Here is a 144,179-nt window from a genome sequence, read left to right as displayed (position 1 = left end):
TTTGTTAGAGATCTGTTCAGTGGCTATATTTATATCTCGTTATTTCATTCCAACTGACAAAGTGTTGTAGTGTACCCCATTTTATTTTTTGCTGTTATAATTAATGTTGTAATTAGCAATATTGTACATGCCTCTGGGAGTACATGTATACCTATCTGCAATGTATACCTAAAAGTAGACTTGGCATGTTTGCTAAATATTGTTGCTCTTCAAAGCAGCTATGCAAATATATACTCACTATCTGTGATTTATGAGTCCCTGTTTCCTTAGAAACTTGCCAATATTTGTCATGTCAAACTTTACACTTTATATCCAATCTGATGGATATGGCATGGTATCTCACTACTGTTTTAATTTTGCATTTCCTTGATCATTTAAGAAGTTGAGCATCTTTTCATATGTCAATCATGTAGCTTTCCTAATCTGTGCATTGCCTGTTCATATTCTTTGCCTATTTTCCAGGGTGTTAAGGGTTTTTTTTTTTTTTTTTAACTGACTTACAGGATTTCTTTCACATTTAGGATATTAAACATTTTTTAATTTTATATACATAAAAATATATCATACTAAATATATTCTTTCCATAAAGTTAAAAAGTTTTGACTTTTGTCACATTTTATGCAAATTTCAGCATCAGTTTTGTTTATATCTAGGTTTGCTGAGATTTTTAAATTGTATTGCACTGAATTTATAACTTAACTTGGATAATATTTTTAGTTGAAGTATAGTTGATTTACAATGTTTTATTAATTTCTGGTGATTAAGAAAAGTGATTCAGTTATACATATATACATATTTTTTTCATATTATTTGCCATTATGGTTTATTACAGGATGTTGAATATAGCTCCTTGTGCTATACAGAAGGACTTTGTTATTTATCTATTTTATATACAGTATTAATAGTTTGTATCTGCTAATCTCAAATTCCTAATTCATTCCTCCTCCACCCCCTTTCCCTTTTGGTAACTGTAAGTTTGTTTTCTACGTCTGTGAGTCTGTTTCTGTTTCATAAGTTCATCTGTGTCATATTTTAGATTTCACATGTAAGTGATATCATATGGTATTTGTCTTTCTCTTTCTGACTTACTTCACTTAGTATGATAATCTCTAGGTCCATCCATGTTTTTGCACATGACATTATTTCATTCTTTTTTATGGCTGAGTAGTATTTGTGTATATATTCCGCATCTTCTTTATCCATTCATCTGTCAATGGACATTTAGGTTGTTTCCATGTCTTGGCTATTGTAAACAGTGCTGTTATGAACACTGGGGTGCATGTATCTTTTCAAATTAGAGTTTCTCTGGATGTATGCCCAGGAGTGGGATTGCTGGATCATATGGCAACTCTAGTTTTAGTTTTTTAAGGAACCTCCAAACTGTTTTCCATACTGGCTGCACCAATTTACATTCCTACCAACAGTGTAGGAGGGTTCCCTTTTCTCCACACCCTCTCCAGCATTTGTTATTTGTAGCCTTTTTAATAATGGCCATTCTGACCAGAATTTTGATAATATTGGTATCTTTAATATTATGACTTTCCATCTAACATCATGTAAATATCTGTATCTTCATTCATTTAGGTCATTTTTCATGTTCTTCTATAATATAACTCTGAATTTGCTTTTTCATATTATTTGTTAAAGTTATTCATGAGCACATTATATTTATTGTTACTGTGAGTATATTCTATTACATTTCTTAGTTATTGCTGATATATATGAATACTCTTATTTTTTATGCATCAGTAAAGATCCTTAACTCTTTGGAACTGTCTCATTAGTACTAATGGTTTATAGATGTTTTTACTTTCTATGTAGATGATATTTATTTGCAAATGTTGCTTTTGCCTTTAACTTTTCAATTACTATGCCTCCTATTTCTTTTTATCTTTTTGTACTGCTTAGGGCCATTAGTATAATATTGACTTTATTGAGAATGTTCCTGAAGTTTCACCAGTAGGAACGGTTATTGGTTATTGCTATAAATTATGGCTAATTTTTCAGGCAAAGAAGTGCTTTCTATGATTGCAGTCTGAATATATTGTTTTATAACAAACAAGTGTTGGATTTTATCATGAGATTTTTTTCTTTTTTGTGCATTGATGGAGATCATATGCTGTTTTCCTTCCCAAGGGTGTGTGTATGACTGAGGCTGGCCCACTGGGCTAAAGGAAAAGACTTTAGCCCATATTTGAGGAAGTATTTTGTTTTGTTTTGTTTTTATTTTATTTTATTTTATTTTGCTGTTGGGTATGAAAAAGGAAGTATTTGCCCCAGGTTCTACAGGAAGCAATTCTGAGGAATTGCTAATGAAAAAAGGAACCAAAAGCAGACCAAAAGTAGAAAAGTCCCTTAAGGTCCTGGATCTAAAGCCCACCCTACTTCCATCCTCTTGTTAGCAGAACAGAACAGATAAGTATCCTTAACTTTTAAACTAGTTTTAGTTCTAGTTGTCTATCACTTGTAGCCTAAAGCTAAAGGGTGGTAGACCTCAACACCACTGCTGGTAACATTTGAAAAACAGATATAAGTCCACCAGCTGACAAGGAACAAGAATATCTATGAAGTACAATTGTGAAATTCCACAGAGATAAGGTCACCCTTAAAAAACTTGTGAAAATGGTTATCTTTTCTTTTTCAAGATATTTTCTCATACTCAATACATATTTAAGTAGAAGAGTTACTGGCCCAAGTGATGGAGGAAGGAGATTAGTAGATTCCCCTGAGCTTGGTTAAGGCAGAGACTCTGGAATAACTATCAGCTGTGATGTTGGTTAAACGAAGTACTTAACTTCTCTCAGCCTCAGTTTCCTCGTCTCTAAGATAAAATAGTGTGTGGAAAGCACTTGGCAGTGCCTGATATGTAATAAGCAGCAATAAATGTTAGTGATTTTTGTTATTACTGAGAGAAAAGAATTTTCTGTTAGCCTTCCTTATTCAGAGGTTTGAAATATAATGTACTTCTGTCATAGCTATTGACTGATTTTCCTTCAAAACGATGAGTTCCAGTTAGCACTGAAACTTTCCCAAATGTTGGAAAATCCTTGATAACTCTTTAATGTAAGTACAAAATGTAAGTATCAGTTTGAGGCTAAGGGTGCAAGGAGATACAGTAGTTATCTTTAAAGGCAAAGCAGAAAATTTGAGAGCTATTTGACACTGTCCCTGGCTGTGACAAGTTAGCTAACAACCAAATGATGGTGAAAGAGAAATAAAATGATGCCTGATGTCTGGTCACTTCAGTTCGGTTAAAAACCGTAGCTCAGTGATTATGCTGTGTTCAAGATCCCAGTGAAGTATGAAATGCTGCTGCCTTGGGAGGAAAGCATTATTGCTAAAATACAGATCACAATTGAAAACTGTCAAGTGGCTTGGGTCAAGGGGTAGTGAAGAGGTGAATCGATGTAGAGAATAGCCATATGGGCAGCCAAAATTATAATTATGACTTGGTTCTTGGAAATACATTTATCAGTAACATTTCCAGATGGATGGAAATATATTCCTGAGAAAAAGTCTCAAAGGAAGTAGATTTAGCTCTGGGAAGAGAAAGAAGATGAAAGGGTGATTTTGAATCTGGAAGTTGCAATGTGGTAGATGTAACTTCTAGAGTGTCAGAGGTAAACTGACAAAAGGGATTGACCTTAGATGGAAACCTGAGAGCCAGCAGGGCAGAGAGATTAAGAGTATAGCCTCTAGACATGCTTCTTGGGTCTCAAGTATTGTTCCACTGCTTATTAGATGTGTGACCTTGGTCAGTTACTTAATGCTTCAGTTTTCTCTTCTTTAAAATGGGTATAAAAATATTACCTACCTCATAAAGATGTCGAAAGTAGAAAAATAATTCATGTAAAACACTTAGTGCTTGGTGTGTGGTATTTACTCTGTGTTAGTTATTATTATTGTTATTAGAAACAAACAGGACTGTAGTTCCTGATTGTTTTGGCTATTTATTTGTGCAGAGGCGGTGGCTAGGCCAGATGTTTCAAATCATTCAAACAGTCTGATTTCTAGGAAGCCAGCTTCTCTGGAAATGGAGCAGAGTAAGAGAAGCTCATGGGGACAGTGGCTGTGTTAGAGGGCCTGGGCATGGATTCTCAGACCTTGTTCTAGGTACGACTGAGTGTATTTTGCTGTCTTGGGCACCAACCCCCTGGCAGGGAGAAGTAGATTGATCTGAGGGGCAGAGCCTAAAATGAAGATGTGTGGACAATCAAAATCATGCCTTTGATTTGAAAACTACTTTGGACTTCTGACAGAAAGAGAGACAGAGAGACAGAGAGACAGAGAAAGACGGGGGCGGGGGGGGAGGGAGGGAGAGAGGGAGGGGGAGAGAGGGAGAGAGAGAGAGAGAGAGAGAGAGAGAGAGAGAGAGAGAGAGAGGTCTTGCGGATTCCAAATAGAAATTATATTACTTTGGTGTGCCTTCCTATTTTAGCAACTGATTCACTGTGGCAAGACCAGAATCTTATTCAGCACATAGAGAACAGCCATCTTACTGTCCTTACCACAATTAGAAAGCTGAAGAGTTTTGTTTGCTTACATGTATATTTCTTTTTTAGACAACTAAGAAAAGATAAATAATTTGTGAAGCTGTTTGGACATTTAGTTTGTATCTCTTAGACCTGAGGGGTCAAGGAAGGCTTCCAGGAAGAAGTGACGCTCCAACTGAAAACTAAAGGCTGAGTAAGCCAGCCAGGGGAGAAGATGAGGCAGAACCTGGCAAGCAGGGGAAAGAGTAAAGTATTCTTGACCACAAACATCCTATGCCCCTACTATCCCCCACATATTACCATCATTTGTTTCATGTTGCTTTTTTCCCAGAGACACTGCCTCCTTAGTCAGTCTCCCTCGGAACGCTTGCAGCCCTCTAACTTTTGAAAAATGAACACCACTAATTGCCCAGGATGTCTCCAGGGACGCCAAAAGCCTGGATGGAGGGCGCCTTCTCCTGTGCTCCCAAAGCTCCCTGCTCTGAGATGTACAATGGCATTGATTGCACTGTGTTGCAAAGGTCGTCTCACTCCCATCACTAAGCACTGAACCACTCGATGGCAAGAACAACATCTTACTCACCTGTGTGTGCTCAACACCTGGTGTGGTCCCCAGTACTTAATGTGTGCTTCATAAATGTTTGATGAGAAAACAGATCTCTGGGAATTACAGTTATGTGATCATTTCTGCATGCTCACCAGGAATGGAGACAACTCCCTTGAGTCACTCTCCTGCTTAAACTTCAATAGCCCTCCCACTGCCTTCAGGATAAAAGATCTTTAGCTTCATCCCCTAGCTTCTTTCCCAGAAGCACCATGTTCATCACACTGTACTCAACACCATTTCCAGAATGTACCTTGTTCTTACCAATGAACACGCATTTCTTTTATCGTTCCCTTGCACACATAGATGATTCATCCTTCAAAGTTCAGTGTACATTTATGTAAAGCCCTCCATTTTTCCTTTCTTTATGGCTTCCTTCCTTTCTCTAAAACTCTCCTCTACCAACTAATTTCTTCCTCTTTTTCTGGTAAAGCTTTCTGACTATCATTACTACAGAATTTTCATATTGAATGATTTTTCTTTATGTTTCTCTCCCTTACAAGGCCAAGAAACACGTAGAAGGCAGAGAACATGATTTATTCATCTTTGCAGCATAGCAGAGCCTGACATATTGCAACAGACACATACCAAGTTCCAACTAACTTCCTCTTGGCTTCTCCTGTGAGTTTAGCTTCCAGAGGGCAGTGAGAAGTCTGTGCAAGCTTCAACTCACTTAGGCTGACAGCCTCTCACCTTGCTCTTTGCCGATTCCTCCATGACCTTGGGACACTGGAAGGGGTAAAGGGTGGGGCTTCCTTAAGCCTCAGGCATGTGGAGCTTAGAAGAGTGGAATTTAACACCATAGACTAACGTTGCAGCATGGGAGACTGGAACCCTCAGATAACTGTTTCATCCTACCATCCTTTAGAGGACAATTCCAGAAAACAGTCCCAGCAGAACTGAGTTTCCATTGCCCACAGTGATGTCCTCCGTAATATGCCATTACATTCATTGGCTTTCCTTTTCCTTTCCCTCTCTTTCCATTTTCTCACTTCTGTTCCTTGGTATCACCTCCCAAAGACATTACTTGCACCTAATTCTTTGTCTCAGATACTGCTTAAAAGGGAATACATGTAATGTTTAAAAATATTTTTGGAATGAAAGAATAAATGATGGATAAACAAATGAGGCAATGAACGAAAAAATAAATAGTTATGTATTTGGCATGCTATGGTTTATTACACTTTGTATTCTGTTACTTTTTGCCGACTCCAACAGAGAGAACGGGTGCTGGAAACCTACGATCTATCTTGCGGCTTTGCTAGAGGAGCCGGGCTGCTGGTTGCTCCCCCTGTTTTCTCTGCCTCACATAGAGGCTGGTGTGTGTTTCTAAGTGAACTTCCTGAGGCTCACATTTCCTAAACTTGAAGCAGTTTCTTTCTGATAGGGATGTGAGAATTGAAGCCCCAGGATATGACCAAATTAGCCTTCGGCCAACAATAGCAGACCAAAGTTAGTATATTTTTCACAGCTTGATTAGAAGAGTTTGCATTTAAGAAGGGCAGGATTATTACATCTGACTTCCAGAAGAGCAGCTGGGACATTATCTTCCAGCCTGCTCACCACAGAGCATCTGCTCCAGTTGACAGCACGTTTCTTTTCTCCAACCCAGATCCGGCCTCCCCACCTGAGTACTTTTCTAATGCCGGCTCCCTCACTCCCCAGCTGTCTCCATTTGCTGCCTGAGCTTCTTTTCTCTCTACTGTCCTCTTACTTCCGCTGGCATGACTCTGCTGTGGTCTTTAAAATTTGCCTGCAAACTTAGATTTTCTTAATTCTCTTTCCCTTCAATAGTGGTCAAAGGGCCCTTGAGTTTTTGTGAGAGTCAGGAAGGAATATTTATACAGCAGTAAAATGGGGTAGCTTTTTGTAAACTCCTATTTCCCATTGGCCTGTGGACTGCTGGCCTCAGAATCATTTAGGGGGCTTGTTAAACATACAGATCCCTAGGACCAACCCCGGAACTACTCCATCAGAATCAGCAGTGTTTGGGGGCTTGGGTGGAGGGGGTGCCTGCATTTTTAACAAGCTCTTCAAGTGATTTTTATATACACTCAGGTTCGAGAGTCACTTTAATTTGTTCCCTTCTAAAATCTTTCTATAATATTTTGTCCTCTTCTCTCAATGAGAAGATGAAAAGGACTCACTGAAATATTTATTCCTGTACAGCTTTTGAGCGAAGCCAGAACCAAAGCAGATTTTCTATGCAGCTTTTCTCATTAAATACAAGGTCAAGGAGGTAATTGCTCACTTACCTTCCATGGTAGGTGACCACAAAGACTTTGGTGTTTGTGGCACATTCTGTTGTAGCTGGTCAGTTATTTTTTCCTCTCTCGCAAGAGAAACCCATCTGACCCAAGTAGCAAGGGTGAAACTCCACATTCTATTTAGAGCCCACTTTAAGTAGGAGGGAGGGCTAACCTAGCTCAGCAATTCCTAACCTCGTTAACTCACGAGAATCACCTGGAGAGCTTAAAAAGTGTCAACGCCTGGGCCCTTCTCTCTAGAAATTCTGATTCAATTGGTTTGGGGTGGTAGTTGTCTATTTTAAAAGCTACCTAGGTGCACTTCAAGCTAGAGAACTACTAGGTAGTTACTAAGGGCTTGGGATTGAGTGTTGTTTGCACTGGAGGTAGGAATTCCTTTGGTACAAAAGATGGGAATGAATATGCCAGGTTGAGGGAACTGTAAGCAACGATGTGGAGGCATGGGTGTATGGAGAGGTCTAGAAGGCAAGCAGACTCAAATTTAATCAGGTTTCATCACCAGAAAACAATGTACGTGGAGATACCTATATCTATCAACTACTCAGGTTCTGATGAAATGCCTTCACTAAGATGAAACTTTAGGTTTTAGTTTTCATGAAATGACATTTAGAAATATTCCTAAACTTATGCAAAATGGCAAGGAATATATAATTTGCTAAACTACTTGGTAATGAACCTTGCAATGCATTTCTTCCTTTTGGGTGTCAAGAAAAAGTCTATTATCTCCTAATGCAAGTTCATGTTTCCTGTAACGAGACAAAGAAAATTACATGGTCCAAGATGTTTTACTTTAGACTTCAGCTACTAGTTTTAATACTCAGTGTTAATTTTAGGTAATTTGAATTTTAGTTCATTCTAGTGCTCACACTAGGCTCCAGATAAAATTTTCTCTCTCCACTCTTTGTATTATTTTCAACATTTCTTTTTAATATGTATTTTGATTATCCTATTTAATATGTATTTTAACATAGTAATGTATCTAATTCCTTTTGGAAATAGACAAATATAACTTTTATATCCATCCACTTTTCATCCTTACATCCATACCAAGGCTCCTGCCCACTCTCTGACCTCATTCTCCCCTCATTTTCCCTTTTGCGCACTCTATTCTTTTAGTTACCCAGCACACCATGCTCAATCTCCTTTGCTTTTCTTCTACTTGGATTTTCTCTTCAACTAGAATAGTGCTTCCCAATGCTCTTCATATCATGCAACATACAGAAAATGGTAACATTTTTACAACACACTGGAGTAAAGAGAGGAGACTATTGACCACTACAGATGACTGGTCAGGGCCTTTGCTGCCCCAGGCTCTGCCCTGCTGGCCCAAAGGCTGAGATGATCAATACATTATTGCAATACACCACCAATGAGATCTTTGAATGGCTGTCCTCTTTGTATTATTTGAGTCTCAACTTAAATGTCAATTCTTCAGAGCAGCTCACCTCACCAACCCCACAAGCATAGACCACTTCAGTCATTCCCCCATCCTTACTCAATTTTATCTTCCTCATAACATTACCAGCTCCTGCAATTATCTTATTTGTTTGTTTCTTCACCTGTTTATAGTTTGTTTCTACTAGTTTCAGTATAAAGTGACTGAGTGCGAGAATACTTGTAGGTCCTATTAATCGTTATGTACAAAAAGCCTAGAAAAAAATGGTAAGTACTCAATAAACATAGCAGGTTGTTGGGAAAAGTGTGACTAGGCCTGGATATTCTCTATTCCTGGATGAGGCTTCACTTAGTGTGGCCAGGGAACATGCTTCACTCATGCTTAACATGAGTTAAGGCAAAGACAAAGACTCTATCTTTCTAGTTTTATATTCTCAGTGGGTGGTGTACTGCCTGGCTCATAGCAGACATACAATATGTGCTTGTTGTGTGAATGAATGAAGAGATGAAGGAAGGAAGATAGAGGTAATTGAACACAAACTTCAATTTCTTTGGTCTGTTCCAAGTTTTGGAAATCTTCAACAGGAGCTGGTAGCAGTTAAGGTTGAAACCTGGATAATAATGTTAGGGGTCTTTTAACTGATGCAGTCAGGCTAATATGAGGCATCCATTGTGTGATCTACGGCAAATAACTATGAAGACCCTCAGTTTCCTTTTCTGCAAATCGGTTAAGTGGGTTTGGTGAGTTCTGCAGTCCCTTACCATTTTGAAATCTGCTATATAAATCGACAGAGAGTCAGAAAGGGGATGTTGAGGAAGTAATCAGGCAGTTAATCCAGATAGTAGCCAGGATCCTCCAAGGGAGACCAGAGGCTGCTTTCTAAAAACATGATGGATGACTAAGAATGATCCAGGCAGCCCTCAAGTCATATTTTCAGGGCAGGGTTGGGCTTTCTACCTAGGATACTTATGTTGTCCTCTTTCTCTGCTCACCTGCCGCTGAGCAGTACCTTCTCATCAGTTGGTGAACTTGAATAAATGAGCAACAACTGTTGCTAAGGTCAGGTAGCTGCAGGCAGGAAGTATTTCTCCAGGGTAGAAAATTCTATTTTCTCACTGTATTCAAGTGTTTTAGAAACAAACAAGCAAAAGGCCTTTCTAGGCCTCCATTTGTTTTTTTGAAAAATTGAACAGGCTGAGGCTGTGAAGATTAAATAAAACATTGTATGGAAAGGGCTAGTATAGAGTTAGGCGTATAGTAAACACTCAATCAAGTTGGCTACCACTGTTATTATATTATGCAAGCCATGAGCTAGAAGCCAAAATATTTAATCCCAGATACTGGCACTTGATTCCATTTCTTTCTACTGAAGATGGAGCAGTTGGCTATGAAGTCCAGAGGAAGAGATCCAGAACTGCACATGATGATACTCATCTTCTTCAATTAAAATGCCTCTGTATATTAATAAGCCCAGCTGTGTTTCCCAATTTGGAAAAGCTGCAAAATCCAAAAATAAACCAAAACAAAGAGATACTTAGTCTGGAGACAAATTTCAATTTTAGGTTTCTTACAGAAAAAGATTGGTATTATTGTGTTTGACATTAAAATTATATCAACACTACATTTAGTAACAGTCAGATACTACGGCACACTCATCTTCTCATCTACATCTCTCTAACAGAAGTAGATATTTTGAATATTTATGTCTTTAGAGAATCATTGTTTTGTTTGTTTTTGTTTTGTTTCCCATTAAGTGATGGGTCTGTGATAAATGCCTTCTCATTCACAATAAAAATTATAGAAAGATGTGCTGGTTGGCTCCTGCTTTAAAAATGCTATTTATTTTTAGTTTTCAAGGTGGAATTGGAAACTAAGAATATAATAATTTTAGAAGATAGATATCATTCACTTTAAAAATAAAAACTGCTAACAATGAGCTCTAAACAACTTTTCAAAATGTTATTTCTTGGATAATTTCAAGTAAGAAGTTACATTTGATAAAACATTAACAGCAATTTTTGACTAATTTTAGTTTAGTTTAAAGAAGTTCTTTTCCATAGAATTTTTAAGTAATTGACTATAAACTCAAACACTGTGATTTAGTATAATTTCCCCATACTTATTTTACATTAAATAATTTATGTATGTTTATCTGTTAAAATATAAAATATAAAACATAAAAATTCTAGTTACTATTTATGCATAGGAATTTACACTTCTTTTCTTTTTGGAGGACAGGTATATTTCACATAAATGGAAAAGATGAAGAAAGCCCAAGATAGAAAATATTTTGGAAAATTAATTAAAATTTTCATTTTACTAACATTGATTGAACACATAAGATATAAGGAACTCTGATAAGTTCTATAGTTGCATTTTCTTATTTAATCCAAATGCAACCTAATAAAGTAGAAATTTTTCTATCTTCTTTTGGTAAATCTTGCAGACTCTGTATTCAAAAATTTTTCCCACTACAAAATACTAAAGGATGATAGATAAGTTACAACTAACAGGCAGAGCTGAGCTCTCAAGAAATTAAGGAGAATCTTCAGTATCCCAAAATGACAGGAACAAAAGCCAGAGTAATAATCTAGCACTGAAGTTATAGATACCTTAGAGACATTTGCTGATCAATGGTACCTAAATCCTGACGTTTTAATATCTCTTCAATGAAACAGAACAACTCCTAAGGCATATAAAAGATGGTGTGGTGGTGGGGGAGGAGGGGTGGGAATGGAGACAGCTACAGAAAGCTAGAATACTCAAAGAGCTTCAGTAAAAACAATGTGTCTGCCTGGCTTGAATCCTACACAGGGATAAATGCTCCTCTGATAATACCTAGTCATAAATGATGCCCTCACATAGGATAATAAGTCTATTGTTGTATATAACAGAAGGAAACACAAATATTCCTGGGATAATGTCCATTGAACCAAGATTCTCAGGATTCCCATAAACAGAGATTGATCAAATATAAACTCACAATATGAAATCACCAATCACAATAGTAACCAAGCTAGCATGAGTGAGACTCAGCAAGAAAGAATTAGACAACTGGGGTTACAGATATTGGAGTAATCAGAGACAGAATATAAAGCAAATGTGCTTAAAATGCTAACAGAAATAATAAAATTATAAATGAGCAAGAAAAAAAGGTCTACTAAAATAACTAGCTACATTAGAAAAATAAAACAAAAGTCATGAAAGTAAAATATATAGTTGAAATTGAAGACAAAGGATTTAACCAGTCCTTTGGTATATTAGACAAAACTGAAGAGAGAATTTATAGACTAGAAGATAGATATGAAGAAATTAACCACAATATAACACAGGAGGAAAAATAGAAAATATGACAGAGAAATTAAGAGACATGGAAGACAGGAGAAATTCTTTTATTATATTTAGAATTTCAGAAGGAGAGAATAGAATGAATGAGAGAAAGACAGTATTTGCTAAATTAATTGTGAATGAATGAATTAGAATTTTCCATAAATAATGGAAATTATGAATCCTTAATTTCAGGAAGCAAAATAAATCTCAGGAAAACTGAAAAAAAATCTGCTTCTAGACAAACTGAGGTAAAATTGCAGAACACAGTAAAAACTAAAAACCTGGGATCTTAAAGGCAGCCCTAGAGAAAAGGAAGATTATACATAAAGACAAACAGAAGTTTTCTCATCAATAGCAACAATGCAAGGCAAAAAATATTAAAATATCCTCCAGTTCTGAGAAGCATAAAAGTGTCAACCTAGAATTATGTATGTAGTTAAACAAGGGTGAAATAAAAACATGTCAGTCAATAAAATACTAGGAGAGCTTACCACTAATAGGACTTCATACAAGGAATTTCTAAAGAGTATTTTTAAAGCTGAAGGAAAATAATCCCAGAAGAAATATCTGAGATGCAAGAAGGAATGATGATCCTAACACAACATTGTAAAGCAATTATACTCCAATAAAGATGTTAAAAAAAAAAGGAATGATGATCAAATAAATTTAGTAACCACATGAGCAAACATAAGCAAATATTGACTGTATAACAATAATCATGTCTAATTAAGAAATCTTGATAAAACTAATTACTTCACAACTGTACCTTGGATAGGGATGATCTGAATTAAAGTGTTTAAAGGTACTTATATGTGCTTAGAGGTAGTGAAAATCATAAATAATACTTTAAGTAATTTATTCATGTTAAAATATTAAGGAAGGTCATGACTAGAATACAGAACTTTCTACAATAGAGGAAGAAAATTAATTTTGAAACTCAGCAGAATAGAAGGAATGGGTATAAGAGAAGCATAGATGAGACAGGATGTATATGAAAACATAAAATAGTCATAGTAAAATTAAGACTAAACTCACCTACTAAAACACTAAGATTTTCAGAATTGGAAAGAAAAGAACTATAATATTTTTACAAGGGACTCACTTAAAACTTTGAAGACACAGAAGAGATGAAAATTAATATATGGAATGAGATATACTAGGCAAATACAGAAAAGAACTTGTATAGACAAAATAGACTTTAAGGCAACAAAAAGTAGTAGGGATAAGGAAGGTAACTAAGTCAGCAGGAGTATATACTAATTGTAATTATGTATGTACCTATGATTATGTTCTGAAAGTATACAAAGCAAATATTGACGGAACTACAATCAGAAGTTGACAAATCTCCTGTCTTTGTGAGAGGTTACTCTATCCTATCCTATCTCCTTACTAATTTTTGTCTACTTGATCCATCAACTTCTGATAAGGGTTGAAGTTCACAGATTAAGCAGACAAAAATTAGTAAGGATATAGAAGCTTTGAACAGCACAATTAACAAGTTTGATCAAAAAGATATGAGTAGAACTATGCATATCATGATGAGATGACATGTCTTGCAAAATTTCTGATAATTGATCATGTACTAGGCAATAAAATAAATCTCAAATTTTAAAATAATTGATGTATTTTACTTCACATTCTTTGACAACAATGAAATTAAGCTACAAACCAATAACAAAAGATTACTAAGAACATCTTCACTTAATTGGCATTTAGAAGAGTGCTTCCAAATTACACAATTTGGAAATCACTATGGAAAGTACAAAATAGAATTGAGTAGAATAAATAAACACTGTTTTGACTGATTAAGAATAAAAGGGAAAAGACTTACACAAGTAATTAATAAAGATCAAAACAAGAGATTCACTGTAGATACAGGAAAGATAAGTTAAACAACTTAGTAAAAATGGAAAACTTTTAAAAGAAAGCTATAACTTAACATTGATTCTAGAAGTATTAATTCTGAATTATTATATAGCCACTAAATAAATGACATCAAGAATTAAAAACATACCTATCAAGAAAAACCAAGTCCAAATGTCTTACAGATAAGTTTTACCAAATAGTCAAAAAACAGATAATTGAGGTCTTATAAAAGCTATCCCAGAGAATAGTAAAATGAGGGAATACTCCACATTTCATTTTTATAAGGTTGGTATAAATTTTGGTACTGATGTCAGAGTAGGACAGTATAAGAAAGGAAACTTATAGACAAATCTCACTCAAGGATTTAGATGCAAAACCTAAAACAAAGTATTAGTAACACAGTATTAGTAACTTAATTCTAAAACCAAGTATAAGAAAGGAATAGAATAGGAAATACAACTTCTTTAAGCTGACTAAGCATCCCTTTCAGAAATATACTATGTGGTGTAGCATTAGAAGTATTCTCTCTAATACATGAATGAGATGAGTATACCCTCTATTCCTGCATCTCTGACATATTAAACTGCAGTTCTAGCCAGTTCATTAGGAAACAAAAAAGTAATTAAGTGCAAAAAGCTTAGAAAGAAAGTTTTGTTGTAGTATTTGCAGATAATTTAGTTGTCAACATAGAAAAGCAAAGAAAATCTACCGATTATTAAAATTAATCAAGTACACAGAAGTAAAACCAATCAAATAACTTAATCACATTCTTATATACCTACAAAAATTGAAGATATAATTTAAAAATATACCATTCACATTAGCTACCATGTATAAAAGCACAACTACAATAACAACAAAATAAGGTACCTAGGGTAAAAAAATCTACCACAAGCTGTTCATGTCATTAATGGAGAAAATTCAAAACTTTATCGATAGGAAAGGAAGAACTAAATAAATGAAAAGTTACATCATATTCCTGGATAAAAAGATCCAATAACATAAAGATGTCTGTTCTTTTGGAGCTATCACATAATTTCAATACAATTCCAATAAAATTCTACAATTTTAAGCATACATATGGGGGTGGGATGGAAAAGTTGATTCAAAATTAATATGTAACAGTAAAAGGCTAAGTACTGCGAAGAAACTTCTAAGAAAGAATAAAGTAAAGAGGATGATCTAGCACATATCAAATTTATTGTAAAAATTAAGACACTGTATTTTTGGAACAGAAATAGACAAACAGATCAATGGAAGAGAATAGAGAACCCAAAAGTAAACTCACCAGTATATGAAAACAAGATGTATGACAGAAGAGACTGTTTATCAGGGGGAGAAAGGATGGACTATTAAATGAATAGTACTAGGTAATTTTTTTATTCTTACGGTAAAAATTAACCTGCATTCCTACCTCACACAATACACTCAAAAGCCAAATTTAGGGTGAATTCACCAACTAAATATGAAATTCAAAAAAATGTTGGCTGGTGTCTTTATAACCTCAAAGTAGACAAAGATTTCTTACACAAGACAGAAAATGCACAGAACAAAGAAATATTTATTTACATTAAACCGAAAAATGTAAATTCATCAAAAGACACTTTTAGAAAGTGAGCCAAAGATTGAAAGAAAATATTTCCAATAATACAAATGATAAAAGATGAATACCCCTAATAGATAATGGACTTTAAAAATTAGTAAGTTTAAAAAAATCCCAAAGAACGCAGTTTAAAAGTAAGCAAATATAAGACTAAATAACTCACAGTGAAGAAACTTGAAACAACACTCAACCTTGATGAAGCAATGGGAACTTACACAGTTTTAGTGATTGTGTTAGTTTCCTCAGGACACCATAACAAAGTACCACAACCTGGGTGGCTTAAAGCAACAGAAATGTATTGTCTCAGAATTCTGGAAGCTAAACATCTGAAATGAAATTGTTGGCCCGATACAAACTCTCTGACAGCTCTGGGGGAGATTCCATTGTTTGTCTAAGCTTCTGGTGACTGCCAACAGTCCTTGGCATTACTTGGATTATGGCAGCATAACTCCAATTTCTGTCTCTGTCTTCAGATGGTGTTCTTCCCTGTGTGTCTGTCCAAATTTCCTTCAATTTAGAAGAACATTAGTCATTTGATCTGGGCCCACCCTAATCCTTTATGTTGTCTTTTTAACTTAATTACATCTCCAAAGATCTTATTTCCAAATAAGGTCACAGTCATAGACACTGAGTCCTTTATCCTTTTGGGTGACACAATTCAACCTACAAAAGTGGTTATGAGATTTTACACAACCAGTTTGGAGAAGAATTAGGCTATATCTACTAAAGTTGAATCTGGGCTTATCAAAGGATCCAATAATTCTGCTTCTGGATGCTTAGATCCTTGCTACTCTAAGTATGGTCTATGAATCAGCAATATCAGTGTCACCTGGGAACTTGGCAGACATGCAGAGTCTTAGGCTTCACTCCATACCTACAGTGTCAAAATTGCATTTTAAACAAGATCCCCATATACTTTGTTTGAAAAGCACTACACTGTAATCCAGTTTACTCTAAATTACATGGATTAAAAAAAAAAGCAATATACACATTAATGCTCACAGCAGTATTATTTATAAAACCAAATGTTTGGAAAAGACTTAAACGTTCACTAATCGGAGAATGGATAAATAATTTGTGGCTTTATTCATAAAATTTAAATCTACACTGTAGTGAAAATAAATGAACTAGAGGTGCTTGTATCAATGCAGATGAATTTCACAAAGATAATGTCGTGCAAAAAAAGGAAGTTGCAGAAGAATACATAGAGGATGATACCATTTCTGTATTGCTTAGTGACATGTACATATGGTGTAAAAGTATAACGTCATTCATGGGAATGATAAACACTAAATTCAAGAGTAAAGAGAACTTTATGGAATCATACTCTTCTTTTTCATAAATTTTTCTTAAGTATATAGGTATTTATTATTTATACTATATCATTCTTTATATTTTTGGTAACTCATATAATGTAAAAAATGGAAAATATTAAGAAAAAATTCAAGGCTAGTAAATGGCAGCACAGGTATTTGAATCCAGAACTGTGGCCCTGAGCCACTACTCCCAACTAACAAATTACTGTTTCAACAGGCCAGATGGCACAGTTATAGACTCATATTTTGTAACCACAATTGTTGTTTTTATATAAGTAGCATGTTTTAAAATAAGATTAAAATAATGTATTGGGTATTGGTTTTAGCTTTATAACAAAAAAGGTTATTTGTCAAAACAAAGTAAAAGTGGGTATTTACCCCCAATTATTGTTAGATTAAATGCAGTAATTAAATCTTGTTTCAAATAATTATTAAACTGAATTTAATTTCCAACTATCCTTAGACTAAGAAGAAATACTGAGCTAATATTCCAAACACTTTTCTCATCTGAACTATGCTCTTATCCTTTCAGAAGACAGCCATGAAAATATTGTCAGAAAGAGAGCAGTATAGAGGAAGCGTGCTCAGGAAAGCACATTTATTAACACCTGTCACTCTAATCTGATGATTTCCTACAACAAAAATACTGCCTTTGGGGTTTTGCTGTACTTTAAGCATTTTATTGGGGTCTATGAATTTCAGTTATTGATTTATATTTTTGAACAAACCGTTGAGCTCCCAGAGAAGAGCAGACTCCTTTTCCTCAGTGATTATTGAACATTTGTTGACATATTCATCACCACGCCCAATAACTTTTTTTTTTTTTTCCTCACTGCATGGCTTTCGGGATTTTAGTGCACCCACCAGGGATTGAACCCGGGCCCTTGGCATTGAAAGAGCAGAGTCCTAACCACTGGACCACCAGGGAATTCCCAATAAATTCTGATTTAAGTCAAGAAGTTCCAGAATGCAGAGGCCACATCTTTCTTCATTTGTCTCATACTCAGAATTTTCTAAAGAATTGGAAGCTTACCAAATAATTTAAAGAATAGGGAGAATGTCACATCTGAAACTGAGTAGGGGACAGACCCTGCCATGTCCCCTGCCTCTTGTTTGTAGAAACGCTTTAGTGTCTCAGGCCTTCCCAAGTTCCAGTGACCAGATTTAATCACAGAAGTGAGAAAATGCAGAAACAAAGGAAAACAGTCAAGGAAGATAAAAGAATAATCGTTTAGCCATAAAACAAACTCAAGGACATTTAGCTCCTCTGTAAGGGCTATAGATAATATCCTGGGCCATATCTTTGAGTTGTTTTGCAGACACTAAAATCCCCACCAGGTGGGGGCCATTAACTACTGACCACCAGCACATAGACCCCAGACCGGTTAGAACCAGAAGGTTGATGATCTTGACTCCAGAAATACCATCTGGTTACCTCATCGCCAACCAATCAGAAGAATGTCTACCAACTGATCAGGCACCCTGCAACCCTCTCCTTCATACTGTCTTTAAAAACCCTTCCCTGAAAGCCATCGGGGAGTTCAGGTCTTTTGAGCAGGAGGTGCTGGGTCTCCTTGCTCAGCCCCACGTTGGGCACCTTGCAATAAATGCTCTATTTTCCTTCACCACAACCTGGTATCAGTAGATTGTATTTGCTGCATGTAGGGGGGTAGCAGACCCAAGTTTAGTTTGGTAACACAACCATGTGCAAATTGTTTTCAAAATAAATCCTCACCTGAAAGGGCCTTAATTTTTTTTTCAAGCACTTGCTCTTTTACTAAGCCTACCTAATTCTCTTTCTCTGCACTTCTCAACAATTATCAGTAGAGAGAGAATTAATATTATTACTTTGCATCACTATTACTACTATTATGGCTTGACCTTTACTGAGTGTTTTTTATTTTATGGGCCAGCAAAGTGTATTAAATCACTTAATCTTCACAAGTCTATTTTACACCCATTTTACTATTGAGGAAACAAGAGGATTAATTAATTTGCCCAAGGTCACACGCCTAGTGAATACGTGTTACTGTTTTTTTTTTTTTTTTCACTCCCTACATGCTGTGTTTTCAACATGAGTGTTAAATGAACCAAATCAACCTTACAGTTCCAGGAGCAGAGACTGAGGCATCTATCATTTGTGTTTTGCCACTGAAAACTTAGTGTGGTTCTGGGTCTCGGAGAAGTCCCTGTCATGTAGAAATAGCAGCTAAGTAACGATACCATCTGAGGAAGGTGGAGGGTGAGAATTAGATACACAAAAAAACTGTACTCAGTTTTAAAGGAGAATTTTTTCTCTTGCATTTTGGTTGCATTTCTTATTAAGGACCAGCTAATTCTTGCTGATAAGCAGAAGACCACACTTCCTAAATTATCTAAGCAACAATTTCTCCTTGAAGTAGTTTTTCTTCCCTAACAAATTCCAGTAGAAAATTCACAGTTCTGGAAAATCTACAATTGCCTTGTTGCTTTAGTACTTGAAGATTGGGGTGAATAAAATTCAGAATATTTTTAATTAAAAAAATAATCTATCCTAGTTTTAATTACTTAAAAATACAAAACCTTTTTAAAATAGGAGTTTTAAAAAATTACTTCTGTAATCTCTTAAGCAAAATTTCAGTTCTTTATTATGTAGGTTATTTCCTCATTAATACAAAAATCAGACATAATTTGGGATTATGGATGAACATATTAATTATTGAGAAGACCCAACCATTACTGAGCTTCCAGCAATGATAAGACATTCAGGTGCACAGCAAAACTTCAGCCTAACATCTTTTTTAATCTTATGTCCCTGGTCAAAGAACTACATTGAAATGCTTGGCTTGTATCAAATTTCCTGTAAAGATGTTAAAAATCTTTATCTCCCATAACCTATTTTAGAGAAATTTCACATGATGGATGATGCATCATACCCCAGATCCATAACTGACAAGTTTATACTTGCATCTAGTAAATTCAAACAAGAAATAAAAGCACAATGACTGGAAGCTTTGTTTTCAAATGATGTCATCAGTAATATTCGCTTTAAGGTTAGTTTTTCCTTAGGATAATTTCAGAGGCCTTGAAGAACAAGAGCTTAACTCTTCATCCAGGACCTTCAGTTTGCACCATTTTCTTCTGGCATATCCGGGATTCTGTATCGTTAAGGGTTAAACATAGAAGAACTGGCAAAGTGTGAACGTGAAGAAATGTAACATCGTTGTGCTTTTAATATATATCACAATATTATTAGTTTAATAAAAAGTTTTCCATAATTATCTATTCACTTGAAGGTTGTAGAACCATAGTGCTGCATATCCTTTTATACTTCTATTCGTAAGAGTGCCTATACATTCTTATTGAAATGAAATGTTTGAAATATTATGTACATTATTTCTAAGAAAAACATGAGCTACTTGAGAGTTTTTTTCAACTTGAATAAAAAAAAAGCAGTGTCGTAGAATAGTAAAGCAGAATAGCAAATGCCAGATCTTATAAATATTAACACTAGATTTACAGCATTTTAGCTTTCTAAAAAAGGAAAAATAAACTTGTCAGTTATTAAACAATTTGGGTTTAATAATAATGAATGCACAGTTGCTGACGGACATATTTACTGACTTACACTATGTTTATATGTGCTAAATTTGACAAAATTCGTATTCAAGTTTGCACTTGACATGTAAATATTTTTTAAAATTCAAATTTCTTTTATTTTACCCTTTGTTTATGTTATCACTTGTATTTCCAAAGTTTTATCTTTGGAGAATCCAGATTTTAATTATTTTCCTATTAAAATTGTTGGAACTGCAACTGTATTTTAACAGTTACTTAGTTCTGTATTTGTGAGGAGATTTTAAAAGGGAGAATGAGTACCTTCACAAATTTTTAAAAGATTTCTTCAGAGTCTGTAGCCAGTATCGACATGTATACTTCTCTCTTTCTTTTCAATGCCATGAATCATTATAAATGTCAGGTTCATTGTTGTGGCATGCTGAAATGATTGAGTGGGAACTGTGCCCAGCACTGTGTTGTAAAACAATTGATCTCCAAACACATTGTTCTACAGCATGCATCGGCCCTACTAGATTTTCTTTGACGCTTTCGTGACTGCTCTTTTGTTTGGTCTTGGAGAGTTTAGAGCTCAAATTTGAACACAATATTAAGACTATCTGCAGTGAATCTGTGCCTGTTATCTAGAGTCATCTACTTTTGGGATTGCATTCTGTATTTTTCCTTTACTTCAGTCATGTAATCAGAATGTATAAGTGAAGTTTGTTATATGCTATTCTAGTGGGTTAGAAATCCCATTCTTTATCTAGGTGCAAATGGGATTAAATTTGGTTTTCTTGGTAAAGGAAACAGCTTAGAACCAACCCATAGCAGTCTCTTTATCTTCTATGTTAAGTCATCCCCATTTGGAAAATCCAATATTGTTTTTTCCCCCATTGGTGAATGTGTGCAAATGTATGAGTTCCAAAGTTCAGCCTTTGTTAGCACAAAAGCAACACAAGTGAAGGTGTTTGCTTAGGTCTATTAAAATTGTATTTCTAGATAGAACTTGTGAATGACAAATGCTGCAGGCTTTCAAAAAAGAGCTAGAAAATATAGGCTTGATATAGAGGATAAAGAGCAAAAGATGACACTAAAAGAAATTTTTGAAGAAAAGAGGAGAAAAAATAGAAAACTCAAAGTTACTTTTCTTTTAGTAACCGTCGTTTTCTTTCTTGAAGTTGTGGGATTTCCTCAATACCTGCTTATTTTCTGCAAGACAAGGGTTTATAGATGGCGCTCTAAAGCATTTGCCGGAAGGTGGCGACATAGCCCTCATTGCCTAGAGCTGTCCCAGGTGCTGAACCCAGTTTCGGAGCCCATGAAAAACTCTGCAGCCAGCGACCAGGGATTCCACCAAGTTCTCACTAGAGGCCTGCAAACTCTGGTTAGAAAAGCAAAAGGCCATAAAAATGCCCGACCTCATTTATAACACAAAGACCAAAAAACTCCCTTCCCTAAATTTACTTGCTGCGAAGCTGTGGGAAATGGCAATGTTCACTGAAATTAAAAACGCAATGGAGATGAAAAGGCAGGTGTGTGTGTGTGTGTGTGTGTGTGTGTGTGTGTGTGTGTGTAGAGTACATACCGAATTGATTTTTTTCTTCACTTTGAGATGCAGCTGTTTACCGGTCCTTTGACCGGTTCTTTATAATTACTTTCTCCCTCAATTCCTCAAGGTTAAAAAAAGGCAGAGGCAATATCCTCCCCAAAGGAGACAGGCTGGACTGTGCGATGATAAACGGGGGTGATTTTTAAAAAGCTAAGACACATTCCCTTTTCTTTCCATGAATTAGTAAAAATTTACAGACTGACCCAGGACTGTCCACCTCCCCATTCAGGCTCCGCGTGTCTCCTTTTCTCATTTCCTATTGCCACTCTGTGATGCTGACTCTACTTAAGAATTTGACAGAAATATGAAGCAATTTACGTGGTTAGATTTTTTTCCCCTCGAGTTTGGCCGGGTGGGAGGCGGAGTTATTTGTTGTAATGTTGGTCTGACCGGCGGATCGGGTGTGTGTAAGCTAGTTCTGAGTCTCGGTCGACAAAAAGGGACTTGAACGCAAAGAGGCTGAGCTAGAGGGAGAGGAGGGCGGGGAACCAGGGGAAAGAGGCACTCGGGGTTGGGGAAGTATTGGGAGGGGGGGGTTAGCGTAGGAGGGAGGGAGACTGGCTGTCGGAGCAACACCGGGGAGATAAAGGGAAGTGAGAAGGGAGTGGGACACTGAAAGGGAAAACTAGTGGGAGAAAGGGAAAGAGAGAGGAGGCTTAAGAGAAAGAGAAGAGAGTAGAGGAGAGAGTGGGAGAGAGGGAGGGAGAGAAGCAAGGAGAGGAGGGTTACAGAGTGACTGTGGAGGACGGTGTTTCTCTATTCCACATACTTCTAAGATTGGAGATTCTTTGCTGGTGGGGAGACTCCGGGTCTGGCAGCCAGTTAGGCAGCGGCAAAATAAAATGGACAGCGAGAGACAAACGTTCCAGCCACCTTTCCGCCGCCCGGAGATCCCGGAGCTGTTCTCCAGCCAATTCGTTTCCCAGCTGGAGTCTCGGAGCGCGCTGGACTACAAGAGCCCAGGGAGCGCCTAGAAGCTAGCTGCTCCTCGGAGATGCCTTCGCCTGAGCAGTAAGAACTTCCTGCTTGAGTCCCTGCATCCCCTCCCCAGTTGAAACTCCCCAGGAAAGAGGGACGGAAGACCCCAGGGGGAGGGGCGAGGGGGATCCTGGCGCAGCTGTTTCTCCCCTCCCCCTCCCCTGCCGGGCGCGCAGGCATGGATGTGCTCAGCCCCTTACAGGGCAACAACACCACGTCGTCCCAGGGTCCCTTCGGGACACGCGCCAACGCTACTGGCATCTCCGACGTGACCTTCAGCTACCAAGTGATCACCTCTCTGCTGCTGGGCACGCTCATCTTCTGCGCGGTGCTGGGCAATGCGTGCGTGGTGGCCGCCATCGCCTTGGAGCGCTCCCTGCAGAACGTGGCGAACTATCTTATAGGCTCGCTGGCCGTCACAGACCTCATGGTGTCGGTGCTGGTGCTGCCCATGGCCGCGTTGTACCAGGTGCTCAACAAGTGGACTCTGGGACAGGTCACCTGTGACCTGTTCATCGCCCTCGACGTGCTGTGCTGCACCTCGTCCATCCTACACCTGTGCGCTATCGCGCTGGACAGGTACTGGGCCATCACAGACCCCATCGACTACGTGAACAAGAGGACGCCCCGGCGCGCAGCTGCACTCATCTCGCTCACCTGGCTCATTGGCTTCCTCATCTCCATCCCGCCCATGCTGGGCTGGCGCACCCCGGAAGACCGCTCGGACCCCGACGCGTGCACCATCAGCAAGGACCACGGCTACACTATTTACTCCACCTTCGGCGCTTTCTACATCCCGCTGCTGCTCATGCTGGTTCTCTACGGGCGCATCTTCCGAGCCGCGCGATTCCGCATCCGCAAGACAGTCAAGAAGGAGGAGAAGAAGGTAACCAACAACCGCCTTGGGGCGTCGCCAGCCCCGCAGCCCAGAAAGAGCGTAAATGGTGAGCCGGGTAGCAAAGACTGGAGGCAGGGCATGGAGAACAAGGCTACAGGGGCTCCGTGCGCCAATGGAGCCGTGAGGCTGGGCGAAGAAGGCGCCGCCCTGGAGGTGATCGAAGTGCACCGGGTGGGCAACTCCAAAGAGCACCTGCCGCTGCCCAGCGAGGCCGGTGCTGCCCCCTGCGTCCCCGCCTCCTTCGAGAAGAAAAATGAGCGCAACGCCGAGGCCAAGCGTAAGATGGCCCTGGCCCGCGAGAGGAAGACGGTGAAGACTCTGGGCATCATCATGGGCACCTTCATCCTCTGCTGGTTGCCGTTCTTCATCGTGGCCCTGGTCCTGCCCTTCTGCGAAAGCAGCTGCCACATGCCCACCCTGTTGGGCGCCATAATCAACTGGCTGGGCTACTCCAACTCTCTGCTCAACCCTGTCATTTACGCCTACTTCAACAAGGACTTCCAAAACGCATTTAAGAAGATCATCAAGTGCAAGTTCTGCCGCCGATGATGATGGAGCCGCGTAGGCCCACCCCACCCAGCCTGCCTCCCCTAGCCCTCTGGAATCAAAACCTTTGCTACTTTTCCTCTAACATTCACAGCTGCTCCGCGCGCTGCTTCCAGACCCCCTCCCCCTCCCCCAGCCCTCTATTCCCAGTGGGGAAGGAGGGAGCCCCGTGCAAAGAGGCTACAGCCGCGGGGCAAGAGAGTCTGGGAAACCTCTAGAGTCTGTGAGAGGCGACCTTGGCTCAAACTTTGGTCTGGGAATCAGTTTTGATTCCAGCAATTGCCTCCTCCCTCTTCTGCCCCCAAATCTTCGCAGCGGAAGTTTAAGCCTTAGCCGTTCAAGGCAAAAAGTCCACACAGAAGAAGAAAGTGTACACCCAGCCGCCGCGCCCACTAAAGGCTCCCACCTGATCGCCTCACTGCTACTACTTGAACTTAAGGTTCAGGACTTTGCTTCATTCCCCAGCAACCCCATCCCCGCCCCGCCTTCTTGCCCTAGAAACGTTCACTGTTTTTGCGGTCTCATCCCTTATTTCCTTTTCCATCTTCCCTTTATGCCCTCGCCAGTCTCTACGCACTAAATTGCTAGTCGGGAAGTCTGGGAGGGTCTGCTTTTCCCGGTGCCTAAGGTGTCCCCGGGAATCTCCGCCTCCTGGTGCAGACTACCAGAGTAACTCTCCCGGGAACAGCCCCATGCTTTGTTTTCTTGGATTCAAAACAAGTGGCTGGAAGTTGTCTCTTAGAGTGGACCTGTAAGTACAAGGCTGGGCCAGTGGGGCAGAGCGAGGTAGAACGAATTTATCCTTGCCTGCCTTGGTGTCAGCACTCACCAAAGAAACTGACAATCATTGGGAAGGGAGAGCGGACTTCTGTTTTTACAGGTTGCTGGCGAGTCTGAACTGGCTGGCATCGCCACTTACCTACTGTGGGAGGCGCCCGGCGACCAAGCTGCGCGCGCTGGGGCGGGGAGCGGGGGTGGGGTGGGTGCCACGTGCCGGGAATCCCCGAGCCTTCCCCCCTTCTCTGAGGTCTGGCGTGCGCTCCGCGCGCACTGAAAACTAATCCCGACTGGAGCCATCCCGCCGCCTACGCCCCAGGACCAGCTGAAGAGAGGGTAAACAACAGTTAAGGTTTGCGGCAGCCGGCGCTTCTAGGTCCAGCCAAGCTCTAGAGACCAGAAAGACCAGCAAGTCCCACGGGGTGGCGTTTTCCAGGTGGGCCCGACCTCTAGCTGGCACTCCCCCTTGGAAACTGAAAGAGCAAGTTTATCCAGAAGAAGCAGATTCTTTTCCTCCCAATTCCACCCCTGGCCCTTTTCGGATAGGGAGATAGGTCTGTTTAGCGCATCCTAACACTACACAGGATTTGTTCTGCAGGACGTCCAGGACACTTAGTTAACCACGACTTTGGTTTCCAAAAGGGAAATTTGGGCTTTCAATAGAATGGGCCCCCGATAGGTTTAGTACTGTGACCTCACAGGCGCTTACCTTAAATAATGAGGCCCTAAAGAACTAGCTAGGCGTGCTCTCTCTGCGGAGTCCCGGAGACTCTTGTACATTTGCTCCTTGGCCTGACTCTCCTGCAAGACAGGTTTGCCGGGAAACCGGCCTCTTGCCATTTGAATATGAGAAGCACTCCAAGCTTTCTTCCCCTTAAAAGTATTCTTTCAGCCTTACCACTCCTGCTGAAAAACTGGTTATCTTTACTGCCCCCAGAAGGGAAGTTTTTCGGTGCTTCATTTGAATGTAAATTTCCATCCGTGTGACCGGGGTCAAGAGGTTTGTTACAGTTAGATTCGTTTTCCAATAATTGCCCAACATTATTGATTCTTACTCCCCGCTCCCTTCATGTGTACCTTTTGAATGATTGCTTGGGCTGTTTTGAGAACCATGTTGCAAAAGTTGCCAATGAAAAAAGTTCACTTGTGTTAAAATTAAGGTGAAAAGACAGCTCTATCACTTGTAGCCATTTTATCGTTTGCCAAACTGAACAAAGCTCCATTTGGTATCTTTTTCTCAGACCTAAACTGAGAGTAAGCATGGTATCCCGTTAATATAGAGAAAGTATAAGAACTATGGGAACTTAGTGGATGGTTTGTCTATGCATATGTAATGCTTAAAAGGGACTATGGTGGATAAAATGAGGGAGACTTCTCCAGTCCATCAGTTATTTATTCGAAAATTCATTTTCTTTTTTGCTCACAATAATTTAAGTAGAGCTATATGAAAAAACAAACTTTGCTGTATGTCTCTCTAAATTTTAAGAACAAATTCTACATATAAAATAATTCAAGTCTGAAATTTGCTCATCCAAATTATGCCTTGGTCAGCATTTGAAGTCTTGAGACTTCTATTTATTTGTGTCTTTTACAGAACTATGGCAATGGCTTTTGGGCATTTGTTCTTCCTGCTTTGGAGGATTTACACAAGAATGGGGAAGGAGCATCCAACTGGAGTATATAATTGCCAAAGCGATAGAGAAATTTGAGGAATAAGTGCAAAAGAGCTGCATAGCACTAAAGAACCCCTGATGCTTTTTTTTTCCTTTTAACCTATTGCATTAAGTATATATGCATTAAAATTGACCTTTACTCTTCCCTGTGACAATAAAGGACTTTAATAATTGTAATGCTACAATAAACTGATATCAGTAACACATGCATCTTTATTTTAATCAGAATCACTGTCTACTTGTATTTATTTGTATAATTTTAAAGCTGAAGTTAAAAAATACAGTTATCAGGAGAAGATCCTGCTATACCCATCAGGGATCTGTCACTTAGAGAAATAAATTTAGTTTTAGTACAGAAACTCATCATAGATGAGTGAGTTCTTTTTTAAAAATTCCTGTCTCTGGAAAGAGAAGGTCACATTTCATCTTTTAGCCATGAAACCATGCATTTTCCCTGACACCTACTAGGGAAGATTTAGGCATCTGTCTAATTAATATGGACAGGGTGGGGGACTTATAGAAGAGAAATGCAGCCTCTGGGATAAGCACCAGGGGCTCATTCTGCCTTTTTAAAGGAGTGGACGGTGATGAGCTGCCTTCTCTGTCTTCCTCACAAAGTCCAGCTGGAAGAAAATAGCCTCCCTGGTTTCAAATGAAGTAACGCATTGTTTTGGGGTTTGTTACTCAATTAAAAGTGGAAGGGCAATTTCCTTTCTGGCTGGGTCTCATTTGATAGTGCGGTTTTATATGTAAGATCTTTTACTATATTAAAATTAATTCAAATGCTCTCTTTTTCCATACTGGAATCGTCAGTAAGGCCTTTTGTTTCCCATGTTATGTTTGTTAATTTCACTGTTTTCTGGTGTCAGAATGATGGCTGCAGGGCAGGGTAAACCCTAGTAAGCCTCAAGGGGAAAACAAAGGTCAGAGCTATTATGGCCACAGAAGAGGGCACTCTGAAGCTGTGTGAAGCCTAATTTAGGCTATGTATGTACATATTCTCCCAATAATGAAAAGGTAAGACAGGAATCGAGGGTTTTTCATTTGAAAAGTGTTACATAAACACATCCCTGACCTTGAGTAAAATGATGCATTTGGCACATTTGTCTTCTAGATTCTGGATATTTCCCTTCTTGGCCTCTGCTCTCTGCTCTGGTGTCTCTTCCTCCAGGGAGACAGTGGCTTTCTGTTTTCTACGGGGCTTCCTGAACCTTTATCAACACTCCAATTAAGAGAGAGAGATTTTTTATCAGTTACTTCCAGTGTGACTAACAAGCCCAGATAACCAATTAGCAGCTATCACATGTCAGGCTCTATTGGATAATGTTGAAATATGGGGCTATAAAGTAATATAAGGTGCTGTTGACACATTGAAGGAGTTTCCAACCTACTTGGGTATTCAAGAATAAACTACTAAGGTTAAGTAAACACTCACAGCAGAATATATGTATCATCTAAACAGGATAAATCACAGGAATTTGGCTCTATAAGAATTCAGAGGACAAGATCACTGTGGGCTGGGCATGGGTAGGGAAGATCGGGTAGGGAAAGCTGTGTAGAGCGTCCAGGATTGACTTCTGAATGCATGAGGAGTGATATAAAAGGCCAGACAGTCTTCATGTGGTGCCAAAGACAACCTGATTCCCTCTTTCTATCAAGTGGGGGGCCTGGGATGAAATTTTTACCTGTATTCCTACATGTATCAGCCTGGGTTGATTATGAAGGTGGTAATGCTAGAGAAAGATGCGGGCTCAAAACTTCCCATGTGTTATAACAACATGAAGGGTCTGGGAATAGAGAGAGAAGATGAGTCTAGAACCAAAGGAATAGGGATTAAGGTAACTAGATAGAGGAAGAATGTTCTGAGCAGAGTAAAGGGCAGAGCATAGGAATAAGGAGAAACTCATTAAACCATTAAACAGCGACCACAGGGTGACCGGGGTAGGTACAACAATTCACATTTATGTAATGTTTGTGATTTTGCCCAGTGATTTTCACAAATAACATGCGATTTAAATATGAAATAGCAGATCCTTCTGGAAATACTAATTAGACCATTTTAGCCAAAGCAGAAGATTCACATAGTAATTGGTACATACATTAAAAATGTGCTAGAGATCAAATATGGAAGCATTATAATACCAGGTTAAAAACAAGAACTAAGGTTTTATTTAGTGGGGAACCACTAATAATGAAAGCAGAAGTGTACTGTTTGGGGGTAATTTCAATGGTGCGGGTGTGAAACAATAAATGCCTGAATGTGGGATGCTGGTAAGACTGACAAATACATCAGAGAGAGAACTAGCAAGAGTTGGTGCCTGGATGTGAAGAGAGAGGGAGGTGAAAATGCCGATGCAGTTTTGAGCCAAGGAGATTTGGGCGAACGACAGAAACAGGAAAGTCCAGAGTTGCTTCTCCTATGGGTCTTTGTTTTTTTCAGCTTTATCTATAAATATGAAAAGGCTTTGTTCTCTGCTAAAAGAATTCTCAGCCCAGATGGAAGGGATCTGCTGATAAAGGTAGTGATACACGTGGCACAGCATTTGAACAATTTGTCGTTTGGGTGATTATTTGAAGAATGCCACCTCATAGAGCAATGGTCGGATCAATTCCCTGATTACTGATGTGTTTTTTAAAAGTAGAATGTGTGCTTTGTTTTTGGAGAGAGCACAGTTCCAAGGGACTACAGCAGCCTTTCAAGGAGAGTATCCCAAACACACCATGTTAGGCCGTGTGCCAAGAATGATATTTGAAGCCCAGAAGACTGGGTCTGTCCAGCTGACCAAGTGAAGAGCAGAGCAATACAGTTTGCTCAAGTCCACTTATCAAGAACCACAGCAGACCTGTTTGATCCTTAAACTAGATATTACTAGAAAATCTAGATCCATGAGGCTAAAGTATCCAGTGAATTCCATTTTCCAAATCACTTTGCTTATGTGGCAATGGCAAGGATGGGGAAATGAGTCGGGTCCACAGACAATTCCATATCCAGTCCTAACTCAGGTATATCCAAGCTGCCTGTCTGTAACCATGCAGAATTGCTCAGCCTTTCAGAAGTTTCGCCAGGCCAGAATTTCAAGGAGCTGTCTTACACTGGCGAGTTGTCCTTCTGTTGTGTCTCAGCTGGTGTCATCTTTGAAGAAAGAAAAGGAAGTAAGTTGGCTGGGAAGAGAAGAGAGGGGGAAAGGAAAGAGGAGACAATAGGATTCACCTATCTTGTTACTTGGTTGGCTGGCTGTGGAGACTGATGAGAAAGTGTTTTGAAACTTCTCCAAAGTAGTTGGAGGAGAAGCAGTCTATGAAATATGGTGTGCTTCATGGTCTCTGGAAGCAATCAGTCTGACTTTGGAAGAACTAAAAAGAGAGAAAGCAAACTTTGAAAGCTGGTTTTAATTTTAAAAGGACAGTAGAAACAGGATTCTAATTGCAAATATTCACAATGTAGTGTCTTGAAAGCATATACTATATTGTAAAGATTTGCAACAGTGAAGGGGTGATTTATGGAACAGCCTCTGGTTCAGGAGTGGTAGGCAGGTGATTCATTCATTCATTCATTTAACTAATATTTCTGGAGCACCTATGGGCTAGGTACTGTTCTAGGAGCTTGGGATACAGCAAAATGAAAATCAGATGAAGTCTCTCTGGTAGATTGTTTACAAAAATGGCCACAGTTATTCCCCTCCACGTGTCCACCTTTTTTGCAATGCGGTTTTCAGTTTCTCCCATCAAGTTATGGAGGCTTTCTCACTGCTTAAATCTGAGCTGGCCTCGTGACTTTCTTTGACCAATAAAACAGGTCAGAATTAATGTGATTATGATCTGTGTTCAGAACTCATTAGGCCTTGCACTCTTCACATGCTCCCACAGAACTCTGCCCAAGCACCATGTGAACAAGCCTGTGCTCCCTTGTTGGAGACTGAGAGATCACCCGGAGCAGAGAGTAGTCATGGTGGACCAGACAGATCTCAACTAACTCAGCAGCTGACTGCAGATAGAAGAGTGAGCACAACTGACCTCAGAGAAACCTCCCAGCTTCATTCATTCCAAATTGTCAAGGCACACACTTGTGGACTAAATAGAGGTTGTTATTTTAAGGCACTAAATTTGGGGAGTAATTTGTCATAGTGAAAAGCTAACTAATACAGTCACAGACCTGAAGAAGTTTACATTCTAGAGGAGGAGAGAGAATGAACAACAAAACCACGTGTATATGTAATATATCAGATGGTGATCAGTATTATGGGGAAAAACAAAAAACCCCCCAAAAACCTAGAGTAAGATTATATATAGAGAGTGCCAAGGTGGAGGGAAAGGTTCTTGCTATTTATTTTGTACGGTGTTCAGGGAAGGGCTTACTGATAAGATTATATTTAAATGGTTTCTTTGAAAGAGTTATCGAAGGCGTGAGGTTGTAGCTTGGTAGGAAATGAGCACTCGAACAAGTAAATCTTAAATCTTAGACAATTTACTCTGAAAACTACAAAGGGTATATTTCCAACAGGAGATGCTAGGAAATGGCAGATTTGGGGATTTGTGTTCTCAAATTCTAGGATTCTCCCAGGTCCTCACAGCAGACTAACTTAGGTTGAAAATTTGAGTATTCAACCTGTTCAGGATAAGGACCAGCCAGGTCATGGGAAGCCCTGAAGAGGATCTTATCAAGCCTCATACAGTCCTCTAGCCCCAGAATTTTGGCATGTACCCTATATGGTGAAGAAAACCTGTCTTTGACACACCAAGTTACCTGAGTTTAACTTCCTACTATACTACCACTTGCTTCTTGCTATGTTGTATAGTTTTATTTTGAAAACCGTTCTATTGGGATAAAATTCACATCTTTGCATTCACACATTTAAAGTTTACAATTTGAAGGTTTTCAGTACATTCACAGAGTTGTGCAGCTATCAGCACAATCCATTTTAGCACATTTTCATCACTCTTCCCCCAAATAAACTCTGTATCCACCAGCAGTCGCTCCCTATTTAGCACTAAACCCTGAGCCCTAGGCAACCACTAATCTACTTTCTATCTTTATGAATTTGCTTATTCTGGGCATTTCATATAAATGCAATCATATAATGTGTGGCTTCTTTTACTCAGCATAATGTTGTAAAGATCCATCCATGTTGTAGTATGTATCAATATTTTATTTCTTTTTATTGCCAAATAATATTCCATTTCATGGACATACTACATTTTATTTATCTATTCATCCATGAATGAACATGTGGGTTGTTTCTATTTTTTGGCTATTATGAATAATGCTGCTATGAACATTCATGTACAAATTTCTGTGTAGGCATGTTTTCATAATACTGTGTATAAACCTAGGAATGGAATTGCTGGGTAATATGATAACCCCATGTCTTACATTTTGAGGAACTTCCAAAGTAACTGCATCGTTTTACATTCCACCAACAATGTAAAATGGTCTCTTCCCATTTCTCCTTTCCAGTACTTGTTATTATCTGTCTTATTGGTGATAGCCATCCTAGTTGGTTGGAATTTGTATCTCGTGGTTTTGATTTGCATTTCACTTATAACTAAAGATGTTGAACATCTTTTCATGTGCTTATTGGTCATGTGTATATCATATCCAGAGAGATATCTATTCAAAGTCTTTTCTCATTTTTAAACTTAGATGGTCTTTTTATCCTGAGTAGTAAGAGCTGTTTATATTTTCTGGATACTAAACTCTTTTTGGATATATGATTTGCAAATATTTTCTTCAATTCTATTGTCTTTACACTCTTTCTTTTTAAAGAATGATCCAAATTTTATTTCATTTTATTTTTTAATTTTTATTCTTTTATTTTTTTAAGTACTGGAACCAACTCTGCCATTTATTTATTTATTTAAAATTTTTATTGGGGAACAGTTGATTTACAATGTTGTGTTAGTTTCAGGTGTACAGCAAAGTGAACCTGTTATACATATACATATATCCACTCTTTTTTAGATTCTTTTCCCATATAGGTCATTACAGAGTATTGAGTAGAGTTCCCTGTGCTATATAGTAGGTCCTTAGTAGTTATCTATTTTATATATAGTAGTATGTCAATCCCAATCTTCCAATTTATCCCTCCCCCCACTTACCCCCTGGTAACCATAAATTTATTTTCTATATCTGTAAGTCTATTTCTGTTTTGTAGATAAGTTCATTTGTGCCCTTTTTTTAGATTTCACATATAAGCAATATCATATGATATTTGTCTTTCTCTGTCTGACTTACTTCACTCAGTATGACAATCTCTAGGTCCATCCATGTTGCTGCAAATGGCATTATTTCATTCTTTTTATGGCTGAGTAATATCCCATTTTGTATATGTACCACATCTTCTTTATCCATTCCTCTGCTGATGGACATTTATGTTGCTTCCATGTCCTAGCTATTGTAAGCAGTGCTGCAATGAACATTGGGGTGCATGCATCTTTTTGAATTATGGTTTTCTCCAGGTATATGCCAGGAGTGGGATTGCTGGATCAAATGATAGCTCTATTTTTATTTTTTTAAAGAACCTCCATACTGTTCTCCATAGTGGTTGTACCAGTTTGCATTCCCACCAACAGTGGAGGAAGGCTCCTTTTTCTCCACACCCTCTCCAACGTTTATTGTTTGTAGATATTTTGATGATGGTCATTCTGACCGGTGTGAAGTGATACCTCATTGTAGTTTTGATTTGCATTTCTCTAATAATTAGTCATGTTGAGCATCTTTTCATGTGCTTTTTTGGCCATCTGTATACACTTTCTTTATGTTATCATTTGCAACAAAAACATTTTTAATTTTGATGAAGTCCAGTATATCTATTTTTTCTTTTTTTGCCTGTGCTTTTTGTGTTGCCTCTGAGAAGTCTGCAAAGATTTACTCCTATGTTTTCACCTAAGGGTTTTATAATTTTAGCTTGCATATTTAGGTACTTAATCCATTTCCAGTTAACTGCTGTGTATGGTGTAAACAAGGTGCTCAACTTCAGATTTTTGCACTTCCAGTACCATTTGTTGAAAAAAATAACTGGTTTTCCTCATTGAATTATTCTTAGTGCCCTTGATGAAGATCAATTGAACACGAATGTAAGGGATTATTTCTGGACTCTCAATTTTATTCCACTGATCTATATGTCTATCCTTATGTCAGTATTTTAAGTCTTGATTACTGTAACTATGTAGTAAGTTTTGAAATTAAAAAAATGAGTCCTTCAACTTTGTTCCCTTTTTCCAAGATTGTTTCAACTATTCTGTGTCCATTGATTTTCTGTATGAATTCTAAGAGCTGCTTGTCAATTTCAGAAAGAACAGTAACTGAGATTTTAATAGGGACTGCATTGGATCTGTCGATCAATTTGAGAAGTATCATCATCATCTAAACAATATTAAATCATCTGATTCATAAACATGGAAAGGCTTTCCATGTATATGTCTGTTTTAGTTAATTTTAATAATGTTTCATAGTTTTTACAGTGTAGATTTTGTTCATGTTTTGTTAAATTCGTTCCTAGGCATTTTCTTTTTTTCAATGCTATTATAAATATAATTGCTTTCTATAGTTTATTTTTAAATTGTTCATTGTTAGTGTATAGACACACACTAGATTTTTGTATATTGATCTTTTATTCTGCAGTCTTGCTAACCTACTTTATTCTAATAGATTTTTAGTGAATTTCTTAGGATTTTCCATATACAACATCATGCCATCTGCAAATAAAGATAGTTTTACTTCTTTTCTTTTCTCATCTGGATGCCTTATTTCATTTTCTTGCCCAATCCCCTGGCTGGAAACTTCAGTACAAGGTTGCATGAAAATGGTGAGACCAGATATCCTGTCTTTTTCCCAATCTTATGGGGAAAACATTCAGACTTTTACCATTAAGTATGATGTTTACTCTGGATTTTTTCATAGTTGCACTTTACTGCGTTGAGGAAATTTCCTTATTTTCCTGCTTTGTTGAATGTCTTCATCATGAAAGTTTGTTGGATTTTATCAAATGCTTTCTCTGGGTCAATTGAGATGATCATGTGCTATTTTTGCTTTCTTCTATTGATATGGTGTATTACATTAATTTATTTTCAGATGTGAAACCAACCTTACATTCTTGGGATAAATCCCACTTAGTCATGGTGTATAATTCTTTTTCTATGGTGCTGGATTTGGTTTGCTAGTATTTTTTGAAGGTTTTAGTATCTATATTCATAAGAGATATCAGTCTATAACTTTCTGTCTTTGTTATAGCTTCATCTGATTTTGATATTAGGATTATACTGGCCTGTCCATCATTTTTTAATAATGACTAGACATGTTGTGTGCATATCACAATGCAATTGTGTAATGATGACCTGTTTATGGACATGCACAGGCCGTTCAAGGTTTAGGAGGGCTTGACCATGCATTAGGGTGTTAGAAAGGCCCTAATGCATTCAGTTCCTATAAAGAATCTGGGTGGGTATCCACAATTCTAGAAACAACCTTACTAATAATTAATGACATTGACATTAGTGTTAATACTCTCTCTTTGGTTAAAACAACATCTTATTATGGATTAATAATGTATTAGTTGCTGATTGTGTTCACCAATATCCAAGGCCTTTTCTTCCTGGGCACACTACTAGACTACATTTTCTAACCTCCTTTCTTATGAGGCTGGTGTTAGGCTAATATAATATGTACAGAATTGATATCATTCCTTTGACGGATGGCCTGTAAAAACCTCCAGAGTGATCTTCTTTTCCCATTTGGAAGCTAAATAGAGAGGATTCCTTGCACCTAGAGGAGGATGGAACCACAGGTATAAGCAGCCTGGATCTCCGATTCTTTATGTATACCAGAATCTTCTCCACTTCACACCCCACCATCCAGCCTTTGACTGTGATATGAACAGAAATGAAACCTGAGTTTAAATTAATTAAACTGAGATTTTTAGGGTTGTTTATACAGCAGTTAGTCTATCCTGATCAATATAAAATATCTATAAGTAATAAACTGGGTGAAAAATTTGCAGTGTCCTGTCAGGGACACTGTCAGGGAGGTTGCTCTAGATAACTGAAGTGACTACCTACTTCTTTCCATTCTGGTCAAGGTACAGACCTGCTGGGAAGGAATGGACATAGGTCAAGATGACAAACCTTCAGTGCATGTTCTGAATAGTACTGGGTATCCAAGAGGAAGACTAGTGCCCATCACTGGTGCCTTAGTTCAGAGATTTAGTTTTGCTCTGGCTTTAGTTTTATGGAGTGCATTTACAGTAAGGCCCCTGAGCGACATCTTTGGCTACTCCTTAGGACTTTGGGAAAATTATGAAGTAGGCAAACTGATTTTCAATGCTCTTTCTTTTTTTTCTTTCTTTTTTTTTTTTTTAATACTGGAGTGTGCCTAGTCTACTCTTTGTTATAAATTTATTTATTTATTTTTGGCTGTGTTGGGTCTTCGTTGCTGCAGGTGGGCTTTCTCTAGTTGGGGTGAGTGGGGTCTACTCTTTGTTGCGGTGTGCGGGCTTCGCATTGCAGTGGCCTCTCTTGTTGCCGAGCATGGGCTCTAGGCACGCGGGCTTCAGTAGTTGTGGCACGTGGGCTCTAGAGCTCAGGCTCAGTAGCTATGACGCATGGGCTTAGTTGCTCTGTGGCATGTGGGATCTTCCCAGACCAGGTCTCAAACCTGTATCCCCTGCATTGGCAGGCAGATTCTTAACCACTGCACCACCAGGGAAGCCCTCAATGCCTTTTCTTTTATTTCAGGCATCCTTTTCTTCCATTATGCTTTCCCCATTTGTCTCTCAAAACTTGCACTACCTGTCTTCCTTCTGAAGTCTCCTACTTGCCATTTTTATTCCTCATTTTCTCAATTTTGGATCATGCCAAAGGTGGTGGAGGAGCAGGCCAGCCCAGAAGAAAAAGAAAATTGACTAAGTTGACTAGCAAGGATGGCGTACAATGACAACTTTTCTTTTATCAGTTGGACAACTGAGAGGGGGGCATTCCATATTCTTTAACAGAGATACTGCTAATCATAATGACATTATGCAAAAAACAAAAATACTATAGAACATCTTGTGATATGGTATATTTCCATGGTTATAACATATAAATTATCTCAAGGGAAATGAAACTATCTGATTTTAGGTGTACCATGCTTTTCTAGTAACAGTTTTTCAAGGCCACGTGCTTTTACATGTAGGTAGATGATAATAAGATACAAATGGCCAAGAACACTTCCTGTATTACTACATAAGATTATTCAAGAGTTCCCTAGTATACTTAGGTAGCTATTGCAGTTGGCATGGCTTAGACTACCATGATGGTGGATGGACTGATAAGGGAGTGATTAATAATAGAGGTTTGCAAAGAAAGAGCTGAGAGGTCTTAAAGATGGACTGGATGTGAAACAAGTTGCTAAAAAAACCCCACATTTAGAGATTAGAGAGTGGAATAGACTAGAAATAGGGAAATTAAAAACTGAAGGTGCTACTCTGGGAAAGAAGAAATAGGTCTTTGATAAAGTTATAGAATTCAATTTCAGTAGAGGGAAAGAGGAAGAAAGCAGCTAAACTAATGAGAGGTAAGGGGGCACAGAGAAGCCATGAGGTCATTGCATGTGGAACACTACCGTGAGAGGTTATGTTGTTATAAGAACTAAAGGGAAGTGTTAGATGAAATAAACATCTCTTTTTCTTTTAGATAAAAGGAAACCAATGCATGTCAATAGAGACTGAGGAAATGGAAATAACAAAGAAGGAAGATTGAAGGCAGGAAGAACTGAAGATTCTGGTGAAAGAAGGAATTCTTGAAGAAGACTAGAGGTTGAAGGGTTAAGTTTTGAGATGGAGACATTCTGTGATATAGGAGATGAAGGGAGAGTGTGTAAACAGGTAGAGACATAATCCAGCTTTGGGGAGAAAGGAAGATGTTGTATGAGGATCAACTTGTCAGTGGTTTTATTCGAGAGTTACATGTCTCAATGGATGGATGCCCCAGGTGAACAATCAAAATGAAAGCACATCTGTACTGGAGAATCTGTTACCTGGGAGCTGGAGAGAAGGCCAGGTAAAATTGAGTGGAGTTGGAGGCTGCAGCAGTACTTGGTGAAATTTGCCTCTGAGTTTGTGCTGACCTTTAAGCTAGAGCACGTATGACCATTTTTTCTGCCCCTCCTGGCCTCTTTCTCTTTTTCTTGCTTCTCCACTACATTTGGCATGATCCAAAATTTAGGGATCGGGGAATCAAAGTATATGTGTAGCTTCTAGGGCTGGCTGTTGCTCTGATTTCCTCCACTTCACCATTGTCTCTCTAAAAATCTATAGGACTCAATTATTGGAACTTTGACAACTGGGAGGGTATTTGTGCCTGATTAATTTTTTTAAATGAAAGAAGTAAGGTAACAAGTGATAGGAGTATGGACAATGACTTCAGCATAGTAAAGAAGGTCTAGAATAGTTAATGCAACTAAAATTGCACTAGTGACTTTATAGCAGAGGTATTCTTGAATTGTCAAGCTCTCTGAGTCATCAGCTGACATTAGATAGTCTGGCTTTGTAGTAAATGGCTGATGCCTGGCTTATTTCACTGCTCTTCCCCAACTTCCCCCATTACCAACTCCTATTCCTCTATTATTATGTCTCTCACACATGTCCTTTCTATATTTTTTTTAATTTCCCACTTTCTCATTCTAGGTTTTAGTTCATGCCTAGATGATTGGGTGATTGTTTTAGCTTCCTAAATTGTTTTCTATTCCCTCTGCTTCTCTCCCATTTCTCCCCCCTTTATTCTGTCTTGAGTACCACAATTAAGTTAATATTCTCTGGCAAAAAGATCCCCCATATTCAAGCTTACTTCTCATATAATGACCAGTTCTGCTTAATCCAGCACTAAGATTAAACAAGATAATATCTGGAGATACTTAGCAAAATGTCTGCTCTATAGTGCCTACTCAATAAAAGTTATTTAATCTTTACTCAATGCAGAACCTATGATTGGGTCAGTCATTCATTTTACAGCTATAGAGCAGGGAGAAAAATTATATCTAATGTTAGATGTAATATCCTGATTTTTTAATCACATGAAACAGAAGAGAGTTAAGTAGGAGTCAGACTTACCTAGCTGTTTTTAGTAGCTTTTTCAAATGTCTGAGGGAGAAATAAGAGGGCATTTATAAACTATCATTGTCCGTAAAATAGAGCTTTTATTTAAAAAAAAATAAGATAAGAAGTAAGACTTAAGAATGAGTGTGGTAACTGATTACATAGTAGAAAATGTAGCATCAATCTTCTTACCTCCTTGCATTGCTTTGCTTTTGCCTGACTTTGAAGTGAGGCTCTCTCTCTCTCTCACTCTCTCCCTGATCTCTAGCTCTAGCGGGGTGGGGGAATTTATCATTGCTTTCAGTTCATGATGGTTTTCACAGTGGACCACACTGCTACCATTATTATGTTTCTGCAGAAGAACCAGATGGCTGGTATACTTGAGCTGCCAAAACAATAGTAATAAAAACCATAAAATATGAGGAAATTATATATTTTCTTTTCTTGTATTTTAGTCCTAACAGAGTGTCATTAAATAATGGAGACTTCAAGAGCTGACTGTGAAAGTCACAGAATATTAAGAGTCTGGGCCATTGTTCTCATTCTTCATTGTTATATAATTAAGCCTTGATCATCCCAAACACACACAATTGATTGGTGTCATCTGATGACATTACAGTTTTTGCTTTAGCAATTTAGGAAAAGGCTTAATCTTAAATTGACCTAATTATCTGTTTCTCATTTGCCATTTAAGCTTTGATGACATGGTATCTGATCATATTTGAATATTCAATTGCTATGAATTTCTAATATTGTGCTCTTACCTTGATCATTTTTTTGTGTAACTTTTCAAATTGCTTGGTTTCACATGCCTCTTACCCTTTAAGTCATATTTTAATAACATCTAGTGGGCTAATAATGGATTTGACAGCATCATCACTGATTTTTTTCATGAATGTTTACGTATATATATATATATAATTTATTACTTGGCATACTTAAACAATCTTATAAAGTATGATGTACTTTTAAGAAAATAATTTTTATGTGCACTTGTATAAATTAAGATATAAGTCAGTGATTCTTAACCGGGGGTGGTTTGCTTCCCCCACCCCCAAGTGATATTTGGCAACATCTGGAGACATTCTTCATCTTCACGATGAGAAGGGTGCTACCGGCATCTAGTAGGTAGAGGCCAGAGATACTGCTAAACAGAACAGTCCCTACAACTAAACATGGCCCTAAATATAAATAGTGCCAAGGTTGAGAAACTCTGATCTAGGTGGATGGGTACGTGATCTCATGTTTTGGAAAGAAACAAATTCGAAGTATTCTGACGGCTAGCAAAGAGGTAGCGCATGCATTTAGGAAGAGTGCGAGAATAAAAATGCCATAAACTCTACCTTGTTTTTGTAGTGCTTGTTAGCTTTTCCAGGAGCTTTCACCCTTAGAAGGTCACATAATTCTTATATTATCCTTGGGGTGTAGAAATGGAAGAGTTTCCAAATAAATATGCCTTTTTACAGATGCAAAACAGACACAGATAATTTAAGTGATTATCCTAAGTTTACATGGCTGGTTAGAGATTCCAGTTCTCTGTCCACAGAGCATTGAAGCCCCTGAGAAAGAAGCATATCTACCAATCTACTGATGGAGAGGAATTAAGAGGGAGATATTTTACGTTCTTATGAGGAAAACAGGCTAGAAGTACTAGTGTGCAAAAAAGCCTGTTTGGTCTTCTCTCAGTTTCTCCTGTCTCCTCAGTTAAATGAAAAATCCAAGGAGAATAAGGTCACCATCTATCTATTAGTAAACACTGAATTATCTCAGATCAGCATTTTAATTAAAACATATGTCTTTATTGATGTAGAATTAAATTCACTTGTGGTAACTTGAAGTTTACATTTAGCATTAATCATGGCATTCAAGTAAAGTAAATCTCACATTAATCCTATAAATTCTGCTAATGTAGCCATGCTGAAACTGGGACAGCTCAAGCAATATGGGCTGTCCATGTTTTTCCTCTTCAATTTCTAAGTTATGACTCCTCTTTCAGCTCTTGAATAATGAATGCATTTATCACAGAATGCCATCAGTCAGGATACAGATTTAAGTGAGAAATGGAACAAGCATCGATGCCTAAAAACCGTGGTGTTAACCTTGGATAATGGTGTCAGTGATTTTCAGAATATTTAACTTAGAGGAGGAAACCACTGTCATTTCCATCTCAAAGTTGCTCCTACTGTGTTATTTTGGTCAGGAGCTAGATATTCATGCTTTAACTTGGAAACTGTTAACATTGTGACATAATACCTTCTGTTTGAATAGTTGAGGTAATTATTTTTAAATCAAGTAGAGCTGTAGTGTAAACTATCTTTGTATAAACATTGATTATTCAGAATAAGTTCTATTTAAATATGTTCCAGCAACTTGCACAAACCTTTGAAAATGAATGAATAGAGAAAACTTACAAAGCCATCCATCTTATCTTATTAACTTATTTGTCAATCAAACGTTTCCTAAAATTTAAGGTCTATGGATTGGAGTAAGGATTTGTTTTTAATATTTTTACTGCATTTCTGCCAGGTATCCAGCACTATGGATACACCAAAGAGGCACATAGTTTTCATACATGTTTTCTGCAATTAAACACTTATTACCTAGGCTGTAGATTGGGGTAAATTCTGGCATACCCACAGGGAGACAGGGTAGCCTAGCAACAGAGAAGGTGAAGGCTCTCAATGTCCCAATATAAAGAAGAAATTCCTAGGGATTTGCAGCTTAGTGGGTGGTGGGCAAAACACTGAAAGGTAAGAGAACAAGGAAAATCAGGGGATAAAATGAACCCACAGCAGTATTTTCAAGCTATTTAGTTAGTTGAATGGTGAGGAAGTGAGTTGTGATCATAACTCCCCATACTCTTCACTGAAGTAGTGTGTTGAAGTTGGAGGAGTTGTTTGTAAATACTTATATTCTAATAGTTGTTCTTAATCCTGGCTAATTTGAATTACTGGGGAGCTTTTAAATATATGAATGACTGTACCCCAACCTGGAGATTCTGATTCACTGAGTCTGGAGTTAAGGCTGAGAAATCGCTATTAACAAAGAAAATTCCATGGGTGATTTTAAAATACAGAAAACTATGGATACAAAGAGGTTAGAAAATATTCGATGGCATATCAGAAAAATCTTCATATATAAAGATGTGGTGTGCGTTTCATGATGATGTTAACTTTATGAGTCTGGGACTTTATAGCAGAGATATATGATATTTGGGGCTATCCTCTACCCTTTGAGAAAAAATGAGAAAAGACCAATAAAACTTTACTCTTGGTCTCCTGCTTATGCCAGGATGCTTTCTGGGAACCAACAATATAGCAAACAATTTAGAACTCAGCATAAATAGAAACTAACGGTAAATGGACTTTTTAAAAAAGTGATTAATATTTAGGGTATCTACACTATACAGATGCATCAATTTTAGGTCTTATGAAGTTAAAAATGGCTGCCAGAGATGAAAAGGTTAACGGTGTCCTCTGTCAACAAGAATGAGGCCTTGTCATTGGTAGAACATTTACTGCTCAATGTCAGGAAGCAGATATATATGTACCTTTTGCAGAAATCACCTTTATAGACAGATAAAGAAGTTTGAAAATCTGAGTTTGTGAATGATAAATCACATTTCTGGAGTTGTAGACTGAGGAAGATGATTGATCCATGTAATAACTCACAAATAAACAGGGAATATTAACAAGGAGCAGGAATGTAGGTCAGTGATCCTTTTGGCAAATACAATTTTGATCTCCTGCTGTCCTAAACCTTTGGTCCTTAAATTTGGTCCTGCTGTCCTTAAATTTGATTTTTAGCACTGTTTAGAGATGTGCACTAACCTAGATGAAACAGTTTATTTAATCTGTCATTATTTTAATAGGAATGAACTTATAAATGCAAATTATTTGACAAAAATATACTCTCTGTGGGAAACTAAGGACTAGTTTTAAAATAATTAGATGATGAGAATAAGTACTATATCATGATAGATGTTAATTTTGTTGAAGTATAACTGTCCTAATAAATTTGCTGTTAAAAGTTGTTTATAGATTGTTTGCATCATGCCTACAATCTAACTTCTTAAAGTTAAAAATGGAAAACTTTAAAATTGGACAAGAATTTTCTAGTTTCCGATAGTCATTTGCATTCCCACATTTACTTCTCACCTTTCCTAAATTCCTAATACTATCAATAAGAAATGGAAAAAATACACACATAGATTATATCAGTGGGGATGAAGAGGTAAACCTGCCATCAACAGGCTAGGTATTTTGAGAAATTTCTGGAAGATGTATAGTAGAAATAGTACCAGATCTGAGGGAGATACCAAATGGCTAGAATGCAATTAATCCATCCATACATCCATCCATCCATCCATCCATCCATCCATCCATCCATCCATCCATTCTTTTACTCAGTTTACAAATATTTACTGAGCAAGTACAATGTGTCTCACATTTTTGAGGCACTGAAGATCACAAAAGCAAGAGTATTAACACAATCTTTGCTCTCTTGGGATCTAGTGAGGGGAGACATAGTCCACAAATTAATGAATAAACAAACAAGATACTTTCAGATACTGATAAAGGACTATAAAAAGCAAAATAGAATATTGTAATGAAGAGACTCCCTGGGGGAGAGGCACTAGCGGTGGTGGTATGAAGCTGTATTTTATTGTGTGTCAAGAAAGACCTCCCTGAAGATATGACAGTAGTGCTGAGGTCTGAATAACAGGAAGGAAGCAGCCAGAAGAAGGTTTGGAGGAACAGCATTTCAGGTAGCTGCAATAACAAATGCAAGTGCTAAGAATAATCAAAGAGGTCCAGTGTGGCTGAAGAAGAGTGAAGGAGAGAGCGTCGCAAGATATGAGGTCAAGACAGATGCAACTTTACTACAAAGGTAGCAAAGTGTAAGCTTCAGGGCCCCACATTTGCATCAGTTCTTGCAAGACCTTGAATCTAATTTTGTATTATTTTTCTTGAATTGGGCCCATCAAATTCCGTAAACTTTAGGTTCCTCAAAGTTTGTATTCACCCCTGAGTCAGAGATCTATGGTCAACAGTAAGATTTTATAGTCTCTAGGAAGGACATTTAATTTTTTTTTTTTTTTTTAAATGCACAACGTGAAAGTTGCTAGTTAAGTTTTTTTTTTTTTAAATTTTTATTTATTTATTTATTTATTTATGGCTGTGTTGTGTCTTCGTTTCTGTGCGAGGGCTTTCTCTAGTTGCGGCAAGTGGGGGCCACTCTTCATCGCGGTGCACGGGCCTCTCACTATCGCGGCCTCTTGTTGCGGAGCACAGGCTCCAGATGCGCAGGCTCAGTAATTGTGGCTCACGGGCCCAGTTGCTTCGTGGCATGTGGGATCTTCCCAGACCAGGGCTCGAACCCGTGTCCCCTGCATTGGCAGGCAGATTCTCAACCACTGCGCCACCAGGGAAGTCCCCATTTAAATTTTTTGTTGCTGATCTGGGAAGCCTTGGAAGGTTTGCGTCAGGAAGTCAGTGCTATGACCTGATGTGTGCCATGCCGTATATTGTAGAAGGATTTCTGTGGCCACTGTCTAGTGGATGGACAGGTAGGTAGGAATATAAAGCAAGGCCCCTTAGGAGGCTTTTTAAAGAGTTGCCCCAATGGCTTAGGAGATGGTGGCTTGGAACAGTGAGGTAGCAATGGAGATGGAGAGAAGGGGATCTGTGTAAAATTATCTGAACAACATCTCTAAAAAATATCCTTACAAGTCTAAGTTGAAGGCATGGGTGGGTAGTTGGTAGTGACTAGAAGTCAAATTTTAATCTTACTAATAACTTTGAGAAATGTACTAGTGGACCAAACCATGACATAAAATGCTAATGAGATGTTTTTAAAAGAATAACATTCATTATCAGTGAAAATGTGGTGACAACGAACACTCATACGTACAGTTAATAAAACGTAAATTGGCACAAATTTTCCGGAAGAGAAATTGGTGCTATGTATTATGGACCTTTCAATGCATGTTATTTTTGGTTTAGTAATTCCACTTTTAGTAAATTCTTCTGTGGAAATAATCAGACCACTGATGAAGGATGTATTAATAGAGATATGCCTTAGAGCATTGTTAATATTGCAGAAGAACTGGACAGAAGTTAAATGTTCAATAATATGGGTTTGGGTGAATTCATAATGGTAATCCAGACAATGAAATACCATGTAGTAATTGAAAATGAATGTATAAACACATGTGTATCAGTTTTGAATGTTAGCAATATATTGTTAATGAGAAAAACAAGTTACAAAATATTTGTATATGAAGAAATATTTATGCATATGAATAAGAAAAAGTCTTGAGTATATATCTAGGTGCTAACAATGTTTATCTTTCTGTGGTAGGACTAAGGATGATTAAAAATTTTTTTTCTGTCATGAATTTTCGTAACTTGTGTGATATAGAAAATGAAAAATTTAATTAGTGGTAGGGAATACTTTATAGAAAATTTGTATTGTGTTTGTTATCGCTTTTGAGACTCCAAAGCAAATATCTTTTGCCATATGGGATGCATTTTATATGTAGCTATAATCCATTAAAAATTTATTTCCATAATATGTTAGTTGTGGAGACGAGTACACACAAAAAACAATTAGATGGAATGAAATTACATAAATAACACAATGTAAGTGAAGTAGGTGATACAGTTTGCATCAGATCAGTACAGGCGGAATCTAAAGGGACCCGGGAAGTCAGCTCATTCTGCCTTTTGCATGAAATGAGATGAGTGTGGCTTTTAAGGCTGATAGGTTTGGAGTCAGTGAATAAGAGAAGGAGTCACTTGGATGCAGAGATTAATGACTTATGAAGGGAGAAGTAAAACAGTTGGTATAATTAGACCTCGTTTTCATATTTGAAAGAATAAAGTTATAAGATGTATGGTAAGCTAGGAAAAAGAATTTATAAATTTCATTATGAATCCATCATTTGCAGTGGAATAGGTGTCAGGAAATTATTCTGGTCTCTTGAACAGTAGAGACATATGAGATATAAGTGTCATTTTGGTAAAGTTATTCCATGCAGGAGGGATTAAGGGAAGAGACCACTGACCAAGAGAGTAGTGACAAACTTACTGGCCTGTGCTAGATACAGGGTTTGTCAGGATGGTGTTGTGAGACCATTCAAGGAAACATCGGCACTACTTACTGAAGTCAGGAGACCAGAGTGAGTCCTGTGTTTCCATGTTTTGTGTTTCTGAACTAAATCGTGACACAATCGTCCCTCATTCCATATGCCATGCTTTGGTTACCTGGGCCTCAGAATTAGCTGTTGATTCTTTGATATCCATCTTTAACTTGACCCTCAGTTTTCATGGTCAAGGTTGTGTACCGAGCTATAAATCTGGCTGCTGTGACTAAAGATGCTGTGTCTCCATTCTAGATACATGGCCTACGCTACCCAGGGTCACTTCCTTACCAATTTAAAAAAAAAAATTTCCAACTAATTTCAGATTCATGAAGAAGTTGCAAAAATAGTACTGAGAGTTCCCTTGTACCTTTAACATTTCACATAATCATAGTACGAAAATGAAGAAATTAACATTGGTACAATGCTATTAATTAAACTACAGACTTTATTCTGATTTCACCATTATTCCCATGACTTGTCCTTTACTGTTACAGGATCCAATCCAGAATCTCATATTGCATCTAGCTGTTATTTCTCCCTAGTCTTCTTCATTCTGCGGTACTTTCCAATCTTTTTATATCTTTCATGACCAGGACACTTTTGAAGAATAGTTATTTAATCAAGTTTCCCTCAATTTAGGTTTGTCTAATATTTCCTATGCTTAGGTTAGGTTGTCCATTTTTGCCAGGAACACCACGGAAATGATGTTGTGCAACATGTCACAGTGAACATGATGTTGATATATCTTACTCTACACATTATTTATTTCTGTATATATCTCTCGGTATAAAGTAAAAACTGAGTTTATTCTGATATTTCTGATTCCAATCCAACACTGCAGGGTTCATTCTAACTTTCTCCCTTTCCTTATTTGTAACATTTCTCCAATAGTGAGAAACATGGCTCTTATTATTTATATTTATTGATTTTTCAACTCTAGTATACACAGAAGTTTTTTTTAATTGTTGACATATACCCCTGTAAGAAATAAATTTACCAGCTACAGTACAATTTTTGTGTATGGTTCTTTTGTCTTTAGTCTTAACAGTATCCTGTGAAAATACTATTTTTCAAAGTTAATTTAGGTTAAGGACTTCCCTGGTGGTGCAGTGGTTAAGAATCTGCCTGCCAATGCAGGGGACAAGGGTTTGAGCCCTGGTCTGGGAAGATCCCACATGCCACAGAGCAACTAAGCCCGTGCGCCCCAACCACTAAGCCTGTGCTCTAGAGCCTGCGAGCCACAACTACTGAGCCCATGTGCCACACCTACTGAAGCCCGCGCACCTAGAGCCCATGCTCCGAAACAAGAGAAGCCACCGCAATGAGAAGTCCACGTACCTCAGCAAAGAGTAGCACCCACTTGACGCAGCTAGAGAAAGCCCGTGTGCAGCAATGAAGACCCAACACAGCCAAAAATAAAGAAATATTTTTTAAAAAGTTAATTTAGGTTAGTTCTTTCTTTCCGCATTCCTTTCACCAGGGTTATGCTATTTATTTGTAACTCACTTAAATTAATTTATTACAATTTGCATTCTATTTTGTGTTCCCTTTATTCCTGGTTATTTTTATGTTTTTAAAAATTAAAAAAATCTTTTACTGGAGTATAGTTGCTTTACAATGTTGTGTTAGTTTCTGCTGTACAGCAAAGTGAATCAGCTATACATATACATATATCCCCTCTTTTCTGGATTTCCTTCCCATTTAGGTCACCACAGAGCACTGAGTAGAGTTCCCTGTACTATACAGTAGGTTCTCATTAGTTATCTATTTTATACATAGTATCAATACTGTACACAAGGAAGAATTTATTCTCTGTTGTGTACACTTTCATGGGTTTGGACATATTCAGAGAACTGTGTATCTACCCACACTATAATGATGTTGAACTCTTCTATCACCTCAAAAATTCTCTCCTTCTGTCCTTTTATAGTCAAGTTTACCCTCTATCCCCAGTCCTACTGATCTGTTTCCTATTCTTATTATTTTGTCTTTTCCAGAAAGTCATATAAATGGAATCATACAACCTTTTGTTTCTGGCTTCTTTCATTTAGCAAACTTTATTTAAGATTCATACATGCTGTTACATGAATCAAAAATTCTTCTTTTATTGCTTAGTAGTATTCTATTGTATTATGAACCACATTTTATTTATCTACTCACTGGTGGAAGACCATCTGGGTGATTTCCAGTTTTTGACAATTATGAACACAGCTGATATAAATATTCTTGTACAGGTTTTTGTGTGAACATAAGTTTTCATTTCTCTTGGGTAAATGCTAGGATTGGGATTGGTGGTTCATATGGTAAATATATACTGAACTTTATAGGAAACTGTCAAGCTGCTTTTGTTCCAATGTGGTTATACATTTTACATTCCCACCAGCAATATACAAGAGTTTCCCCATATCCTCTCAGAACTTGATGTAGTCAGGGTTTTTGTTTGCCTTTCTTTTTTAAAAAATATTTATTTATTTGGCTGTGTCTTTCGTTGTGGCACATGGGCTCTTCGTTGCAGCATGCGGGCTTCTCTCTAGTTGTGGCACTCGGGCTGTAGAGCACGTGGGCTCAGTAGCTGCAGTGCGTGGGCTCTCTAGTTGTGGCTCGTGGGCTCCAGAGCATGCAGGCTCAGTAGTTGCAGCACGTGGGCTGTCTAGTTGTGGCACATGGGCTCTAGAGTGCACAGGCTTAGTAGTTGCGGTACGTGGGCTTAGTTGCCCTGCAGCATGTGGGATCTTAGTTCCCCAACCAGGGATCAAACCTGTATCCCCTGCATTGGAAGGTGGATTCTTAGCCACTGGACCACCAGGGAAGAACCCTTGTTTGCCTTTCTGATGAATGTATATTAATATAACATTGTGGCTTTCAGTTACATTTTCATAATGATTCGTGATACTGAGCGTTTTTAAATATGCTTATTTTCCATGTGGACATTTTCTGGGTTAACTGTTCAAATCTTTTGTTCATTTTAAAAAATTAGGTTGTTTGTTTTCTTTTTGTTGAGTTTGAGAGTTCTTTATATATTGTGTGTACAAGTCCTCTGTCAGAATAGTGATTTGCAAATATTTTCTCCTGGTTCATGGCTTGTCTTTTCATTCTCTTAACAGTGTCTTTCACAAAGAAGAGGTTCCTAATTTCGATAAAGCCCAGTGGATCATTTTTCCTCTGATGGATTGAACATTTGGTGTCATATTTTAAAATAATCTTTGCCTAACTGAAGGTGTAGAAGATTTTCTCCTTTTTTTTTTTTTTTCTAGAATTTTGAGAGTTTTACTTTTTACATTTAGGTCTATGGTCAATTTTTGAATAAAAGATGAGGTATGTGCTAAGGTTCATGTTTTCCTGGGTATTCAGTTTTCCAAGCACCATTTGTTGGAAAGATGATCCTCTTTTTTTTGAAATGCTTTTTCATTTTTGTCAAATATTAGTTGACTATATTTGTACAGGATTATTTCTGGACACATTATTCTTTTCCATGGATTTATGTGTTTATCCTTTTGCTAATATCACACTCTTGATTAGTAAGTCATGAACTTTGTAGTGTGCCCTCTACTTTGTATTTTTTTTCCAAAATTTTTTTGCTATCCGATCTCTTTTCCTTTCCCACATAAATTTTAGAATTTTGATAATATCTACAAAAAATATTATGAGTATTTTCATTTGGATTGCAATAAAATTGTAGATCAAATTGGGGGAGAATTGATGTCTTAACAAAATTGATTCTTCCAATTTATGAGAATGGTTAATCTTCCCATTTATTTATATCTTTGCTATTTATCATCAGTGTTTTGCAATACAAAACACTGCCTACAGAGTCTACATACAGACTCTGTATACAGAGTCTATACATATTTGTTATATTTATATGTACTTTATGCTATTATAAATGGTTCTTTAATTTTATATTCTAAATATTCATTGCTAATATATAGAAATACAATTGATTGTTTATACTGACCATGCATCTTAGGAACTAGCTAATTTCATTTTTATATTCTAAGTTATTTTGGAAATTCTATAGATTTTTCTGCAGGGATAATCATGTTATCTTTGAATAAAGAGAGTTTTATTTCTTTCCTTCCAAACTATATACCTTTATATCTTTTTCATGCTTTATGGCACTGGCTATTACTTCCAATATGATTTTGAATAAAAGTAGTAAAATAGGACATTTTTACCTTATTCCTAATCTTAGGAATCCTAATTCTTAATCCTAATTCCTAATCTTAGTAGTCTTTCCTAATTTATTTCTTTTACATATCTCTACATTTCATACACACATTAAAAAACTTAACAATGCATCAAATGAAAGGGTTCTGCAAAGTCTTCTGCTGGTGGCGCTCTTCATTCCCTGGATGTAAGGTTTACTCTGTAAACAGACAAATGTGAGCCGATCTACAGGTTCATCAAGCCTCACTTAGTTTCCGGAGTGGAATTCAGGTGTTGCTTTGCACATCAATGCAAAGCATTGTCTTTCACAATTAAGTATAATGTTAACTGTAGGTTCTTGTACATGCCTTTTATCAGTTTGCTGACAGTTTTTAACATAAATAGATGTGAAAGTTTATCAAATGCTTTCTCTTCATCTATTGAGATGCTCAAATAGCTTTTCTTCATCAGTCTATTAATATGGTGAATAACACTATTTGATTTTTTTAACCAGTCTTGTATTACTGGGATAAATCCTATTTGGTCATGAAGTATTGCTCTTTTTAAACATTTCTTGATTCAATTTGCTAATATTTTATTGAAGATTTGTGCATATATGTTCATGCAAGTTATTGGTCTGTATTTTTCATTCTTTTTGTACTATTTTTATTTGGTTTTGGTATTAGGGTAATACTAACCTCATAATAAGAGTTGGAGAGTATTTCTTTTTCCTTTTCTGAAAGAGATTGTGTGAAGTTGGTATCATTATTGTGTTTAAATGTTTGGAAAAATTGACCAGTGACATAATTTCAGTCTGGATTTTCTTTGTTGGAAAGTTTTTAACCATGAATTTAATTGCTTAGGAGCTATAAGACTATTCAGGTTATCTATCTCTTTTTGATTTGGTTTCAACTGATTGGTTTCTTTTTCATTGTCTTTCAAGAATTGATTCATTTCATCTAAGTTGTTGAATTTAGAAATACAATGTTGTTCATAGTATTCTTATTTTCCTTTTTAATGTCTGTGGAATCTGTAATGATGCCACCTGTTTCATACTTAATACTGACAATTTGTTTCTTCTCTCTTTTTATCAGTCTGGCTAGAGGTATATCAATTTTGTAGGTATTGCAAAGAACCAGCTTTAGTTTCACTGATTTTTTTTTATAGATTTTTTTTTCAATCTTATTAATTTCTGTTCTTAATTATTTTCTACTTTCCATTTACCTTGTGTTTAATTTGGTAGTTTTTCTAGTTTCTTGAGGAAAAACTTAACTTACTGATTTAATGCCATTTTTTTCTAATATAAGTATTTAATATTATCCCTTTCTCTCCAAGTACTGCTATAACTTTATCCCACGAATTTGGCATGATTTGTTTTCCTTTTCATTTAGTTCAGAATGTTAAAAATATTTTTTAGACTTTCCTTTCTACTTGGAGGTATTCAGAAGGGTTTCATTTGATTTCTCACTATTTGGGGATTTTTTATCTCACTATTTGGGGATATTTTAGATATCTTTTTATTATTGTTATTTAAATTCAATTATGCTCTGAGAAAATGCCCTGTATGATTTCTATTCTTTTAAATCTGTTGATATTTGATTTTTTCGCATAGTATTATCTATCTTGGTGGATGTTCCATGTACACTTGAAAAGAATGTGTAATTTGCAGTTGTAGGGTAAAATGTATTATAAATGTCAATTATGTCAAGTTGGTTAATACTGCTGTTCCGGCCTTCTATATCTTTACTGATTTTTCTATCTATCTGTTCTACCTGTCCTTTATAATTGTAGATTTGTCAGTTTTATCATTTTTTGCTTCATGTATTTTTGAAGCTCTGTTGTTATGTGTCTGCACAATTAGGATTTTTATGTATTCTTAGATAATTGACACTTCTATTTTTATTAATGTCTGTCTTTATCCATGATCATATTTCTTATTCTGTATGTCTGATATTAATACAGCTACTGCAGCTTTATTTTGGCTAGTGGTAAGAAGGTGTATCATTTTCCATCCTTTTACTGTTAATTTATCTGTGTCTTTATATTTAAAGTGGATTTCTTATAGATAGCATAGAGTTGGATCTTGTTTTTTTCATTAATCTGAACATTTCTCTTTTAATTGATGTGTTTAGACTATTCATATTTATGTGTATATCAGTATGGCTGATGCAAGGCAATTGATTTGCTCACAGCCCTCTTGTGCAGCAGAATGAAGGACCCCGTTCCCTCCCCAAAGGGACAGATATAGCAGTAGGGTTGGCCAGGTACCATATGATGTACATGCTTAAGCTGAACAAAGGAGCATAGATTGAGTCTGAAACAGGGAAAGATATTCTCACACATGGTGCTAAGTCCAGCACAGCTTGAGAGGATGCTATGTCTTGGTAAGGAAATGTTCCAGTTCAAGGCCCATTCTTATGTGGCCAAATGGGGGACAAAAGACTGCATACACAAGACTGTCTTTCCCAACACATATCTACTATAGAAAATTTGAAATAATACAGGAAAGCATAAAGAAGAAAAACTTTTTGCTCATAATGCTACCAGCAGTAGATAACATCTTATTATTTTTGATATTTTTCTTTCCATCTGTATATATTATATACACATAATATTTTATATACTTGAGATCATATGGTTCATAATTTATAACCTGATTTTTTCACTTATCCTTAAATATTTTCAAGATCACTTCTTCATATGACTATACTATAAATTATTTAGCCTTATCTATGACTTTTGATATTCAAGTTGCCATAAATTTATTTTACTTTTACAAATGCCATTATAATGAATATCCTTACCCCAAATCTTTGTGAATATTTTTATTATTTCTCATGATAAATTCTTAAAAGTGGATTTATAAGTCCAGATGGTTTACCCATTTTTAGACATTTGATGCTAATTGCCAAATTATCTTTCAGAAATATCATGCCAATTTACTCTTCTATTGGAATTATATGAAGTGTTTGTTTTTGGAAGGGGAGTTTCTCTACCTAATTCTTCCAGATGAGGAAGAAGCAGAGAGAAGCATAATTTTTCTTGATAAAAGAAAATTGAGGGATAGTTTTATGGGTTGTGAGTTTCTCTAATACTTCCTAGTTGAAAACATAGCTAAGAGCAGCTCCCTAAAGAGTGAAGTGATAGATAAAATTTGAGAATCTGTGTATTTTAAACATTCCTTTAAAAACAAAATTCAAGTAAGTGTGTTTTGCGCCCCTTAAAAGTTCTTTGAATATCTTGAATTTTCATGCACTTTCTCACTTTTTATGTAACTTGGGAGTTTCTTCTCCTCCTTGTTTTTTCATTTTTTCAAGGTTCTTCACCTTCCTCAGGTTCTGACTCAAATGCTTATCCCTCCTGGAAATACTTCTAATTCCCTCAAATCTGGCAATTGTTCAGTCACTCTTAGAATTGTGTATGGAACCTACTGTATGCACTTTTGGTTTTTAGCATAGATCATTTTATGTACAGATCCTACCTGAGCTTCCCACACAGGGCTGGTGTCTTGCACTGTTTCTGTTTCTCCAGAGATGAGCCTATTGGTTTGTATGATGGTAACTTGAGACTATAAACTCCATAATAGCAGGAACAAACTTTATTTTCTCACTATTCCATCTGCCTTCCACACTGCTTGAAACATAGTTGGAGCTCAGCAAATATTTTTGAAGAAGTGAATGAACAAATAGATTTATCATTTATTTAGTAGAGCAGGGCAACCTTTGGAAAAATTATGTGCTTCATTTTCTCTTGTAGCAATCTCATCAGAGAGGAAGGAAAATGATCTTTTTCTCCCCCCAGGAATCTTTGGATTGCTAATACCTGACTTTTTCTTATCCACAGAGTGTCTTCCACTTTGGCAATGGTGACAGGCAGGCTAGTGTGGACCCTTCTGGAAAAAAAAAGCCATTAAGAAGACTTCTGTGGCGTGTGTGTGGTGTGTTTAAGGTGATTAAACAATTAGGTCTAATTTTCCCAAAAAGGTAGAAGAACAAACCGATCTGGGTTTATAGTGTTGAAAGGAGAAAAAAGTGTCTACCTGGCTTTATCCCCACGAGTAAGAGGAGGAAAAGGTCATAGTCCTCTTGGGAGGTAGAAAGTCCTGAACCCATTTAGATCCTGCAACTCCAAGGGTCAGGAGTCTGAGAGGATGCCTGTGAGGACAGAGCTGTGTCCTGAGGGGCAGGCAAAGCCTCCCTGTGGCCAGGCTTGGCCTGAAAGTGAGTGAAGCTGCTAGGGAGCTGCCCATCAACAAATGGAGCTTGTTGGCTTGGGCCACAGATGGCATGACAGCTTGGAGAGATGGTGAGAGACTAGTGCTTCACAGTAGCATCATGTGGCCCCAAAGAACAAATGGCAGCTGTGGCAGTCACAGACTGAGGCTCTTCTCTGCTTAAAACACTGGAAGGCTGGAAGGTCAGTTTTATCTATCTGTTGATATATTGATCTGCTGATCTATCTATTTTGGCAATCCTACAAGGGTGCAGAAAGCCCAAAATGACTGTTATGTCTTCCTGCTAATTTGAGTGAGTGGGGAATTGAGCTTCTTCTAATTCACTTAAAACACTTAAGGGATTGTGGTAGAACATGTACCTTGCATGTCCCAGAGCAATTCAAACCTCATATAATTATAATTTTGTGTTTCTAGTCACATCCTCCCAGGGTTAGGGGATTCTTATACAGATCTCTAGGGTATTCTTATCTGCTGGCAAGAGGAATACTCCAGCTTACTGTCCAACTTTTAGTCTGGGTATGCATAGGTTTCTGGAATAATTCTTATGCTTTAATGTCTTTAAATTATTACTGTTGACCTTAGTTTCCCCTTTCTTTATATGGAGCAATATTGGGTGAATATATGCTAGGCTGTGTCACCATACCCTCTGCAGCATATAATTTTCACTAACAATGTATGCTGTGGGGTGTTTTAGGAACTATTCTTCCAAGCTTTACATTAAAAAAAAATGCATGGAGGCAAAAATGCTTTTGTTTCAGACCAGCTGTTTAGCTTAAATTTAAATTACTTTTTGAATATGTAATTCAAAAATATTCAAGGAATATTCCTTGTTGAATATGTGCAAATTACATTTTGGATGTGAAAATGGTTGTATGTAGGTGAAGAGTCTTTGCTAGCATCCTTCCTTCAATCTTCTCTCCTTTATATTTACTCGTTTTTCCTCCCAATTAAGTAAATGAGGTTCTTTGTGCATCGTTGATTACAAAGGAGTTGAAACTAGAGTCTATAATGAGGATCAGAGTATGGCTGGATTAAGTATTTTTTCTCCTTTTCTTTTTCATTAGCATGGAATTGGGGGATGCATTGCAGGATACCCTCACATTTCCAGTATTCCCACGTAATGCTCTGCCATTCTAGGAGAGAAATAAAAACGCTGCCGTTGGAAATGAGTTTATGACATCAGCAAGTAGTTTCAGAACCATCAGTGAAAAATTCTGTTTGACAGTGTAAAGGTGTTTTTCCCCCTGAGAGAGAAGGAGACCAAGAACGATTATGAGTTTTAGATACACAGTGCTGGTTACCTGGGTGCCTCTGACCTCACACCAATTGCACCCACAGGACTTACAAGATCGTCCTTAGCCCTCCATGGAAGCACCAGAAACGCCATTGTTTTGCAAGGTCTTTGAGCTAATTCTCCACCCTCTGCCCATTTTCTGCTTCTTCTCTGGTCTGGGCTGTGTTAGTAAGCTCCCTTGACTTGACTTTTAGTTAGGTTCCTCTAATGGGAAGTTTCCTCAGCAGACAATAGAGCCAGAAGAGTTAGACATCAAGGTGCTTCTATGCCATCGCCCCTCCCACTTTACCTCTACTTCATGGTTCCAGCCGCGGATTTATTCTTCTGAGATTCCCAGTCCTTCAGTTCTGACATGCCTTTGATTACACTGTTTTTCTCCTCTACCCTCTTTTGGGGCCTGAAGGTGGAAACAGTTTCCTGCTGTTGTAGTCCCTGAATGCTTTCAGAATCCCTCGTGAGTTCTTAACCCTCACCTCAATTCTGTGAATAAATAGTTCCTTCAACATTCCAGCTGAGTGTGTCTCTATTTCCTTCCAAGACACTGAGTGGGAAAGCACTAAGCTTTTTTTCTCCGAACACTGGGCTGATGAGTTGGGAATATTGACTTCCGGAATGATTCTGAGTTTACGGCTCCTTCAGATTGCTTCCTGGACAGTAAGTGGTAATTTTGTAACAACTTTTAGAATCAACCAGCATCCCATTTCAGAGTAAGGCTTAGGTTGTTGAGCCGGGTTGTCTTGGGCTGGAAGAGAGGCAAGTTTCAGTGAAAAGGATGTGGATTACCAAAACTGACTCAACCAAACTGCCACTCTACCTCTGGCTCATTATGAAAGTAGTACTTGCCTAGTAACTCGAGGCATAATTATCTGTTCTGGGACAAATTAGGATCTAGCCAACAAATGATAGTGGTCCATTTTAGGAGCTGTTGACGAGTAGGGCTTGCATGTGTGTTTGTTTGTAAGCAGGGCAAATGTTGGGCAGCCCATTGAACACCAGGCTGATGCTGATGCTTTCTAGTGCTTTGCAAAGCAAGCTGTGTCCTTACCATCTGGTCCTAGAGCTTTGTGAACTGTTATACATGACTGGTTTGGCACTAAGTAGCCTAGAGAGGTAAGAACAGTGGCGTCTATGGTGTTGCTTTTCTGTGAATTTTTAAATTAATTCCAAATAAAAAATGAGGGTGAATGGAGTGATAGAACTTTGTTCATTTTATGTTAATGATTTCAAATAATGTCTTTCCTCTTAATGTAAAGGATCGATAAGGGAAGAGGATGAGGATTAAGGACCATGCCAGTTCACATGTCTGGGGTGAGCTGGTTGTGGTAAAGGGATGCATCTGAGGATTTAGCTCTGGTAACACTTGATGAAAATATCAGTTATCTCTAGGGAAGCTTTAGATAAATAGGGACTTCGAATGAAATCTAGATAAAGATCCACTGAGAAACTATGAATCGTTTATTTATGTTTTTACTTGTTAGAAAATAATATCTTAAATTCACAACCACTCAATATTTATCAAAAGTTTATGGAGTGTTGCTTGAAGGATACAGTCCAACTACTTTTCTAGATCCTACAAAATGAATTCATGAGTTGTCAAACAAGAGAGACGTGCTTGCTTGTACTGCATCATTTTAACACCCCTGTCTTCCCAAGTGCGTTTACTCAACTGGGTGTTGCTGTGTTTGCATTGCGGTTTTTATTGACTTGCCTTGAGGGACTTTATTAGAAACAACCCTGAGCATCTTAGTTTTGTATTTACTGCAGGATTGTTGTTGAGAATACTGTTATTTACATTTCACACAATCTTCTACATAAGGACTCATGGCAAGAATATCTCTCAGGACTTAGTTTTAGTAATACTTTTTTTTTTTTAAGCAACCAGTTTTTTTTTTTAATTGAGTTGTATTTGACATATGATATTATATAAGTTTAAGGTGTACAACATATTGAGTTGATACTTTTATATTGCAATATAATTGCCATAGTAGGTTTGCTAACACTTCTATCATGTCACATAATTATGTGACACAACGTATGTTTTTATTTTATGTGGTCACATACCTCATACTGGGGGTTACACAACATACTTTTTCTCCTTGTTGTTTTGGCTGCTAGAAAGCTCAGAGCCTGATTCTGGTCTCTAAGCAATAGAGTTTCTATTCTAACTTAACGTCTTGGTAGTATTTCTTTTCTTGACTTTATTTTTCTTTTTTCTGGATTACTGAACCCAACATTTTTTCTTTTTTATTCCATTGTATGTATTTTTAAAAGTTACTTCAAATTATTGGTGAACATAGTAAGGGTGTAAATAAACAAACTAAACAAGCCAGCAAGGAGTATTTTTTAATATATTTTTTGTGACAATTTTTTATGCCTACAAAGTCTCAAAGAAACAAAAAAAGAAAACCAAAAAATAGCGCTGGTCAAAATGTAAAATATTAAAGTAATTGATTATTGCATGGTTACATAGCACAAAATAATGGTTGTTTGACACAATAAAATTGGTCCTCCTTTGTTTAGTTCATTCAAACTGGTTTATACGATTTGATCTGGACCATATAAGGCAGAATGTTCTAAATGTCTGGCAATCTATTCTAATTGAGCAGAATCATTAATGGACATTGGGTTAGTTGGAAGAAGAGTGGCTTTAGAAAGAAATTCTGGGGGCTAATGCAAGATGTGGGTTGACCAGAGATCTTCATTTTTGTTAATATGGTAGTAGAGTTATTAAAACATTAACCAAGTTACATATACAGTTATCTTTTTTACATTTGAAACAGTCATTCAACACAGAAATGTGCTTTATGTGCTATATTAATCCTAACAGAATATTTTGAATCAGTGGAAGGTAAGATACTCAGAACATTTATACTTACTTAACTGGAATTCAGATTTCCAACCTGTAGATTTTTAAGGTTTTGAATGTTTGATTCTCAAAAATTTAAGATGAGGCAAGTCATGAATGATTAGCTGATAAATGGCTAAATAGTTTTATCAAGTTTTGCAGAACTTATGAGTTCAACATCCAACTGGAGATTAAATTTAGAAAGCCAATGAGAGATGAAAAATTCTGGATGATTCATTTAATTGTGTAATTTATTTGTTTCTCACTTTCATGTGAAATATTCAAGTTTTCACGTTTTAAATTCTAACAGAGTGCCGCAAAAGGTACACTCACAAGGCTAAAGAGAAACAGTTAAGCCTTCAAGGCAAAAAAATGGACCTCAATTCCCTGAGTTTAATAAAGCAGCACTTACATACTTATGGTATCTTCACATTTCACATGCATAAAGGAAAGGTTAGCAGCAGTTCTTTCACTTCATTTTCCCTCCATGGACCATTTTCATTATTTGTTCTTACAAACATCTGCTCTACTCGGGGCTATGAGACATGACTAGGATACCAAAAATAATGATGCTTTCATCCTGTCTAGGTGCAAAATGGTTGCACAAATAATTAGACAAGAATATCAAACCCCAAAGACATGAAATTCACATGACACAGTAATAGAGAGACTATGTTGCAGCCTGCATTATGATAAAATTTTGTCTACCTTTACTCGTTTATTTTTTTGGTTAGGACTGGAAAAAGCTTTAATTATGAGTCACTGCCTAAGTTGTAGTTCCAAAATACAGGGAACATTTTGATTTCCAGCAAATATGCTTTGTAAAAAAGTTAATGTAAGTGGCATCTAGTATTGGGAAACAGGAATAAAGAAACCTCCTACTTGAATTGTTGCTATGGCTTAAGCTACCTTCTATTTTGCTTCAGTGGTGGGGATGGGATGAGGTGGGGCTCAGGGTCTGCAGCATGAGTGACAGCTTAGCAGAGAGATCCTGCACCTGATTCCTGGTTTCGCTGACACCAAACACTCCAGATCTGAAAATGTCTGGAAGATAACACTAATGAAGTGGGGAGGTAGGGAGGTGTGTGCGTACACTTAGAAATTTTGGCCACGTTAGTGGCTCTTAACTATGGCTGTACTTGAGAATTATATGTCAAGCTGTGTTTTACCTTACTATTTTTTTTAATGGCTTAATGTCTGCCTTGGTAATATCTTGAAGGTCAAGCTTTAGTAGGTTTGCAGAGGGGTGTGGGTATTTGTATTTTTATGAAGTTCCTTAAAACCTACCATGTGCATCTGAAGCTGAGAACCTCTTGGCTTACATTTAACTGACATGAGAGTTCAGTCTGTGATATGACTTTCTCCCTTTCTGACTTAATCCTTACATATATGGATCTGAGTGTTTAGCTCAGGACTCAAAACACATCAGGTCTTAATTCACTACTTAGAATTATAATATTTACCACTAGGAGAAAAGAAATAAAAAGCCACAGTTTCCTGGCTCCTTAGTCCCAGTAATATGAATATCCTTTGAGCAGAACCTCTAACTTGCCATGTCTGATAATAGTGTAGGTGGTGTTGGTATATGTTGTTGATTGAGAAGGGGATAAGAGGTTACAGGTGCCAATATTCAGTGTTAAAAAACTAAGGAGTCCCATACATGTTGGTCTCCAGCTCAAACAACCTGTCAATCCCTCTCATTTCAGCCAGGAGAAGGTTTAATTTGGCATCACAGGGGGCCTCCAGAGCATCTGGTCATTCCTGAGGTTGAGGTACCTATTCTTGATTGTCTAAAGTTATTTCCAAGTACGCCTTTCTGTGTGGGAGACAATTAGAAGAGTAGAAGCTTAGCAGAGCAAAGATGGGAACTAAACTGGCCATTACAATTGGGGCTTTCTTGATTGGAAGGTTTCTTTTGTTTGAAATATGGTGAACAATATTATTGCAAAAGTGAATCTGTGCACATGAAAATATGCTCAACATCATTAATCATCAGAGAAATGTGTGAGATATTACCTCACACCTGTCAGAATGGCTGTAATCAAAAACACCACAAATAACATATGTTGACGTGGATGTGGAGAAAGGGAACTGTAACACAATGTTGGTGGGAATGTAAATTGGTGCAGCCACTGTGGAAAATAGTATGGAGGTTTCTCAAAAAGCTAAAAATAGAACTAGCATATGACCCAGCAGAAATTTCACTCTTGTTATTATATCCAAAAAATAATGAAAACACTAATTCAAAAAGATACACGTGAAGAGACCTTCAAGACGGCGGAGACATAAGACATGGAGATCACCTTCCTCCCCACAAATACATCAAAAATACATCTACATGTGGAACCATTCCTACAGAATACCTACTGAATGCTGGCAGAAGAGCTCAGACTTCCCAAAAGGCAAGAAAGTCCCCACATACCTAGGTAGGGCAAAACAAAAAAGAAAAACAGAGACAAAAGGATAGGGATGGGACCTGCACCTTTGGGAGGGAGCTGTGAAGGAGGAAAAGTTTCCACACACTACAAAGCCCCTTCACTGGTGGAGATGGGGGCTGGGCGGGGGGTGGGGTGGGGGAGGAAGCTTCAGAGCCATGGAGGAGAGCACAGCAACAGGGGCTCAGAGGGCAAAGTGGAGAGATTCCCACACAGAGGATGGGTGCTGACCAGCACTCACCAGCTTGACATGCCTGTCTGCTCACCCACTGGGGCGAGTGGGGGCTGGGAGCTGAGGCTCAGGCTTTGGAGGTCAGACCCCAGAGAAAGGACTGGGGTTGACTGCGTGAAGACAACCTGAAGGGGGCTAGTGTGCCACAGCTAGCTGGGAGGAAGTCAGGGGAAAAGTCTGGACCTGCCTAAGAGGCAAGGGACCATTGTTTTGGGGTGTGTGAGGAGAAGGGATTCCTGCTCCATGTGCCCACAGAAGGCAGAGCACCACCTAAGTGAACTCCAGAGACAGGCGTGAGCCGTGGCTATCAGCTTGGACCACAGAAATGGGCATGAACCGCTAACGCTGCTGCCGATGCCACCAAGAATCCTGTGTGCAAGTACAGGTCACTACCCACACCCTCCTGGGAGCCTGTGCAGCCCACCACTGCCAGGATCGCATGATCCAGGGACAACTTCCCTGGGAGAACACATGGTGTACCTCAGGCTGTTGCAATGTCATGCTGGTCTCTGCCACCGCAGGCTTGCCTCACATTCCAATTATGACTACCGTACCCCTCCCTCTCCCCAGCCTGAGTGAGCAAGAGCACCCTAATCAGCTGCTGCTTTAAGCCCCTCCTGTCTGGGTGGGAACAGATGCCTGAGGGCGGCCTACACGCAGAGGCAGAGCCAAAACCAAAGCTGAACCTCAGGAGCTGTGTGAACAAAGAAGAGAAAGGGAGCAGCAGATTAAATCCCCACAATCAACTTGATAACCCTGCATCTGTGGAATACCTGAATAGACAACAAATGTTGCCAGTATTGAGGCAGTGGATTATGGAAGCAACTGTAGACTTGGGATTTGCTTTCTGCACCTGATTTGTTTCTGATTTTAAGTTTATCTTAGTTTAGATTTTAGTGCTTGTTATCATTAGTGGATTTGTTTATTAGTTTGGTTGCTCTCTTCCTTTATTTTTTTTATTTTTTATTTAAAAAAATTTTAATTAATTAATTAATTAATTTCCTTTTTTCTCTTTTTATGAGTGTGTATGTGTATGTTTCTTTGTGTGATTTTGTCTGTTTAGGTTTGCTTTTACCATTTGTCTTAGGGTTCCATCTGGTTGTTTTTTTTTTGTTTTTTTGGTTTTTTCTTGGTTTGTTTGTTTTTTGTTTTTTGGGGTTTTTTTGGTTTGTTTGTTTTTTGTTGTTTGTTTTTTCTTTTTATGACTGTGTGTGTATGTTTCTTTGTGTGATTTTGTCTGTTTAGTTTTGCTTTTACCATTTGGTTTAGGGTTCTTTCTGTTCGTTTTTTTCCCTTCTTTTCTTCCTTTTCTTCCAAGCCATGTGGCTGGCAGGGTTTTGGTGCTCCAGCTGGGTGTCGGGCCTGAGCCTCCGAGGTGGGAGAGCCAAGTTCAGGACATTGGACCACCAGAGACCTCTTGGCCCTACATAATATCAATTAGTGAGAGCTCTCCCAGAGATCTCCAGTTCAGCACTAAGACCCAGCTCCACCCAATGGCCAGCAAGCTCCAGTGATGGATGCCCCATGCCAGAAAACTAGCAAGACAGGAACACAACCCCACCCATTAACAGAGAGGCTGCCTAAAGTCATACTAAGTTCACAGAGACCCCAAAACACACCACCGGACATGGCTCTGTGCACCAGAAAGACAAGATCCGTCCCATCCACAAGAACACAGGCAACAATCCACTCTACCAGGAAGCCTACACAACCCACTGAACCAACCTCACCCACTGGGGGCAGACACCAAAAATAATGGGAACTACGAACTTGCAGCCTGCGAAAAGGAGACCACAAACACAGTAAGTTAAACAAAATGAGAAGACAGAGAAATATGCAGCAGATGAAGGAGCAAGGTAAAAACCCACCAGACCAAACAAATGAAGAGGAAATAGGCAGTCTATCTGCAAAAGAATTCAGAGTAATAATAGGAAAAATGATCCAAAATCACAGAAACAGAATGGAGAAAATACAGGAAATGGTTAACAAGGACCAAGAAGAACTAAAGAGCAAACAAACAGTGATGAACAACAAAATAAATGAAATTAAAAATTCTCTAGAAGGAATCAATAGCAGAATAACTGAGGCAGAAAATGGATAAGTGACCTGGAAGACAAAATAGTGGAAATAACTGCTGCAGAGCAGAATAAAGAAAAAGGAATGAAAAGGATTGAGGACAGTCTCAGAGACCTCTGGGACAACATTAAACACACCAACGTTCGAATTATAGGGGTCCCAGAAGAAGAAGAGAAAAAGAAAGGGTCTGAGAAAATATTTGAAGAGATTATAGTTGAAAATATCCCTAACATAGGAAAGGAAATAGTCAATCAACTCCAGGAAGCACAGAGAGTCCCATACAGGATAAATCCAAAGAGAAACACGCCAAGACACATATTAATCAAACGATCAAAAATTAAATACAAAGAAAAAATTTTAAAAGCAGCAAGGGAAAAGCAACAAATAACATACAAGAGAATCCCCATAAAGTTAACAGCTGATCTTTCAGCAGAAACTCTGCAAGCCAGAAGGGAGTGGAAGGACATATTTAAACTGATGAAAGGGAATGACCTACAACCAAGATTACTCTGCCCAGCAAGGATCTCATTCAGATTTGATGGAGAAATTAAAAGCTTTACAGATAAGCAAAAGCTAAGAGAATTCAGCACCAGCAAACCAGCTTTACAGAAAATGCTAAAGGAACTTCTCTAGGCAGGAAACACAAGAGAAGGAAAAGACCTACAATAACAAACCCAAAACAATAAGAAAATGGTAATAGGAATATACATATCGATAATTACCTTAGATGTAAATGGATTAAATGCTCCAACCAAAAGACATAGACTGGCTGAATGGATACAAAACCAAGACCCATATATATGCTGTCTACAAGAGACCCACTTCAGACCTAGGGACACATACAGACTGAAAATGAGGGGATGGAAAAAGATATTCCATGCAAATAGAAATCAAAAGAAACCTAAAGTAGCATTTCTCATATCAGACAAAATAGACTTTAAAATAATGACTATTACAAGAGACAAAGAAGGACATTACATAATGATCAATGGATCAATCCAAGAAGAAGATATAACAATTGTAAATATTTATGCACCCAACATTGGAGCACCTCAATACATAAGGCAAATGCTAACAGCCATAAAAGGGGAAACTGACAGTAACACAGTAATAGTCAGCGACTTTAACACCCCACTTTCACCAATGGACAGATCATCCAAAATGAAAATAAATAAGGAAACACAAGCTTTAAATTACACATTAGACAAGATGGACTTAATCGATATTTATAAGACATTCCATCCAAAAACAACAGAATACACTTTCTTCTCAAGTGCTCATGGAACATTCTCCAGGATAGATCATATCTTGGGTCACAAATCAAGCCTTGTTCAATTTAAGAAAATTGAAATCATATCAAGTATCTTTTCCGACCACAACGCTATGAGACTAGATATCAATTACAGGAAAAAACACTGTAGAAAATACAAACACGTGGAGGCTAAGCAATATGTTACTAAATAACCAAGAGATCACTGAAGAAATCAAAGAGGAAATCAAAAAATACCTAGAAACAAATGACAATGAAAACACGATGATCCAAAACCTATGGGATGGAGCAAAAGCCGTTCTAAGAGGGAAGTTTATCACAATACTATCCTAACTCAAGAAGCAAGAAACATCTCAAGTAAACAGTCTAACCTTACACCTAATGTAATTAAAGAAAGAAGAACAAAAAGACCCAAAGTTAACAGAAGGAAAGAAATCATAAAGATCAGATCCGAAATAAATGAAAAAGAAAAGAAGGAAACAATAGCAAAGATCAATAAAACTAAAAGCTGGTTCTTTGAGAAGATAAACAAAATTGATAAACCATTAGCCAGACTCATAAAGAAAAAAAGGGAGAAGACTCAAATCAACAAAATTAGAAATGAAAAAGGAGAAGGAACAATTGACACTGCAGAAATACAAAGGATCATGAGAGACTACTATAAGCAACAATAGGCCAATAAAATGGACAACCTGGAAGAAATGGACAACTTCTTAGAAAAGTACAACCTTCCAAGACTGAACCATGAAGAAATAGAAAATATGAACAGACCAATCACAAGCACTTAAATTGAAACTATGATTAAAAATCTTTTAGCAAATAAAAGCAGGTGAATTCTATCAAACATTTAGACAAAAGATCTAAAATTTTTCCTTCTCAAACTCTTCTAAAATATAGCAGAGGGAGGAACACTCCCAAACTCATTCTACGAGGCCACCATCACTCTGATACCAAAACCAGACAAAGATGTCACAAAAAAAGAAAATACAGGCCAGTATCCCTGATGAACATAGATGCAAAAATCCTCAACAAAATACTAGCAAAAAGAATCCAACAGCACATTAAAAGGATCATACACCATGATAAAGTGGGATTTATCCGAGGAGTGCAAGGATTCTTCAATATACACAAATCAGTTAATGTGATACACCATATTAACAAATTGAAGGATAAAAACCATATGATCATCTTAATAGATGCAGAAAAAGCTTTTGACAAAATTCAGCACCCATTTATGATAAAAACTCTCCAGAAAGTGGGCATAGAGGGAACCTACCTCAACATAATAAAGGACAAATATGAAAAACCCACAGCAAACATTATTTTCAATGGTGAAAAACTGAAGCCATTTCCTCTAAGATCAGGAACAAGACAAGGTTGCCCACACTCACCACTATTATTCAACATAGTTTTGGAAGTTTTAGACATGTCAATAAGAAAGAAAAATAAAAGTAATCCAAATTGGAAAAGAAGAAGTAAAACTCTCACTCTTTGCAGAGGACATGATACTATACATAGAGAATCCTAAAGATGCTACCAGAAAACTACTAGAGCTAATCAATAAATTTGGTAAAGTAGCAGGATACAAAATTAATGCACAGAAATCTCTTACATTCGTGTACACAAATGATGAAAAATCTGAAAGAGAAATTAAGGAAACACTCCCATTTACCATTGCAACAAAAAGAATAAAATACCTAGGAGTAAACCTACCTAAGGAGACAAGAGACCTGTATGCAGAAAACTATAAGACACTGATGAAAGAAATTATAGATGATACAGACAGATGGGGAAATATACCATGTTCTTGGATTGGAAGAATCAACATTGTGAAAATGACTATACTACCCAAAGGAATCTACATATTCAATGCAATCCCTTTCAAACTACCAATGGTATTTTTCACAGAACTAGAACAAAAAATTTCACAATTTGTATGGAAACACCAAAGACCCTGAATAGCCAAAGCAATCTTGAGAAAGAGAAATGGAGCTGGAGGAATCAGACTCCCTGACTTCAGACTATACTACAAAGAGACTGTAATCAAGACAGTATGGTACTGGCACAAAAACAGAAATATAGATCAATGGAACAGGATAAAAAGCACAGAGATATACCCACGCACATTTGGTCACCTTATTTTTGATAAAGGAGGCAAGAATATACAATGGAGAAAAGACAACCTCTTCAATAGGTGGTGCTAGGAAAACTCGACAGCCACACGTAAAAGAATGAAATTAGAACACTTTCTAACAGCATACACAAAAATAAACTCAAAATGGATTAAAGACCTAAATGTAAGGCCAGACACTATCAAACTCTTAGAGGAAAACATAGGCAGAACACTCAATGACATAAATCAGAGCAAGATCCTTTTTGACCCTCCTCCTAGAGAAATGGAAATAAAACCAAAAATAAACAAATGGGACCTAATGAAACTTAAAACCTTTTGCCCAGCAAAGGAAACGATAAACAAGCCGAAGAGACAACCCTCAGAATGGGAGAAAATATTTGCAAATGAAGCAACTGAGAAAGGATTAATCTCCAAAATATATAAACAGCTCATGCAGCTCAATATCAAAAAAACAAAGAACCCAATCCAAAAATGGGCGGACGAGCTAAATAGACATTTTTCCACAGAAGATATACAGATTGCTAACAAACACATGAAAGGATGCTCAACATCACTAATCATTAGAGAAATGCAAATCAAAACCACAGTGAGGTGTCACTTCATACCAGTTAGAATGGTCATCATCAAAAAATCTACAAACAATAAATATTGAAGAGGGTGTGGAGAAAAGGGAACCCTCTTGGACTGTTGGTGGGAATGTAAATTGATACAGCCACTATGTAGAACAGTATGGAGGTTCCTTAAAAAAACTGAAAATAAAACTACCATATGACCCAGCAATCCCACTACTGGGCATATACCCTGAGCAACCATATTTCAGAAGAGACATGTACCACAATGTTCACTGCAGCTCTATTTACAGTAGTCAGGACATGAAAGCAACCTAAGTGTCCATGGACAGATGAATGGATAAAGAAGATGTGGCACATATATACAATGGAATATTAATCAGCCATAAAAAGAAATGAAATTGAGTTATTTGTAGTGAGGTGGATGGACCTAGAGTCTGTCGTACAGAGTGAAGTAAGTCAAACAAATACCATATGCTCATACATATATATGGAATCTAACAAAAAATGGTTCTGATGAACCTAGGTGCAGGACAGGAATAAAGATGCAGACGTTGAGAATGGACTTGAGGACATGGGGAGAGGGAAGGTTAAGCTGGGACAAAGTGAGAGAGTGACACTGACATATATACACTACCAAATGTAAAACAGATAGCTAGTGGGAAGCAGCTGCATAGCACAGGGAGATCAGCTCAGTGCTTTGTGACCACCTAGAGGGGTGAGATGGGGAGGGTGGAAGGGGATATGGGGATATATGTATGCATATACTGAATAGACAAAGAGGGGTTTGTCTCATGCATCAGTGACAGGAGGAAGATTCCAAAGAAAAATAAGAAAGAAGGTGAGAACTCTTTCAGAAACATAAGTTACAGAAACAAAAGAGGGGAGCCATGTCTCCCAGAAGCCCAGATGTTTAATTGTTTTCCTCTACTAAACCCTTTATGAGCATTTTTGAGTCAGGAACTTTCTTGACCTTGGTCCTGACACATCCTGGGAGAGAAAGCAGTCTGAAGCTGGCTCCTATGGGTCAATATTAAGTCTCAGGATATTTTTAGCTATGAAGGAACACCTTCATGTTTTTCTTTCCCAGACTGTTTTCCCTTCCCCCATGTCCCCAGGGTAATATAATCTTATTTGGGGAACATTTTAAACATTGTCTCCTCTGCCTAGGTATTAAAAAAAACAATCTTGGGAAATTACAAAATGATAGGGTTAATTTTAGGTAGTATCTCTTGAGAACCCCCTACTTATTAAGCACCAACTGCTCTCATGCATTTATTTTTTAAATTACTTGAATAACCCCATGAAATAGGTATACTAGTATTACTGAGATGAAGCAGGGCATAATGCTTTGAAGTATGAATTTTAGGGCTGACCTCCCTGACTTTGAATTCTGGCTATGTCATTTGCTAGACTAGCTGTGTGAGGTTGGGCTTTTTTCCTAAACGTCCTGTGCCTAATTTTCTCATCTGTAAGGAGGGAATAATAATAACAGTTTTGTTGTGAAGAGTAACTGATTTAACATCTAAATATTTAAAACTCTCAGAACAGTACCTAGCATATAGTAGATACACAGTGAAAATTAGCTATTACTATTTTCTTAATTTTTCAGATGAGGAAACAGGCTTGGGGAGGTAACATAATTTGCTTAGGACTATACAGATGGCCAGTGAGATAATTCGGCTTCACACCCAGGTTGTAAGTGTCTAAAGACCTCTAAGAAGTGCAGTCCTATTGCACTCACTGTGACAAAGGGCCAGAGATTTTCAGTTCAAAGTAAGTGTACCACATAGCCTCTGTCTATCTCCAGCTGTGATCGCTTTCCTTTGCCATGCTGCTATCTCCAAGAAGCTGCCAGGTATGAACCTCATCATTGGAGGCTCTTGCCCTCTAGGTGTGTCAGTGGGGTGGGTCGTGGGGAAACTGGCAGAAAATCAGAGGGAGAGAGGAGTATGGTAGGGGTATGGTTTTTCTCTTGATTTCCTGTGGGTATGATGCTCTTTGAGCTAACTGTATCCCTTTGGCATAGTAATTGCAGTGGATCAACAGGCTTGTTTAAAACAAGGCATGTGACATGTCAGCTTTTGGAATGGCGAGTCCAGCAACAATGTCAAAGGAATCATGGCACTTCAGTGAAAATGTAACAGAACAGGGAACAGACTCCCAGAGGAGTTGCAGCCTTCAAGTCTAATCCCAAGGCCTCTCTTGGATCTTTGCTTTCCCTCTCAAATGGGAAGAAATGTAACCCTGGAGTCCTAGCCTCTGCAGCCAGTGACTGACCCTTCTCTATATGCCTGAGGTGGAGTAGGGCAGGGAATCATAGTATTTTCCCCTTAGGATTAAAGACTTTATTATTTGATCAGGGCTCCTATAGCTCCACTCTGTGAGTTTCAGATAGACTCCTGACCCACCCAGAGTCTGGAGAACTAGACAGGGCACATCACATGTATTGAGAGTCTTGAGCTGCTTGCTAGATACCCTTTCAAATACATCACTAATCTAGAATCCTTATGAGGAAAGGGGTTTGCTCATTAGCATTGTAACTGCTAATATTTTATTATTCTTGATTGATTTAGATGGACTGGCCCAAGGTTTATTAGAACTGGCGTATTAATTTGCTTTTTTGTCAAGAAGATGCATAATGAACTGGGCGCTGTCTGAGCTAGTGCCTATGAATGATTTATGTGGTCAGCAATTGATCAATCATCTTTCATTTGGAAACTTGCACTTTTGAGGGAAATATGAATTTGATCTAAATGCTCAAATTTAGACCAGTCTTGAAAAAAGAACTCAAAATGATTTGAAACTTGCCCTGCTGTGACATTAGCAAATGAGCATGTGGCATTTACATTCAGGACCAGGTCCTCACTTTCCCAAAAGGGATACCTGGGTGAGATACTTAATGTTTGGCCTCAGTTACCAATTTGTGAAAAAGGACAACAGTATCCAGATTTTTTTCTTCCTTTCCTGAGATGTTGAGAATTTAGTCACGAATAAAACAGACATGATATTTATTGAATGTCTACAATCTAGCCCTCATTTATAATGGTAGAGAAAATATAAGATAGGTTTATGCCTTTCTGAGAATTAGTTTTGCCATCTGTAAAATGGGAGCCTTGGATTCAACAAATAATTCTGTTAATCTCTACAGTTGGTGAAACTTATAGCCATTTATTAAGCATTTATTAGATGCAGGCACTATACTAAGCATATATATATATATATATATATATATATATATATATATATATACACACACACTTATATATAGTATATATATTAGTTGTCACTAATTTTTTACCCATATTTTAGAGCTGGGGAAACTAGGACTTGGGAAGATTAGAGTAACTTACCCAAGATACACAGCCAGGAGAGCATGAACCTTAGCCTCTGACCTTAGCCACTACCCTACCCTTCCTCTTGAGAGTCTATCCTCTGCTTGTTGTTGTATTTGCCTTATGGGGTGCATTTCATCTATACCTAGACAGCTGTCTACCACTCTTCATTTTCTAAATTTTTTGTAACAAATGTCATGATCACCAGCCAGTGATGGAGGACTTTTGAGTTACTGCCTGTGTAATTCATCTAGACCAGGATTTCTCAACCTCAGCACTACTGACATTTTTGTCCAGATAGTGCTCTTTATGAGGATCTGCCATGTGTAATGTAGGGTGTTTAGAATCATCCGTGGCCTCAACTCACTAGATGCCAGTAGCAACCCTCCAGTTGTGACAACTAAAAATATCTCTGGAAATGTCCTCTGGGGGCAAAGTTACTCCAGGTTGAGAACCACTAAGCTAGACCTTGACCGTGGATTCCAGGTTGAGAACCACTAAGCTAGATCTTGGCCATGGATTGATAATATGTCTTGTGTGGTGTGTGTGTGTGTGTGTGTGTGTGTGTGTGTTATGTAAAGTACTTTGGACACTTAATAATGCTGACAGGGGCCAGCTGGCCAATGAATTTATAGTTATAGGAACCACCTGTTTTCATATTGTTAAAATGATGATTGCATTATTTGGAACACATGCAATAGGGTATGAGCTGGCTATAGTGTCAGCTTTCTGTGCTCTTTTGTGGATTCTGTAGAGTAGCCTATGAGTTATTCCATGGAGAAGCTGTGTAGGTTAGCAGTAAGGGCACAAGCTGGAGTGAGGTGACCTGGCTTCTATGCACAGCACCTCCACTGCTCCACAAAGCTTACACTTCTTTGGGCCTCAGTTTTATTATTTGCCAATGTAGGTAACTGGGCCAGATGACCTCCAAGGCCCCGCCTTGATTTAATAACTAACAATTTTCTGTCCAAATACTGAATTACTCATATGACAAATTAGTTCTTTCTGAGCATATTATAATTTGTGACAGTGAGACTGCTGATTCAGTTATAATGCAGCAATTAATGCCACCCCCTCCCAGTTCATTCTTGGATTTTTTGATATCCTTTTCACATATAAATCTTAAATATTTCTAGTCAGAGCTTGGTTGTCAGTCTTGGAGAGGTCTGCCTCAAAGAAATTAGGAAAATTTTCCAGCTGGGCTACAACTGGCCTAATGGAATGAAGAAATCCTTCCCCAAACCAGATTTTTGTTTGTGCTACAAAATTGTATCCAGCAAGACCTCAATTTTGTAAAAAAAAAACAAAAAACAAAAAAAAAAACCAAGCCTAGTATATTGACCTCCCCTTGCACTATCCAAATAGGGATTTGTTTATTTTCTCCACCACAAATATGTAAAGAAGAGGGCAGCAAGAGTAAGCAAATACTACAGGGATTCTGTCACATGGCTGCAGAGTTCCATTGGTTGGAGATTCCATTAAAACATTTGTTTTTGAGACAGAAAAGTACATTGTGACAGCAGCACTATAATGTGAATCATGCCTCCTAGAATTATGCAGTGCGGAGGTCTGATCAGTAGCCAAAGTTTCTGCCCAGCACAGGTTTCTGGTGGCAATGCTGGGGGGCTTTAAGTTAGGGGATCAGCATCTATGCTTGTGTGCAATTCAGGAAGAAAGAACATTACAGAGAATGCCATTGGATAGAGTAGTGCACACATTGCTGAAGAACTTGTAGTGCCTCTTAAAGGGTGTCTCAAGCTCAAAATGCCCAAAACTCATCTGATCATGTACTTGCATGTATGCTACTGCTTCTATGTGCCTTCACCTAATAAATGGCACCATCATTCTCCCTCCTGCCCAAGCCAGAAAACTGCATGAATTCCTTGATTTTTCTCGCTTTTTCTTTCCCTACACAAATATAATAACAAAGTCCTGTCAATTTTTCCTGCTTGTTTCTGTCACACTAGCTCACTTCTATCCATCCCCACTGTTGATACTTAGTCCAGGCCACCATTGCCACCTGCCTGAGCTGCTTCTATCACCTCCTAACAGGGGTCCTAACCGATAGTTCTTCCCCTATACAATCAAGGCTCCATGCTTAAATCACAGTGATTTTCCCTGAACTGCAATTTGAGCATGATATTCTCATGCTTGAAATACTGGAGTGGCTTCCCATTGCCCTTAGGCTTCCTATCATGGTTTTTAAGGCTTATCTCTACCTGGCCTTGCTTATACCTCTGATGCTGCCTCTTCCTACCGTGTACTCTGTGCTCCAGCCACATGGAAATAATCCAAGACATTGAGTTCCCTCTTATCTCCAGGCCATTTTCCATACTGCTCTCTCTACTTCAAACACTATAAATGAACATTAGAATCTCATGGCCAAGAAGGTAGGAGTATTTAGTCATTGGAGAAACTGCTATCTGCAAAGCATTTCTTAACAGGCCATTTATCAATTGGAAATTTCTGGTTGAGATCACAGAAACCCTGTGGTTTAATTTCCAAAACTTACACCTCAGGGCCTTTTCTTACTTTTACTTTTTTCTCTCTCTAATCTAAGCATATAAAAATAAAGGGATGCCTTTGTGAAGGTGGGATGTTAGTTTTTCTGATGATAATTAAGCCAAAGAAAGATTCTGAAGTAGAAAGACCTGATCTAAATTGAATTTCAGAGTTTATACCATTGGTGCATCATGGTACCTTTCATGCCTATACTGATGGGAAATGGGTGTAAGTTGTGAAGTGTGTGGAATTAAAGACAAAGATAAAGTTAGAGAAAGAAGAGCAAAGCTTTGTGATGTGGAAGACAAAAGGAGTAAGGGTTGGGCTTCCCTGATGGCGCAGTGGTTAAGAATCCGCCTGCCAATGCAGGAGACATGGGTTCGAGCCCTGGTCCGGGAAGATCCCACATGCCGCGGAGCAACTAAGCCCGTGCGCCACAACTACTGAGCCTGCACTCTAGAGCCCACGAGCCACAACTATTGAGCCCACGCGTCACAACTACTGAAGCCTGTGCACCTAGAGCACGTGCTCCGCAACAAAAGAAGCCACCGCAATGAGAAGCCTGCGCACCGCAACGAAGAGTAGCCCCCACTCGCCACAACTAGAGAAAGCCCGTGCGCAGCAAGGAAGACCCGACACAGCCAATATATACATACATACATACATAAATAAATAAAATTAAAAAAAAAAAGGAGTAAGGGTTAAAGTGTAGGTATAAAACTTCATTGGAAATGATCATTTAAAAACAGGGATTATTATAGGATTATATGAAATCATCTGTGAAACTTTAGAAAATTGTAAAGCACTATAGAATTTAAAGAATCTTTCATTCATTGAAAATATAAAGATTAAGTCATATACTACTAGAATTGGAAGGAATCCTCATATTAGTGATGAGGAAATTGAAGCCCAGAGAGGTTAAATATTCTGGTCATCATCACACAGCAAGTTAGTGGTGAACTGGACTACCACTGTGGCCAGCAGAAAGGGGAGTTCTCAGAACATTTTAGATCCTCCCTATCATTTCTTGGCAGTCTTGCCTCTTCTCTACTGCCAGAGTTGGCCACTTCCCACTAACCACTGTTTTCCATCTCAAGTTTGCTGCATTTCAGAAGGAGAGGGATGGGTGGCAGCAGACACAGGGTTAGTGGTCTTTAATTCTCCTTTGAATTGAAGTGGGTCAGGTAAGGGCCAAAGTCTTATTTTCTCTTTGAGTGCTTTCTCCCTTAGAGATTAGTTAATATACTCACTATGAATAGGTTCTGAGATACAGAAAATTCTTTGGAGAACTCTTTGAGTTGTGCCAATTTTCCCCCTCCAGATTGGCTTGTTTGCACCACAACTACTGCAAGTCAGGAAAACGGCGCCAGCTTGGTATCACGAGGACTGCAATAATAGTGTTAGGGAGAAATTGGAGACATTGGCTGTAGTGAGGAGCAAAAAACTGAGCTCTTGGCCAGATCCTGAGAATATTCTTCTCCCTCACATCCCTCTTCTCTTACATCTAAGGGTAGGTGGTTATACTGAAGGGAGAAAATTACTTGGGAAGGATGGTGCCATGGTAGACATATAAGTGTCCTTCATGTAAAACAGATTTGTCTGGTAAGGATGGTGTGGTCAAGCCAGAGTGAGGCATGGGTGGAGAGCCCTGGGCAAGGCTCCATCCCTAAAACCTGCCAGACATGGAATATGGTAGAAGACTGGCCTTTGACCCACACCTTGGATGGATATTATTAACCAAAGTTACTAATACTCTCAGGAAAATGAGCACACATAAGACAGAGAAAAAAAAAAGATACCTGAGCAGCACAACTGCTCAAAAAATGTTATTTGATAATTAAGTAACTTATATAACATTAAGATTTTATAAAAAACAGTTGATATCCTGGAAAATATAAAAGTGAAGTTTGTTAAAGTGAAGCAGGAACAAGTATTTGTAAGGAATAGCCAAGAGGAAACAGAGATGACAAATATAATAGCAAAATCAAGAATATAAGATATAATAAATAGCAGAATTAATATAAGCAACATCTGAGGAAATATGTGAGAGGAATTAAAAGATGGAATATATAAAAGAAATGCTAAGAGAATGGAATATAGATTGGGAGATCTCATAGAGTGTAAAACAGAAGAGATAAGGGAAAGCCACACCTGAACACACTACTCGTTAAAATATTCAAATTGGAGAACACAAAACACAGAGAGAATACTACAAGTTTCCAGAAGGACAGTGTAGGCCACCTTCCAAAAACAAGAATTAGGTTTCCATCTGACTACTCAACAGTGACCACAAGACACCTTAGAGTAATAAACTTAAAATGGTGAAGTAGAGTAACTGTGAATCTAGAATTTTATATCCAGCAAAAATATTATTCAAATATGATGGCACAATAAATATATTCACAGGTATATAAAACCTCAGAATATCTGCAATACAAAATAACTTCTCTGGAAACATATTTGGAGGAAGTAGTCTAACAATGAGGATTTAGAAGGATCTAGGAGTCACCTGAACATTTAACTTGGTATATTTGATTGTCTAATTAAGCAAGGAAGCCCCTTATTCCAAGTCTCAGCAATTCCACTTCTAAGTATTTATTCAAGACAAATGAAAACAAATTTCACACAAGGACGTGTGCTAAAATGTTCATAGCAGCTTTATTCGTAATGACCAAAAATATAAGTCAGATATCCATCAACAGGTGAATGAATAAATTATTCATCTTGTATTCACAGAATGGAATTCTACTCAAATTAAAAGGAACAAACTACTGATACATTTGACAACATGGATGAGTCTCAAAAAGATTTTGCTAAGCCAAAGAAGCCAGGCGCAAAATCGTGTATACCGTATGATTCCATTTGTATAATATTCTAGAAAGGGGAAATCTAATCTATAATGATACGAAGTAGATGAGCGATTGTCTGGGGTTGAGTGTATGTGGGTAAAAATAGAGTAAGGTTTTCCCCTTGAATGTCCTGTATTTATAAATCTTGGATTCAAAGAATAAATGGAAAATACAGAGAAAACAGCCCTTACTAATATGGAAATATTTTTCAAAATGTTCAAGAGTTTTGAAGGTCATACTGGTAAGGCTTTTGGAGGGTAGTTGCGTTTCCATTTGTTAGGAGTAGTATTAAGCTCATGCTATAAAATAGAGTTTGTCCTAGATGGTGATTTCAAAAACCTAGGTGGGCATGCCATTAAAGGCCTGTCCTTCAGTTTTCTGGGTGTTGATCTCCCACTGGTTCCTCTATAACCTGATTCTTCCATTTGCAATAGCAAGGATCAAATTACTCCAAATTATACCCTTCTGTACTTACAGAGTCATTCAGAAAAAGACCTCAATGAACTGGAAGCCCAAGAAAAAATGCCAACAGAAGACACCAAAAAACAAAACAAACCATCAGTTCCCAGGGAAAGCAGAAGATCCAACTGAAAAGAACCTTTTATTCAATCTTGTCTCACTTGAGTAGATAATACTCCCAAAGGGAAGTCAGCTAAAAGGCAAGGAATTCTAATATAAGTGTCAATATCTGGGTATACTGTTCAAGTCAGGGGTGAAAAGTGTGAAATCTAAGTACAACAAATTTAAATGCTAACGTCACTAATAATTAAGATTTTAAAAAAGATTAGTAATTATAAGAGTCCCTTTGGGTCCTTCATGAAGCAGATGCATAAACAATATTAGACATGCAGATTTATTGGGGGAAACAAGCCTGAAGGATAGAGAGGAGGGGAAGCAGGAGGAGGCAGTGTAGAGTCTTCAGACCACAATATAGGTCTGACACTTGTGAAAGGAGAGAGGGAAGGAAGAGGATTGGTAGGTAGGTAGGACTTTAGTCTGCTGTATAGCTCTGAGAAACTTATGGCCAATAGAATCCCTGAGCAGAGATTGCCTGTTAGCAGAATCTAGTGTTGGTCAGAAATGATCTGGCTCTAGTACCTTGCTGTGCTTAGTTATTGCCTGGGAGGAGCTTGTAGGGAGCAGGACCTTAGCATGTATGTATGCTACAATGCATCCAAAGATGCATTGCACTCTCAGTTAAAATCAAAGTCTATAAAAGTCTCGTTAAGTCATATAGTGTGAATAGAGAGGCAAAAAATTTTTTTAAAGAGAGAATTAAAGAAAATTGTATATTATAGGTTAACATCAATGGAAATTTCATCAGGAAACAGGAGTGTGCTCTCAATTATGGACTACTATCGATAGAAAACTTGTTTTTAATCCAGTAGAAGTGATGGACACTCACTCAAGATATTTTCACTCTCTTGCTTGGCTCTCTTGTTACCAAAAACATTCATTTTTAGATACCTGGCTAGGCCATGGGTGCAGTCTATGAAAAATGTGGCAATTTTCTTGTCATCAACATGTACCATTACCTAACTAAAAACACGAAAGAAAGTGGGAATATCAATTTTGTGTATATTGGAGAGTTAATATTTATTCATATACATGACCAGTAGTTCGTCTTGTTTCCCAACTACGCTGATTTGTGAGGGAGTAAAAGAAGACAAACTCTTTTCAAATGATCAGGCCAAGACTTCCATTTAAATTTCAAGCTTATGAAATTTGTCTTTTTGTTTCCTATTAGGAAAATATCTAGGGTCTCTTTTGCAGTTGACTTTAGGATTCTGCTTACAGTGAAAAGTGCTCTCTTGTAGTATTTCTGTCTCTTCCAATACCAGTCCATAACTTCATGTAAGAAAGACAGAGTCTAGGAGAGGTTTCAATAAATCTGGAACAGCATTAACTCAAGATTACCCATATTTTCTTAATATCACAAGTAAGTCAGTGCTGAAGGAGAAGAGAAATACAATGTAAACCAGTGATTTTGTAGTTTATTATTTTTTAAATATTTGATAGTACTCTAAGAGGGGAAACTATTTTTTACCTTGCAGGTGTTCTTCTATTAGGTTGTATATTATTTCAGAAAATGAAACTGAAAATTCTGTTTATGTATAGTGGTTTAATTAGAGTAGATACAAAAATAAGAACCAAATTGTTAGTAAATGGAAGTTCGGCATCCTATGAAAGCATTCATTTTATATGTGGAACACTTATATATGGAACAACTCTCTAACTATACAATGAAGTATTATTACAATTTGAAATCATTTTTCTTCCTTAGTTAATAATATGGGAATATGCTTCTGTGTTCTTTAGTGTGCCTAGACGTTAACATTGATTTGAGCTATATTGCACCTAATTTCTCTTTCATTGAAGGAGGGAAAAACATAGGTGAAATAAATCACAAAATTTGTACTTATAAATATTAACTCCTAGTTTTTGATATGTGTCAATTAATGGCTTCTTTTCTGTCACTTTCCCCACATGCTAAAAAATCCCAGTATTTTGGTTTTTGTTTTCTTATCAGCTAACAAGTACTCCTAGATATGGAAAGGGTTGCCTCAGAGTTGAAGAGTTTCCCATCACAGAGATATTTAAGGGTAGGGATTCTATAGAGGATTCAAGCAAAAGATGGGTGTTTGATTAAGTTAAACCTGAGCCCCTTAATCTCTGGTTGCCAGTCATTATATAAAACTTACTTATGGTCATCAGAATATACCTTACTTCTCACTCTTAGCCCTCTCCAGTAAACTGTACTTCCATCTTTCTAAACCTTTCTTTGAATTAAGCCTAACAAGCATTTGTTAAATATCTGTTATGTGCAAGACTATATATTAGCCATTCTGGAAAAAATCAAATTAACTATAATGTATATGTAATGTAAAACTTTGTATATTTTTAAAAGTTTCCATTTTTTAACAATTAAAACTAGAACAAAAGCAATAAGCACTATATTAAAAATGTGAATAAAGTGAATAATAGATAGCTCCTGACCTCAAAGAGTTTACAATTAAAGGGAGATGGATACTTAAGAATGACTTCTTAAAGTTCATGAATATTTGGTCATTTCTATCATCCCAACAGTTCTCTAACAATACTGTATATTATACAAAACTTATAATGCATATATTTCATGCATGGTTTAGGAATAATTAATAATTTAAAATAATATACTAAATAGCCAAACTAACCAATTAAAGTGACTTTTATCCTTTACATAGAAAAATAAGTTCTTATATTAAAAACAAACATTAATTTTCTACTGTGTACTAAACACTGTAAGAATGAAGGATTTTTTAAAGCACAAGTTTCCAGTTATAGAAAATCAATACACATTCATCCCAATCTCCTGCATTTTCTCTATGGTGCAGCAAATACTTCTGGTTATAATAATGACTATGAATCACTGAAAAAGACTCAGTTACACAGAGGGATTAAATATTTACTACTATTTAAGTCTTCTGCCCATTTTTGTATTGGGTTGTTTCTTTTTGATATTGAGCTGCATGAGCTGCTTGTAAATTGTGGAGATTAATCCTTTGTCAATTGCTTCATTTGCAAATATTTTCTCCCATCCTGAGGGTTGTCTTTTTGTCTTGTTTATGGTTTCCTTTGCTGTGCAAAAGCTTTTAAGTTTCATTAGGTCCCATTTGTTTATTTTTGGTTTTATTTCCATTTCTCTAGGAGGTGGGTCAAAAAGGACCTTGCTGTGATTTATGTCATACAGTGTTCTGCCTATGTTTTCCTCTAAGAGTTTGATAGTGTCTGGCCTTACATTTAGGCCTTTAATCCATTTTGAGTTTATTTTTGTGCATAGTGTTAGGGAGTGTTCTAATTTCATTCTTCTATATGTATCTGTCTAGTTTTCCCAGCACCACTTATTGAAGAGGCTGTCTTTTCTCCATTGTATACTCTTGCCTCCTTTATCAAAAATAAGGTGACCATATGTGCGTGGGTTTATCTCTGGGCTTTCTAACCTGTTCCATAGATCTTTATTTCTGTTTTTGTGCTAGTACCATACTGTCTTGATTACTGTAGCTTTGTAGTATAGTCTGAAGTCCAGGAGACTGATTCCTCCAGCTCCATTTTTCTTTCTCAAGATTGTTTTGGCTATTTGGGGTCTTTTGTGTTTCCATACAAATTGTGAAATTTTTTCTTCTAGTCTGTGAAAAATGCCATTGGTAGTTTGATAGGGATTGCATTGAATCTGTAGATAGCTTTAGGTAGAATAGTCATTTTCACAATGTTGATTCTTCCAATCCAAGAACACGGTATATCTCTCCATCTGTTTTTATCATCTTTAATTTCTTTCATCAGTGTCTTACAGTTTTCTGCATACAGGTCTCTTGTCTCCTTAGGTAGGTTTATTCCTAAGTATTTTATTCTTTTTGTTGCAATGGTAAATGGGAGTGTTTCCTTAATTTTTCTTTCAGATTTTTCATCAGGAATGCAATAGACATTTCTCCAAAGAAGATATACAGATTGCCAACAAACACATGAAAGGATGCTCAACATCACTAATCATTAGAGAAATGCAAATCAGAACTGCAATGAGGTATCATCTCACACCGGTCAGAATGGCCATCATCCAAAAATCTACAAACAATAAATGCTGGAGAGGGTGTGGAGAAAAGGGAACCCTCTTGCACTGTTGGTGGGAATGTAAATTGATACAGCCACTATGGAGAACAGTATGGAGGTTCCTTAAAAAACTAAAATTAGAACTACCATACGACCCAGAAATCCCACTACTGGGCATATACCCTGAGAAAACCATAATTCAAAAGGACACATGTACTCCAATGTTCATTGCAGCTCTATTTACAATAGCCAGGGTGTGGAAGCAACCTAAGTGTCCATGGACAGATGAATAGATAAAGAAGATGTGGCACATATATACAATGGAATATTACTCAGCCATAAAAAGAAATGAAATTGAGTTATTTGTAGTGAGGTGGATGGACCTAGAGTCTGTCATACAGAATGAAGTAAGTCGGAAGGAGAAAAACAAATACCGTACGCTAATACATATATTTGGAACCTAAAAAAAAAAAAAAAGTTCTTATGAACCTAGGGGCAGGACAGGAATAAAGACACAGGCATAGAGAATGGACTTGAGGACACGGGGAGCAGGAAGGGTAAGCTGGGACAAAGTGAGAGAGTGGCATGGACATATATACACTACCAAATGTAAAATAGATAGCTATTGAGAAGCAGCCACATGGCACAAGGAGATCAACTTGGTGCTTTGCGACCACCTAGAGGGGTGGGATAGGGAAGGTGGGAGGGAGACACAAGAGGGAGGAGATATGGGGATATATGTACATGTATAGCTGATTCACTTTGTTATAAAGCAGAAACTAACACATCATTGTAAATCAATTATACCCCAATAAAGATGTTAAAAAAAATTTACTGCTAAAGGCACGAAGTTTGACTAAAACAAAATTGAAAGTTGCTCTAAAATAATAGGTAAAGTAAAAGGGCTTCATGTTTAAAACTTTGTTTTTACTAAAAGTTCAATTTGTTGGAACACTTCATCCCCTTACTCTACTGAAAAATTGTGGTTTCAGTAAATTCTGCATTTTATTTACATTTATCCACCTATATGTGCATCTACATTTAGTGTTAGCAACACTAGGAAATAAAAAGAGTAAAGAAATTCTGGGACTTAACAAGTATGGACCGTGTAATTTTTTCACATTCTTTTTTTTTTTTTAAACATCTTTATTGAAGTATAATTGCCTTACAATGGTGTGCGAGTTTCTGCTTTATAACAAAGTGAATCAGTTATACACATACAATATGTTCCCATATCTCTTCCCTCTTGCATCTCCCTCCCTCCCACCCTCCCCATCCCACCCCTCTAGGTGGTCACAAAGCACCGAGCTGATCTCCCTGTTTTTTCACATTCTTAACCAATAAAACATAAAAATGAGAAGGACTTTGAACAAAAAAGACTGATTTAAATGGCCATAGGCAAGAATCAAATAAAAGGCATGGCTGCCACAACTTTTGTTTAAACTCCTGAGGGCATTGAGGTGTTTTAGAACAAAGATTCAGTTAAGGTTGTGGGACACAGAAATTTCTTTCAATAAGACAAAATTGTTACTGTAAAAGACATGAAAGGTACGTCCCTCTCTTGAAATCCTAATTGATCCTTGTTTCCAGCAATGAATTAGAGAGAGAATGATGAAACAAGGCATGGGAAAGAGAAAATAGAACTAGCACAGTAAGAAGTAGGTATATAAAAGAACTGTAGGTGTGGCTAGTGGCACATGGACATGACTTGAACCAAATTGATTCAAAATGATTAATTATTTAATGTCAAAAAAAATCACTCATCTGGACTAAAAGCTACCAACCATCTGCAGGTAGGTGAGTCTAAGAAATCTGTTGTCTCCTGAGGGACACACACAACTGCTCAGCTCAGCTCTTAGCAGAATGGGTGTGGCTTTGTTCCAACAAAACTTTATTTACAAGAAGATTTGTAAATCTTTTTGGCCAGATATCACCCAAGGGCCAGAGTTTGCCAACTCCTTGTCTAGCTCTTCCATTAGACTATAATGCTATTAACATTGTAAATCATGATTGCCTCATTTATCATGTACTCTCAGAGCCCAACACAGAACCTGGAACAGAGTAGTCATTCAGCACATTTCTGTTGAATGAATGAATGAATGAATGAATGGCAGTATGGCATTCCACTCTCCTTTTTAAAAGGCCAACATTGTTTCAATTTTATACCTAAAAAAAAAGGACATTAACATTTCATCTGGTTCTACTTTAGAAACAAAGTTGTTGGAGGAGGTCATGGAGAGGACATGATTGCCAGTTGACCTGAGAGCTGGACCCAGGCAATCAGAGGCTCCTCACCCCCTCCCTTGTCCTTGGAAAGTACAATATGTCCTGCCCACCATTCCCCATTCTCATAGTGGGACCTTTTTCAAGGACACAGCCTTGAGGAAGTAAGGTGTTGTTGAGACCACCTGGACTGAATACATGACTGAACCCAGTTAAGGTCTCTATGTAAGCTTTTAAGATTCTGGTGGGTGGGTGCTGAAATCTACACCTCTTGCGGCTGCCCAAGATAAGCCTTGTATGTCAATTCCCTTGCTTGTTAAACCTGCCACCTGCCATTCTTGAGTGATCTGCTTCTTTCTTTGGTATCTCCTTACTCTCTGTGTATGGAGATCAGTTTCAGATTTCACCTGGGGAACTTCCGGGATTTTGAACTAACAAAAAAGACATAACAACATGAAGAAGAGGACGTGGAACAGATTATTAAAAAAAGGAAGGGAAGAAAGAGTCCCTGAAAGTTCATCAAGATATGATATCAACACTGCCTCTTTTCTACATTAAAAAGAAATTGGTTGGCATTAGTCATTAACAGCTGAATCCTTTCTTCTGAAGAATCAAAGTAGTTTCCTTATGATTGTGTGTTTTTCTTATTAGAACCGTTTTTAGCCTTGAGGTTTTCCTTTTAGCTATTATATATTCAGTTTTGGACAAACGAAAATCAGTGACTCATTTTGCACCTGGCTGGAGACAGGATGGTAGGCCCATCTGGGCAGGGTAGTAGGAGTTGCAGTATGAATGAATTCTCTGAAGAATCAGAGTACAGTAGAATGTGTTTACTAACATCATGTTCTGATTGTACCTCATCACCTTCCAGCTGATGTGTCACTAATGGGTTTGGTGGGTAATCTTCTACTTCCTATGGTAAAGATGCTTTAAGAACACATGGCTCCTGTTGGCAGTTTTTTATTTCTGATAAGATCTCATTTTAAATACCCAAGCACCATGGAAGGGCAAGTAGAGAGCTTGGAAGCAATTGCAAGCTCATTAAATCTTATAAATTTAAAGCACTGGATCATTAGAAAAAATTACTTGACTTAAAAAACTCAGGAAAGGAAAATAATTTGAAAGTTTAATAACCAAGGTATAGTAAGAAAATATCAAGTGCAAGACATTGAGGGAAAAGAAGTATTCACCACAATAATTCCCTAACATTTTGCAACTGCAACACGTTTTTGATTGTCTAAATTAGAAATACTTTCTCTCCATTTTCTTAAAAATGATTTGACCTGCATGTTAATTCTTAACCTAAACGTGGGTAAAAATTATCTCATTTTGATAACTTTGTAAACTCCTGTCTCAGATGAAACTAAGCTGAAGAGTGTCAAATTAGGTGTTGATACCATATTCTGGATAATTTCTTAGATTCATATGTGAGGGAAATGAGTAACAGATGAACTCCCTAACCTCTAAGACAGCGGTCCCCAACCTTTTTGGCACCAGGGACCGGTTTCATGGAAGACAATTTTTCCATGGACGGGGTGAGTGGGGGATGGCTTCAGGATGATTCAAGCATATTACATTTATTGTGCACTTTATTTCTATTACTATTACATTGCAATATATAATGAAATAATTATACAACTCACCATAATGCAGAATCAGTGGGAGCTCTGATCTTGTTTTCCTGCAACCTGATGGTCCCATCTGGGGGTGATGGGAGACAGTGACACCCGAAGTGGGTTGCTTATGTCCAGTCTCCTCCGTGATCTCATTTAGGTCGCTGTCACTGCAGAAAACCCTGCTTCACAAAGACAGGATGTTGGACATGGAAGCAGGCTTTTCAGTGCTTTTGTGGCAATCTCAGGATATTCCACCTTCACTTTAATCCAGAACGTATGGAGATTTGAAGTTGTCTCAAACATACTTTTAAGGCCACCGTCATTTGCGATCTCAAGCAGTTGATCCTCTTATAGCATGGACAAAGTCAATTCACCTGCCTTATTCACAAATGGGTCATGGATCCATTCCTTCCCGGTTCTGGGGTCTTTTGTGGTTGGGAAGTAATGCTCAAACTCTTTTCAAAGCTGAGATAGGTGATCATGCACCAGCTGGGAGAAAGAAGGCCCTGGCTCTGTCTCTTTCAAAATCTCTGCTAATGTTTGAAACATGTCAAAAATCCCAACGTTCACTCGTCGCCCCCATAATTCCAGTTTGGCTTTGAATGCAGTCACTTTATCTGCCGACTTGAACACAGTTGTCGTTCTCCCTGAAGTGACAGATTGAGTTCATTGAGCAGGTTGAATCTGTCACAGAAGTAAGCAAGTTTTGTGACCCATTCTGTGTCACTGAAATGTGCTGCCAGTGGTGACTGTTCTTCTAAAAGAAATCTCTGGAGCAGCTCTCATAACTCAGAAACTCTGGCCAGAGATCTACCTCTAGAAAGCCATCTCACTTCTGTGTATAAGAGAAGACGTGTGCTCTGCATCCATTTCCTCACAGAGCTGCGCGAACAGACATGAGTTAAAGTCATGTACTTCAATGTGATTGATAATTTTAATCACATCCTGCAAAATGTTGTTAAGTTCAGATGACATTTTTCGGCTAGCCAGCATTTCTCTATGGATGACACAGGGCAACATTCAGAAGCGACCTCTTTGACCCGAGTAGTGAAACCAGAAAGCCATCCAGTCACGGCAGCCATTCCACCCGTGCATATACCGACACAAAATGATCAATACAGTTTTCCTGATATGTAATCATTCAAAGACTTGAATAGGTCTGCAGCTGTGGTGTTGGTTGGCAACAAAAGTGCATATAACATATCCTCATGCACATCCTCCTGAAAAATATATCTCACAAAAACAAGCATTGTTGCCTTGTTGTCAACACTGGTAGACTCGTCAACCTGGATTGTGTACCATGGTGACTCATTAATCCTCTCTAACAATTGTGCCTCAATATCCTCTGCTATTTCATCAATTCGTCTAGTTTTGGTGCTAGCCGAAAGAGGAACACGTGCCACCTTTTGAACTGCAGCCTCTCCTAAAAGTTCACGAAGAATGTCCTTAGCAGCAGGCAGGATCAACTCTTCACCAATAGTAAAGGGCTTCTTAGCTTTAGCAATGTGGTTAGCCAGTAAGAATGATGCTCTCAGTGCAGACACATTTGATGAAGTGATGGCCTTCAGTAATTGCTTCTGTTCACGTTCCCATTTTTTTCTTTTGAAAAACTCAAAAGGCTTGTCTTTTAATGCAGGGTGGTTGGTCTCGTGGCAAAGCAGTTTTGAAGGTTTCATGGCTTCGTTGGATACCAGGACGCCACATATTTTCCAAAGCGGGCTTGGAGAATGTGAATCACCTGTTGCAATAAACCTGTAATTTAAGAAGGACTCTTGGTATTTCCTTTTAAATGCAGCTTTCTTTTTGTGGGCAGTCTTAGAGTCTTCTGCTGTCTCATCATTGGGTCTTTCCCCCTTTTCACAGAAGCTCTCCAGTCACATTTGTTTTTTACTCATTTTGGCTAGGGTTAGCTTGTGGGCTTACCAAAACTGTGACTGAGACAAGTACACAGTGCGGGAGAGAGGCGAGGATGGAAGTAGTAAATAAAATAATGGGCGGGCCATGCGCAGACTAAAATAAGTGTCGGATTCTGACTTAACGCCTGCCACCAGCTGCAGCTGTACAACTGAAGTACATCAACTCACTTGCCACTATAAAGCCTGCCACCAGATGCAGCTTAATTGTCACTTGCCACTCACTGATAGTGTTTTGATATGAGTCTGCAAGCAATTGATTTATTACGGTCTCTGTGCAGTCACACCTCTCTGCTAATGATAATCTGTATTTGCAGCCACTCCCCAGCACTAGCATCACTGCCTCAGCCCTACCTCAGATCATCAGGCGTTAGATTCTCATAAGAAGTGTGCAACCTAGATCCCTCACATGTGCAGTTCACAGTAGGGTTCATGCTCTTATGAGAATCTAATGCCGCCACTGATCTGACAGGAGGTGGAGCCCAGGTGGTAATGCAAGCAATGGAGAGCAGCTGTAAATACAGATGAAGCTTCGCTCACTCGCCTGCCGCTCACCTCCTGCTGTGCAGCCCGGTTCCTAACAGGCCACGGACCAGTACTGGTCCATGGCCCGGGTGTTGGGGACCCCTGCTCTAAGAGGATTCTGGCTTGTCTAGACTGGGTGGCTTATAGACAACAGACATTTATTTCTCACAGTTCTGGGGGGCAGGAAGTCCAAGATCAAGTCACCAACAGATAAGACATATGGCGAAGGCCTGCTTTCTGATTTATAGATAGTGCCTTCTTGCTGGGTCCTCACTGAGGGGAATGGAAGAGGGAGCTCTCTGGGGTCTCTTTTATAAGGCACCAATCTCCATTGTGACAGCTCTGCCCCATGACCTAATCACCTCCCAAAAGCCCCACCTCCAAATACTATTACCCCGGAGTCAGGATTTCAGCAAAATGAATTTGGAGAGGGAGACAGTGGGCACAAACACTCAGCCCATAGAACACTATTCCCTATCTTCTACCACATTCTTCAAAAGGAATCTTGCCTTGAGCAATAAAATATTCTGAGTTACAGAATCAGGAGAAAACTGTGAAGGAGAAGAAACTCGAGGGAAGAACTTGCAAAATTAGCTTGGGGGACAGCAGGAGAGTAAGATGAGGGAAAGCTGAGGTGTTTGTGGGATATGGGTGGGCAAGGAAAGGGGGAAGGAGTTTAAAAAAGTACGGGTCTGATCAATATATATCTACAATTTTTTGAGAAATTACAGGTAAAATTTTGCATTATTTTAAAATTATTTCTGCTTGCTGGAATTTTCTTTCTTTGATCAACATGCTGCTCACTGTCTTGGTATCCTGGGCATGAATGTCATAAGCATTACAGATCCATAAACTTCATAGGCATTATACCTTTATATGCATAAGACGACTCCCTCTTCTTGTCTTCATCATCTATGTTGGATAAATGCATTGATCACATGACATATCTATAGTCCTTTTATGCACATTACAGAGGTGTTACAGCTATATTTCTTTTTGCTGTCTGTCCATAGTCAAATGTTTCTGATATAATTTGGAAAAACAAAGGCTACAACGAGAAGCTTTCATTTGTGAGAAAACTGTACAACCTGTAAAGTATATTTGGCATAGTTCTTCACTTTATATAGTAGATTTCAGATTAAGTAACTGTGATGTTTTTAAGTGTCTGATATCATGATTCTTTTTCTGAGTCGAAATACTTAGTTCACAGAATCCAGACTATCAATTTTATATTGCTTTAAACACCAATTAAAGACAATATCTCTAGGCTACACTCAGAAACTGTGATATTAGTCACAGTTTGAATTCAAATGGGTTTAAGAATATAGTGAATGGATCACTGATCATCTCTTATCAAGACCCTTCCTCTCACTTTCTTAATTTACCTCTTAGAAAACTTCCTTTTATTTTGAGGCCAATTAGACTCAAAAGCAACAATAAACAATGGCCATTGGTCCAAGAACTATTATCATTGATGATAATAGTTGATGGATATCAACAATAATTGTCCAAATCAGAAAGGAGCTTGGTGCGCAGAGAAAACATGAGTTCAGTCATGGTTGACCTTGTGGTTTTCAAGCACCACCATCATCTCATTAAGGTAGAATCAGCATTCGATCTTGTCAATATAATCACTGTGAAATTGAAAAGTTCAAACACTTGCAGCAGGAAATAAAACCCTTGCCAACTTCCGTATTTGCATGAGACAGAATGAAGGAAAGTGACACTAATCATTGAATTTAGGGCTGGTTTGTTTCTAGTTGCAAGTTAAAAAGACATTCTTCTAGCATATTCAGTATTGGTCAGACACTCATAAGAATTAATTTGTCCAAATTATGGCTAACTTAAAAAAGGTTCTGGAGAGATTGTTCTCACTGGGAAATGAAGATGTCTCAAATGCTTTTCTAATTCCGATATTATGTGGATCTCAGAGATGTGTCAGAATTACTTGTGTGTTAGGTAAAAGACTTTTGATTTAGGTATATTTTCCAAATGAAAAATTAAAACACAGTAGCTCAAAGGACTTTAAGGCCTTTTTGCAAGTGACACAAGAGGTCTAGGATATATTTTACTGGTAATTTAAGGAGACAGTAGAAAAGAATTTCTGAAAATAGAACTTTCCTAGATGATTCAGGGTATATGATAAATGACCTGTCTGGAGGGGTACGGTTCTCTAGCTGTACTATCTCTATTCTACTGGACTGATCTTATCTAAAAGATTATGCTTGGAGCTCCAAATACTTCTCACTGGCCTAAAATGCTACTACTACCTTTTCTACCTAAAGAACCTGAAATTTCCACTTGTTGGGTCTTGGATGGATTAGCAGAGGAGCAGAAGCCTTGACTTCAGAAGATCTTACTTATTGACTTCAGAAGATCTTACTTAAAGATCTTACTTAAAGCCTCTCTAACTAGAGAGGCTTCATATGGCTTTTCCCTTTGGCCCAGTTTAGTGTACCAGATTAACTGATGTAATTTTCATTGTTGAAGGGGAGGGGAGAGATACAGGAGAGAATTGCAAGGAGGGGAGAATCTGTGGAACTACAAGTTCACCAGCACGTATATGTTACTACTGTAGTTGTCTAGTCCGGGGAGAGTAACCATAGCTGTTGGCAATTAAGAGAGTTTATTTATTCCTGGGAGGCTCCAGGAATAACAAGGATGCTGATGGTGCTTGAAGAACAGGGTAGTTGACAAGGCAAGGGGAGAGAGAGCCCTGAAAGTTAAGACTGAGCTAGGTAATGAAGGGCCTTGAATGCCAGATAGTTTAGGATGTCCTGCAGACAAGAGCATAGGGAAGGGGAAGTCATTGGAGGGGCAAAACAGGGCAATGCTCAGATTTATGTTTTAGATACATTATTCTGATTAGCCAGGCTGGGGGTGGAGGATGGACCAAAGGGGAAGGGGATGAGATCAGTTGGTGGGGGTAAAAATTCAGATAAGATAATGAAGGCCTGAAATAGGTCAGTGTTAGTGGGAATGGAAACTACAGATTCTCCCCAATTTTTGAGGAAGAAATAACAAGGATCAGGTGTGCAGTATGGTTTCAATAACTGCAGTTTTCTCTAATGAGGAAGGGAACGCAGGGAGAGGGACACGGTATTCAAGCACAATCATTTGCAAAATATGGTTTCTACCTACCTACAGCCCCTACTTTAGGCTAAAACAAAAAAAAATAATCAACTAAAAGCATAAAAATGATTTAGATCTTTGTGGACCAGTGGTTCTCAATGTTAGAGAGCATCAGAATTACCTGGAGGGCTTATTAAAACACCAGTTGGTGGTCCCTATCCTCAGAATTTCTGATTCAGTGAGTGTGGGATGAGGCCTGAGAATTTGCATTTTAAATGTGTCATGATAATGCCGTTGCTGCTTTTCCAGGGACCACACGTTGAGAACCACTGTCCCAGGTCATTGTTTTAAATGATAATTTTCAATATGTCTGTTTCTGGCAGAGGTGATCTACCATGATCTGTAGTGACTGAAGGAGTTACAAAAAAAAAAAAGAAAAAAAAAGAAATGGATGGTATCTGATTTTCCTTTGCCCGATACATTTTTCCCCAATACATTTTAACTTATGTAGATCATGAATTATTTTAAATTGTATACTCTGGTCCTGTTTTTGTAAGATCACCATTAATTTCTTTTTATCTAAATCCCAAGGCATTGCCACTGTGATTCTCAAGGAATAAATCTTTGCCTTGTAATTTATCAGGCAACAGTTAAAGTGGTAGATCCAAATAATTCTTTAAATCAATGTCTGGAACACTTATCATTGTAACCATTTAAGAACTATAATGTCTGCTTTTATTAGATTTATCACCATCATAAATCACAAGCCTAGAAATATACCATTCTCATTTAAGGTGATTTCTCTTATGAATCTCAATATTCACTGTAGAACACTTCAATAAAAATTTTTAAAAGTATGGTGTCTTCCAGGGAGTTGAGAAAAGAACCAAAATAAGAATGAGAGTAAAGATGGTGTTAATGCTGAATAAGGAGAAGAAACAAATAAGTACCAGAGTAAAGATAATGAAATGCTGGAGCAGATTTCATCACTGAAAACATAAATTGCCTTAATATTTGTTACAGGAAAACTAAGGTAGAAGAAATATGCCTATGGTGAGATAATTATTGTGTTTATTTAACCAGTCAGAGAAATTTGAGGATAAGAGAGAGGAAATTTACAAGGAAATTAAATAATAGTATTGATGCAGAGAGATTTATTTGTTACAGAGGTCCTTGTGACTGGAACAATCAATGTTAGCTTGACCCTGGGACCTGGGAGGTTTCTTATGTGGAAAGAATCTGTGTTGCTTGGGGATACAAAATATTTTGTAAATTTCTCCTCTTGTGAATTCTATAGATAAAAGGCATGGCCTTTCTGAAAATGCAGAATTTTCATATTTTCCTTCAACTCTGGATTAACTTTTTCAACTCTTTTCCTAAACTCTTGAGTTTTTGCTTCCTCACTAGCTGACCATCTCCTTTGTCCTTTCTAGCACTCACATTCCTCTTATATGTATACTGTCTCTGACCCACTTGAGCTTTGTGGAATCAGAGCAACCCACTTTCTAACCTGGTTCTACCATCCTCATTGAAATATATTTTCCATTTACTTGAGAGAGAAATTAGCTTTGTGGGGAAAATGGCTGAGAAAGTCCTTTTAAAACACTTGCTCCCTTAAAATTGCTCAGAAAAGTTCCAGTTTTGTGACTCCTAGCTTTTCATCCATGTACTCCAGCAGAGGACTATACCTAGGGAGTACTCAGTAAGAATAGATGATGATCTGTCAGCATCCCTCAAATATGCCTTTCCACTGAGGCAGAAAGATTTGCCAATATATTAAATGGAACTCTCACAACGAGGTAATAAGAGCTCTGGGTTTGGTTAACATAGCAATGAGTTTGCTATACAATAAGTTCTTATAATCTAAGACCCTACTCTCCACACTCTAGGGAAATCATTTCCCAATTGGAGTATATAGTCTGTTGAATAAAAATATGCTTAGGATATATTTGTTTTGAGGTAATTATTCTTTACCCTTTAGGTCAGCAATCCCTTTGTCTATGGATAAGATCTCTGGCCTCTCTATTTTCCAAAATTTACATATCCATGTGATGTAAAATTGTCTAGAATTTTCTGAAGTTCATAGGCCACAGGTAAAAAGTCTCTGGTAACCTCCCTGGATGTCTGAAGAACATTCATTCTCCTTTGAAACTCAAGGTTTTTAAATAGAAGGTACCTGCATTTGTGCATTGCCTTCTATGTATGTGTGACTGACTTTGTAGCATAAAAACAAGGGAAATAAAAATGTGCTTTTGCCTTGATTTTTTTTTAATTGAAAAATAAATGCTGTGGAAACTTGCATTATGTTGTGAAGGAGCTGCTTTAATCTTAAACCATGATTTTTCTTCCTCTTAAGAGTTCACTGGGGAAACTTAAAATAGAAACAAAGTGTATATATGTGTATGTTTTCCCACTTCACAAATTTGTTACAGAACCTAAATCATCTATCACCATGTCACAGAGTCAATAGAATCCTCCCCTGTAGAGTCTTGCCTGGAGGTTTTCAGTGTGATTCTTGGAATAAAGGATTAGTTGAACTCAGAATAGCTAATGTTATAGATCGCATGGTGACTCAGGGCTCTTTTTGACATGTGTCTCCTTTCTAAACTGCACATTAACTTCTTCCTAGTCTGAATGTTGATCCTTCTTAACTCCCATTGCTTGTAATCTCTAGTGCATGGTGCACAGCTGCACACTCTCCCTTTATTATTCCCTGGAGATTTTCTGCATGCTAGTGCTTCTCAACCTTGGCTGCACATTAGAATCACCTGGGGGACTTTACAATCTATTGATTCTTGGATTGGTCTCACCCCCAGAGATGTTAATTAATTGGTCTGAGGTGTGACCTTAATATTGGGATTTTTTGTTCAGTATTTTTAAAAGCAGCTTTATTGTGGTCTAATGGACATTCAATGAACAGTATATACTTAAAATGTAAAATTTAATAAGTTTAATACACACATCCACCCATGAAGTCATCATCATAAAGAGGAAACATATGTGTCATCAGCAAAGGTTTGCTCGTGCCCCTTTATCCTTTCTCTCTTCCTCTGGTTCCACTCTCCCCCACTCCTGTCCCAGGCACCAGTGATCTTCTTTTGCACTACAGATTGCATTACAGTTGCATTTTATAGGTTTTTATATAAATGGGATAATACAATTTGTGTTCTTTATTGTCTGGCTGTGTTCATTCATCATAGTTTTTTTTTAGATTTATCTGTATTGTTTGTTTCATGTATCAATTGTTCATTCCTTTTTATTGCAAATTAGTATCCCATTGCATGAATATACCACAAATTGTTTATCCATTCACCTGTTGATGGGCCTTTGAGTTGTGTTCTGTTTTCGGCTATTACAATTTTATTTTTAAATTGCTATGAATATTCACATACAAGTCTTTGTATGGAAGTATACTTTAATTTCTCTTGGAGTGGAATGGCTACGTCATATGTTTTAGGTGTATGTTTAACAAACTGTCAAACTACTTTCCAAAGTGTTTGTGCCATTTACATTCCTACAAGCAGGATATGAGCAGTCTAATTCCCCCACATCCTTGCCAACGTTTCTTGGAATTATTCTTTTTTTTTTTTTTAATTTTAGCCATTCTAATATGTGTGTAGTGGGATCTCATTGTGGTTTAAACTTGCAGTTCCCTAATGTTTAACAGTTTTGAGAAACTTTTTATGTGCTTATCTCCCATCTGTATATCTTCTTGGTGAAGTATTTGTTCAAATCATTTGTACAGTTTTTTATTGGATTGTTTGCTTTCTTTATAATTGAGTTTGAGAGTTTATATATTTTAGATAGAAATCTTTTATCAGATATATGATTTTCAAATAATTTCTCAATATCACCCTGTCTAGGTTACTGTAACTTTATCGTAAGTCTTAATTAACATCAGGTAGTAAATTACTGCACCAAATTTAGTTCTTCTTTACAAGTCGTTTTCCTACTTTAGGTTCTTTTATTTCCATAAGCATTTTAGAATGAACTGCCAACTTGTACAAAACCCCACTGGGATTCTGATTTTGTTTGCATCATTACCACTAGGTGGTTGGTTGAAGTTCTTTATCTCCAAGCAATTATAATACAGGGACCTTCTTTAGATCCTGACTCAAACAAACAAACTGGGGGAAAAAAAAAAACCTCAAAACATGCAACGATAAACATTGATAAGACCGTTGGAAAAAAAAATAAGTAAATTAAAAAAAAAAGTTCTTTATCACCACTGCACCTCCTCTGACACCACCCTGGGGGGAAGAGGGGAACATATTACTGATGGATGGAGGTAGAAATCCAGGGCCCCTAAATGATCCTCAGTGATCCTGCATGGAGACAGGGTCTTCTTACCAACTAGTCTTTGCTCCACAAAGCTGGAATAGAGTAGTTACTATCTAAAAGTTTTATATTTCCCTAAGCTGTCCCTTTCCTGATCCCTTTTTTGTTGAGGGAGAGGCTGATCTTGTCTGTGCCCATTGGTGTTTGCCACTTGCCAGCTTACTAAACTGTATGCCTAGGATATATACGACCAAGAAAATCCAGGAGACTCTAGGTTATTCCTCAGATCTTGAGGTCCTCAGCCAGTCTGCCTTCTCTGCCCCTTTCAGAGTCTTCTTATATTTTTTAATATGTAAAACATCTAGGGATTTTTAGTTGTGCTTCATGGCAGGAATATGGAAAAAGTACATCTACTCCATCTTCCCAGAAGTAGAAGTAATTCATACACAAGTTTTTGATCAGGGAATTTTTGTGATAGAAAATCAAAAGATAATCTCAGTCATCATTCTCTGAACAAATTGGAAAGGGGTGCCCTGGAAACATGTGTTATCCCTGGCTTGTGGCATAAAGGATTCCACAGCAAACCCTCATCCCATGGCATGTTGAATGATAATCTGATTGCCCATTATAAATAGGAGCTGTACTTAACCTTAGTCTACACTGCTGCATTTTGACCTTACCACACTGGCCATGAGGTAGGTATTGGAATTATTATTATTATTTTTTTTAAGTTTGTATCCTTTTACCAACATCTCCCTATTTCCCCCACGTCTCAGTATTTGAACTTCAGGGGAATTAAATAACTCATAGAAGTCACACAACAAGCAAGTCACAGAATCAGATATGGAAACTGGTCTACCTGCCTGAGGCTGGCAACAGTGGCAAGATAAGGAAAGATAGTTTCATAAGATATTAGAGGAGATGCATCAATATTACTGGAGACCGTGTAAAGGTAAGAGGTGTTTGGGGGCCTCAGTGTAGAGTGCATGTACCTTTGGTTATGATTTCTTTAACCTCAGCCATTCCAGTATCACCTTTGTATTTATGCCATATCAAAAGGCCACCTGGATTATTATTTACTTATGATTTTTCTTTAAGTTGACTCACTTATTTTACTTAATTAAATATTTATCTTAAAATATTCATATGATCATATACTAGTTATATTTATTTTTAATATTATATGTATCTTATTACATATTGAAATACGTCTATAACTATTAAAACAATAGCTGATCTATGTGTCAGCCAAAAGTTTGTTTGGAGTCACTTTGTTGTATAGTCCATATTTTGGGACCCTGACTTTGGTCCCTGAAGGGCTCTAATGGAGGATTACTGCAAACATAGATCTAGTACTGGGACAAAGGGGTGAGAAGGCTCTTTCCCACTATTTTTGCAACTGGAGGGATGAGAAGGTTTGCTTGGAGGACTACATTTCTCTTTACTGCTGAATAGCAGCTTCTTCTGTGTTCCAGGTCACCCTGTACAACCCTTTTAGTAAAGTTTGTTATTAATCAAGGGTTAGGCTTTACACAAAATTGTCTCATTAAGTAGAAACTTACTTGTTGGTATCTGTCTGGCTTGTCCGGATCTAAGATTTAGAGAAGATTAAATTCTCTCTTAGTACAATAAATCAAGACTATTCTTTAAGAAAAGATATCTAACTCTATTTCACTTTCAGTGTACATTTGAAAGTACATTATTGTGTCCTAATTCTTACTTTCAGTCATCTCGAGATGAATATAGATTTTATCCAGTGATGAGTTCCTCAGATGTTGAAAAAAAGGTCCCATATAGGAAATTAAGCTTTACTAATCCTGAAATAATGTCAGCAGAACAGAATCTAAACCCAGCTTTGATCCACAATACAGAGGAAGAAATTTGGTTCATGTGGAAAAAAATACAAACCTTAAAAAAAACAATCCTGTTACAATCGTATCACCAAGCAGCTGGACTGTTGCAGGGGAATGGCATAGCAGGGGTTTTATTTATTCATTTAGAGGAGTTCAGTCTCATTGGCTTGGACACAGGGAATACCAATCAAAATAAACTCATTTCACATCCGTTCTCCTGCTGATAAACTATAATTGGTGACTGATTGCATTGAGGCATTTTCTTTATTCCGGGACCCTTTTGTCCCATAACCTGGCCATTTCCTGCCAGGGGTTGGAAAAGGTCTTTTCCTTTACAGAGAAGAAACACTCACTCCCCTGGCAGCTCAGAATGCTTCTCATTTGTACTATGAAACGAATTGCTTTGTAATGGAAGTATTTAGAAAGAACAAAGCACTTTTAGACCAACTCTTAATAACAGATAATCAACCACACACTTGGCTGAGGATATTACCATCTATATATAGATTGCTCTAGCCAGAGTATCTGACTTCCTCATTTTTTTTCTCCTGCTATAATAATATTCAATATCAAACAAATATCAGCCATTAAAACAGAAGCTAAAGGCAAATATGAACTGTCTAGTTCTTGGATAGGAGAAAGTTGCTGTTTTCTGGAACTGATTCACCTGAAAAGTGCAAGTTTGGGATTTTACTTTCATTTGAAGGGTAAAGTAGTTGGTTCTGTTCCTGGAACTGGATAATGTAATTTCAGAGAATAGTGGCTTTCTTCCTCTTATACTAACATCAGGTCTTATTTGAAATTATTTTGCTCAGCTTAAGTACCGAAAATAGTGGCTTCTGTTGCTGTTTAATGCTTTTGCCAAAAAGGGGAGGTCCAGAAGGTGAAGATGGAGACTGAGCACAAAATTTGAAATCAAGAAGGAAAGTCTTGAGACACATTTGGAAGTCACCTGTGACAGTTTGGATTTTTAATTTTAACTGATAGCTAGCTGATTCTACATTTGTTGAAGACTGTCAGTATGCTGGCCAGTAATCTCGTTTCTGTTCTTTATTTAAATAATAAATCTGTCTCTTCCATTATATAGAGAGAGCTTAGAACACGCGTGCCAATATGTCTTCTTATTTTTCTCTTGAACAGTTCTAAATGGATATTTGAAGTTCACTTGTCATTTAATTGTCACTTTTATTGCTGATTAAAGACATTTAATAATTTTCTTTATTATTTCAAATCATAAATGTATTATATGCATATTGTAAAAATGGAAGGAATACAACTATGTATTAAAAAAAGTAAATTGCCTACCTACCCCAGGCCCTAGCCTCACCCTTTTGAAGTAACTAGTAATTACAGCTTGGTATATGTCCTTCCACATCTTTTTCTATACCCTTCTAAAAATATGCATATATGTATATATGCACACACACACATACGTATACATCTCTATCCCTTAAACTGGCGTGATACTCTACACATGTAGATGTAACTAGTTGCCTACTCAATGCATATTTTCAAGTGTAGTCTTAAAATACACTTTAATGAATAGCTATGCCCCACTCTCATTCCTTTGTTACAAAAAAATTTCCAGGGCTTCCCTGGTGGCGCAGTGGTTGAGAATCTGCCTGCCAATGCAGGGGACACGGGTTCGAGCCCTGGTCTGGGAAGATCCCACATGCCGTGGAGCAACTAGGCCCATGAGCCACAACTACTGAGCCTGCGCGTCTGGAGCCTGTGCTCTGCAACAAGAGAGGCCGCGATCGTGAGAGGCCCGCGCACCGCGATGAAGAGTGGCCCCCACTCGCCACAACTAGAGAAAGCCCTCGCACAGAAACTAAGACCCAACACAGCCAAAAATATAAATAAATAAATAAATAAATAAATAAATAAATAAATAAATAAAATAAAATATTAAAAAAAAAAATTTCCAAGTCTCATCCATTTGCTTCATTGGATTTGAAGTCTAGGGTCTCCAGGTTAGGGACAATCCTCTCTATCAATTCTTCATGGAGCTCTTCATGGTCCAGGGAACTGTGGAAAAATATTAATATGTTATTTATCTTAACACACTCAGTATACCATAGTGATGAATGAACAAGGTAGCTACAGTAAAAATTTCTGTTTGTGGAAGGGAAGATGGGGAAACAACACACATATGTCATTGGTCCATGGAACATGTCACATCCTACTGGATAGGAAGGTATGATTAATCTCCCCAAGCAGTGCAGTGTTTTTGTTTGCTTTTGGTCAGCAACATATAAGCGTTTGGTTCTGTTCTTTGGGGCAAACTTCCTCGCCCATATACAAGGTGTGCATTAGGGATGCTCTTTTGAGGGACGTATAACTTTAGCAACTTCTTCCTATTCGTACAAATTCAGGAACCTGAGGATTGCCTTGGGTTTGAATATTTGCAGATTGTTACAGGCCAGATTTGGTGTTGCTTTGGAAATACAGACCCCTTGAAATATAATATATTTCCTTTTAAATAATTCCATTGGCTAATGATCAGAAAATAAAAACAAAAGCAACCTTTGGTTCTGAGAACTAGGGATGTCTGACCACAGGTCCCTTGGCTTAATAGCTTTAGTGCTGAAGCAATTTAAAACCATTACCTTCACAATCTTACTTCTGCCACCAGACTTGACCCCCTTTTGAAGAAGAGAATCCACCACATGCCTACAGGAAGTTTTTGGGAGCTTTGGCTTTTTCCAAGTCCTGTGTTTATATTCTGCTAAATCTGCATTCTCCCCCTCAGCTATCGGGGTCACCTTCAGCCTAAGCTTGTTCCTTCCTTTAGTTTGGGCATCACTGTAGACAGTAAAGGGTCTCTAACTTCATGCAGAATCCTAAAGGTCACCTATGTTTTTTCTCGATTTTACCACCTTTGTAAGCATTTTGCAACCATATAGCAAAATTTACAAAATCCCCATTCTATAATGATAGGGTCCTCACAGCCCTCAGCCTTGTCTCCATCACTTAGCCAAACTCAATATTAGCACGTTCTCCTGATAGCATATTCTGAATCAGTCAGCGTTCTTAGTTGTAAGTAACAGAAAATGACTTTTGCTGATTGAAGAGCTGAGAAAAAAATTTAGGAAGATATAGGGTAGTACACAGAGTCTCTGGGAGAGCTGGAGATGTGTACTTGGAGGTTAGGACTTTGTCAGGAAAAGTGCCCTATGTCACTCTGCTGGACTGGTCCAGCTACTGGTCTAGGGAGTTCGTCCTGGTTGACACTGGATATTGGATGCTGCTGCGGACATCGCTGTTACCAATCCTTAGTAATTCGAACTTACTGCAACCAGCATAGCTGCCTAAGTAGACTCACCTTTTTCTTGCTTCCTTGTGTGTATGTTCTTGTGTGTGTGCGTGTGTTGTGTGTGTGTGTGTGTGTGTGTGTAAGATAGGGCGAAAGAGAGGAGAGAGAACTTTAACAATACAGATATGATGCATTTTTGCTAAAAGCTCAATCATTTTCTTGAATATACTTTATTCTGTACCTTTAGCCCTCTATGATGGCTAATTTTATATGTTAACTTGACCGGGGTACGGTGCCCAGTTTTTGTGTCAAACACTAATCTAGATGTCGCCGTGTAGGTGTTTTTTAGAAATGATTAACATTTAAATCATAGTCTTTGAACGAAGCAGATTGCCCTCCATAATGTGGGAGGGCCCCATCCAACCAGTTCAAAGCCTTAAGAGCAAAGACTGAGGTTTCCTAAAGAAGGAATTCTATGTTTCAGCCTCCAGACTGAAACATAGAAACCTTGCCTGAGTTTCCAACCTGCATATTTCAGGCTCAAATTGGCAACATCAACTCTTCCTTGAGTTTCCAGCCTGCCAGTCTGCTCAACAAATTTCACACTTGCCAGGCCTCACAATTGCATGAGCCAATTGCTAAAGATCCATCTCTTTCTCTCTCTCTCATTCAGTTCTGTAATTTTGGAGAACCCTACTATACCCACTTAGCACATGAAGGATTATAGGTTGTCTAGTTCTTTTCCTAATTTTTTGTTTTGATAACATTTAAAACTACAATAATATGCAAAACATGCATAATGAATTTTATAGCTTTCACCTAGATTTACTAGTTTTAGTATATGTATATGTGTGTATATTTATACAGTTTTTTTTGAACTATTTGAGAGTAAGTGGCAGACTCCTAAACTTTTCAGCATGTTTCTCTTTCACTCCTAAATATTTCATCCTTTCTCCTAAGAATAAATGCTTATTAGCATTTCTGATCAAATTCAGAAATTAAACATTAATATAAGTAATATACAACTGTTATTCAAATGTCACTGTTACAAGGTGTTTATAGCAATTAAAAAAATAATCTAAGATCCAATCTCAGACCATGAAACACATTTAGTTGTCATATCTTTTTAAGTTTCCTTGTCATATGCCTTTAGTTTCCTTTATTCTGAAATATTGCTTAATCATCTTTTTATCTTTTATTACACTAGCATTTTGAAGAGAAAGACTTATTGTTTTGTAGCTGTCACCCAAGGATTTCTCTCATGATTATGTTTTTCTTATGATTAGATTCAGGTTATGTATTTTTGGCTAGAGCACTACATAAATAATGTTATGTCCTATTCAGTGCATTACCTTAGGAGGTAGAGGGTGTAATTTTTTCCCCATTAGTAGTGATGTTAACTCTGATCTCTGTGTTAAGGTGGGAGAGAAATAATTTAAACAATGTGGGTTATTCCACTTGCCCCTGTATTCAGTGATCATATGCCTCAAAACAAAGGTGAACATATGTCTACAGACAGGAAATCTGTTACTGTCTTAATTGGGTTCAGTTTCCCACATGCCATTTATTGTGAACATCTCACTGTACCAAGTTTTGCTAACTATTTTTGTGAGAAATTTATGGTATTATTTGAGGGTAGTTTTGTATATGCAAATTGAATCTCACTTACGAATAAGCTAACCCCGGAGTTAGAATCAAGTCTACCGTCTAACCGTCCTTATACGTCTGTCTCTAGGGTAAACACCCCAAGTCATCTTGCAGGTCAAGTATTATAGACTTTAAATTTCAGCAGATATCAACAGATTATTTCTAAAAACAATGCCGTAGTTTTTAGTTTGACTAGCAGTATATGAGTGCCTATTTCTTCATTCATAGTCCCACAGTAAGCATTATCATTCTTTATGTTTTTGCCAATCTGATGCATTGCAATGATTTCTTTGTTGTAATTTACATCTCCCTGACTATTAGTGATACTGAGTTTTCATATATTCATTGTGTTGCCAAACCAGGTTCATTTTGCCCCATGCACAGCAAGCCAAAACGCTGAGACAAGGTTTGCAGCAAAGAGAGAGTTTATTCGTCAGGCAGCCAAGCAAAGAGATGAAAAAAACAAATCTCAAATCCACCTCCGTAAAAGCAAGGGTCTTGGCGTATTCATGGGATAAGCAATAAAGAAGCAGGGCGGTCTGAGGCATGGGCAGCGTGAAGAGAGGTGATTGGAAAAAGCTGCGGTAATCTTCATTCTGCGCAGGCTTAATTGAGCTACAGTCCTCTTCACATTCGAAAGGTTATCCAGCGGAACAGTATAGGAAATGGCCTGGGAGATAAGCAGGAGTGCAATTTCGTGGAGGAACTGATATTGTTACCATATGACTGGAGCACAGAATACAAGGTAGGAAGTGGTAGGAGGTGGCATCAGGGGTGTAAGCAAGGTCAGGTTGAGATAAGCCTTGAAAACCGTGATTGGAAGCCTGAGGGCAATGGGAAGCCACTCTATTTCAAGCATGAGAATATCATGCCCATCTTGGAGTTCAGGGAAAATCACTGTGATTTAAGCATAGAGTCTCCATTGCACAGGGGAAGAACTGTTGGTTAGGACCCCTGTTAGGAGGTGATAGAAGCAGCCCAGGAAGGAGGCAGTGGTGGCCTGGACTAAGTATCAATAGTGGGGATGCATAGAATTGAGGCAGTGTGAGAGAAATAAGCAGAAAAAATTGATACGACTTTGTTATTACATTTGCTTAGGGAAAGAAAAAGGAGGAAAATCAAGGAATTCATGCAGTTTTCTGGCTTGGGCAGGAGGGAGAATGATGGTGCCATTTATTAGGTGAAGGCACACAGAAGGGGTAGCATAGATGGAGGTCACTTGTGTTTTGGGTATTTTGTGTTTGAGACCCCCTTTAAGAGCCACTACAAGGTCTTTGGTAACAAGTATACTAGTCTGTCCTACGGCATTCTCTGTAACAGTCTTTTTTCCTGAATTGCACATGAGCATAGCTGCTGATCCGCAAACTTAAAGCCCCCCGGCACTGCCACCAGAAACCTGTGCTGGGCAGAAACCTGTGCTACTGACCAGACCTTCCCACTGCATAATTCTGGGAGGCATCATTCACATAATCATGCTGTTGTTATAATGTATCTTTCTGTCTCAAAAACAAGTGTTTTAATGGAATCTCCAACCAAAGGAACTCTGGGGCCATGTGACAGAATCCCTGTAGTATTTGTCTACTCTTGCTGCCCTCTTCTTTACATCTTTGTGGTGGAGGAAATAAGACAAACCAGAGCATCCCTACCTGGATAGTGCAAGGGGAGGTCAATCTACTGGGCTTAGTTTTTTTTTTTTTTAACGAAACTGAGGTCTTGCCAAATACAATTTGTGAAGCACAAACACAAACCTGCCTGGGGTCAGGGTTTCTTCATTCCATTAGGCCAGCTGTAGCCCAACTGGAAAATTTTCCTAATTTCTTTGAGGCAGACCTCTGTAAGACTGACAAACAGGCTCTGACTAGTAGTATTTAAGATTTACATGCGAAAAGGATATCAAAAAATTCAAGAATGAACTGGGAGGGGGTGGCATTTATTGCTGCATTATAATTGCATAAGCAGTCTCACTGTCATAAACTATAATATGCTCAAAAAGAACTAATTTGCCATATGAGTAATTCAGTATTTGGATAGAAAATTGTTAATTGTTAAAGCAAGAAAAGACCTCGGAGATCTTCTGGCCTGATTTCCTCATTTGGTAAATAATAAAACTGAGGCCCAAAGAAGTGTAAGCTTTGTGGAGCAGTGGAGGTGCTGTGCATAGAAGCCAGGTCACCTCACTCCAGCTTGTGCCCTTACTGCTAACCTACACAGCTTCTCCATGGAATAACTCATAGGCTACTCTACAGAATCCACAAAAGAGCACAGAAAGCTGACAGTATATCCAGCTCATGCCCTATTACATGTGTTCCAAATAATGCAACCATTTTAACAATATGAAAACAGGTGGTTCCTACAACCATGAAATCATTGGCCAGCTGGCCCCTCTCAGCATTATTAAGGGTCCAAAGTGCTTTACATAACACACAAAAAAGACATATTTAATCCTCAGGCAAGATCTAGCTTAGTGGTTCTCAACCAGGGTCAGCTTTGCCCCAGGAGAACAATTCTAGAGACATTTGAATCGTCTCAACTGGGAAGTTGCTACTGGCATCTAGTGAGTAGAGGCCAAGGATCATTCTAAATATCCTGAAGTGCACATGGCAGCTCCTCACAAAAATATCCAGACCAAAGTGTCAGTAGTTCATGACCAATTGAAGGGTCAGTGGCCCTATCCAGTCTTGACCTGCTCAGCTTGAGCTAGACCCAGCTGACTCCCAAGTTCCTGGAAAACAACTTGAAAAAAACATCTTATTGTTTAGGCTTCATGCTGCTTGGAGGACATGCAAGTCTTAAAATGATCTTGATAAGTGAAGGCAGATGAAATAGATGAAATAGATTAACCCATGATTTCAACTGGCATTTAAATTTCCTTTTTTTAAGAAACTAGCTATTTGTAATCTTTTCCATTTTTATTTGATTATACTTAATTTATGAATACTCTTTGTATATTAGAGATGATAATCTTTTGATTGCCATGTGTATTGCATTTTTTTTCTCCCAGTCTATTATCTGTCTTTTATCTTTGGACAAAATTTAAATTAAAAATATTTTATGTAATCAATTTTATATTGTTTCAAAATTTTCTATCTTTCTAAGGAAATTGTTTTCCACACCAAGAATGTATGAATGTTCTTTGTTATTTTCATTGTTTAAATTTATTGTATTATTATTTAACCTTAAAATATTTAACCATCCTGAAACTTTTGTGTATATAGGACAGAAGGATTCTACTGTATCATTTATTAAACAGATTACTTCTGTCCCCCTGAAGTAAAATACTACATTTGTCATTTAAGTTCCTTTATATTTTTGGAATTTTTCATGCTGTCGTGTTTTACTGATCTATTTTTCTACACAAGTATCAGTATCTTTTGTTAATGATTAAATTATAGTATTATAATAAGGTTTAATTTAATATTGAGTAAGGCAGGGGTCCTCCCACTATTTTTTTCCAAATTGTTTTAGCTATTCACAGACTTTTATTCTTTCTTATGGCCTTTGAAGTCATTTTTTCATCCAGCTTAAAATAAAACAAAATTGTGAATCTGCGATTGCTTTACATTTGTAAATTAATTTCTAAAGAACTGATATCAGTAGATTTCTCAAGGATTTTTTTAAAATATGAATTTATGGCTTTCTTAGGTTATAAAGGGTTAGAAAGATTGTATGTATTTTTGTTAAAGTCATCCCTACATATTTTACAATTTTTTCACTATTATGAAGATATTTTTCATATTTCTGTTTCTTACTGGTTATTGCTAGCAGAGAGAGAAGTAATAAACTTTTCTATATTTGTCTTGTCAGATTTTGCAAATTCTCTTATTAATTTTAATGCCATTTTCATTGGAATTTTTTGTTTTTAAGAATCACAGTCCTATCTCAAAGACTTTTGTCACTCTTTTCCAATATTTAAATATTAATGTTCTAATATCATTTTTTACTCACTGAATTACAGCCTCTAATAAATGTGGAATTATTGTGATAACTGTAGCCATGGCTGTTTTGTTCTTAATTTTAATGACAATAGTTTTGTTTTGTCCCACAGTTGGAGTGCTGACTACTGTTGGTTTTTGGTAAGCAGTCTATCGTATTTAATTCAAATATTACTTACATTTTTATTTTAAGTTTGGAATGACTGATGAACTTTATCAAATAGTTTTTCAGCATCTACTTATGTAATTACATAATACTAACCCTTTACTCTGTTTCTATTGATGTATTGGATGTTGGTTATTTATTATCATTTTTATCACAGCTGGATTCTATTTTCTTATGTTTTACTTAGAAGTTTTGAATACATATCCATAATGAAATTTGTTTCTAGTGTTTTTTATAGACTTATTGAAGTATAATTTATGTACTATAAAATTCAACCATTTTAACTGTACAATTCAATGAATTTTACTAAATTTAGGGTTGTACAGCCTTCACCATAATCCAATTTTAGAACATTTCCATGATTCATAAAAGCTCTTTTGTGCCCCTTTGCATCAGTTCTCATCCTCTACCACCACCCTGGGCAACCACTCATTTTCTTCCTTGTTTATAGATTCACTTTTCCTGAACATTTTATATAAATATTGAAATACTAAAGTAAAAGTCTCTTGCATTTCGCCTCTTTTACTTGCCTTAATATTTTTGAGGTTCATCCATGTTGTATGAATGTTCATATTTTGTTCTCAGTAGTTTGTTCCTTTTTGTTGCTGAATGGTTTTGCATTGTGTGGTTTTAAAAGATAAGTGGAAGCATATTAAAAATTCTAAGTTTATTTGAACAAAAACTGATTCAAATCGGCCAGCATCCAATCTAGTAGATGGAAAAGAGATTCAAGAAGCTGAACAGAATGAGTGGGGCGTCCCAAAGGGTCTCATCCTGGTCACCAGAAGCTGTAGAGGAGGAGAAATAATTTCCCCTCTACCCTTATGGTGAGTGCTTGGCTGAGACCCCTTTTTCTGTAGGAAACTTCATAAATGGATAAGCTTATCTAAGCTAAAATTTCTCTACTGCGGCCACTGTAATTCAACGATTATCTTTGGTAAGGTTAACCTGCTTATCCAACCTTAAAACAACATTTTATTCACCTGAGAACTCACACTCGGTCCACTCCAGCTTAAGTAGGACCCAGTCTGACCAGAACCCAGTCTGGTTTCTAAGTCGGACACAATCTGACTGAGGCCAGTTTCCGGACCCAGTCTGCAAAAACAAACAAACAAACAAACAAACAAAAAACTACTCAAAGTCTAAAAGTTCATAACATAAAATCTGTGGAGCTAGGATCCAAGAGGGATTTCCCACCACTGCCTGAGGCAGCAAGAAAGCAGCAAGCTCAAGGGGCTAAACGGGTCACCACCCTGAGTATATTTTTAATATAAGTATGTCTTAGACAATATTTGGGTCATACTTATACTAAAAAATAATTCATTGTTTATCTGAAATTCAGATTTAACTGGCGTCCTGTAGGACTCTGGAGGATGAAAGAGAGAGGTGAGACAAAGAAAATTACAAGCTGCTATAAATATTTAAACAAAATGAGGAGACATACTCTATCCTTATAGTTATCAAAGTCTGTAATAAAACATATATAACGCATACTTGGTAGTGAAGCTTGGATATCTTGAGCATGTGATATTTGTGAAACCTTGTTAAAGGTTTACTTTCCCTAGGTTTCACATTAGGAAAATAAGTCTCATGTAGTAGGCAAAAACATGAGTAAAATCTTGCACATTGGAAATGGAAAAAATAACATTGGGGCTAGATTCTCTATGGAAGCTTTATCAAGGTCTTCTGGCAATTCACGAAATTAGCCAATTTATAATTCAGCTGGTTGATGAAGATATCAAAAGACAGTTTTCTTAAAGTAGATATTTTCCTAGGTAAATTTTTTGTTGTAGTTAGGAGTTTGTATGTAAAGGATACAGAGATCATAGAACAATTCTTGCTCTGTGACCATTGAAAATTACAAAAGCAGTTGACGTGATCAATTTGTTAGAGGCCTTGTTTTGGAGCATAATACTTTATACACACCGATCAGTTCGCACTGAGCGTGTGCCTACTTTGCTAGAAAAAAAAGATAAATTTGTTGCTCAGGTAAAGATTTTCAAAAGCAACAATATTCCACAGTAATATCCCATGAAAATGAAATTTGGCTATAATATGATTGACAATTTGGTTCCTGTCCTCTGCTCAGCTTAGTAGGGTTAGGAGGTGGTGGAAGGTTAGGAGGATGGGGAATGAGCTGAAGTTTTTATCTTCTGCAGGAGGCCAAAGGAGGCTTAGGAAGCAACTGCCTTGTGACTGTTTGGGACTTGCTGAATTCTGGGTACAGGCAATCTTGTACGTAAGCTTAAATATTTTTAATTTAAAAAATTTTTCCATTAACTTTGCAATAACAAGAGCACATGTTTTATGCAATTGATGTTTTGGTCCCCACTATGAGCATTATATAGGGTTTAACTGTATCACTATGCATATGCTGCAAAGATTAGCATACTGATTTGGAGTACGCTGCATATCTATGGTGAATAAAGTAAATGTCAATAGATGAGTATTACAGGTCTGTCTTCCCCTGCTCTTTCTTCTCTTCTTTATTTTCAACACAGCAGCCAGGGTAATTGTGTTAAAAATGTAGATTAGATTTAATCTACTCAGAACTCTCTAAAGGCTTCCCATCTCACTCACAGTGCTGTGAACACCTACAAGGGTCTCTGTGATTTCCATCTCTCCCCATCTCTGGGACCACATTCCTTATTATTCTCTTCTTCATCACTATGCCAAAGCCACACTAGAATTTTTGACCATGTCAGATTCTCTCTGGCCTTAAGGTTTTGGTATTTCCTTTTCCTCTGCCTTAAATGCTCTTCCTTCAGGTATTTTGTAGACAAGTATCTTACTTCTTTTAGTTTTTTTTAAATAGACTTTTTTTTTAATTCTTTTTTTTTTTTTAAACCCCACATTTGTTTATTTATTTATTTTTGGCTGTGTTGGGTCTTCGTTTCTGTGCGAGGGCTTTCTCTAGTTGTGGCAAGCGGGGGCCACTCTTCATCGCAGTGCGCAGGCCTCTCACTATCGCGGCCTCTCTTGTTGCAGAACACAGGCTCCAGACGCACAGGGTCAGTAGTTGTGGCTCACGGGCCTAGTTGCTCCGTGGCATGTGGTATCTTCCCAGACCAGGGCTCGAACCCGTGTCCCCTGCATTAGCAGGCAGATTCTCAACCACTACGCCACCAGGGAAGCCCTAGACTTTATTTTTTAGAGCAATTTTAGGTACATAGCAAAACTGAGCAGAAGATACAGAGAGTTCCCGTATGTTCCCTGCCCCCATACATGCATAGTCTCCCCTATTATCAGCATCCCCCACCAGAGTGATACATTTGGTACAATTGATAAACCTAAACTGACACATCATAATCACCCAAATTCCATACTTTATATTAGGTTTCACTCTTGGTGTTGTACATTCTATGGGTTTGGACAAATGGATAATGACATATATCCACTGGTGTAATATCATACAGAGTAGTCTCACTGTCCTAAAATCCTCTTTGCTCCACCTTTTCATCCCTCCTCCCCTTCAGATTGGCTTCTTTCCCTTAGTAATATATATTTAAGGTTCCTCCTTGTCTTTTCATGGCTTGATAACTCATCCCTTTTTAGTGCTGAATAATATTCCATTCAGCATTTATCACCTCACCTATGAAAGGACATCTTGGTTGCTTGAAAGTTTTGGCACTTATGAATAAAGCTGCTATAAACATGTGTGTGCAGGTTTCTGTGTGGACAAAGTTTTCAACTCCTTTGGGTAAATACCAAGGTGTGTTGTTGTTGGAGCATATGGTAAGAATATGTTAGTTTTGTAAGAAACCACCAAACTGTCTTCCAAGGTAGCTGTACTGTTTTGCATTCCCACCAGCAATGAATGAGAGTTCCTGTTGTTCCATATTCTCGCCAGCATGTGATACTGTCAGTGTTCTGGATTTTGGATTTTGATCATTCTAATTGGTGTGTAGTGGTATCTCATTGTTTTAATTTGCATTTACCTGATGGCATATGATGGGAGCATCTTTTCATATGCTAATATACCATTTGTATATCTTCTTTGGTAAAGTGTCCATTAAGTTCTTTGACCCATTTTTTAAAAATCACGGTATTTGTCTTCTTATTGTTGAGTTTTAAGAATTCTTTGTATATTTTGGATAATAGTCCTTTATCAGATATGCCTTTTGTGGATATTTTCCCCCAGCCTGTGGCTTGTCTTTCCATTCTCTTGATATTGTCCTTCACTGAGCACAAGTTTTTAATTTTAATGAAGTCTAGTTTATCTGTTCTTTCCTTTATGGATCCTGCCTTTGGTATTGTATCAAAAAAGTCATAACCAAAACCCAAGGTCATCTAGATTCTATACTATCTTTTAAAAGTTTTGCATTTTATATTTACATGTGTGATCCATTTGGGGTGAATTTTTCTGAAGCACGTAAGGTTTATGTCTTGATTCATTTATTTGCATGTAGATATATAGTTGTTCCAGAACCATTTATTGAAAATCTTTTAGGTTTTAATCAAAAGCATCTCATGAGGGAGAATTTCTCTGTTGAACCTATCACAATGTAACATTATACCCACTGCAACACAATTATCTCCATCCCCAGATTTATTTTTTTCCTCCTTAGCACTTTTCACCAACATCCCATATATTTTACTTACTTATCTTGTTTACTGTTTGCCTTCCTCAGTTTATGTCTTTGAGGGTACTGATATGTCTTTCAATGCAGCATCCCCAGCACCTAGAACCATGACTAGCACACAGTAGGTACTCAATAAATATTTGTTGAATTAATCAATAAAAGAAGAAATGCTCTAATCAGTGGTGTGGTAGCCTCACAAGCACCACTGGCAGCCCTGGGAACTTGTTAGAAGTGCAAATAGTCAAGCCCCATAAAACCTACTGAATAAGAAACTCTGGGGTGGGGCTCAGCAATGTGTTTTAACAAGTTCTCCAGGTGATTAGGATGTATGTTAAAATGTGAGAATCACTGCTCTAAAGTTCTTCCTTATCCATGCTTTCTTTGGTATTGAACACACATTGTCTCTTTTCTGTAAGAAGTGAGATTGATGGCTTTTCTGGAACAAGGTATTTACCTGCATTTTTAAATGTTAAAAAAAAAAATCGGTTTATTGGAAACCAAATCAGTTATTTTATTTTGATTTATAAGATGGCATTTATCCATTACTTAGTGTTCAACCAACTCTAAATTCAATACATGGAAAAATGGAACAAACTCAGTAATGACTGGAGGGAAGGTGACTGCTCGTAGAAATTTTTCAGTTTGGATTTAAAAAGTCCAGAAAGGGCATTTCACTAATTTATCCTTTCCTAAAGAAACATTTCCAAAAAACAAAGGAATGGTCATAACAAACAAAGTGAATTTGCAAAAGTTGAAAGACAATTTACATTTTTATTTTATTTTACAAATATGCATACTGGGTTTCTTTATTTTGATCTAGATCCAATCAATGATAGTTTTTGATTTTTAGTTTGCTTGTGCTTTAGGTAGAACATGAATTATTTGAGCAATGAGTTGCCAAATTAAAAAAAAAAATCTAGGTTTATGTAAGGAGAGACTTCATTCAAAAATATTATTTCAAGGGAGAAAAGGAATGATTACAATATGGGGAGGGGGCTTTTGCAATGGCAAGAACACTCTGATCATGAGATTTGCAAGAATCCCAAGGATTAGGCAAAAAGAGGTTCTCTTTAATAAGAGGGAGTAAACAAAGCTGGAAACAACCTGTTGGTGGAAGTGGGAATGAAAGTGATGAAAAGTTATAAGTAGTTTGATGGGATAGTAGATCAGAGAATGTTTTACTCTGAGGTCAGCCTATTCTCAGTAGGGAGTTTTTAAGGGGATGTTTTTTGCTGGCTCAGTAATAAGAGGAAATGACCACAGTCAGCTAATTGCCCAAGGTCAACAGTTGGTGAATGTGATGCTGGGATTGAGACTAAGGCAATCTGCACTGTAGAGTCTGTGTTTTTAACCATAAGCCATAATGACTCTCATAGATAATATGTGTCTTATGGGAAAAAGACAATGGAGGTCATTTATTTTTGATGAGGGCTCACGAGAACCTATTCTTATAATCCATAGATGACAGTATAGTAACAACCTGATGTCCTGGTCTAGCCCATGCCCCTAAACTTCAATCAAAAATCACTGCCACTGGCAGCAGCCAAGGAAAGGGGAAGTCTGAAACGACTGAGGAACTTCTATACTCCTCAGTTTAAGAACTATAGGTGAGGTAGAGGTACAAACTTCCAGTTGCAAAATAAATGAGACACAGATTATGAAATGTACTGTGTGGGGAATATAGTCAATAACTATGTAAGATCTTTGTATTGGGACATATTATAACTAGACTTATTACGGTGATCAGTTTGAAATGTATAGAAATATTGAATCACTGTCTTGTGTAACAGGAACTAATATAGTGTTGTAGGTCAATTATACTTCAAAAACAAACAAACATTAAAAAAGAGATAAGATTTGTGGTTACCAGAAGTGGGGGGCACAGTAGGGGGAAGAATTGGATGAAGACTGTCAAAAGGTACAAACTTCCAGTTATAAGATAAATGAGTATCAGAGATGTCATGTACAACATATTAAATATAATTAACACTGCTGTATGTTATGTGTGAAGGTTTTTGGGAGAGCAGGTTCTGGAAGTTATCATCACAAGAAAGAAAAATTTTTTCTATTTCTTTAATTTTGTACCTATGTGAGATGGTGACTGGACCACTTCATGATATATATGGGTCAGATCATTCTGTGGGACACCTTAGACTTGTACAGTACCATATGTTAATTATGTCTCAAAATGGAATCTAAGCAATTTAATTTGTGCAACTAAGTCTTGATGCAGAGTTTACTTTTGAAAATCTAGGTTAGAATATGGAGTAGAGGGTAGAAATCCTGGGATTTACCAATAAGGTTATTGTGCTTGCCTCAAAATCCATGGGTGGAAGTTGTACTTTTGAAATATATTAAGAATGAAATAGAGAAAGCAGAGGTAAAGCTCCTTATTGCTGACAACCAAATGCCTGCTGACAATGACAAACTACTGAAGAAATTACTCCTGGCTCTTTCCTCTGGCAATATGATCAGCTCTTGGATAAATGATATTAAAAGCAGAAGTCTACCTCCAGGGCTTTGCTAGGAGAGCAGCTCCTATCTGATTGTGTTCTTTTGTTCCTTTAGTGCCGTTGGATAGACAGGGCTACAGACTAAAGAGATTCTATAGGATTATCCCCCTGAATACTGACCAAAGAAGCAATACTTAGGAGGCTCACATTCTTATAGCCTCTTCTCTGAAACAATGTGCATGTGAAAGGTTTGGCGATAGGGGAAAGTTCTCTACTCTTTCGGATACTGCCAGCTATTATTCATAATTTTAAAAGTTGACAATGAATTAGGAAGCAGTCCTTCAGAGTCTCAGGCGAATTCTTGTACTCATCCCAAATAGCTTTCAGCTGTTTTCTGGACTTAGGTTCTTCTGTTAGACTCTTGGCTTTCAAGAGCCTCATAGATTTTATTCCCATTCTGAGTTGACTTGGAGAAAGCTCCATATATTGTATTTGTTTTTGCCTAGAATATCTCTTTGTCTCAGCCTGTGTAGAGTGAAGAATGGTGCACTGGATTTCTAGGCTTTGGGGTATTAATATATATTCACTGTACGGGCGAGCATCTGTTCCTTCTCACTTTGGGTTCAGGGAACCTAGTGGGACCCTGATTTGGGCACATGATACCACACTCACAGGAAAGTGTCACCTACACACATATAGCACACTCCTTGATTAATGTGAGTTCCACAGCAATTCAGGAACTTCAGCAGGATTCTTGTTATTATCTCCCTTTGATAGATGAGAAAATTAATGTTTATAGAATTAAGGTGGCTATGTGACTTGGATGAGGGTAGTAAGTAGCGGAGTTGATGCAGGAATGCAAATCCATGGACTTACCTGCCTATATGTTCTCTTCCTTTGTGCTTCACTGCCCCAAAGTGCCTCAGACACAGGCACTTTGTGAAGCTTTTATTTGGAAATAATTTAAAACTTACTGAAAAATATGCCATTTAGCATAAAGAACTCCGGTGTTCCCTTCACTGAGATTAACAAATTGTTAAAATTTTGCCACATTTTCTTTATCATTTTTGTTTGATCTGTTTTTTTTCTTTCTTTTTTGCTTTACCATTCTCCTCTCCCTGCCCCTTTCTGTGTATATAAAGTTAAAAAACTCACCCAAGAGAGCTGCTGCCTGCAGGAGTGAAGGGGAAACAGCAGAAAGGGGTTGGAGGTGTACCCTGGGACCAGAACTCAGTATAGAGGTGGCTCTCAAGGATCAGCCAAAGAGTTCAGTGCAAAGATGCAGTGTGGTGGTCCTTGCCTTGCAAGGGTCTGAAGAATATACTAATGCATTCAACGCGATAGGGCTGCATTCAGATGCTTGCTGTGGCAGAATACAGAACAGCCAAGAGAGAGACACACACAGGTCCAGCTAAGAAAAACTGCGTTGTCCCTTCTTGTCTCAGCCTTCTTCCCCTTATACTGATCCTGAAGGATAGAGAGGCAGCTAAAGGAATAGAGGAAGAGGAGTGGGACAAGGGGAATAAAAGAGCAGACTAGGTTCTTTCTTATTTACTTGTTTCCCAAGTCAGGGGTCAGAATCATGCCAGGGGAGAGAGGAGATTTATTAAGATGGGAGACAAAAGTTTGGAGTTATATTGGAGAGAACCTTTTAAAGTTGAAAACAAAGTCATTTAAGTTCCTGAAAGTGATGGGAAAGACAGTGGGATCTGCCCTAAATATCACTAAAGGATGGAGAAAATCCCACAGGTTATGTATGAAGGAAGTGATGGGAGAAAAATGACACTTTTATTCTCATAACTTATCAGTTTCAACATGTTCAATAAACTGGCTACACATGCTTAAAAAATTCAGACACTGACTAAATAAAGTAGAACTAAAGTCCCCTGGTTCTTATTTTTCTCCCTCCACAGCCCTGTGGAAAGCTATGCTTTACATGCTCGTATTATACTTATATTCTTCCCATCTTTTATCTATCATTAATATCTATCTATCTATCTATCTATCTATCTATCTATCTATCTATCTATCTATCTATCTATCTGGACATCCTGTTCTAAAAGCTACTTTGTTCACTTTACAAATACTGTGGAGATCTTATACCATACCATAGGCTCTTCATATTATAAAATATAAGGATCTACCTCATTGTGTGTACATAGCATTGTGTAGATTTACTTAAGCAATGTGCTATGGATAATAATTCATTTTCCATTGTTAGCTATAATAATTCATTCAGTCATTTATTTAGGATAAATTCCAGAAGTGTACTTGTGTCCAAAGTTTAGACTTAAAGATGTGATATATATTATCACATTGCCTTTCGTCAAGTTTGTATCAATGCAGAGTCACATTAGCAATACACAGCGTGCCTCTTTCCCCACATCACTGCCAAAAATGTAGTACTTATGTGTCCACCAAGTACTTAGCCATCCCCAAAGGAACACACTTCAGTTTAGCTTCCGGTGATCATAATCAGAAATAAGAGAGTATCATAGTATACAATGGAATAATAATTATTATTGTTTTTGCATAGAGCTCTTTAAACGTAAAAGCTGAGAAGTAATGGGAGAAGCAAACACAATAATTCTAAAGCACCACCAATGTTGAATATATTCTCAGCTTTCCAAAATTTGATAGCTGGAGCTGAAATTGTTTTTTGCGTTAGTACAATTTTGTTCCTGACTCATCACATGGATCATTGTGGAACCCACTTCCACTGTTGACTGGTTACTTCCAGTGACATCTGTGTGACTGGGCTGTTAGTATATTATGCAAAACCTGCATTAGGATTGTGCTTTATTTGATGCTATGCCAGTTCTCTGCTTTTCTTTTTCTCTTGCCTTGCCTCGCTAGAGACTAAAAATTTAATAATAACAGAAATGAGGTTGGAACAGCAGAACTGTGGCCCTTCACAGGGCTGAGCACTTAAAAGCATTTCAGCTATGAATTTGCACTCCATATACTTTCCTTGTGATAGGGAAAATTCAAGTCATTTATTTTCCTCATGAAGCTATATTGTCCACAAAAGGCCTGTTTCTTGCTTACTCTTGAGCTAAAGTCCTGCTTAAGTTTCCAAGGAGAGTGTACTTAATGGAGAAGAAACCTGAATCAGGTGGGTGTGTGGGACTGAGAGAGACTGGCCTGCTGCTTCCACGAACATCTCCCAGTGTGCCTCTTCTGTGGCTCTGAAAGAAGTCAATTGCTCAGTTTGGAGTTATTCTTTGTGCCTTGCAAAATCCGTTTAGGCCATGGAAACAGTGATTTTGTGTTTGCTTTTTTTTGTTTGTTTGTTTTGTTTTTAAACTGAAACTGTACTTGATTAGAGAATGAAAACCTCTCTAAAAGAGAGTAGTAATTCTTTGCCCTCAGGCCATGCATGTCCAAAAGCTGCATTGCTGAAACATATTGGCTGTCTATAGGAAGTTCTCACAAACATGGAAAAAATGAGTAAGTTTTCTGAGTAGCTCAGGAGTTTTATGACAGAAACAGCCTACAAAATACAATGCCCGAGTTCTTACCCATAGATGCCCTTAAGGTGCTATTAATCTGAAGTGAAAAACTAGAGGGTTGCAAAGTAGTGGCCAGTGAGCCGATCTTGCCTACAGGTTTTTAATTTGTCTAACACAAGGCTTTAAACAATATTTTTTGGTAACCAACCTTTAAAAATTGGGATTTCAAGTTTCTTTTGGAAAACTGAGTGATCTTGTATAACGAAGGTGGCATTCCTACAAGATAATAGTTTACAGAGTGGAAAGTCACTGCTCCTTCAGGATAGACTATGGGCTTCACTCATTTATATCACTCACTTACTTCCTGTAGGCCCTGGTGAGTTCTGGGAAGGCAGAATATATATATATATATATATATATATATATATTTTTTTTTTTTTTGATAGGATAGAAAGCAAGAGGGAAATCTTTAAGACAGCTCAGTTTGTTATGTCCTCTGAAGTCTCACCTCCCCAGTGAGCAGAGAACTCTGTGCTCCAACAACAATTTGTATACACCCAATGAAGTCAGTTTTCACGATATATCATCCCTGGTTTTCCCCACATCTGCCTTCCCCCATGAACCTAGAGGGCAGAAACTATATCCTGATTGCCATTGTAATGTCCCAGTGCCTCTTACTGTGTGAAGGTCCTTAACGATCTGCTTTCTGAGTGAATGAATGCCTGGATGAGTGGATGAACAAACGGTCCCTTGGGGATATTCATGATGACTTGAACTTCCAGAGTGAGTGGAATAGGAGTGACTCAGGGTGGATTTTTCTCAACATTTGGCACTGTTGGGGTAGTCTGAGTCTCAGAGAATTTTGAATCAATGCCCCCTGAGGCCTGAGCTACACATTAGAGCAATACTATTGCCATGGAGTAGCTTTAGTTTTCTCTGAATATTGGGAGTACCGATTCTTATTTGCTCGTCCTATTAAAATTAACACCAAACCTAACAAAAGCTCATTATTCCTGTCACGTTTTTAATCATTACCTGACAAAAGAAGAAGCTGAAGTCATCCAAAAATATAATTTCTGTCCTCCCTTTGGAAGAATAACATGTTCAGGTTTTCCTTCACTGTAACTTCCTTTGGCTAAACGCTTCTGTGTCTACTTAGCACTTTATAAAAGGCGGTAAAATGCTGCCAATCTTACCTTTGTCAAGAACGTAAATACAAAATGTTCAGTGTTTTCGAACAGTTTTGATATAGTTCTCCTTTAAATTAGGATCCGAACAGCTGGAAGATGTCATGACCATTTAATCAAAGAGTACATATTGTAGTGACTGCAATAAAAGAGAAGCTATTGAACAAATTCTATCTGATGGTGGTTATTCTAATTGGAATTGTTGCCTAAGAAAAGCAAAAGCAAGCCCCTGTGTAGAAAAGGCAAAGCTGACTTAATTCAGTCATATTCAAGACTGGTCTGTTGTGAATGAGCTCTTAATCGTTTTATAACAAACCAGAAGTTACTTTAGTATCTGTTTCTCACACAGAGGCTTTAATATTTCCATCACTCTCATCTCCTGTAGCTACCAGTCGCTTTGACATTGATACATTTTAGAAGTTAAATTTAAATAATGTGGAATTACATATATTTAATTCTATTTTGCATGTGCTTGCATTGTAAAACTGGAAATAGATTCATTTCTATGGGGGTGGGTGGGGAATCATCAGAGAGCTGATTATAAGGAAAGGGTTACCATTAGGTCTGGCTGTGAGAAATTCTGAGTAGGTTCTATCTTCTGGGAGTAGTTAGTAATCACTCCAGAAATATCAAAGTCTTGCTAAAACAAGACTAAACTCAGAGAAGTTGCAATTAATGTTTATTACTCAATTTTTATTTACATATCTCTGAAAGCATATTTTCATATCATATACTTAATAATAAAAAGACTACATATTTCTTATGTTAATTACTTAAGAAGCTATTTTAAGTATATATTGGATTAAAATATCATTAAAATAAAAAAAAAAAAAACTTGCTCAAACACAGAATTTACTTAGTGTTCTTGACCACAGAAAATGACATTCTTCTCTGCTAGTAATACTTCGGTAAGGTTAATCTCTTTTCTAGACAGTTGAAGATTCTTTCCCATTTTAGAATGAGAACATACCAACTTACACTGAAAATGTTGCTTCAATGCTCTTTGTTTGACTATTTAGTAAGGAAGGAGTGCAAAGGAAAGTCATCCAACTCTCCACTGGAAATGAATTCCCCATCATTCCACTGGTGAGTTCCTATGGTATGAAAGCACTGTAAATGTAGAGCAATTATTGAACCCGTAGAGTAGCAATTTTCCCCACAGAAATATAATTTTATGTTTCTTTAAAGAAGATTTTTAAAATACCTAACAAAGAGAACTCCTGCCAAGGTAATCTTCTTAGGCAAATCCTTCTTTGATGTGGAACAGTGGGTAGGAAAATAGGACCCACAGGCCACATGTGGGCTGCTGGGATGTTCTGTGCAGCGCTGGTCTTCTTCTCAAAGCAGCTCTGTCAAGGGCTAGTTCTTAGGCCCTCAGGACGTCACTGTAAAGTTATATTGTGGCTCTCAGGTGACTACTGGCTGTGGGAAAGAAAGGGTATGAAGCTCACCTCGAAAGGTCGGGCTATGACTTCCATTGGCCCACATCTAAGAGTCTGTAAAGGGCCCTTTCTAAGAGCCCTGGATTCTCTGCTGTTCCTGTAGGGCTCAGGAAAGCCTGCATTTCAAAACTGAAACTCAAAAGGACTTCTCATCTACCTCAAATTTCAAATTACTGCTTGGCTCTGGAAGTGGGTGGGGTGGTGCTGTTCAAGGCCAGATGGAGTTTTTCTAAAGATGGGCTCTGTTGAAAAGAAGGCAATCCTTTTGCAGGCTCTGAGGCACCTGCCACTGGACCCGGCCTCCCTTCATTAAGCTCCAGAGCAACTTCCCCAGGTCTTGTTCCTGAATTATGAATTCCCATTTCTCTGGCATGGAAGAGCTATGCCAAACCCTCAGAAATCCAACCTCTCTTGCAGATTTCCTTAATCAACCCCCAGACCCAAACAATATTGAGGTGCTCATTTTAAAATAAAAATGAAGATACAAAATTTACTCCATACTTTTAGGCTTGCAGTGGCAAATCGAGGTAGTTGTAAGAAATGTGTATATTTCATTATTGATACTATGTATAAAATAGACAACTGATGGGAACATACTGTATAGCACAGGGAACCCTACCTAATGCACTGTGGTAACCTAAATGGGAGGGAAGTCCAAAAGGGAGGGGATATCTGTATGTGTATGGCTGATTCATTTTGTTGTGCAGTGGAGGCTAACACAACATTGTAAAGCAACCATACTCCTATAAAAATAAATAAAAAAATTTTTAAAATTAAAAAAATATGTATATTTAAATACACTTTATTAATCTTTCTCAGTTATTGGGATCCCATTTTAGCAAATTGATTCTAAGACACTGTGCCAAACAGTTGTGTAAACTTCTGAAGAAAAATTAATGATCTGTTTTCTGAAATTTCATCCCTTATTCTTTAAGAAAATTCTTCACTGTCACTACTCAATTTCTACAACTTATTACCTTACTCTTAGACTATCAAAATACCTTTTCAGTTGATTCTCTTGTTTCTAGATTCTTCTCAATCTGCAGCTCTAAACCATCATGATAATGGTGTTAGATTAATTTTCCCCAAAACAAGTGACTTACATGCTGAAAACCCTTTTGTAGGTCCCAATATTTAGCCATAAAGTAAAAACGTATATACTTATTAAAAGGGAAAATTTGATTATGCCATTTTCCCGTTTAACAATCTTTGTTGGCTCTCCATGGCCCTTAGAGTAAAACACAAACGCCTTAAAAATGATTCATCTAGCTCTTTATGACCTATCCCTGACTACCACTATACTAACTTCTTGTATCTATATTCTCTTCACTACATCCGAGCTGCCCTGGAATTTGTTGAGGTGCTGTGAACTTTGCCACAATTAGCTGTGGCTTACTCAGAGTCTATTGGAAATATAGGGAAGACAGAGTCAGTTCACAGAGGGCTTTACTGGAGAGAACTATCCCTAATCTGGTTCTCCATCACAACTCTGCCAACACCGTAGTCCAATTCACCATTACTTCTCATCTTGACTACGCACCTTCTATCTGATTTACTCCTATCCACTCCTGGCTTACACACAGTTTTCCTTCAGTCCTAAGCATTTGTCATTCTTGGTCTTACCAAAGAGCCATTGCATTTGTTGATCACTCTGTCTCAAATGCTGCTTCCTCCCCTTTATGCCTAGTTATATCAGTCTCATTATTTACATCTCAAGTCAATTATGCCTTTCTCAAGAAAGGCTGCCTTAATCTCTGACTACATCAAAAGCCCTTCTTATATGCCCTTTTAGCTATATGTGCTTCTTCTTTATGGCACTTTTCACAGTAACTGGCTTACATTTTTTTTTTTTTTCTAGTGTTTAATTAGTATCTGTCTCATCCATGATACTGTAAGCTCCACTAGAACAAGGACTATGTCTGTTTCGTTTTTTTCCCCAGTTTTAAAAATTACTCTATCTCTGATGTCCAGTGCAGTACTTGGTCAAAAATAGGTATGATCAGTAAATATTTTTAGAATTAATATTGAATGACAGATCAAAATCATACCTTAAGCTTATTTCAAAGGAATAAATATTAATCCAGATTTACAAGCCTTTCCCCCATAATGAACATCAGAATAAGAGATTTTATTAATGTTCAACTTCTCTGGAATATTAACTTTTTTCTGTTTTCTGAGAAAATGTTACAGCTAAGTCAGATTCTCTTATGTCCTACTATCTTAGCTTTTCTAGAAACAAGATAGGTTTCTTGTGTTTGATTATTGTTTTGAAAAACCAGGTTCCAAGTCACCAAACTTTTATATGACAGGAGTTTTTCTACCAGTGTTTCTAAAAAGTTATAAGCAAATAATAACAATACAAATATGAGCTTTATTAAACAACTAACTAGGAACAGGAGAAAAAAATCAACAAAAGTAAAGTGTACGTGCAGATATCTGGGCATTCAAGCTATTCTGTCATAAACAGGTTAGTGAAGAATGATGGCTCAAATGTGTTTCTGCTTACCTGGTAGTTTATTTCATTCTATTTTTCTTTCTTTAAAGATTTTTTTTTTAATGTGGTCCATATTTAAAGTCTTTATTGAATCTGTTACAGTACTGCTTCTGTTTTATGTTTTGGTTTTTGGACTGTGAGACATGTGGGATCCTAGCTCCCTGACCAGGGATTGAACACACACCCCCTGCATTGGAAGGCGAAGTCTTAACCACTGGACCGCCAGGGAAGTCTCTTTCATTCTTCTTTAATATTGTGCCTCTATGATCTTAAATCTTATTTTAGCTCCCCAATTATACTTAGATTCTGGGTTCTTTCACAGGCAATTTTCTACGCTTGACATGTTCTACCCTGCCCCCTTTCCTTCCTTCCTTTGCCACACATTCTTTAATTATAAGTGAAAATAACACGTCCTAAGGGTATCTTTCTAGGACAAACTTTTCCTTCTCCACTATAATCCTTATTCAGTATACATATATTTTTTCCTTCTGGTCTATCAGCTCCCTGTGTGTGGAACCACGTCGAAAATTTTTGGCTGCTGTATCCCCAAGTATGATGCCTTGCACATAAGAACTGCTAATTAGTATTTATTGAATGAATGAATGAATACCATTTACCACCTGAGTACAACCTATATTTTACACTGCTGCTGACACAGATATTATACTCCATTTCTGTCTGTGGTAAGTATTGCTCTTACCATCTCTAGCTTTTCTATGATATTCCATCTTCTTAAAATAGCTATTTCTCTATATCTATCTATCTGTATCTGTACCTACAGATATATAGATATACAATAGTTATAGATATTTTTTGTTTTGTTTTGTTTTTGTTATAGAGTCCCTCCATCCTTCATCCCTCATGGTCTATCCAACTCAAAATACCAACTGCTTTACTGTACCTTTGTATTTTCCTAGCTAAAATAATCCTATTCTCCTCTGTGCTCTCAAAGCAATTAGTTTGTTGTATTTCTAAGGTAATGACAGTTTGTGCTACAGGCATTCAATGAAAGGCTCATGTATCTTCAATTTGATTGTAAACTCCTTTAAGAGCACAGGCGATTTTGATTGCACTCTATCTCCCATAGTTCCCAACATAACATCTTGTACATAATACTCATGTATTCATTCAATATTTGTTGTAAGAATTGAATAATGGCCATTCTAGGTAACCAAAGGTATTCCTGGTCATATTGCTTAGTTTGTTTGCTTAATTTATGTGTTCACCTCCCTTTGTGTAGTAGAGATTCTTTTACTATAGAGTCTTATTTAAGCAGTTTTTTTTTAACTTCTTTTCTGTCATCTGATTTTAGGAACTCCTTTTAGATTTAGTGGAGTAAGAATCTTTAAAAAAATAAAAATAGCTCAAACCCTAGTCATGAATATCCTACATGGTAGACTAATAATAGAACCATTTTCCCTGATCTACAAAGAGGTTACTGCATGTAAGAGTTGATCCTAAAGCCAGCATGATTGGACCCTATCAAGAATTACTAGAATTAAACTGAGCACAGTAAGTAAATTGAAAAGTCAGCATGGTTCCAAGTCTGTTCAGTTTCCAACTAGCATAGAGAAAAGCATATTTGAGAATGGCTAGTGTGATTAGGAATTTGAGGGGCTGAGAAAAAATGTTGATAAAAGTACTTTGGGAGAAATCCTTTGCTTAAAAAAAAAAGAGGATTCTTGAAGGAATGGTAAGTGATGGTTCAGAAATAAAGTGCATCCACCCCCACCCCCATGGCCATCCCTCTCTCTCTCCTTCAAGAAAAACACCCTAAATTCAGGAAAACTAGGAACAGTTTTATAAGCAGAACACACTCAAGTCTTCAGGATTATGACTGAAAAGCCACAAGTGGACCAAGTATGCCAAATATTCTTTTTTTTTTAAATTTTTATTTTATATTGGAATATAGTTAATTTACAATGTTGTGTTCCAGGTATACAATGGAGTGATTTAGTTATACATATACATATATTCTTTTTCAGATTCTTTTCCCATATAGGTTATTACAGAGTATTGAGTAGAGTTCCCCATGTTATACAGCAGGTCCTTGTTGATTATCTATTTTATATGTAGTAATGTGTATATGTTAATTCCAAATTCCTAATTTATCCCTCCCCCTACCTTTCCCCTTTGGTAACCATAAGTTTGTTTTCTAAGTCTGTGAGTCTGTTTTTGTTTTGTAAATAAGTTCATTTGTATCATTTTTTTAGATTCCACATGTAAGTGATATCATATGATAATTTTCTTTCTCTGTGTGACTTACTTTACTTAGTAGATAATCTCTAGGTCCATCCATGTTGGTGCAAATGGCATTATTTCATTCTTTTCTATGGCTGAGTAATATTCCATTGTATATATGTACCACATCTTCTTTATCCATTTTTCTCTCGATAGACATTTAGCTTGCTTCCATGTCTTGGCTACTGTAAATAGTGCTTCAGTGAACACTGGGGTGCATGTATCTTTTCAAAGTATGGTTTTCTGTGGATATATGCCCAGGAGTGGGATTGCAGGATCGTATGGTAGCTCTATTTTTAGTTTTTTAGGGAACCTCCATACTGTTCTCCATAGTGGTTGTACCAATTTACATTCTCACCAACAGTGTAGGAGGGTTCCCTTTTCTCCCCACCCTCTCCAGCATTTATTTTTTGTAGATGTTTTAATGATGGCCATTCTGACTGGTGTGAGGTGATACCTCATTGTAGTTTTGATTTGCCTTTCTCTAATAATTAGAGATGTTGAACATCTTTTCATATTGATTATACAGAAAAGAGTATAAGGATGCCTTCACATTTGCCTGGTAGTCATTTGCAAATGCATTCGGGGGCCTGAAGCAGTGAGTGAGAACATCTCAGGGATCAGATGTCCCATTCCTATGGTACTGAGTATTTTTTAAGGGCAAAGTTGCCTCTTTTTATATTAGGGGAGAGGTTACAGAATATGAAATGATCTAGAATGAGAAAAGGGAGTGTTTCTATGGGTCTAATCCAGCCTTAGTTTCTGTGAATTTTTTCCTGGTTAGAAAGTGTATGTCTGTCTGTCTCTAGCTTGGAGCTATCTTGTGAGCAGTGAGAAAGTAAGCTGGACTTGTCCTGCACAGGATTGATTTTTGGAACTATAACACTATCAAGGTCTGACTTCCCTTCTACCTTATCACAGAAAGAGCTAGGAGCTCCATGTTACAAACCTGCTGTCTCCCCTATTGGGGAGCAATGGCAATGGTGACAGTTGAAATTACAACCATTGCTGGCTTACTGGTTGACTTCCAGAAGCTTTTCTCTATGGATTAATTTCTCTCAGATCCAGTAGCAAACTCCTACCCATATATTTTCCACCTTTATCACATAACTTGAAAGGCTCTTATTCTACATACCTGCAGAATGGGAGCAATAGGAGCATTTCTAGAGTTACTTGAGAGACTTCAGTCAGTAAATAAAGAGTTCTTGGGTTTGGAGCAAATAAACAGTGGGATATACTTAAGGAGTCCTGAGACTGGCCATGAGTTGTGTCAAGCCAGATTTCAAGAGTCCCAAGGGCCTGAGCAGTAACCTCAGTGGTGGTACGTGACAAAGAGTATAGACTTTACAGAAGTAATTTAGGAAAGTTGCTAAACAAACAAACAGTAACAACAACAACAAACAGCAGAAACAACAAACTGAAGGATGATGAAATCTGATTTCCAGAGTTTCCACATTATATTATCTCAGATGTTCACTTTTTAACAAAAATTAGGAGACATAAATAAACAGGGAAGGGTGGCCCACAAATAAGAAAATCACAACAAAAACACAGTCAACAGAACTTCCCCTAAGGAAGTCCAGAGGTAGAACTTCTTAGACAAATAATTTAAAGCTGCTATTATAAGTATGCTCAAAGAACTAAAGCAAATTATGTCTAGAAATATTAAAGGGGGCTTCCCTGGCGGCGCAGTGGTTGAGAATCTGCCTGCCAATGCAGGGGACACAGGTTCGAGCCCTGGTCTGGGAAGATCCCACATGCCGCGGAGCAACTGGGCCCGTGAACCACAATTACTGAGCCTGCGCGTCTGGAGCCTGTGCTCCGCAACAAGAGAGGCCGCGATAGTGAGAGGCCCGCGCACCGCGATGAAGAGTGGCCCCCGCTTGCCACAACCAGAGAAAGCCCTCGCACAGAAACGAAGACCCAACACAGCCATAAATAAATAAAATAAATAAATAAAAAAAATAAGGAAAGTATGAGAAAGACCCCAGGGAACTCATTTACTTCTTTCTGTTATGTGAGGATACAAGGATCTGAGGTCTGCAACCTAGAAGCGGGTCCTCACCAAAACCTGACCATGCTTGCACCATGATTTTAGACTGCTAGCCTGCAGAATAATGAGAAATTTATGTTGTTTATAAGGTACCCACTCTATGGTATCTTGTTATAGCAGTCCAAACAGACTGACACCCATAAAGGTAACTATATAGGTAAATATGAAAGATAATATAAATGTATTTTTTCATAGATATAGTGCTAAAAGAGAAAAATAATATATAAATAGAAAAAATAGATAAATTGGACTTCAGAAAAACTAAAAACTTTTTTTGCTGAAAATGATACCATCAAGAAAGTTGAAAAGATATTCCAAAGAATGGGAGAAAATATTTATAAATCATATCTCTGATAAGAGTATCCAGAATACATAATGAATGCCTACCCCTCAATAGCAAAAAGGCAAATAACCCAATTAACTAGTGGAAAAATGATTTGAACAGACATTTCTCCAAAGAAGATATACAGATGTCCAATGATCCTATAAGAAGATCCTTAATATCAAAACCCAAATGTAAATCAGAACTACAAATGAGGTAACACTTAACACATATTAGAATGGCTAAAGTAAAAAAAGACAGACAATATAAATTTAAGGAATTAACCCATAGACTCATAGGCTTATTTAAGCTGTTATCATTTACAACTCAAGTCTTTTACACTGATCTTATCCTCCATTCAAATTCTTGGCAAATTCATCCCCCAACTTGTCAAACTAACTAGTGATCAAGTACTTTGGAGGTCACCTCCACCCAGGGTTCTGGCCCCCAGCCCAGAACCAGGTCTTTTAATGGTGGTGAAGAGCAACAACCTTCTGGTGATATTGAGGATATTGAGCTTAGTTTAGTTTCTGGTCAAGAGGCTATTTCTTTGTCCTTCTACCACTCTAGGCCCTCAGCCTTTCTTACATCTTTTTTTTTTTTTTTGAATTATAGTTGACTTACCATGTTGTGTTAGTTTCAGGTGTACAGCAAAGTGATCCAGTTATACATACATAATATATCTATTTTTTCATATTCTTTTCCCTTATAAGTTATTAAAAATATTGAGTATAGTTCCCTGTGCTATATAGTAGGTCCCTGTTGGTTATCTATTTTATATTATGTATAGTAGTGTGTGTATGTTGATTCCAAACTCCTAATTTATCCCCCAACCCCTTTCCCCTTTGATAACCATAACTTTGTTTTCTATGTCTCTGGGTCTATTGCTGTTTTGTATATAAGCTCATCTGTATCTTTTTTTAAATTATTTTTTTTTAGATTCAGCATATAAGTGATATCATATGATATTTGTCTTTCTCGTCTGGCCTACTTCACTTAGTATGATAATCTCTAGGTCTACCCATGTTGCTGCAAATGGCATTATTTCATTCTTTTTTTATGGCTGAGTAATATTTCATTGTATATGTACCACATTTTCTTTCTCCATTCATCTGTCGATGGACATTTAGGTTGCTTCCACATCCTGACTATTACATATAGTGCTGTAGTGAACACTGGGGTGCATGTATCTTCTCAAAGTATGGTTTTCTCCAGGTGCATGCCCAGGAATGGGATTGCAGGATCATATGGTAGCTCTATTTTCAGTTTTTAAAGGAACCTCCATATTGTTCTCCATAGTGGCTGTACCAATTTACATTCTCACCAGCAGTGTTGGAGGGTTCTTTTTCTCCACACCCTCTCCAGTATTTATTATTTGTAGACTTTTTGATGATGGCCATTCTGACTGGTGTGAGGTGATACCTCATTACAGTTTTGATTTGTGTTTCTCTAATAATTAGCAATGTTGAGCATATTTTCATTTGCTTTTTGGCCATCTGTATGTCTTCTTTGGAGAAATTTTCTATTTAGATCTTCTGTTTATTTTTTGATTGGGTTGTTTGTTTTTTTGATATTGAGATGTATGAGCTTTTTGTATATTTCTGGAAATTAATACCTTGTCAGTCACATCATTTGCAAATATTTTCTCCCATTCTGTTTGTTGTCTTTTAATTTTGTTTATGGTTTCCTTTGCTGTGCAAAAGTTTTGAGCTTAATTAGGTCCCATTTGTTTATTTTGTTTTTATTTACATTACACTAGGAGACAGAACCAAAAAGATATAGCTGTGATTTATGTCAAAGTGTGTTCTGCCTAAGTTTTCCTCTAGGAGTTTTATACTATCTGGTCTTCCATTTAGGTCTTTAATTCATTTTGAGTTTATTTTTGTGTGTGGTGTTAGAGAATGTTCTAATTTCATTCTTTTACATGTAGCTGTCCAGTTTTCCCAGCACCACTTATTGAAGACCCTGTCTTTTCTCCATTGTATATTCTTGCTTCCTTTGTCATAGATTAATTGACCATAGGTGCATGGGTATATTTCTGGGCTTTCTATCCTGTTCCATTGATCTATATTTCTGTTTTTGTGTCAGGACCATACCGTTTTGATTACTGTAGCTTCGTAGTATAGTCTGAAGTCAGGGAGCCTGATTCCTCCAGCTCCATTTTTCTTTCTCAAGATTGCTTTGGCTTTATTTGGGGTCTTTTGTGTTTCTATGCAAATTTAACAATTTTTTTTCTAGTTTTCTGCCAGTTGTAATCTGATAAGTTTCTCTTACATCTTAACATAGGCAGTTTTCCCAACTTCCCTTGGGAAAAGGAAGGCAGCCCCCCCAGCTGCTGGCTTCAATGGTTACCTTGGCCCTGGCTCTTCATGTCATTTAGAACTGTTTTGTCTCCAGTCACCCTGTTGTCCTGTCTCAGTGAACCCTTGGCCAACACTTGCTGCTTCCAAGTCCCAGCTCTCACAGGCCTAGGGTTGTTGTGCTTCAACTTTATGTTCTGTTTCTGGTTTATAGAGATGTTTATCATGCTTGGAGCTGGACTGTGTATTCAAGTTCTGACATTTTGTCTCTCATTGTCAAAGATCTGAAGCAGAGGGATGAAACAAAGTCAAAACTTATAGCAATATCTTGACCAGGGTCTCCCTGCTCCTATTTAGCTCTCTTAGTTGGTGTATTTCTAGAAGTTATTTGTAGGAGTTGCATGGTGTCTTCTTTGCCCACAATAGACACTAAAATCTTGCCTTTAGTATCATTTTGTTTATTTATCAAAATATTCAAAAAAGTTCTTCAGTTTGCAACTTTATATAGACTATAAACAGATTAAATAAAAATGGCTGAACAAACACTAAGGAATTAGCATTGGGTAATAGTTTCCTAAATGACATATTGATATCATAAAATATAATAATATCTCATAGGATTCTGATGTTAAGTTTCCAAACATTTTCTTCCAAAGAACTGGTTAAATTCTTAGCCAGGTGTGCTTTATGGAATAGTGTCTCTAATCTTGTTCACAACTTTTTCTTCTATCACCATCTTGGATCTGGCATACACTGAGCTTCTTTTCTAATCTATTCTACCCTGCATAAGGATGATAATTTCTTTGTTTTAAAGTCATAATCATATGGCTCTGCTTGTACTCTGTCATACCACTCTATCTCCCAGGGATGCAATTGCCCCAATCTGAGAAATGGTGATTTTAAACAGAGATCTAGGGGAAAAAACTTATCATTTAATAAGTTTTAAATATCTCAATAAACATAGATATGTAACTGGCTTATTCAATTAGTATGGCTCAGTATGGAACAAGATAAACACAATTTTATTTTTATTATTGTTTTTGTTATCTCATTTCCTTAATCCTTAAATTCACTATGAAGAATTGTTCTTCCCAGCTGCTGAATGAAATCTTGGATGGATCCAATTGATTTTCTAGTCACTGTCAAATATTAAATAGTCCAGTCAAGTTTATTAGCAAAGCTTCAGTGATTTTGAATTAAACATATTCTTCAGTTCTTCAATTCTCTCAACTCAGGATTCAAAAGCTGCAGTAAAAAGAGGGGAGGGGAGACCTTTTTTCTTGTTCCATCTCCTATCCTCTTTCTAGGTGCTGGTTCTAGCCCCCTTCATGGAGAGTCCTAGGGGTGAAGTTTAGAGGTAATAATTATGTATTTGTGCTTCATGTGCATGGCAGATGTCCAAATGCAGGCTTTTTCCTGTGGGACCCTTTCATGGTTTTTCCACTATAGGATCCTGCTCTTACCTGGGCTCCTTTTCTACATGACTCATATGTGGGTTCCCTTTGTTAATGGAAAACAAATGCTTTCTGGCCTTCTAAACTTGGGAAGCATAGTCCTTTCCCAACATGCCTACACATTACTGCTACCATACATAACAAGAGCCCCTTCTGACTATTTATCTTTTTCCAGTATGAGTCAGGAACTGTCTCAAACTCCAGGGAGCACAAGGCAAGTTTTCTGAATGGTTCTCTTGAAGTCCCAATTACTTAGGAAGGAAAGGGAAATGGAAGACTCCCCAGCGGCTTTCTCACTGTCCAATCCTCCACACCAATTTTTACCTTTGTGGTGGGTGATGAGCTAAGAATTTTAAAGCCATTTTGAAATAATTTATACAAGTTTTAAAAAGATTACCTTAATACCTAAAAATATGTTATGTTTAATTTTTAGAAAGCATGTCTTTGAAAATAGTTTTTGAATAAAATATTTTATAGGTCTACCAATAAAATAAAACAAATTTTGAGTCAATCAATAACTATTTAAAGAGTGCTTTAATTTCAATTATTTCAGTGACCATTTCACACCGAAAGTATACTGATTTGGATAAAAAATTATATGGTCACTCTATTTAAAGAACATGTTCAGTTGTACAACTCAAGTTGACCAATGCCTAATTGGTCTTGACTGAGTTTTTTTTTTTTAACTTGTTTTTTTTTCTGATTTGATTGAACAACTGAAAATATTCAAACCAATTTGATATAGGCCTAAACAGTGAATTCATTTTTATCCCCTAATACTTTTTATGATGTTTATATTTTTCTAGACTGCTCTGTCTAGGCACATCCCAACATTCTTCCTTGGATAGCTTGAGCCACTCTGTAGCCCTCTGTCAAGGAAGGTACATGGAGTCTCAGGTGCTACAGTGAATATAACCTGTCTGTTCCCTGTAAGACTGTTCACAATGAGGATGTCTGTTTGCATGCATACATGTACACATTTCCTCTTCAGGTTTTTAAAAATTCCTTTTATTATTTTTGCTTTCCCACACATTTCATTATATATATATATATATATATAACATATATATACATTTAGTAGAGTTATTTCAGAGAATACTTCAGAGCTACAATTATATCTGAATATTTAAAATTGTTCTACTAATTGGCAGTACTGATAGAAGCAACTTGCCTTAAAACTTTCCAAACTACAAGATTTGTACAAATGATAGACCTAGGGTGTTTTTTTTTTTTAAGTACTACAAAAGGATTTTTCATTCTAGAAAGATCTCTTTAAGTACTAGGAAACCCTCTTGAGGCATTGCAATATAATTTATAAATTATATAAATATAATATAATTTATAAATTTTGAAGTTATTCAGATTTTTTTTTAAAGAACACATCTGTTGCATAAAAGCAAGGTACATTTGTAATTACCAAGAAGAATTACAAATAAATGATGTTAAGAAATTGAAATATAATTTTGCTGAAGTGAAAACCTTCCCAGCAGGGTAAATTATGATTCTCTTCTGTTGTTAAATGTTTATTTCCTTACTTGTAACAAGAGTGGGCTATTTCTATCTCAAATAAAAAATATTCAGCTTTAGACAGAATATTGGATTTCTGGTGCTAGACTCACATTCCCATATTTTGTTGCTATCCAGACAATTGTAAATACTAAGAAGCTCAATAGGGCATTTCCCTTTCCACACTAGCTATGACCCTTGCTTTTTTTTGAGATTCCACATTCTGTAAAATTATATTTGTTTTCTGTAATGGTGCATTTGATGCATTTTTTTTTCTTTAATATCCTTAGGAAGCAGGTTAATCTGCTCTTCTTCTAGTACTTGTAATAGTGGCAAAGAAATTATTAAGTGGTAGGCAAGTGAATATTTACTTCCTTTCTTCTACCTGTTTCTTAACAATAAATCCAGACATATATCCACAGAGATATCTTATTTGTAGAATTATTCTGTTTCCTAGGTATTTTTAAGTTTCAAGCCCAGGTGTTATCAGTTTAATACAAAGTCTCTGTACTGATTATTTTATAATACTTTACCCTGAAGCAACTCAAAATATAGTAACCATGGAAATACTCTACAACTCTCCTCCTTTTACTTTCTCTTATTTACCTTTTGGTTAAATACAGTTAAACAAATGCTCTCATTTGAACTTGTCTGCTGAGAATACCAAAACTCTTCCATAATTATATGTAATTTAATTTCTGGAAAATTAGGATGGTTGTTTTATTTTCCTTTTTTTTTTTTTTTTTTTTTTTTTAGTCATAGGTGGGACAGAGTCAGCACTGATGTAGGTCTAATTGAATATAATCCATTTGAGTCAGAAAAGATGCTTGTGTCTTTTCTGAGGATAATAGTTTATTATTTCAGAATGGAGGGAAGCAAGGCTAAGTGATGGTTGGAAAACATGGTGAGACAAGCTGGAAAGAAGAGTGAGCACTGCTGGGATGAGGGAAGGATAAAGAACCCCTTGCTGTGGGGAACAACTCACCCGCCTGGTCTACTTCAAATGGCAGTGCTGGCTCAGAGCCTAGTCCTGAAATCGGCTGAGCTACCCCATTGTGAGACAGAAAGCTGCTCTGCAGGAATCTCCAGATCTTGTGGTCTAGAAGATATGCCCTGCCGTGTTCCACAATGGAACTGGCCATAAGTATAATTTATTTCTACTACTCCATTTAGAAACACTCTGGGACTTTGAGGCCAAAAAGTAATCCCAGGTAATCTGGATTTTTCTCTGAGATTTCCATTTCATCACACTGAAAAGCTGGTGCTTATGTTGAACTATATTCATTCAAAAAGTCTTTATTAAGCCCAGTCTGTGTGTGTGGTAGCAGCAGTAGTAACAACCACTTATAAGTGTTTACCATGTGCCTGGAATTGGGCTAGGTGCTTATTTCACTAAATGTTCACAGGACCCATTGCATGATTATTATTATCAGCATTTAGCTGGATGAGGAAATTGAAGTTTCAAAAGGAGTAGTAATTTTCCTAGGGTCACATGACAAGTAAGTAAAAGTGCAGAGGTTTGAATTCAGAATTTTCTGACTTCTGAGCTCTTTTTCTTTTCACTGCTTCATAATGTCCCGCATATAGTGTTATTCTGAGTAGGTGCCCCAGGCAGAAGGAAGAGGACAGTATGGCCGCTTTTTTTGGTGTGCATATGATCTAGCTGGGGAGAAAAAATATATTTACCTGTAAAACAACTAGAGACAAATTTAGTAAGTTGAATATCAAATGGACCTGCACTGCAAAAGCACAAGTGTTTTTGATTGAAGGTATAATCTTTGTTCTAGAGACGCTGCATTTGAAGTAAAAAAAGAATTTCTGAAGAGAGAGATATACATCTTATTTTAATTCTTTTATGGGATATTTTTTCTCAAACTGACATTAAATATTCTAAATCATATTCATGCTATTCTGGCCTAATCCTAAACTCAACCCCCTTTTCTTTCTCTAACCCATGGGCAATTGATGGATTGAGGTCATATATAGGATCTGGCAGGTTACGTAGAATAGTTGACTGGCAGGTTGAATCCATGCAAACCCTACCCCTCTCCCCATCTCCCTGAAGCAATGGAAACACAAAGTAAAAACATCTTGGTCCTTGTCATGACTCAGCATTGCTTGATTTCTAAGATTGCCAACTCTTAAGACCTTTTCTCCCTGATGAAAACCTCCTTAACTCCAACTATCTCTCACTATGTGAGCCTGCTCTTTTCTTGTATCCCTCCATCAATCCTTGTTCTTCTTATCAAGAAATCCTCTCTGGCACCATCTCTGTCTCTCCCCAGGCAGGTTCTCATCTTCGTAATTTCCGTGTTGCTCTTATTTATGTCCTAGAATCCATCATTTCCTTAAGCTTCTACTACTCCTACCTTGCTCTCCCAAATCCCAAATGACTCTAGTAGGTTATTCTTTTCTGCTTTTATGACAATTATGTTACAATTTGGGGGTAGAGGACCTCACCAGGGACCTCACAACTTGTTGTCAGTTTATCTGTCGTCTCTCCCTGTTATATTTCTTGGAGTAATTTTCCAAGGGCTCTTTATTTTCCTTGTCCACAAGCCTATGCTTATATTAAAGACTGAACTCAAATAATATGAAGACTTTCCTCATTTCCTGGCTCCTTGAGGGCAGGGTTAGTGACCATTTCACCTTCTTTGAAACTGGTGCCATTTGTTGAAGAAATGAACAGAAATCTGAAGATATTATGGGATCCTATGTTAAACTACATGGCTATGTAACATTATTAGTGGCTACTGCACTCAGACTGACACCATTAGATACTTTTCTGCCAAAGCCCAAGTAACTCAGTGATTCAAGAGCCTACTCTTTCAGTCTCATTGATTTATAGGCGAGTTGGATGGTAGAAACGTCTTATATTAATGTAACTTTTATCACAGTAGAATACCAAACAAAAATGTCTTGGTGGCTTTACTTACATTGAGAAATTTGAAGCTTACTTTAAAGCACTCTTGTGGTTCCCTCTGGTTTAGTGTAATTAATAGATCATTTTGAAGTTCTTCAGTCATGAAGAGGTAGCTCTTTAAGTGGTACAGTAGTTGGTGCTTATGGTTACATGATATGTACATTTAACAAAGTAAATTTTTATTGAATGTGTTTAGGTAAAAGGAGAAAAGTATGTAAAATATGCATGATGCATAAAAAATTGCATAATGTGCATGTCTTCTAGGAGCTTTCTTACAGAAAGCTGACTCAGTAAGACACTTTTATTTGAATTTACGTGTTTGTGAAAGATTTACTGACATCATGGAACAAATAGCTAAATAACTAAAACTTTGAAAATCATTTCTATTACTTTTTAAAAATTTTATGGATAAATAAAGTCATAATTCATTCAAAGAATGACAATGGTATACTTTCTATACCATTCATGTATTTTTACTTCTAATGGAGGTACATTGATGAGTTTTGTTTTTTAATCCTTTGAAAGTAGGTTAATCTTCTACTACTATATATGAAATGTTATCTCAGTCAGGATCCCATCAGGAGACAGCAACTATGCAGTAATTTGAACAGGAAAACTTTAATATAGAAAATTATTAAAAATTTCTATATGTATGTATGTATGTATCCATCTGTCATCTATCCATCTATCTACTTATATCTAAGAGGGAATAAAAGAGGTTTCCACAGAATATCATGGGTCTGAGGGAGAGTACCTAAAGAAGAAACTAACTTGGAAAGAGAGGGATTCTCTCCAAGGCTGGGATGCAGACTTTGTTAAAGAGGATGTGTTTACTGTTCACTGGATAGTGGAGGAGTTCCCTGGCTTGCTGAGTTGTCAGGACCAGAACTGATCCAAAGTCAGTGGGTCGAGGTTTGCTGGTGCTGCTGTGAAGCCATTTGAGGTTGCAATGAAACTTGCCTGAAAACTTGCTGTGGAGGTAAGCTGTACTGGGTGTTCTGCACCCCAGCTCAATACTGTAGGAGCAGTAAGAAACAAAACACACTAGGAACAATCCCTCAAGCACCGACCACTGACAGATATTAATATTGTACCAGCTTGTAAAGGAGTGTAAAAATTTGGTAAACAGAAACCTTAATTAAATAGAGTCGGGAGATCAGAGGGGAGAGCACTCACACCCTATAGCAATAGTAGGACTCAGCAGGAGGAAGAAAGACCCCTGTTCTTTCCTGGCAAGGACTCAGCCAATGAAAAGCCATGGGCTGTTTGTTTATTACAGCCCTTCCAACTTTCTTTTCCCCTCTATAAGAGTGTTCTCCTACCCTTGTTGTGTGGGGATTTGCACGTGGCATGCCATTGTTGCAGATCCCAAATTGCAATTCTCTTCTGATCCTGAGTAAGCCCGTCTTTGCTGGAGAAGTATCTATTTGTTTTATGGCAACATTTTAGTGTCCTGTACAGAAACCAGAGATGGCTCCAGGGATGGTGAGCAAGCATGTGGGGTACCCACCACTGAGCCCACTGAGCTCACTGCTTTTCTTTGCCAACCTGGGAGTTTGAAGGTATATCTTTCTTCTGGATCCAAGCTTATGCTCTCTTTGTGTTTGAAGTTCTCCAGGCTTTAGTTGGGATTTATTTTAAGATTTTGTCTTTCCAGTTAAAGCCTGGATCTGTATGTGAGTAGTCACGTGGCACTTCAGTCTGATTTTGAGATCAGACTGTTTCATCTGAAGCTGGCTGAAGCATCTTTGGTCCATTCCTTTGGGAACGGGGCTCTTCACTGAAACTGTGACGGCTTTTTAGCCTTCAGAATAGGGCCTGTTCTATGGGAACTGGCTGAAAAGACTTTGGCCTGGCTCCTCTGGGACCAAGCTATTTCTTAGAACTGTAGGCTGTTTGAGTTGCAAGCTGTTTAAATTGAGCTGTTTGATCTGTAAGCTGTTTAAGCTGTTTGAAAACTATTCTCTTACTCTAGAAAAAAAACATCTGAGAAATGGGATTCCAGTTATCTAAATATTTTGAGGGCACCACCTACTCCAGGAACTTCGGCTGATTTTATGTTTAAAAATCGTGGTCCTTTCTTACGTGCATTTCTAACTAAATGGACCCACCTGATCAAAGGCTATTTAGAATATCAATGGCCATTATGGGGAACTTTTGTAATCACCAAATTTAATTTTCTTAAAACTGAATTGGATTATTAGTTTTCTTAAAACCAAAATTTCCAGAACTGAAGAAAATGCCTATTTTGATTGGTATTTTGAGGCTTCCCAACGTTATCAGGAGTTTAAAATTGCCTCTCTGAAAAATAAGATTTTAACATTCACTGAGGTAAACAAACCAAAGAAAGATAAAATAGCTCCCAAAGCATCAGGCTCTTCTTCTTGGGCTTCTTTGTCTCAGGATCTGCCTCTGGTTCCATCTTCCTCCTTCCCTTCTATGCCACCTATATAGTCCACTATACGTTCAGTTCCCCCATACTAATTACCTCACTGAACTTCCCTTTTTTTCTGAAAGCTTCCCACTCCCTTTTCCTCTGAACTTATCAGAACCTGGTCCTTTGAAATTAAGCCTTCTGAGAATCCAGAGGTTAAACTTTTAATTTCTTATAATCCCTGGACTAAAACTGAACTGCAAGCCATAGTCAAAGATTTTCCCAAAGTAACCAAAGATTCCCCACAGATTTGCAAAGGAATTTAACACAGTCACTCAAACCTATCAACCTGTTTTTTTAAGTTTATATCAACTAGTTTGTATGCTTGTCAGCGAAGGCCAGTCCAGCATTGGATGAAAATCACAACTTGGGAAAATCCTGGGAAAATCCTGAAGGGTCTCTAGAATTACAACTGGGGAACCAGCCATTAATTTATTATATGATCAGTCTCAGGCAATGGCTAGGTGACTTCATCAAGCACTTCCCAGGGCTTTTCCAAAGCCTGTTGATTGGAACAAAATTCAGGTTTATAAACAAAAATCTGATGAATCTGTTCAGGACGGTTACAATTGACTTCAGTTTAAAGTAAAATTCTGCTCTTCCTTCAGATGTTGATTCCTCCCAGGTAGCTTTTAACTTTATTTATATTAATGCGCTGAACCAAGACCTTACCCTTCTGGTAAAAAGGACAAAGATGGAATGGAAAACCACTCCAGATTTAGTTAATCTGGCAAACCAGTTCCCTCACTCTTTAGATGAGTCACGTAAAATGGAGATCACCAAAATTCTGAATCTTCAAGTCCAGCAATTGAAGGCTCCTAAACAAAACCAAAACTCTCTTAGTTTCTGCTATTATTTCAAAGAGTCAGGACATTGGAAAAGAGATTGCTACAAATGTAAATGCTTTAGACACCTTCGACTCTCTACCAACCTTTCCAATATCTTCCCAATTTTCAATGATGGGGCTTCAAGAAAATACAGGGGCTCTTTCCAATCCTCCCTCTTAATCAGCCTGGAGAAACATCTCTCCAGATTGGGTGTGAATCTCTTCCAGTCCTAGTTGGGCTGGAGTGTGACTGGAGTTACACTCTCAGTGCTCAACCCCACAACTGTAAAAATGGCCCCTGCATTGGAGTACTAAAACAGTTCAAGTAGTGAGGATCACTAATGGAGCTCAAGAGGCTCCTGTCTCTAATCATATTCTCTTTCGTTTTGGCCCTTGAGAGATACACACCCTTTTCTTTTCAGTGCCCCCACTCCCCATCAATTTATTAGGCTGGTACTTCTTAGAGAAGTATCATGCCAGAATTTCTCCCCAAAAGGGAAAATAATTCTAGAATTTGATGGTAGTTATCAAAGTAACCAAACAGGTGAATTAAATGACCCTTGACATCTTTTCTTTGTTTCGTCTCTGACAGTACTAGAACTGATTCTGAAAACACTGATCATTTATCCCTATTGAATCCTCTACCATCTTCCTTATGGGCAAAATCTCCAACTGATATTGGCAAAATTCACAGTGCACCTCCCATCAAGATTCAGATAGATCTCTTAAAACCTCTTCCCAGAATTAATCAATACCCCATGAGTAAAGAAGCCCTTCAAGGCATAAAGCTCATAATAAAATATTACAAGGCTCAAGACCTTATTATCCCTTATAGTAGTTCATGTAATAGTCTTAATTTACTGGTGAATAAACCTAATAACCAAGAGTGGAGGTTTGTCCAGGACCTCCAAGCAATGAACAACATTGTTATCCCAGGACACACTGTTGTTCCTAACCCTCATATGTTACTAACATTCATTCCCACCAGAAGCCATTTCTTTACTGTAATTGATTTATGCAGTGCGTTCTTCAGTATTTTAGTTGATGAAGATATAATACAATACATTTTTACCTTCAACAATTCACCTGGACAGTAATGTCTCAGGGTTTTACTGAGAGTCCTTATTTCTAGCAAATCATGAAGGCTAATCTGGATGACACAAAATTCCCTAGGGATTTTAGTTTGTTGCACTGTGTCAATGATTTGTTTCCATGCTCTCCTTCTCAAGCCTCCTCACAGGAAGGCAGCATCCATTTGCTAAAGCTTTTAGACTTAAACGGACATAAGGTTGCCAAAGAAAAATTGCAGTTTACCCTAACCTAGGTTCCATATTTAGGGCTTCTGATATCAGGACAAGGGCTACACCTAGATCCAGATAAACTTCCTGATGTCCTACATTTCCAAAAATCCAAAACTAAGTGCCAACTATGAGGTTTTCTCAGGCTACTTGGTTTGGTTGTTGCTGAAATTGGGTGCCAAATGTTTCTCTTATATCCAGACCTTAGTATGTTTTACTAAACAATGAAAATCCCAACCCAATTTTATGGGAAGAACTGGATGATATAACATTTAAGGCCTTAATGGAGAATGCAATGAACCCACCTGCCCTTGGGCATCCCAATCATTAGATTTCCTTTTTGTTTTTTATATATGAAAAGGAAGGAAGTGCCCTTGGTGTACTCACCCAACAATACAGGGAACACCATTGACCTATAGGATATTATAGCCAGCAACTGGATCCTTGCCTTAGGGCCATTATGGCCACGTCCCTTTTAGTTAAGACTACTGAGAAAATTGCTGTAGAACTACCTTTAGCCATTTTTGTACCTCATGCTGTAGAAAATTTCCTGAATTCTCATCACACTCAGTATTTCTCACCCAGCTGTCTGTAAAGGGTTTTGTTAACTGCTTCTTACATAACTCTTTTATGTTGTAATAATCTTAATCCTGCTACTCTCATCATCTCCATCATAGACTAAGTCCCTCACAACTGCTTAAGGCTGACAGATCACCTCCTGACTCCTCATAATGATCCACAGGAAATTCCTCTGGGTAATACTGACTTCTCATGGTTCACTGATAGTTCGTATTTAAAAGGTGACAATGGCAAATATTGTGCTGGCTATTCTATTGCAGCTCCTTTTGATGTCATTGAGGTAGCATATTTACTTATGGCTACTTCAGCCCAACAGGCTGAATTACATAGGCTTGTACTTTAGCTAAGGACAAAAGTGCAAATATTTATACTTTAAGTAGATATGCTTTTGGACTAGCTCATGATTTTAGTATGTTGTGGAAGCAACATGGCTTTCTTACTTCCAGTGAAAATAAAATTAAAAATGGTCCTATGTTCAGGATTATTGGATGTGATACTTTTACCTGTCACTTTAGCTATTATTAAAATTCTGGGACATTCTAAACTTGACCCTCTGCAAGCTAAGGGAAATTACCTTGTTGACATTTCCACAAAGAATGCTTTCCTTAAAGAGACCAACAGCAGCCAAACCTCTGTCATGGTCTAAAGGGATGCTTCCCCAAATGATAACTTAGAAAAGCTGGCTAGAGAAACCCAACAATTTATCAGAAAAGGATAAAAAGATTGGAAATTCAACATTTATTGATTTAATAAAGAGAGAAACCTCTGGTTTAGAGTAAATAACAACCCAGTCCTGCCAGAGACTCTAAAATTCCCAATTCTTATCCATATATATACATTAAACCATTGGTCTACTGACAAGATGATAGCATTCATTAATCAGTATTGATGAGGAAACATTAACAAGGCCCCACAAAATGCCCTCACCTGTCCCACTTTTCCAAAGTACAACCCAAGGAAGCCTGTTGGTACTGCTCCTGGACATTTTAAACTGCCTAATGGACCTTTCAAAATCTGTCAAATGGATTTCAGACAACTTCCTCCATTTAATGGATATAAATATGTCTTAGTCGTGGTCTATGTGTTTTCCACACTGGACTAAAGTCTTCCCTTGCAGACAGACTAATGCCTCTCCTGTGGCTTAAGTCCTTCTGGAAAAGATTATCCTTACCTGAGACACTCCTTTCGAACTTCATGGTAATTGAGGAACCCACTTTACTGGCTAGGTGCTTCAAGAAGTCTGCAATGTTTGTCCAGTTTTGCGACGCTTTTACTGTGCTTACCACTCTGAATCCTCTGGTTTAGTTGAATACACTAATGGCATTATTAAGACTCAATTGGCAAAATTTGTAGAAACTCTCCAAATACCTTGGCCAAAAGCATTGCTATTGGTCCTTCTAAACCTCAAATCCACCCCTGTTGAAACTTATAAACTTTAAGACTTTAAGATAGTCACAGGAGGCCCAATGCACTTGGCTCCTGCTTTCTTTTGACCCACAACTGATGAAAGGAGAGATACTGTAATATTGCAAAGGCCTAATTGCTTCTATTAAAAATAACCATGTTTTGACAGAACAATCTTTTCACAGTGCACTCTCAGGAGACAAAGATATTAAACATCACCTTGCAACCTGGAGATTTTGTCTATTTAAAAAGACACCTCCAAAAGAAATCTCTTTAACCTTTCTGTAGAGGCCCTTATCAGAGGCCCTTGTGTTGCCAAACTCCAAGGAATATACGCTTGGATTCACATGACACATCGAAACAAAGCACAAACACTGGCTGGAACTACACATCATTTGGTGACCTAAAAGTAAGGATTTCCTGGAATTGAAGCAGACAACATCTGATGAGATAGCTTTCCCAAGATATCCAGGCCAGACCTGTAAGAAGTTTCTCACCAAATCTTTGATGATGACATGATGCTTCAGTTGATCTCCAATGTCTATGATCTTGATAACATATGGGCTTTAGATAAAAAGTGCTTGAGAGTTCTCCCTCCTACTCTTTGTTACTCAAATGTTACCTCAATAAATTTCCAATCTGTGCACTTTCCCTCTGACATGTGACACTACACCCAGGAAAGATCCTTCCTGGCGTTGAGGGACAAAAAGCCATGAACCTGGAAAACCTGACTCTTGATCAGTGATGCATTCAGAGAAAATCAAAAGGGGGAAAAGTAAAAAATTAATAAACAGAGACCTCAATTAAATAGAGTCAGGAGATCAGAAGGAGGACCTCTCATGCCCCGCAACAATAGAAGAGCCCAACAGGAAGAAGAAAGGCTCCTCTTGTTTCCTGGCAAGGACTCAGCCAGTGAAGAGCCATGGACTCTTTGTTTACTCTAGCCCTTCCAGCTTTTTTTCTCCCTTTATAAAAGTGTTCGTCTTCCCTTGCCTTGTGGGGGTTTACATGTGACTTGCCATGGTTATAGACCCTGAACTGCAATGCTCTGCTGATCCTGAATAAACCCATATTTGCTGGAGAAATATCTGGCAGTCTATTTATTTTAGGTCATCAGGAGACCCATTCCAGTATCAAAAGAGATAGCAGAGTTGGAGTTGGAAGGCAAAAATAGATTGAAAACTGGTCAATGATTTAGGCACTAAGCTGAACTTCAGTCCATAGAGAAAAAATTGTCAGTGCTTTTTAAGGAGCGATATTTAAAATATAGAGAAGCAGAGTGAAAATATTCCCCACCTTTCAGACTGATTCATCTCAGTTTTTAATATAATTATCACCTGGATGTATGAACCAGCATTCAGATTTGAGGGTGGGAGGAATGGAAAGGATAGCAGATGTTTACAACAATAGCAATAATAATAGGATTTCATGAACACAGAGTAATTACCAAGGGCAGTTTATGTTCAGCCTGTGATGCAGTAAGGTCCGTAAGTGGTTCATCTATGCAGAGTATCAAGAGATAGTTGTTAAACACACTTGGGACAGTAATGAATGTTGATGTTGCCACTCAAACATAGTTAGAAATTTAGTCAACATTGATATCCTAAAATGTGACTGCCAAATAGTAAATGCTTAATAAATGTTGGTTGAATTAAGAAATGAATTATTACACTACTATTGGTATCCACTATGTGCCAGGCATTGTAATATGTGCTAGAAATACAACAATGTTCAAAACACAGTTCCTACCTAAAGAAGTGCACAGTCTATTTTGAAGGCAATAATTCTTTTTTTTTTAATTTAATTTAATTTATTTTTTTTATACAGCAGGTTCTTATTCGTTATCTATTTTATACATATTAGTGCATATATGTCAATCCCAATCTCCCAATTCATCCCACCACCACCACCCACCAAAGGCAATAATTCTTAGGGCTTATGGAGATTCTCCTGAGTGGGAAGAGATGGTTGAAGTTCTGATAGGGGAATATAGTTTCAGGGTCTTTAAATCAGGAGTGATATATATCATTTTGTTTTTAGAAAAGCTCAAATTAGTAGATGGAGTGGGTTTTTTTTCTTTCTTTTCTCATTCCCTTGCTCCTCCTACTTCTTCTTTTAATTCCCCATTCTACATATTAAAAATAATCAAGTGGATATTTCTAAAAAATTTAAAAAATATGTTAAAGTATTGGTTTACACACTAAAGTTTAATTTTATATATAACAGTGAAGAAAATCACCACTTAAAGTTATTCTTGTTTTTTTAAATAGAACTTTGCTGGAGTATAATTGCTTCACGATACTGTGTTAGTTTCTGTTGTACAACAAAGTGAATCAGCTATATTCATACATATATCCTCATATCCTCTCCCTCTTGAGCCTCCCTCTCACCCTCCCTATCCCACCTCTCTAGGTCATTGCAAAGCACTGAGCTGATCTCCTTGTGCTATGCTGTTGCTTCCCACTAGCTATTTATTTTACATTTGGTAGTGTATCTATATCGCTGCTACTCTCACTTCTCCGTGGCTTCCCCCTCCCTGCCTGTGTCCTCAAGTCCCTTCTCTATGTCTGTGTCCTTATTCCTGCCCTGCCACTAGGTTCATCAGTACCATTTTTTTTTTTTAGTTTCCATATATATGTGTTAGCATATGGTATTTGTTTTTCTCTTTCTGACTTACTTCACTCTGTATGACAGACTCTAGGTCCATCCACCTCACTACAAATAACTCAATTTCGTTTCTTTTTATGGCTGAATGATATTCCATTGTATATATGTGGCAAATCTTCTTTATCCATTCATCTGTCTATGGGCATTTAGGTTGGTTCCATGGCCTGGCTATTGTAAATAGTGCTGCAGTGAACATTGTAGTACATGTCTCTTTTTGAATTATGGTTTTCTCAGGGTATATGGCCAGTAGTGGGATTTCTGGGTCGTATAGTAGTTCTATTTTTAGTTTTTTAAGGAACCTCCATACTGTTCTCCATAGTGGCTGTATCAATTTACATTCCCACCAACAGTGCAGGAGGGTTCCCTTTTCACCACACCCTTCCCAGCATTTATTCTTTCTAGATTTTTTGATGATGGCCATTCTGACCGGTGTGAGGTGATATACCTCATTCATTTCTCTAATAATTAGTGATGTTGAGCATCTTTTCATGTGCCTCTTGGCCATCTGTATGTCTTCTTTGGTGAAGTGTCTATTTAGGACTTCTGCTGATTTTTTTGTTTAATTTATTCAATTTATTTATTTTTGGCTGCGTTGAGTCTTCGTTGCTGCACGCAGGCTTTTCTCTGGTTGCGGCAAGAGGGGGCTACTCTTCATTGTGGTGTGCGGGCTTCTCATTCCAGTGGCTTCTCTTGTTGCGGAGCATGAGCTCTAGGCACGCGGGCTTCAGTAGTTGTGGTGCAAGGGTTCAGTAGTTGTGGTTCGTGGGCTCTAGAGCTCAGGCTCAGTAGTTGTGGTGCGTGGGCTTAGCTGCTCCACAGCATGGGGGATCTTCCTGGACCAGGGCTTGAACCAATGTCCACTGCATTTGCAGATGGATTCTTAACCACTGTGCCACCAGGAAAGTCCTGCCCATTTTTAAATTGAATTGTTTGTTTTTTAGATATTGAGGTCCATGAGCTATTTGTATATTTTGGAGATAAATCCTTTGTCCGTTGTTTCATTTGCAAATATTTTCTCCATTCTGAGGGTCGTCTTTTCATGTTGTTTATGGTATCCTTTGCTGTGCAAAAGCTTTGAGGTTTAATTAGGTCCCATTTATTTATTTTTGTTTTTATTTCCATTACTTTAGGAGGTGGGTCAGAAAAGATCTTGTAGTCTATGTCAAAGATGTTTTTCCTATGTTTTCCTCTAAGAGTTTTATAGCGTCTGGTCTTACATTTAGGTCTTTAATCCATTTGGAGTTTATTTTTGTGTATGGTGTTAGGGAGTGTTCTAATTTCATTCTTTTACATGTAGCTGTCCAGTTTTCCCAGCACCACTTATTGAAGAGGTTGTCTTTTCTCCATTGTATGTTTTTGCCTCCTTTGTTGTAAATTAGGTGACCATATGTGTGTGGGTTTATCTCTGGGCTTTCTATCCTGTTCCATTGATCTATATTTCTGTTTTTGTGCCAGTACCATACTGTC

At 37.6% G+C, this 144,179-nt stretch overlaps 1 protein-coding gene across 1 annotated transcript; it reads left to right on the top strand.

Moving 5' to 3' along the window:
* The first annotated feature begins 23,177 nt into the window (after nt 1–23,177).
* On the top strand, nt 23,178–24,446 carry HTR1A (5-hydroxytryptamine receptor 1A). Its single transcript, XM_068533077.1, has one exon. It carries the CDS (start codon nt 23,178–23,180, stop codon nt 24,444–24,446), a length of 1,269 nt encoding a protein of 422 aa, XP_068389178.1.
* The last annotated feature ends 119,733 nt before the right edge of the window (nt 24,447–144,179 follow it).

The sequence above is a fragment of the Eschrichtius robustus genome, chromosome 2 (assembly GCF_028021215.1).
Source record: "Eschrichtius robustus isolate mEscRob2 chromosome 2, mEscRob2.pri, whole genome shotgun sequence".
Classification (NCBI taxonomy): domain Eukaryota; kingdom Metazoa; phylum Chordata; class Mammalia; order Artiodactyla; family Eschrichtiidae; genus Eschrichtius; species Eschrichtius robustus.
This window is presented reverse-complemented; position numbering and strand designations above follow the sequence as displayed.

Excerpts from the sequence above, each read along its gene's own strand:
- HTR1A (XM_068533077.1), top strand. The coding sequence starts at position 23,178 with ATGGATGTGCTCAGCCCCTTACAGGGCAACAACACCACGTCGTCCCAG.